Below are 138,828 nucleotides of genomic sequence, written 5' to 3'. Positions count from 1 at the left end.
TTAAATGCATATTGTGAGTAGCTGTGGGGTGGGATGTGGGGTGGGATTAAAAAAATGGATATAATTATTCTCCTGTTAACAATCGGACAGAACAGCACCGGCACAGTAAATGGTGTCTGTTTATGAGTCCCTGGGACTAATAATGAGAGGTGCTCAAATTTACACTCCCCACCCTCCCAAGCGTGGGAATGTAATTACAAAAGCAGAGTAAGTTTCCCAATTAAAAGTACCACTGCTTACTCATCCCAGCAGCTAGAGCATTTGGCCCACCTAGAAGGCACTCAGTAAATATCTGTTGAATGTTGGAGAAATTAATAAATGCATGGATGGATGAAGACAGCTTACTATAAGCAAGGAAAAACTGCAATTTAAAGTATTTACAATCTCCCCATGCCTAAAGAGGGCAGATCCTCCTGAAGTTGCCTTTGTTTTGATGATGGGGTGGGGAAGCACTTGGGAGAAACTGATAGGGAATGAAAGGTCCTCTATTACAACAGGAAAGAAAAATCCGGGGAGACAGCTAGGAAGGGGGGAGGAGGAGTTCTTGACAAGAGCAGAGCATGGTTTGGAGAGGAAAGGGGAGATGTGGCAGCTACTAAAAAGAGCAGGTGGGGAGAAATATGTTTTAAGACTTTTAGCAGATCTATTGTGTTATTTGTGATCTTCCCAAGAAGACATCAGTAAAAACAATGTACTCTTCTGTGTCTGGTCAGGACTCGTCTTTTTTTTTGCGGTACGCGGGCCTCTCACTGCTGTGGCCTCTCCCGCTGCGGAGCACAGGCTCCGGACGCGCAGGCTCAGCGGCCATGGCTCACGGGCCCAGCCGCTCCGCGGCATGTGGGATCTTCCCGGACCGGGGCACGAACCCGTGTCCCCTGCATCAGCAGGCGGACTCCCAACCACTGGGTCACCAGGGAAGCCCAGGACTTGTCTTTTGAATGTGGGAAGGTAACAAGCCGGGCCCAGCGTGAGAGCAGGGACAGTGTGGGAGGCCTAGGGTCCTTTGTGTTTACACGCACCTTGCGTGTTCGAGAATCACGGACTAGAACTCTCTTGCTGAGTCAGAGCTGTGATTTGGTCGCTCAAGACAGAAGGCGGGGAACACGAATGAATTGTAGAATTACAGCGGTGAGGAGGGACGGGGATGACTTCATTTGGCCCCAGGAGGGGTGTGTTGTGGGTAAGTAGTGATTCTCAGCCTGTTTGCTTAGTCCAGTGCCTGGCACCTAACAAGAGGTCGGAATGTATCTGCGACTGGTTGAATCCTACAGAATAAAGGAGGGGACGGATTACAGAAATCGGCGATTATTATCCCATTGTAGAGATGAAGACACCGAGTCCTGAAGGTGACTCTAACCAGGCCTCTTGGCGGTCAGGGCAGAGTCAATGCGCTAGTCGCCGTCCTGGCTCCCGCTGCCATCCGCCCCCGCTCCCACCGGCCTCCCGCCACAGGCGCCCCACCCACCCCATACTTCCGGTTTCCGCTCCGCCCCCTCAAAGCAGTTCCGGTTCCCGAGGCTGGAAGACGCGGCCCTGAACGGTGTTGCGGTAAGTCCGCGCAGCGAGGGCCCTTAGAACCACTGGGCCCGGCAACAGCGGGCCCAGGCGTCAGCGGGCCCTTATTTCTCGGACATTACACCGGACGTTACGCGGCCGCCATTTACCTCACGAAAGCAGAGGTTCCGGCTTGAGGGTGACGCCATTTCCGGGGCTGGGCGAGCAGGCGAAGGCCGGAAAGGACTCCAGCCTCGCTTTGTGGGTGGGAGGAGTCAAGGAGGGCCCGCTCGGTATTTCCGGGTTTCTTGTTGGAGTGCCGGGGAGTTTAGGAGAGGCGGTGTCAGGAGTAGAGATGCTGGATTTGGCAAAAAAAAAAAAAAAAAAAAATGCAGGGCGTCCAGTTAAACTTGAATTTTTAGATAGACAACAAATAATTTTTTAGTATAGGTATGCCCCACATATTGTACGGAACGTATTTACATTAAAAAAATTCCTAATTTATCTGAAATTCAAATTTAACTGGACGTCCGGTATCTTATCTGGCTACCTTACTCTTGGGCGCCCCCTGCCCTGGGCTCTAATATCCAGTGGCAAAGCTGGTATCCTCTAGGCCTGTATCCATCAGGGAAACAGGTAACAAATTTCGCCCAGACTGTCAGAATCAGCTATCGCTACCTATGCCGCTTTTAGCGCCAATCCTAATGGGCCAGCCTCACGACACCCCGGCAACAGCTGGGCCCATTTTGAGTCCCCATGGCAGCGCCCCCTGTGTTCCCTTTCACGGCTGGAGTCAGGCGCGGTTTGTCTTCTCTTGTGGGAAAGCTGAGCTCCATGTAGGCTAAGTGGCCAGAGGCTAGAAGTTGCCAGGTTTTTTGAGTGTGGGATAAAGTGATGTTTGGAGTCCAGATTTTCAGTGTTAACAGTGGACAGCTTCAGAGAGCCCAGTGATGTCAAGGGGAGAGCATTAGTCTCATCTCACCTCTCGTTTTGCTCATGAGACCCAGTGAGAGAAATGGAGTTGTCCCTGTGGTAGAGCTGGAGCCTGATTCCCAGCCTCCTTCCCCTGCTCTGTCCATACTTGCTGCTGCAGTCAGCTGGCAGCATTTATGGTGGGCATTTATTAAAGTAATGCCTTTTACAGATGAGCTCTTGGGGGCTTTATTGTCCCTAAACTCCGCTACAGCCTCTTGACCTTAAACCTTTTTTAGCCTTTACTGTGCCCAGTAGGGAAAATGACTATTTGGCCTCAGCTGGGGAAGCCTGCCCTTTGCCTACTCCAGCCATGCTGCTCTCACCCCTGTGGGTGGTGTGAGCCAAGACTTGTTATGCAGAGCCAAAGGCATGTTCTTGGCATGGGTGGGTCTGACCGTGTAGGTGGAAGGGCGTCATTTTCTGTCTTGCAGATTGGGCCCAATGGTATGTGGGGTCATGTGGCGTCTAAGGACTTCTTCAGGGTTCTACTATGGGCCAGGCTTTGCTGCCACTTCTGATTTGAACCTGAACCTGTTGCTGGACTCACCCTGAGTGCTGGGATTCTTTGGGCTGTGTGCCCCGAGGATGTGCCTGGACCTGCCTGTCGGTGTCCCAGCAAACCTACAGCCTCCCTACACAGACCTAGCCTTTCCAGGCTCCTCAGCCCAGACCCATGAGCTAATGAAATAGAGCAGGCTGTGCGCTCTAGAGCCCGCGAGCCACAACTACTGAAGCCTGCGTGCCTAGAGCCCATGCTCCGCAACAAGGGAAGCCACTGCAATGAGAAGCCCGCGCACTGCAACAAAGAGTAGCCCCCGCTCGCCGCAACAAAGACCATGTGGTCGCCGCAACAAAGACCATGCGCAGCAACAAAGACCCAACACAGCCAAAAATAAATTAATTAATTTTTTAAAAAAAGAGGGCAGGCTGGAGGTCACTGGGCTCAAGGTCAGTTGGTGGGACAGCCAGCAGCTTTGTAGCAACAGAAGTGGTAAAGAGGCAAGGAAGGAGTGCCAGAAAGGTGTGTTCCCCGGGCAAGGCTCAGAAGTGCAGGGGGTGGAAAAGGGGTGGGGTGGGAGCCCACTGATAGTAATTTCTTCTTCTGTGAATGATTAGCTCTCAGCTGAAGGGGGTGATCTAGGAGGAGGGCTCAGCTAACAGGACCTCTGGACTCTGGGCAGAGTGTCCAGAGGGCTGGCATGTGGCCTGTGGAAGAGGAGGACATGGTTGGGTGGCAGGCCTGGGCTCAGAAGACTGGACTGGAGTGAGATCAGGCAGCTGTGGGCCTTAGGAAATCTCCTTGGACTGGCAGATGGCCTATTCTTGCAGCAGCAGCTGTGGGGTCCACTGGCCCTGAGCCCTCAGAGCCGTGGCTGTGGGGAGCCTCCTGTCTGGCCTTGCAACGGTGTAACTAGTGCTTTCTTCCCCCTAGGCAGCCATGGATGCCAGGTGGTGCTGAGAGCAGTGGGGCATGGCTGCAGCCCTGCAGGTCCTGCGTCACTTGGCCCGAGCCCCCTTGAGCCCGCTCCTCTGGGGGGGCCCATTGGCCCGGCTGGCCAGTAGCATGGCCCTGGCAGAGCAGGCACAGCAGCTGTTTGAGAGCACTGTGGGTGCCGTGCTGCCGGGCCCCATGCTGCAGCGGGCACTGTCTTTGGATCCTGACAGTGGGCAGCTGAAGGTGAGGGACCGGAGCTTTCAGCTGCAGCAAAACCTCTACCTGGTGGGCTTTGGCAAGGCTGTCCTGGGCATGGCAACTGCAGCTGAGGAGCTCTTGGGCCAGCATCTTGTGCAGGGCGTGATCAGCGTTCCCAAGGGGATCCGTGCTGCCATGGAGAGTGCTGGCAAGCAGTAAGGAGCCTTGGGGGGCTGCTCCTATGTGGAGGGGAACCTGGGCCCAGACTCAGGCTGGATCGGGGCTTCCTTCCTTCACCAGCTTCCATTTTCTTCTGGGACTGGCCTGGCTCCAGGGTGGGTGTCAGTGGGTGTCCTTTTTAATGTCCCCTTCACCTGTATATCTGGGAAATTAGGTGGGAAGAGGAACCCACCCCATATCTTGCTCTCTGTTCTCTCTCCCCTGAGGGAGATGCTGTTGAAACCACACAGCCGTGTCCAGGTATTCGAGGGCGCGGAGAACAACCTGCCGGACCGAGATGCCCTGCGGGCTGCTCTGGCCATCCGGCAGCTGGCTGAAGGCCTCACAGCTGATGACCTGCTGCTCGTGCTCATCTCAGGTGTGGGTGCCAGATTGGCTCAGGACAGTGTGTTGATGGGGGGTGGGGGTTTCCAAATATCAGCCCTGCAAGAAGCTGTTGGTCTGAGCTCTCAAGGTCACAGGACAAGGGAGCAGTAAAGAGCCTGGATGGCTTAGTCCTTGGTGGCCTCCTGTGAGCTGTGGAGTCCTCCGCTTGACTGACCTTGTTGGATAACCGTGAGAGGGCACCCAGGGAGCACCTCACTCAGGCCTTGCCAGGAAAATGTCTCTGTTGCTGCTGTCTGTACCATTGTCACCTGGGGCTAGAACCCTGGTTTCCAGCTCTCTCAGAGTCTCCACCCTCGTTCTCCGCTGTCTCCTCTAGGTCTGCTTTCTTTTCCAAGCTGTTAAGGAATAGTTCTTCCAGTGTCTGTTGGGACCTGGGCTACCCCAAAGCAGGGTTCAACCTGGGTGTGGTGACTGTGCACACATTCACTGTATGTCCACACGGGGGCACCCTAACCCCTCTTTCTAGCCTCCTCTTTCCTAGCCTAATATGAGCACTGACTGCCTGACCACCCCCCCCACCCCGGGTAGGGAAATCCCTTTGTCATCCATCCCCTCTGCCCAGTGTCTTCATTGTATCTGCAGGTGGGGGCTCGGCCCTGCTGCCCGCCCCCATTCCACCTGTAACACTGGAGGAGAAGCAGACACTCACCAAACTGCTGGCGGCCCGTGGAGCCACCATCCAGGAGCTGAACACCATCCGGAAGGCCCTGTCCCAGCTCAAGGGTGGGGGGCTGGCTCAGGCGGCCTACCCTGCCCAGGTGCGTGGGTCCTTTCTTCCCCAGGCAGCTCTGGGCTGGTGGAGCCAGGCCCACGTGTGCCAGGGAGATGAAGGGCAGAGGCCTGGTACAGGAGTCCACAGGGCTAGGTGTTTTGCACACCCACTTGAGAGGGGTTAGAAGTGGGTGAGGAAGTGCACTGGGTGGTGTGAGGACGTGTGGATAGGTGGAGGCAGTTTGATCTCATGGGCCCTGGGGCAAGGATCAGGTGGGACTGAGCCTTGCCTCTGCGACCCCTCCCCAGGTGGTGAGCCTGATTCTGTCAGACGTGGTGGGGGACCCTGTGGAAGTGATTGCCAGCGGCCCCACCGTGGCCAGCATCCACAGTGTGCAAGATTGCCTGCACATCCTCAATCGCTATGGCCTTCGTGCTGCCCTGCCACGTTCTGTGAAGACTGTGCTGGCACGGGCTGACTCTGACCCCCATGGGCCACACACCTGTGGTCATGTCCTCAATGTGATCATTGGCTCCAATGCACTGGCACTGGCTGAGGCTCAGAAGCAGGCCGAGGCGCTGGGATACAGGGCTGTGGTGCTGAGCACAGCTATGCAGGGAGATGTGAAAAGTGTAGCCCAGTTCTATGCACTGCTGGCCCGAGTGGCTGGAACCCGCCTCACCATGCCTGGGGCTGGAGCCTCTGTGGAGGAGGATGAACAACTCTATGAACTGGCGGCTGAGCTCCAGCTCCCAGACCTGCAGCTGAAGGAGGCTCTGGAGGCCATCGTGGGCACTCGGGGCCCGGTCTGCTTGCTGGCTGGTGGTGAGCCCACAGTGCAGTTGCAGGGCTCAGGCAAGGGTGGCCGGAACCAGGAACTGGCCCTGCGTGTTGGAGCAGAGCTGGGACGGTGGCCGTTGGGGCCTGTTGATGTGCTGTTTTTGAGCGGTGGCACTGATGGGCAGGATGGGCCCACAGAGGCAGCCGGGGCCTGGGTCAGGCCTGAGCTTACCAGCCAGGCCGCCGCCCAGGGTCTGGACGTGGCTGCCTTCCTAGCCCACAATGACTCACATACCTTCTTCTGTCGCTTCCAGGGTGGGGCACACCTGCTGCACACGGGGCTGACTGGCACCAATGTCATGGACGCCCACCTCCTGTTCCTGCAGCCGCGGTGATATTGTAGGTCATGTTTTGGGAACCTAGAGGAGACCTGCAGGGCAGCGTCCTGGAGCAGACCAGGTTTGGTCCCCAGGGCCTCCCCAGGCTTTAGGGCCTCTCCTCTCCTTGGCCCTAGCTACATGGTTGTCCCTCACACCTCCCAACCAGGGCCTCTGCTTTGTGTCCAACTCCTCAACCAGACAGGCAGATGGGGGTTCTCTTCCACCCCTACTTTTTCAGCTGTGGCAGCAGGTACCCCTGAGGACCAGGACGAGCCCCTAGGCCAATTTGCTGCTCCCATTGTTTTCCCCCAGGCAGCCCCTCTGCACAGCTCCTGAGCATGTTTCTTCTGTGGGGTGAAACAGGAAGGACTGAAAATAAAAAGGACCACACTATGGGTTCTCAGTGCTTCTTCCCTCACAGCAAAGGTTAGCGGGGAGCTGCCGGGAAGGGGAATGGTGTTGGGCAGCAGCCCCTGTGCCAGGGCCCTGCAGGAGTTCTCCGTACCCATCTCTGCAGGGCACTTGCTTCACTTAAACAGGAGCTTGGGAGGGTTGAGCGTGGCTCCCAACATGCTTGATGTGGGTGAGCAGAGACCCCAGGGAGGACAGGCCTAAGAACTTTAGTCTGTGAGGTCTGGGAGGGACTGGCCACCCATCCAACTGTCACTCTCCCCTGTGGCATCCCTGCTGAGGTCTCTCCACCCTGTGATGGAGTGCCTCCCTGGGCACATGCTTACTGCCTGCCACCAAGGACTTCCTTCTGTCTTTGGACAGCCCTTAGCCAGACTGTACTTTCTTTGGTTGATAAACCCCTATTTATCCAGGGGTTACCCCCAGCCACACAGGACACTGGGTGTTGTTTCCTTGTGTCAGACCCATTTTCCCAGGCTGAACCACTCCCTACCCTCAGAGCCTTTAGCTGTTTCTCTGGGAACACAGTCCAGTTCCTGGTGCCAGCCTGCAGTGGGGGTCTCCAGTGCTGGGATGGTGGGTCAGAGCAGTGGTGGGGTCCAGCAGCCCCTCTCCCCTTCTCCTGTTATGGCTGCCTGGGAAGAGGCCAGTGGGGAGGGGAGCAACAGAGGAAGGGCTTCCTTAGCCAGGCTAGCAGACTGCCCTGGGAGAGGGTGGGGCCACTGTCCTGGCTCTCCTTGGGCCCCCTTGTTCAGTGTTCGAGCCCTCCGCTGGCTGCCCCCACCGTGCGCCACGGCTCCAATCCCTATATGAGTGAGCAGTAGAATCACATAGGAATAAAAAGCCATAGAGAACAGCGAGGCCTGGGGCTGTTCCTGCTGGCCTCCTCCTCCATCCCAGCCGTGCCCTCCTCTCTGAGGGTGTGAGGGGCTCTGGGCCAGGGCTGGCGTGCCCTGCTCCTGGGAAGAGCCTCCCTTCTCTACTTGGGCTCCAGATGATGCAGCTTGCAGATGGTTCCTGGGGGGCTGGGGATGGGGAGGGAGGTGAGCAGGTGAGCCGGGTGCTGGGGTCCAGGGAGATTTAGGGGAGAGGGGAATTCATACCCCTTTGTGATGCAGGGGCTCCATTTCCTTCTGTCCTGGTGGGAGGTTTCTTCCGGAAGGGGTGGGGATGTCATAGTCTTAGGGGCTACTGTCCCCGCATGGCTGTGCCTGTGCCCCGGTGCTCCTCTGGCACCCTCTAGATATGCCCTGTTCCTGCTTCAGTCCTTGCCCTCCGGGGCATGAGGATTAGCACTGGGTGTCAAGTTCCCAGCAACAGCAGGATAAGAGGATTGGGGCTGTGGCAGAGGGCCTGTCTGCCATGTCCCCAGCATGTGCATGTGTATGTGTGGTGGCATGTGAGCATGCAGGTGTTGGCATCGCAGGAGGGGGAACGCATCTGTGTGTGTACACGGAGATCCTCAGCACGGGGTGTGCTGTGCTGCTTCCTGTGCGCATAGCTGCTTACACACCTGCTGAGGGGTGAGAGAGTGGGGTCTTGCCAGAGTCTCCCCCTGCCACCTTGGCCCCTGCCCTGGGCCTGTGTTTGTGGGGGCTGGAGGCCAGAGGCTGGATTGGGCCTAACCCATTAGATTTGCCCATTTGGTAACCCCAAGATGAGAAAGGATATATTTGGCTGCAATCTAGATGAAAATATGAGATAAAGCCTACATAGTGAGTGTTCTGTAGGACTTATTATTTGCTCCATAAATGTCAATTATGTGTCACAATAACTGCTCCCGTCCTGTGGCTCTTGGCTTCCGTCTGTCCCCACTTGGGTTCCTGCTGCCCTCATTCCCACCTCATCTCCATCCCCAGCAGCTTTCCCTGGCTGCTGCCTTCACAGGCCCTTCCATTCTCTGCACTTGACATGAACTGAGAGCAGCTGGGCAATGGGCCTGGCCAGCCTTTAGGTGTCTGCCAATCCAAATCCATTTGTTTTATAGCTGGTGAAACAGAGAGGGAAGGTGGCTTGTCTGGGGCTGCATGGCAAGTCTGCCACAGAACCAGAATGAGAGCCTGGTTGGGACCTGCTTGACTATCCTCTTCCTACCCTCTGGGGCTTAGAGACCCTGGGGCCTGTCAAGGGCTCAGCCAGAGCCAGAGATCCACTCCTGCTTCCCTGCTGCCCTGCCAAGGGCTTGGGGATGGTGACGTGACCATGGCTGGTCTCTTTAGGGGTCCTTAGAACAGATTTGTCAGTCCCTCTTGGCTTAGATTTCACAGCTCCATTGTGTGTGTGATTTGGCAAAAAGCCACGTGTGGTGGGTTTCCACACAAAGGTGTGTGCCTGCATCTGTGTGCACATCTGTGTGTGTGCTCTGAGACGTGTCGGCGTGTGTGTCCAGTTCAACCCATGGTCACTGAGTGGGCCTCAGAGCCATGCTCTGAGTGGGGTGGGGGACACACACAGTTTGGTGTGGTTAGAATGTTGGGGAGACGGTGATGCAAGAAACGCAAGGAGGCCATAAAGGCTGGCAGAGGCCAATTGGCAAAAGGCCTCGTGTGCCTGGCTGAAGGGGTTGCACTTCACACTGACAGTGGTGGCAGGCCCCACAAGGAGTTTTTGGCAAGGAGTGATGCCAGGAGGCTGTCTTAGGACTTTGATGCTGAGGCCATCCTTACCATGGGGGTGGGGGTGGGTGGAAGAGGTACGGCATGTAGGAGGGAGGTGCATCACCAGGCCCGGCAACCCCCTCCCACCTCCTCCCTGCCCACTCCTCTGCAGCCTCATTCCGGCAGCCTTCAGCCAGGCCAGGCATCCCTTTGGATGCCCACTTTGGAACTAAGGTTGGAAGCCCTGGCTCAAACACCCCTGGGAGTAACCTAGCCCCTCTGTTGCTTGGAATGCCTTCAGGGCATGAGGATTTGTGGGGCAGAGAGCCTGGGCAGCGAGTGGACTTTGGTGAGCATAGGCACCCCACCGCATGTAGGGTCTCACCAAGGTGGCAGTTAAAAGACCTGGAAGGAGCACTGGAGTGGGAGTCGGGTCCTAGGTCCTTGTCTTGGCCATGCCAGCCTCCTTTCTCCAGGCCTTGGTTTTCCCCTCTGTTTAATGGGACAACATCCTTATCTTGCTTACCTCTCTGGGGAGGTGTCGGCAGCAGATGGATGTAGGTAAGAAAGCTCTGTGGAAGGGGGTCAGGGACAGAGGGAGAGAAGGGAGAGGTATTGGCCTCTTCCAAGGAGAAGCTCAGGGAGTTCTTGGCTCAGGGAGGCCCCTTCTTCCAGACAGGGTCGGGGTTGAGCCGGCGAGGTCTTGGTGCTCACTGACTGAGGCCGAGCGAGTGACTACTGCCCTCTGGCACTGGACTGGCACTGGCAGGATGTGGTATTTGAGTCTTTAATGGCTGCTGGGGTGCACAGTGCCATGCGAGATCACAGAGCCAGTGGGGGGGATCAGCTGGAGCTAGAGTAAGCTGACTCAGCCTTCGAGAGAGAGCCCCTCAGGGTTTAGAAAAACAGGTGGGGCAGCCTGATCCCTCTGGGTTTGGATCACCTGTGAGGGACCTGATGAGGTCCAGGCTGCGTGGAGGAGAACTGGCTTGACCCCAGGCCAGGAGTCCCTAGCTGGGTGAGAGGAATCCTGTGTGCTAGGGGAGGACAGGGGTTGAGTAGGGGCGGGGGGAACACTGACACGCCCTGAGTGGTGGGGAAGCCAGTGGCCTAGGTGGGCTGTCGCTTGAGAGATAGGGCCACAGAGCTGGGGTGAGCTCTGCCCAGGCTGGGAGGGTTGGCCTTTCTCCCTGAGACAGGGATGTCTGACGGTCAACCCCTCCCTAGGCAACCTGAAGGCCAGTCGTGAAGCTTTGCCATCCTGCTTCCCTGGCTCAGGCTGCCCTGTTCTGGAGAGGCTGTGTGGGGTGGGCTCGGGGCCCCCGGCTCTGATGCCCCCTCTCTCTACAGGTTGCTCCGTCTGGGAGGGGCTGTTGCCAGCTCAGATAAGGAGGCTCTGTCCAGGGAGAGTTTGCCCCCAGAAACAAGTGCCCCATCTACCCAGTCCTAGTGGGAAAAATGCCCCTCACAGCTCTGCCTCATGGGATCACTACCCACCATGATCTTGTCCACTGCTGCCTCCTGGGGGTTCAAGGAGCTGTAGGATCTGGCCCTGCCCTAGCCAGATAGCCAGGGTCTGGCCCCCAAGATGCACCCCAGTGGGAATCCCCCCACCCTTTCCCTCATACTCCTGGCCTTTCCTGCCCCTCCTCTGGCAGCCTGCAGAGCCTCCCTGCTCGCCTCTTTGGGGAGGTGTGAGAGGCACCCTCTGTCCTCATCCAGTGCTGTCTCTCTATCCCCAGCTCCAGCTGAGAAGGGGGTGGGGCCCATGGCACTGGCTCCTGCCCCTTCCATCCACTCCCACCCATCTACCCAGCGTCAGGGTCTCTGGATCACTGTGTAGCCCTGGGTCATGTCCAGTACTCACACTTAAGCCTTACTCAAGAGCCAGGGCTCCGTTTCCACCTGTTCTCTCCCAGCTGCCCACCACCCCCATCAAGGCATTCCTCCCTGTCCTGTTCAGTTCACCCCAGGAAGCTGACCGCAGGAACATGTGAGCTTGGACCTGAATCCCTACTGATTGCAACTCTGGGTAAAGCTGTCCTGGGGACCCCATCTTGGGGGAGCTGGTCAGAGACCCATAGGGCAGGGAGAAGTGCCCCTCCTCCATGTGGCTCTCTGGGTCTGGTGGTCAGTAGCTTGGGGTGAAAGCAGCCAGCCTGTAGCATGGGGCAGAGCTCTCCTTCGCCCACACCCCCCACCTGGGCAATGGGAGTGGTCCAGCACATACCTGACCAGCAACCACAGCCCCCCAGGAATGGACACTTGTAGGGGTCACAGCCCCATGGACAGCTCCGCTGCTGCCACCCGGCAACCTCGCAGCCGCAGCCCAGCCAGAGGCAGGGTCCTGAGCTCTGGACTCTAGGACAGGACATACATTCAGACCGTCAGGGATGGCTGTTCTGGGCAGCCCAGCCCCCCGCCCACCCAGTCGGGTACCCCCTGAGGGTCTCCCTCCACCCAGGGCCACCCACAGAAGCCAGGCACCAGGGCTGGGACAGAGCCTGCCAGCTCCTGACAAGCTTTGCTCCCCCGTGGCCAACTGGCTGCCCCTCTGTCCTTGGCTCCTGCTAACCACCGGGGAATCCGAAGCTGGCACTCCGACTGCTGCTCCCACTGGTCCGGGCAGAGAAGCGGCGGGCTGGACTGCCCCGTCTCCCCACCCACCTGCCCCCAGAGCTCCGGCTGCCCGCGCCTGCCGGTGCCCGATCGCTCAGCTCACCTCGGCGGCGCTGTCTCCTCACCAGAGGCACTGCGGTGTGGGAACTGTCCCGAGGAGCCGGTTCTCAGCTGAAACAAAGAGGTGGGGGAGAGAGAGGGGGGCAGCAGGAGAGGGAGAGGGTGAGTGAGCAGGCGAAGGAGTGGAGACTGGAGGGGGAAGAAAGAAGGGAGAAGATGAGAGAGAAGAGGGGAGGGGAGGAGGCCTGACTTCCAGGGACCGAAGGGCCAAGGAAAGAGGGAAGAGGAAATGGGGAGGGGGCGGAGGAGGTGAGGGGGCCAGACCTAGAGAGGGGAGGTTGTTAGAGGGGCGGGACGTGGGGCAAGTGAGGGGGCGTGGGCAGGAGAGGGAGTAGTGGAGAGGAGGGCTGCAGGGGGCGGGCGGGCTGGGGGCTGGGCAGGGTGGGCAGAGAGGCTCCACCCCATCCCATGCCAGGCTCTGCTACTTGAGTGGGCAAAAGGCCACGAAGGGGAATGGGAGGGAGAGGCGAGCCGCCAGGCGAGGGGCAAGGCTCTGGGCTGTGGGCTGGCTAGGAGGATGGGCCAGGGACAAAGGCGGGAGAAGAACAAAGGTGTCCAAATGGAGGAATGGGCCCCTGCTGACCTCTGGGTGCCGCAGTCTGGAGCGTCCTGGACAGAGTCTCCTGAATGGAGGGCAGGTCCACTCTGGGGCGGTCCAGGCTCTGAAGTGTCAGCCTGAGGTCAAGGAGAGAGGGGATGGGCTGTGAAAGCGGCCAGGGGTCCCCTTCATTCTGCTGAGACTGACCACACATCGGGATGCCACTGTCACTGTGTCTTTGGGGGAGGGGATGGTGGATGGGGTCCAAAGCCTGGACTGAGAACTGGGTAGGGGAAGTCCCCTTTTAGGGAAGAGCATTTGGGGCCCCAAGGGAGGTGGGGAGGATGGTAGGCACAATGGGGAAGAATGAAGGGAGTGGGGAAGCAGGGGATGGGGGGGGTGAGTTGGGAAGGAGGCTGCAGGGGGCGTGTCCAGAGCTGCAGCCCCTTAACAGGCCCATCTAAAGCAGAGGCCTCCTGCACATCCCACGATTCTTGGGCTGCCTAATGCAGACCTAATGAAGGATGGAATAATGAACCGCTTCCTGCTGCTCCCTCCTGCTGCTAAGTGCTGCTGTGACAGGCAAGGGCACGAGGGAATTCCGCTTGGGCTTGGGCCGCTGCGGCACAAGTCTGTGTTAGTGTTGTGAGGGGCAGGGGAGGTAGGGTGGCCTTGATCAGAACCATCCTATCCCTCTCTAGTCCCAGGCACAGCACCCCGGGCTGGTCCAGTCTCCTCCCATGCTCAGAGGCACAGGAGGCCGTCCTAAGCTTACGACCAAGGGAAGTTCCCCTTCTCATCCCACTGGAGACTCCTTATAGAAAGTCCAGCACACCAACATGCTTTGGAGAGCAGGAAGAGGGGAGGGAGCTGTGGGCTTGCCTAAAGCTGTGATAGGGAGAGGAGGAGTCAGCCTCCATCCCACCCTGCGTGGAAGGGTAAGAGCTAGATGCCCTTAGACTCTGCCTAGCCCAACTCCCTCCACCTCCTCAGGGAAGCTGTCCCAGCGCCACCAAGGAGGGCCACATCAACCGGGCTGCCACCGTTCCAGCTACCTCCTCTCATAGCCTGGAATCACATAAAAGGAAAGGACATCCCTCCCTCCCTCCCTTCCTCCCTCCCTTCCTCCCTTCCTTCCTCCCTTCCTCCCTCCCTCCCTCCCTTCCTCCCTCCCTTCCTCCCTTTCTCCCTTCCTCCCTTTCTCCCTTCCTCCCTCCCTCCCTCCCTCCCTTCCTCCCTCCCTTCCTCCCTCCCTCCCTCCCTTCCTCCCTTCCTCCCTCCCTTCCTCCCTCCCTTCCTCCCTCCCTTCCTCCCTTCCTTCCTTCCTCCCTTCCTTCCTTTCTCCCTTCCTCCCTCCCTCCCTCCCTCCCTCCCTCCCTCCCTCCCTTCCTCCCTTCCTCCCTCCCTCCCTCCCTTCTTCCCTCCCTTCCTCCCTCTCTTCCTCCCTCTCTTCCTCCCTCCCTTCCTCCCTTCCTTCCTTCCTCCCTTCCTTCCTTCCTCCCTTCCTTCCTTTCTCCCTTCCTCCCTCCCTTCTTCCCTTCCTCCCCCCTTCCTCCCTTCCTTCCTCCCTCCCTCCCTCCCTTCCTTCATTCCATTTACTTCTAAGTAAATGCAAATTTACAGAAGAATTGTCAATAAGAATAGTGTAAGACACCCATATACCCTCTAGCCACGTCGACTACCGTTAATATTTTTCCTCACTTGCTCTCCCTCTCTATATATGTATTTGCTCTGTATGTGTGCATAGTTATATGTATTTTTTTTCCTGAGCCATTTGAGAGTAAGTTGCAGATGTCATGGATAAAAGGATGGTTTCTTATCTGTTTCTGTCTCCTGGAGCCAGTGTAGGGGAGCCCAGACCATGTTGTGTGGAATGAATGGAGGCCTGGGACAGGCAATGAATGAGTGCGTATCATCTATTGGGAGCATGAGGCCTGGGAGCTGGAGAGACTTGGCCGAAGCTGCCTTGGGAGTTGGGCCTGTCCAGGGCTAGGCCTCACGTTCCTCTTGTTTTTTCTTTCCTCCAGCCTGGGAGGCAGGGAGCCATTGCCCACCAAAGTGAGCATGTGGTGTTTGCCGGGTGTGGAGCTGCAGCATATGTCTATGGAGGTGGCAGCAGGCGGGTGGGGTGGAGCTGGGAGAACAGGGATGCCCACACTGAGGCACCTGGGCACACTTGCCAGACTGGGCACTGCTTGGCTCTGTTGGGTTTGAGAAGACTCAGCTCTTGGAGGCCCCAGCTGCAGTGCTGAGGCCTCAAACTCTTGCCTTTGGGACCCTCCCCACAGCCTCATGAGAGACAGGGCAGGGATGGGGGCTCTCGCTTGACAGCTGGTCCATGGTGATAGACTTAGAGAGGGAAGGATGAGGGCTCTGGTCATTCTGGACACAACTGTCCCTGACACAGGGCTGGCATTCCTTCTGGTCCCTCAGTACCCCCAAATGGGTTGGACTCCCATCTGGGACCGTCCTCCAGATGGCTGCTCTCTTCTCTCTCCTAACCCCAACCTGAAGGTTATGGTTAAAAAGTTTGGCATTAAAAAAAAAAAATCACACCTTGAAAGATTATCTGATCTCTGAGGCCCTTATGTCCTCTCTCACAGTTGAGGTCCTCCTCCTCCAGGAAGCCTTCCTGACTTCCTCAGGCTGTCTTCCACCTTACATGCCAGCTCTGTTTATTCCTTTGCTGGCTCACACTGGTGCTGTCCTCTGGGCCTAGGGCTTTGCTCGGTCATCAGCCTTTCTTCCTCCTGCTGTCCCAGGCCGGGCATGTAACTATTGTCCTATGTAGGTGGATGACAGTGGCTTGGTTAGTCCTTCCTGGACATTGAGTCCCTCTGATGCCACTGTGCCCCGTACATCTGAGATTCCACAAGCTCTGGGCTGGCTGAGGTGGGGGGTGGGCAAGAGGACCCACTGGAGAGAGGTAGAAGGTTGTTTAAGACCACTGGTCTGTCAGGGCAAAGGCAGGCCTCCAGCCTGGATCTCTGACCACCTGTCTAGCACCTTCTGCTTTCTCCCCTGGATCATGGGCAAGCCTGTCCAGGGCAGCGGCCGAGGGTCCTCCCTGCATCCCACCTGGGTGACAGCAGAACCTGCAAAACTGAGGGAAGAATGCCCCCCCTCCCCCCCAAATCTATTAGCCCCAGCCCATCCATGTGAAAGCCTAGGGGACACGGGCTTCCTCTCACCCTGCCCATCCCCCCCGAAGAGATTTCAGCCAATTAGCACATACAGTATTTACTTAATTAGGGTAATGACATAATTAGTGTAAGTTGGGCTCCATCACATGGCTTCAACATGCAATTATGAGCCGTCAGCGGGAGGCAACATTGTGAAAATGCTCATTCAGTTTTGGTTCCAGCATGGAGGCCGCAGCAGCTGCCTCTGCTTTGGAGGCAGTGGCCGCTGTGTGCGTGAGGCGCAGTGACTGTCAGAAGCTGACAGACAGGCGAGGACAGAAGAGTCAGCAGGAGCAGAAAGGCAGTTTCCAGGGCTGATGGCATCCCTGACCAAGCCTCTCCCATCACAGATGGGCACTGCCGTCCCCACAGCCAGGGCCCTGGCTAGGCTGGTCTGGCTGAGATCAGGGGCCCGGGCAGTCTAGGCCCCTCTGCCCCCAGGTTCTCTGCCTGAAATACTACCATTAGCAGCCTGTCTCTTCTCTCTTCAGGGTTTTGATGCTCACACCAGCCACTAGCCTATTGGCCCCTCAGGGTGGCTCTTCGAGGCCACAGACTGGAAGGAGTGGATTGATTACTGCTATCCTCATTGGACTTGTGGTAAACTGAGGCTTGGGGCAAGGAAGGTGTTAGATCTGATGGTGGCAGTGCTGCTGACCCAAGAGGCAGCCCAACATGGCCAGACACTCCTCGAGCCCAGGCAGCTCCCCCTCAGCTTCAGGAAGGTCTCCTGCCCCATGGCTCTTTCCCCTAGGAGGGGGCAGGGAATCACTGGGGGGCCCCCAGAGTCCTGCTCCCTCAGCCTCCTCTGCACTCCCCACCCCCTGCCTCCTTCCACAAGGCCAGGAGGTGGGGCCCTGACCTGCCTGAGACCATCCACAGCCTTCCCCTCAGTGAGTCTCACAGCTTTCCTGGGCAGGGGTCGGGGGAGTGGCGGCAGGGGGAAGGAAGTGAGGGAAGATGGGAATCAGTGCTACCATTGTAAAGATGGGCAAGCCGAGGCTCCAGGGCCTCCAAGAGGTGCTGTTAGAGCCAAAATCAGGTCCCAGCAACTCTACTTTCTGTCTGGCTGGGTCACCTGGGCAGATTCTCTCTCTCAGGCCTCAGTATCCCTGTGTGAAGGGAGAGTCTATGATTTCAGACATCCTGACACTGTCCAGAGTCCCCAGGGAGGTACCTAAGGAATGTGACATCTTTCTTCCCTCTCTCCAAATTATGTTGTCATAGTTGTCCCTCCTCTTTCTGTCCCACCTGTGCCCTGCATGCGGGTCAGGCCCCTGGGGAGACAGCTCTGACTGGCAATTCCAACTGCCCCAGGCTGGGCCCCCTGCCCTTCTGAACTGGGGAATCTTGTCTGGGAGGCATGGGCTCTGGGGGCCATCCCAAACCTTCCCACTCAGTGGTGCCCCCTCTTATAGGCAATACCTGCAACTGGCTGGACTTGGCTTTCATCCAAGCCCCTCTCTGGGTCTGGAGGCATATGATCAAGGTGAGGCCAACTTGTTTGCTAATTGCTGACTATGGGCCAGCCACCTTGGGCCTGGTTACTGGGGTTAAATGGGGAGCGATGGGCAGGCAAAGATGAGGGTCACTACCTCCAGGGGCTCATGGTCTCAGGGTTCAGACAGACCCAGCCCCAAGGAGTGTCCTCCAAAGGGTAGGCAGAGATAAGTGCCAGGAAGAGCCAAGTTCAAACAAGCAGAGGTCCCAACCCTTTCCCTCACTGGTCAGGAGACACGGCACCTGCAGGGCCTGGGACAGGCAAGAATTTCAGTTCACAGAGGATGTACTTCAGATGGTAGGACCAGTGTGAGCAGAGGCTGGGAGGCCAGAGTAGGATGTGGGGATGTCATCTTCAGGTGTGAGGTGTTTGGGTGGGTTCTGGGGAGCTCGAGGAAGGGGCTGGGGACTCTGGCTGTTTGTGGGAGGGTCAAGGCATTCCCTCAACATCCATTCAACAAAAAGTCCTTACTATGTGCCAGGCACATGTTCTAGGCTGGAGATTTAGTAGCGACCAAGATGAAATCCTTACCCTCGTGGAACCTATACTCTAGTGGGAGTCAGGAAAATGAGAATAGTGTGGTGCACGGGCGATGCAGAAGATCCTAACAGGGCGATGTGCTAGGGCTAGGGGGGCCCTCAGCCCAGCTGAGGCAGGGTGGCCAGAATGATGGGGCTGGGAGAGGGGCACTGTTCCCGCGGGTCTGGCTTGTGTCCCCTGGCTCACCCCCACTCGCCAACTTTCAGCTTTGAGGTTCACTCCTGGCCTGCAGGCATAACTCCTGGGTGTCCCTTCTGCAGGGAGAAGAGGTGGCTGCCACCACCAAAGCCATCCTCCTGGTCCCCGGCTCCTCCATGCCAAGCACATTAGGGGATAATTAAGTAAAAATAGGCCTTCTGACCAGTGTAGCTCATTAAGGCCTAATTAAGTTAATTAGTTCCAGGTGTGGGTGGTGAGGCTCAAGCGAGGCAGCGGCTATTTGCTGTAATTGCATTTTCACAGCCGCAGTGGTGGCAGCGGTAGCAGTGGTGGCAGAGGCGGTGGCTTCCTCTGAGGCCTGGAAGCCCGCCAGGAAGTCCAGGAGGCTGCCACTGAGCTGAGGGGAGTATGAAGCAGCAGAAGGCTGGCCCGGGACCACCCACAGAGAGCAGTAGCTGGAGTTTCAAGGTCAGCCAAGCCCAGGGAAACCTTCTGCCCTCTCAAACTTGCTTGTTCTCTGCCCAGGGGTTGGGGTTGGGGGTGGGGGCTGTACAAAGCCACCAACAGGCATCCCCCCTCCAGCTGAGCAGCGTGGGTGCACCGTGGCTGGACCTTTGGATTTCCTCACACCCGTGGTGGTCCCCAGGAAGACTGTAAAATGGCTTTGCTGAAAGCGAAGATGTGGCTCAGAGGCAGTGGGTGAGACCTCTAGGAATCCACCTAAATCACCCTCTCCCTTCGGCGTAAGGCACCAATTCCTGTCCCTTTCTGGCAGATGTGTAGCTGTTAGAGATGCCCCCTCTCTGCAGTTCAGGGTAGGGGGGGCACACAAATCTGGGGCTTCTGCAGAGGACCTGCTGGCTCAGTCAGTCTCCTGCCCTGGACATCTCCCCGAACCCACTTCCTGCTCTGGCTTCTACACCCAGCTGACCCCGGGGACCTGCCTGTATAGGACAGCCCTCCCAGCCTTGGCCACACTCTCATTCATTCATCCATTTGTTTCTCGGTCACTGAGCATCTCCTCTGTGTCAGGCAGCAGGGCTGGGGATGCAAGGCTGGGTGAGACAGGTTGGACCCTGCCCCATGGTGCCTTTGGTCTCTCTGAGGAGGCGGACACACACATATATATGTATATATGTTTTTTCTTTTGGTTGCACTGCATGGCTTGTGGGATTGATCCCGGGCCCTTGGCAGTGAAAGCACAGAGTCCTAACCACTGGACTGCCAGGGAATTCCCAAGGCAGACATATTAATGGTCATGGCTACACAGTTTTGTCATGGCTGTAGGAGCACGGGGGTGCTTAACCCAGACCTGGGAGGAAAGATGCCTGAGCTGCAGTGAATATGATCCAGGTGAGAAGTGGGCAGGCACCTGATTTTTACCAGGAACTAAAAGGGCCTCTCTCTGGCCAGAGGGCAGCACAAGGTGCCAAGTAGGGAGAGGGAGGGGCCATGGAGGGGTCTAAGAAGGGCTTCTGGGTGGGAGGAACTGGTAACTGCTGGCTGGGGGGCCAGGGAGGTGGTGCCCAGGGCCATGGCTGTGGATCTGGAGAAGAGGGGATTTGAGGGATGTTTAGGAGTAGAACTGATGGGGCTTGGTATGAGGGGTAGGGAAGGAAGAGCTGTCAGTTCCCTAGGGAGGGGACGTGGGAGTGGGACTGAGCTCTGAAATGTCCCCACAGGGCTGGCACTAGGATGAGGCAAGTCAAGTGCATGGGATGCAAAATTTGGGGTACTCACTCCCAGTCTTGTGTTTCCACCTGTGCCTTGTCCCTGGTCCTCTGAAACTTCACACTAAAACATACTTTGGAAAGTGGAAGCCACTCCTGGAGATGAGAAAACAGGGGGATGGTCTGGGCAGTGTGTCCCCCTCCATCCTTCAACCCCTACGTGGGAGGTGCTGCCTTCTCTGCACTCTCCAGGACTGGGGTGAGGCTAGGATCGATACCTTAGGTTCTCACATGCTTTGGACAGGGACTCTGTTTCCATCCTGATGCCTGAATAACAGGTATCCCATCCAGCTTCTCCTTGCATGCCTCTCATGACAGGTGCTCCCTGCGACCTGGATAGCCCAGTCCCTTGGCTCAGGCCATTGCACAGAATGTTTTGCCCTGAGCCCAGATCTGCCTTGCACCGTGTTCTACCTAACAGTGGCCTCAGCTATGCCCTCCTACCCTCTCCCACCCCTCAGGTGGGTCTGCTGATCCCCTTTCCCAAGCTTAACATTTCTGAGCTTCGGTGTCCTCACCTGTAAAAGGGGAAACAATAATAGCCACCATCTTCCAGGGCTGGTGTGAGGATTAAATGACATGATGTATAAACCTCATGACACATTCTAGTTCCTCAGTAACAGCTTCCTAACCCATAGTGATAATAAATAACTACAGAGGCGGACATTGTCCTCCTGCTGGCATGGGCCGCCAGTGGTGCAGCCTCAGCCCAGGCCCCAACACCCACCTGATGGCCTCAGGTAGCAGACTCTGCTACCGCCCCAGCACATCCAGCACAGATGCAGAGCTAATCCCAGAGGAAGATGTTCACGGGAAGAGGAAGTGACATTTTCTTGAGATGGCCGTGCCGTGTTGAGACACGGGGTCGGGGCCCTGCTGTTTGGAATCGGTTCTCTGCTCAGTGTTCACTACACTGCAGGAGAGCCCAAGACCCTCCCCTGTGGCCCTCTGCTCGTCAAGTCTCATTCAGGGGAACCAGTGGTGGCTGAGAAGGGGGGGTGAGGTGTCTGCCTGGGGGTGTCTCTGGGGCACATCCCCAGACCCTGTCATGTCTGTGGGGCTGCCCTGGTGGTGGGTGTCTGTCCTGAGCCTAAGGGGCCTGCAGAGAGAGCCCTGAATCCCATGGAAGGTGGAAGACCCTACAGAAGCTCACACCAAACCCTCAAGGTTGTGCTGATCATTGTTGGGGTGCCCAGACTCCTCCCACGAGACTGGGGTGGTAAGCCTGGGGCAGGGGCTTGTAGGAACTCCTGGCTCCTCTCAAAGAGGAGGACAAAAGGAAGAAAGGACAAAAGTTGCTACAGCCTAGTCTCTAAAGCCATCCTGCTCCCCTTCTGTGCCATCCCATCCCCGGAGCCAGGTCCACATCCCAGGAGCACGCTCTGCTTCTGCTCGGGGGTTCCCTGTTGAACATCACAACTTGTCTCTAGGGGATTCCTGTAGATTTAAGCAGTGGTCATGCTCTCCAACTCTTGGTGACCTGGGACTTCCAGATTCCTGTGTGAGGCGGAGAGTGCGCCACAGGGGAGGGACCACAGGTGCAAAGGCCTGGAGCAGGGTGGCAGGGTGGACACATGGGGATGCCAAGTCCTCTGGGCAGGCCAAGGTGGTGCTGGGAGTGGAGATGTGTGATGTTTGTGGGGTGGGCGTGGAGCCTGCTTTGTGCAGAGTGCGCCTTGCTTCATTCTCACCCCAGCTGTGGGTGGGAGGGCTCTCCATTACTCTCAACACCCCTTGATTTTACAGACTGGGGCTCCAGGGGGAGAAAGGGCTTGCTCACGGTCACACAGCTGGTGGGGCCAGGGCGGCCACAGCCTGCTCCCAGCCCTGTCCAATCCTGGTGGCTAGGCTCCTCCCCATGGGGGTGTCAGGAGAAGGGACGACTGTGGGGCTTGATTTGTCGTTTGGCGTGGGGGCCTAATGGCTTGAGGTCCTGGATCCCCAGTAGGCCTGGCTCTTCCTCTTGCTCTCTGTGGCGTGATCCAGGCCAAGGCCCAGCTTGGCTCTGTACCTTGGTTTCCTCAGTTATACAGGGAAGTCATCAAATTGTTCAGCCATGGTGCATGAGTGGAGAGGGGTGGTTCATTTATAGATGGGAAAATGAGGCACAGGGAGGGGACAGGAGAGCCTGGGGCCCTGGTCACTCCCAGGCCTACAGACTCAGCCATGAGAGTGTGGTCAGTAGTCAAGGGAGGAAGCTGCAGGGGTTGATGGCCAGCAAACCCAGCTTTTCCAGTTTCCTTTAACGTGCCCTCCAGTCCCCTCTGCCTCGGGTTCACAACTCTACCCCAGCTGAGTGTGTCTGGAGGCAAGGCCCCTTTCTCTCCACCCCCGAATTATGGCTTGGTCACAAAAGCTGGACCATGACCAGACAAAGGGACAAGGATGAAAGTGCTGGTTGTCATGGCAACCTGGTGGGTTGCTGGGACCCAGGGGAGGGGCTTGGCTGTGTGCCTGAGCCCAGGCATCTGGACAACCTCTGAGCATGAGCCAAGGTGGCCCAGGGGCTCACAGAGATGCCCCTCCTGCTCGGGGCCCACAAGAGCCGGGTGAACAATGACAACCTCACCCCCCACGGCGGCACCTGCTCCCTGGGCCTCCCTTGGTGGCCCCATTATCCTGCACCTGCTGCCCCCCACCACACCTGCTCCCCAGCCCAGGCGTCCTCCCCAAGGCACTCCCTGCCCATCCCCAGGCCCAGCTGCCTGCTCTGAGGGCCACTCAAGAGGGCCTGTGCAACCGGGAGGGGTAGCAGGGACGGACGGCCCTGGTCAAGGGCAGGGGGTCCAGCTGACAAGCCAGCTCTGCCTTACCAGTAGCATGTGTGTCCATGACAAGACCTCCACTCCAGGACCTCAGTCTGCTTACCTATTAAATGGGAGCAACCATTCCTGCCCTCAGGGTCTCCAAGAGTAAGTTTCCTTCTGCTTGCAAGGAGATTTGAGGCCAGGATGTCCCCAGAGCTGGGTCGGGGTGGACAGTTGGAGAGAGAAGAGGGAAGGGGGTTGTCTTGGGTCACACTCTCAGGGCCACCTCTGTTAGACCATGTGGAGACCTGAAAGCCTCCTACACACTTAAGAGTCACTGTGTAGAGGTGGAGATGACATTTCCCAGAGGCCCATCATGGGTACAGGGGAACTGGGCAGGGGACCTATCAGTGCCAGGTTCTTTTTTTTTTTTTTTAATATATTTATTTATTTACTTATTTTGGGCTGCATTGGGTCTTTGTTGCTGTACATGGGCTTTCTCTAGTTGTGGCAAGTGGCGGCTACTCTTCCTTGTGGTGCGTGGGCTTCTCATTGTGGTGGCTTCTCTTGTTGCGGAGCACGGGCTCTAGGCGCGTGGGCTTCAGTAGTTGTGGCGCACGGGTTTAGTTGCTCTACGGCATGTGGGATCTTCCCAGGCCAGGGCTCGAACCCATGTCCCCTGCATTTGCAGGCGGATTCTTAACCACTGTGCCACCAGGGAAGTCCCTTGATCAGCTTTCCACGTCAACTTAGCTTTTGGAGCAGCTTTAATCGTCCATATGCAGTCAACTGCTTGGCTGGGTTTTGTTTTTTCCTCTTGTTCTACCTGAGTAGAACACACTATTCTGTCAGCTCCTGACAGCTCAAACTGGCAATCTGGGATGGGATTTAAAATACCTCGGTAAGTAAAGTCTGGATCTGGAATAAACGAATATTTTGCTCAAAATCCCAGTCCTTCAAGTTCTTCATCAGAACTAAACTTAATCCACATGAATCTCCCTGTTGATCTAATTAATGGAGGGCTTTTCACACCACAGTAACAATCTATATATAAGTGGAGAGAAACCAAATGGCCCATCTTGAACTCCCAAGTGATCAAACCGACATTCAAATGATGGTTCTATATAATAATGTTTATCAAAGGTCAACTCTATTCTTTGACGTGGAGCAGCTTCCAAAATGTAGATGCATTCCTTGTTTGGTGGATATGAGTCAGGATAATTTGGTGAAGCAAATGACCTCTGTTGCTGGTTCGAACCCAGATGCCACACTGGGTTGCAGGAATGTGCTTGATTCCAATATTTTGTCCATCTTGGGTCTTTTGGGCCCAGTGCCAGGTTCTTGAGTGGCTTGTTAGGAGTATCAGGGAAAGAGGACACTGGGGCAGGGACCCTCCATGAGGAAAGGATGGCCTGGGGGTCCCTGGTGATCCAACAGCCAGTTCAGGTGGGGACACTGAGATCCTAGGAACGATCTGTATCTGGCTGTCTGATACCACCTCCCCCGCAACCAGATGGTGGAATGGAGGAGGGACAAGGGGACAGGAGAAGTGGGAAGCTCCGGAGGATGCCCCTCCCCGTCCTGGAGAGGGAAGGAGATGCCTGTGGTCACTGGTCTTTGTGTCGTCTCCCCCTTCTGGTGTCTCCCTACACCCTGCAGGCCAGCCCCAGGTTCCCACCCTACTCTGCTGTGACCTTGGGTGAGGCCCTCTCCCCTCTTGCCACCTCAGTTTGCCGACCTGGAGTGTGGGAGCAGGTTGCCGAGGAGACTGCCAGCTCCAGCTGCCGCCCTGGGTTTTTGAACACCCCCAGGCCATCGCCACTAACTGTGGCCCCACCTCTCTGATAATGAGGAACTCCCTCTCTTGAACAAACTTATTTTTGCTGACCGGTCAGAGTTTCTTTTTCTTTTTCTTTTTTTTAAAATTTTTTAAAACTGAAGTATAGTTGATTTATAGTATTGTGCCAATCTCTGCTGTACAGCAAAGTGACTCAGTTATATACATATAGACATTCTTTCTTTAAATATTCTTTTCCATTGTTTTATCACAGAATGTATATTTTTTAAAATATTTATTTATTTGGCTGCATTGGGTCTTAGTTGCAGCATGCGGGATCTTCATTGCGACATGTGGGCTTCTCTAGTTGCTATCACAGAATATTGAATATAGTTTCCTGTGCCATACAGTAGGACCTTGTTGTTTATCCATCCTATGTATAATAGTTTACATCTGCTTATCCCAAACTCCCTAGTCCTTCCCTCCCCATCTCCCCCTTGGCAACCACAAGTCTGTTCTCTATGTCTGTGAGTCTGTTTCTGTTTTGTAGATAGGTTCATTTGTGCCTTATTTTATTTTATTATAACACTAATTTATTTATTTACTTATTTATAGGCTATGTCAGGTCTTAGTTGCAGCGCGTGGGCTCTTTGTTGCGGTGCATAGGCTCTCTAGTTGTGGCACGTGGGCTTAGTTGCCCCGCAGCATGTGGCATCTTAGTTTCCCGACTAGGGATCGAACTGGCATCCCCTGAATTGCAAAACGGATTCTCAACCAGTGGACCACCAGGGAAGTCCCTGTGCCCTATTTCAGAGTTCACATATAAGTGATATCATATGGTATTTGTCCTTCTCTTTCTGACTTACTTTACTTAGTATGATAATCTCTAGTTCCATCCATGTTGCTGCAAATGGCATTATTTCATTTTTTTTATGGCTGAGTAGTATTCCATTGTGTATATGTACCACATCTTATCTATCCGTTCATCTGTTGATGGACATTTAGGTTGTTTCCATGTTTTGCCTATTGTGAATAGTGCTGCTATGACTGTTGGAATTTCTTACACACTTCCTCCCAGAGGTCTGGCAAAGGCAAAGCTCTTGCCAAGAATGGAGGTATTTGGGGTAGGGTAACAGTCCTGGTGTACCTCTGACCATTCTGTACAGGAGGCCCAGGTTCAGGGCTGGGCAAGATTTGTGTTCTCCAATATGCAGATGGAAAAACTAAGGCCTGGCAAGAAAAGAGACTTGCCCAGTGAGTCAGCTGCAGAACCCAGGCCTCCTGCCCTGTTCATAGACCTTTTTAGAGGTGGGGAAAAAGTCAGAATGGCAGTCTGGTCCCCAGACTCAGCAAACTCAGGCTCCCAGGAAGGGTGGGATGGGGGTACCTAGTGGGTCACAAGGCTGGGATGATGAGGCCACCCACCCTGCAAAAAGATCATTCCACCGATGCTCAATGAGCTGCTTGGGGCCAAGGGGAAATCAGAGGCGCTCAGAGCCTAATTACAATAAGCAGCTTTCTGCAGCTCCTCAGGCCCCACAGAAATGTCTTGTGCAAGATATCACTGTCTTGGGGCTTGTCATCTGGAGCTTTGGCCCAGGCATTTAGGGACTGGTAGGAACTCCTCCTGGCTGCCACTCCCGGTGAGCAGACCTTAGCATCCTGGACCTTGTTCACTGGCGTGGTCTGGAATTGCAGGTCAGAGGGAGGAGGTAGGCTGGGGAAGAGGGTGTAAAGTGTGATCATGTGCAGCTGGGCAGATGTTGGTGGCCACCATCTTCAGGGTGATGGCCTGGTGTGATTGCTCTGTCTCCTCAGCATTTCCTATGGGTTCTTGCAGGAGTGATGGAGCTGGCAGGACTGTTGGGAAAAGCAGCACCCCTGGTCCCTACCACACAAGCTCATCTTTCAGTTGGGGGGATGCAGCAGTGACCATTGCATGATTGCCTGCTGAGTGGTACTGACTATGGTCCCCTGAGGAGAATGTGAGCATATTCTGTGGATTGAGGCAATCAGGGAGGGCTTCCTGAGGAGGTGTAGCTTGAGATGAGATGGAAAGTGATAGATAAACCAAAAGAGGGAGGAGATTCTGTCTGCGAAGCTCCACATGGATGTAGGTGGGAGTGGGATTGGACTGGGGGCTGAGCATTCATGGGTGACTGGTCCTCAATCCTCCAACCCCCCAGGAACTCCTTTCCACTCTTCCTCCCTGAGCTCTGGGCTTTCAAGGTATTGTCTGTCAAGCTGACCATGTGGATGAAAGGAGAATTAATTTGTCTCCATTTTTATTCATCAGAGAAAATGCTGTCAGAGCTGCTGAGGCCAGCTGGCCAATGGCAGAGAAGGGGAGGATCAGGGGAGGCCTGGGGAGAAGGCGTGCCTCAGACCTTGCCTGGCTCTCTCTGATACCCTCCATGCCTGTGACTTGGTTTCTCTAGGCAGCAGCTCAGAGCTCCTGGCCTAGCAAACCAGAGAGAGATCCTGGGGTTCAAGAGGCCAACTGGGGGCAGGTGGAGAGCGGGTAGCTCCAGCCACCCTGTCTGAATGCCTGTCGCCCTCCATTCTGGCTTGTCGGCCACGTGAAGGGCCCATTCTGCTGCCTGTTCACACAAGGCTTTCATCTCTGCAGCTAGTAAAGCATTCCTCCGGGCCTCAGTGCTGCCAGCAGGAAGGCACAGGGGAGAGGGGAGCCCAGGCCTGCCATGCCCCTCAGACCCCTGGTCCAAAGGCATGGGCCTGGGCCAGGGTGCCCTAAGCAGCCTGTCTGCCCAAGTCGTCCCCCACCCCACCCCCCACCCCGCCACCAACTCTTTCAGGAAGCCAGTTTCTCCCCATTTCAACAAGAGCAAGACTGGCCTCCCAGCTCATATAGGGCAAAAGACTGCCCTCCCACCACAGGAGGGGTAGGAGCCCAGGGTGAGGTCATGGCTCAGCCCCCTTGTTCCTCTCCCAGGGAACAGGTAGGCATGGTGACTTCTAGGGCAGGGCAGGAAGATCAAAGCCTGAACTCATGCCCTGCCATTGCAGAAGATGGCATTTTAAAGTAGGCACTTGAGACTCAGGAGAGCGGGGACTGACCCACAGTCCCCTGCTGAGGAAGGAGGCAGTCACATCCACTGTCACACCTGTAGAGGGGCAAGGTGGAGCTGGCAGGGCTGCTGGGGAAAGCAGCACCCACTGGTCCCTGCCACTCAAGCCCACCTCCAGTTGAGGGACACAGCAGTAACCATTGCGAAGTAGAGGATGAGTGACTGTAAGCTAGATCTCCTGAGAGTGGACCCTTTCCACAGTGGCCTGTCCATCTTTCCAGAAGCCATGGTGCCTGTGATGTCACCAACCCGCTGTGTTGCTTGGCAACTTTCCAGGATTAGTGCTCTGCCCCGTCATCCCTGACGTCCCACCATGGGCTGATGTTGCCTTGGCAACTGGATGGGTACTGCAGCTGTTTGGACAGCTGTACCCAGTGTGGGAAGTGGCAGGCAAAAGAGGGGAAGCAGGTGCCTCTCCACAGGCTGATTGGGGTACACAGCCTATCTCCAGACCTATAGAGGAGCCAAGCTGCCCAAAACAGGGCTTTGGGGGTCTCTATCCCCTCGAAGAGCTGTGGCCATTCTTGCCTTCAATCCCCCTCATACTCTTTCCTTCCTTCTGCTATGGTCGCCAAGTACCTATTGTGTGAATGCCAACAAGAAAAGCAAAGTAAACTATGGTTCAGGCTCAGGAAAGGTTTTATCAGCATTGGGTCTTGAAGGATGAATAGGAGTTGGCCAGGAGTGGGAGTTGGTGGAGAGAGATGTTCTGGACAGAGGAAGCAGAAGTCAGTGCAAAGGCTGAATCATTATCTCTAGTCACAGCTTATACCCTGCCTCTGGTTTCTTTGTGGCCTGGTCTCTCTGGCTCTCTCCCACTTAGTAGACATTTTATGGTAGGGACAGCGTCCAGTTCAAATCTGGACACTTAGTCCCCAGCACAGGGCTGGCACCAAGTCAGCATTACTAAAATGTCAAATAAAATCGGGCATTTGCATAATGAGCATCAGGTCCTACCACCTCCCCCAACACTAACCTGTGTTACCAAGCCTCATTTTCCCCATCTATGAAATGAGGCCAATTTTGAGAAGGCTCTGGGCAGGGATTCTCAGGTTAAGGTGGAGTGATTTTTACATTTTCTTTGGTTTGTAACCCACCTCTTTTCCTTATAGAAAAATGGAAAGACTGGTGGGTAGAGTGGGCATCTGTATACCTTCAGATCCCCTAATTATCAGTATTGGACCACTTTTGCTTTATCTCCTCTCTCTATATAGTTATCTATGTATAAATTTTGCTGAACCATGTGAAAGGAAGTCCCAGCAGCAGACATCCTGACATTGGTCCTTAAATTCCTTACTGCCCATCAGCTAAAACAAGGACAGTCTTCTGTATAACCACAGTAACATTATCACATCTGAGAAAATTAACAGTAATATCCAGGGCAGGAAGGAGTATCTAAGCCTGAACTCATGCCAGGTTTTGGAGCAGATGGGCACCTGGCGGGGCCGGGGGAGGTTCATCCACTGCCCACCCGGCGGAGGCCTGAGGTGGAGTTGCAGCCCGGCTATGTATGTATGTGTGTGTGTTTAAGCTGAGCCTCCGGGGGAACAGAAACGACCCTTTCCGGTAAATTTCCCCAAGTTTTCTTCCCACGTTGTTTACATAGCTTTGTTTTTTTAAAAACAGGATTCAATCAGAGTTGTCGCACTTTGAAAACAGCATTTGGTTGCTTTGTCTCTTTCTCTAGAAAACTCTGGGAGGGGAGATGGATAATGGAGCCTGGATTTGAAAGCCTAGACGGCTGACACTTTCCCGCTGGCCTCCAACCCGCCGCTCGGAGGTGGCCCAGCCCTGGGTGGGGCAAGCCGCGTAAGTGAGTAGGGGCGGGAGGAGCCAAGTCAGGAGTGTGTAGGGGGGCTAGTGCAGACCTGCGGAGGTTCACTGGCGGAAGCTCCCGCCAGCCTTGCCGGATGGTCCCGCCCCCTAGCAACGGGCCCAGCGTCCCTCCCTAGAAACGGGCAGCCGGACCCCACAACGTGTGCGGTGGAGCCGGTAGGTCGGTGGGCCCAAGGGATGGCGGGGCAAGCGCCTGCAGGGGGACCTCCATAAGTCTCAGAGGGCAAATGCACAGAAAGGAGGACGTCCTCCCGGCCCCGGGTCCACATCCCTGTCCGCGAGCCCCCGTGCCGTTTCTCTGCCTTGGCCTGTGGGAAGGGAGTGGGGTGCACTTTTAAACAACCTTGCAGATAAGTCCCATACTGACCACACCCCATGCTGAGAGTGTAGCCCTCTCCCTGTCCTTTCCCATGCAGGGAAAAAGCCAGGATTCTGGTCCTCATCAGCCACCAGTGCCTCCCCTAAGCCCGACCATGTCCAATCTTCTTAGTCCTCAGGGTCCCCATCTGTAAATTGGCAGAGTACTGCTGCATCTGTCTCACAGGGCTTACAGAGATCAACTTCCTTCCTTTACTTACCCCATTCATTCATTCTCACAATCATTCACCACTTTCTAGGTACCTACCATGTGCCAAGCCCATGCCAGTCCCGTGCTAGGTGTCGAGGTTCCAGAGATCAGTGTTACTTGAAAATTGCTGCATTTGAGCACGAACGGAATATGTGAAACAGATAAGGGTGCAGGATCCTTGTTGAATCAGGGGTGGGTGGCTCAGAAGCCCTTCTGCTTAGGCACTCACCTTGCAGAACCTCAGGGCTCCTTGGCACACAGTTTGAGAACCACTGTTGTGGTGCTAAGGACCGATCTTTGGGTCAGCCAGAGGTGGACACCTCAGTTTCTATTCTGGTTCTGCCACTTCTTGGCTGTGTGTCTTTTCCAAGTTTCTTGACGTCTCTGGATCTTAGTTTCCTTGTTTGTGGATTGGTGATTCTAGTAGTACCTGTAGTGAGGATCAAATACCCTTGTTCATCTGTGTCCATCCAGCCCAGTGCCTGGTGGGTGGTCAGGTCACATGGGGTTGAATGTCAGTGAATCCAACCTGAAGCTTCCTCTGATGCAAACCAAAATGGCTACCAGGTGATCTAACTGGGTCACGGTGTACGATCTTCTTTATGTGTTCTTGGATTCAGTTTGCTAATATTTTGTTGAGAATTTTTGCATCTATATTCATCAGAAATTGCCTGTAATTTTCTTTTTTTGGTGGTGTCTTTGTCTGGTTTTGGTATCAGGGTGATGGTGGCTTCATAGAATGTCTTTTGGGAGCGTTCCCTCCTCTTTTGGAAGAGTTTGAGAAGAATCAGTATAAGTTCTTCTTTGTATGTTTGGTGGAATTCGCCTGTGAAGCCATCTGGTCCTGGACTTTTGTTTGTAGGAAGTTTTTTTGTTTTTTGTTTTTAGTTACAGATTCTATTTCATTTCTAGTGATCAGTCTGTTCAAATTATCTATTTCTGTTCAATTCAATTTTGGTGGTCTGTATGTTTCTAGAAAATTGTCCATTTCTTCTAGGTTGCCAAATTTGTTAGCATATAATTATTCATAGTATTCTCTTATGGTTTTTTGTATTTCTGCAGTATCAGTTGGTATTTTTCCTTTTTCATTTCTTATTTTGTTTATTTGGGTTCTCTCTTTTTTCTTCTTGGTAAGCCTGGCCAGAGGTTTGTCTCTTTTGTTTACCCTTTCAAAGAACCAGCTCTTGGTTTTATTGATTTCTTCCTATATTTTTAAAATCTGTTTTATTTATTTTCTCCCTATCTTTAATATTTCTTTCCTTCTGCTGACTTGAGGTTTTGTTTGTTCGTCTTTTACTAATTCTTGTAGGTGGTAGATTAGGCTGTTTATTTGAGATTTTTCTTGTTTTTTGAGGAAGGCCTGTATCTCTATGAACTTCCCTCTAAGAACTGCTTTTGCTGCATCCCATAGATTTAGTATGGCTGTGTTTTCATTGTCGTTTGTCTCAAGGTTTTTTTTTTTTTTTTTGCGGTACGCGGGCCTCTCACTGTTGTAGCCGCTCCTGCTGCGGAGCACAGGCTCCGGACGCGCAGGCTCCGCGGCGATGGCTCACGGGCCCAGCCGCTCCGCGGCATGTGGGATCTTCCTGGACCGGGGCACGAACCCGTGTCACCTGCATCGGCAGGCAGACTCTCAACCACTGCACCACCAGGGAAGCCCGTCCCATTGTCTTTTTTAGTAACATGTTGTTTAGTCTTCATGTAATCATTTTTCCTCATTTCTTTTCCTATGATTGATTTCTAATTTCATGCCCTTGTGATCAAAGAAGATGCTTGAAATACTTTCTATACTCTTAAATTTGTTGAGGTTAGTTTTGTGCCCTAGTATGTGGTCAGTCCTAGAGAATGTTCCATGTGCACTTGAAAAGAATGTGTATTTTTTTTTTATGTAATGTCCTGAAAATATCAAGTCTAACTGTTCTATTGTATCATTTAGGATCTCTGTTGCCTTTTTTAAAAAAAATTATTTATTTTTTATATTTTTTGCTGCGTTGGGTCTTCGTTGCTGTGCACGGGCTTTCTCTAGTTGCAGTGAGCAGGGGCTACTCTTTGTTGTGGTGCATGGGCTTCTCATTGCAGTGGCTTCTCTTGTTGCAGAGCATGGGCTCTAGCTGCATGGGTTTCAGTAGTTGCAGTGTGCAGACTCAGTAGTTGTGGCAGGCAGGACTTAGAGTACGTGGACTTCAGTAGTTGTGGCACATGGACTCAGTAGTTGTGGTGTGCAGGCTTCAGTAGTTGTGTCACATGGGCTCAGTAGTTGTGTCTTGCAGGCTCTAGAGTGCAGGCTCAGTAGTTGTGGCTCATGGGCTTAGTTGCTCCGTGGCATGTGGGATCTTCACAGACCAGGGATCGAACCCATGTCCCCTGCATTGGAAGGTGGATTCTTAACCATTGCAACACCAGGGAAGTCCCTTCAAATACACTTTCAATCCCCTTTCTTTTCCTTCTGGAATTCCTATTATGCGTAGCTTGGCACACTTTATATTATCTTATATATGTTTTTCATTGGCTTTGTGTCTACTGTTTTTCTTGAGACTTTTTTTGTTTTAGTTATCTATTTTATACATATTGGTATATATACGTCAATCCCAATCTCCCAATTCATCCCATTCATTTCCATTATTCTATCTTCCAGATCACTTATTCTTTCTTCTGCATTATTTATTCTGCTATTCATTGCCTTTAGGTCAGCTTTTGTCTTGGCAAATGAATTCTCTAATTTTTCTTGGCTCCTCCTTATAGTTTCTAGTTTTCTAGTCCCTTTTTTACAGTAATCTGCATTTCTGTTGATAGCCTTTCTTAATTCCTTCAGTATTTTCATTACCTCCTTTTTAAACTCGGTGTCTATAAGACTGAAGAGGTCTGTTTCATTGTTTATTCCTTCAGGGGAATTCTCTTGGTCTTTTAACTGGTGGTGGTTCCTCTGCTTCTTCATTTTGCTTATATTTCCCTTACTCTGTGTGTTTAGGAGAAACAATTATCTGCTATAGTCTTGGAGGGCTATTTATATGTGGGAGCGTCCCTGATAGCTTGTGTGGGTTTAATATTTTTTTGGCATGAAGGTTGTTTTTGGTTTGGATGCTTGCCGTCTCTTTCCTCAGGGTGTGCTGGTCGTTATCCCCTTGATAGGGGGTATGCAGATGCACAGCCCCCGTGCACATTCCCAGGAGGGTGGGGACAGAGGTTGGCTCCCAGTGGCGGGACCCTCATTGGTGGTGGCCGCGGCAGGCCATGTGCTCCCTGGAAGGAGGACCCTCCACCTAACCCTGGAGTTCGTGTAGGCGGTGCCCTGCCACCACATAGTGAGCCTGGGAGAAAGAAGCTCCTATGGCGGCCCGCCCCGTCTCCTCACGGGGGCAGCCCACAGCCTTGCCTCTCTGTCGGGCCCAGGCTTCGTCCCCGGACTCCCTCGGTTGTGGCAACCACACCCTGGCCCCCTCAGGCTTTCCTGACACAGCCAATCCCAGTCCTCTCCCTGGTCTGACCTCCAAAGCACAAGCCTCAGCACCCAGCCCCCTCTCCGGCCTGCCTCAGTGGATGAGCATCTCAGGCTGGGGAGTGCCAGGTGATGGCCCTGACCATCTATGCAGATCTCTCTCCGCTTTGTCCTCCAAAAACCCGTTGCTTGCTGCGTTCTCCCCCAAAGCTCCCCCTCTGTCCAGGCTGATCTCCTCACCAGTGAGGGGACTTCCCAGTGTGTGGAAACCTTTCCTTTTTCACAGCTCCCTCCCAGGGGTGCAGGTCCTGTCCTGTTTCCTTTCTCTCATTTTTTCTTTTTTCTTTTGTCCTTCCCAGTTATGTGGAGATTTTCTTGCTCTTTTGGAAGTCTGAGGTCTGCCAGCATTCAGTAGATATTCTGTGAGGAACATTCCACATGTAGATATATTTTTGATGCATTTGTGGGAGAAGGTGAGCTCTACATCCTACTGCTCTGCCATCTTGATCTGATCTCCCTGACTTAACTTTTTTATTTTTGCACCAGCATTACACACAAATCTCTTCTTCCTCATACCCTTTTCTAGTTTCTTATAGTGCTCCCCTGACCAAGGGTTTCCCCTGGTGGTGCATTTTGAGGTGGCCAAAAGCAGCAGTGGCTTGGCAAGGGCTTGCTTGCTGCACAATAAAAACTCGGCAAACCCTCATCCTCGGGATGTGCATGCAATCCAGTGGTGCATCTGTTTTTCCCTGTGGGGAGACAAGAGGGTGTCAGTTTCATTAGCTGAGTTGATCCTGAGAGCCAGGGTGTGGATGAATAGTTCCTTTGCTGGCAGAGGTATCTGTGGGCCAACAGAAGGTCAGGGTCCCTCTCGGGAGGTGATTTAGTCCTCTGGCTCCTGGGGTAAGGTAAGGGAGATGGGCATGGGTAGATGGGCATGGGGGATGCAGGGCATGGCTTCAGTAGTTGTGTCACATGGATTCAGTAGTTGTGTCTTGCAGGCTCTAGAGTGCAGGCTCAGTAGTTGTGGCTCATGGGCTTAGTTGCTCCGTGGCATGTGGGATCTTCACAGACCAGGGATCGAACCCATGTCCCCTGCATTGGAAGGTGGATTCTTAACTGTTGCAACACCAGGGAAGTTCCTTCAAATACATTTTCAATCTCCTTTCTCTTTCTTCTCCTTCTGGAATCCCCAGCCCCACACTGGGAAGAGTCAGGGCAGGGCTTCCCTGGTGGCGCAGTGGTTGAGAGTCCGCCTGCCGATGCAGGGGACATGGGTTCGTGCCCCGGTCCGGGAAGATCCCACATGCTGCGGAGCGGCTGGGCCCGTGGGCCATGGCCGTTGAGCCTGCGCGTCCGGAGCCTGCACTTCTGGAGCCTGTGCTCCGCAACGGGAGAAGCCACAACAGTGAGAGGCCCGCGTACCACAAAAAAAAAAAAAAAAGAGTCAGGGCAGTCCGGCAGGACTGGGTGGGGTGGGGCTGGGGTTGGGGGAATGGGGGTAAGGGGCACTGAGGTTGCAACTGGATGAAAGTTATTTTGGAGAAAACCAAACAGAGCTCTTCACTGAGTGAGTGAACTCTGGGCCTCCCTCTTTATCTCCCCTTGTGAGAAGCCAGGCCTTACTCTGTAACACAGGGGAGAAGGGTGGGAAAGTACAGAAGGATGCATGGGGTTGGGGGCATCTATAGAGTGTTCAACCTCTGACTCTGGGGTCTCATTTCTCACATAGCTTCTAGGGAAGGCCCTGCTGTCTCCTGGCAGGACCTTCCTGGCACTCTGTGTCTGTTCATATTAGAAGAGTACTCCCTCCCTCCGTTATCCATGCCTGGGGGCTGGGGCTTGTTGTGGGGTGGCAGACTAGGCATCCCTGTATCCTGGTGGCCCTGGGGGATGAGCAGAGGTTGGCAAGGGCCCAGTGACACCAGTATCTTCTAGGAGCTCTGGCTGGGACATCACCCTGAGAAGCAGCATGGAGCAGCAGCCTAACAGAGAAGGCCACAGCCCAGGAAGGACCCCTCAGGGCCCAGAGTGCAGCAGTACTCCTGTGGGCCAAGAGTGTAGTCTGAGAGACCTGGAGCATAACCTGGGGAGCATTCTTCAGGGACCAGATTCTGGGTCGGAGAAGCTTCCTCCAAGCCCTGACCCCAAGACCCCACCTTTGCACCTGACTGCAGCCCCATCCACGTCCTCAGACTTGGGGCAGCCCCGGAAGTTGCCCCTGACGGGCACTGATAAGAAGTACCCGCTGATGAAGCAGCGTGGGTTCTACTCTGACATCCTCAGCCCTGGAAGCTTGGATAAACTTGGGGTGAGTGTGGCAGCCATACCCTACCAAGCCTGAGCCTTTCTTGTGGGTTCTTTTTGCCCTTTCTTCCTTTTATCCATCCATCCATCCACCAATCTGTCTAGCAATTTTCCACCCACTCACCCATCTGCCCATCCTTCTGCCCATCCATCTCTGTCCATTCATTCAAAAATTCATTACTGAGCACCTGCTATGTGACAGGCCCTGGGCTAAGCCCCGGTGACAATACACCAGGATTGTCATCCATATGCCTATTGTCATGGGGCAATGGCTTTGGTGGGGAAATACTCCCTCCCCCGGCCCCAGCTCTGGTTGGGGAGGGGGTCCTGGGACAAGGTGGTGTACTGCTGAAATTTACAAGATAGGTATGAATTTGCTGGGTAAGATAGGGGCTGGGGGGAGTGTTCCAGGCAGGGGGAACAGAAGATACAGAGCCTTGAGATCCCTGACAGAGGCCATGGCCCACATGGAGGAGGAGAGTAGAAATAAGAGGAGAGAGATGGAGGGCAGGGGAAGACGGAGAAGGGATATAACTAGGGGAGAGTTCAAAGAGCCCTGTGCGTCCTGGACAGCCTTAGGATGGTTTTAGGCAGGGGAGGGGCCAATAGAGATAGGGCGAGGACCCATTGATACCCACTGTGCCAGAGGTCCCAGAGTGCCCTTGGCAGTGGAGGAATACACAGAGGCACCTGCAGGCCTTACAGTACCTCTGTCTTGTGGCTCAGCCCCTGGACACACACCAAGAGTGTTCTCAGAGTGAGGAGGGGGACTGTGCACGACCAGAATGGGGTTGGGCCAGGGGTGTCCCAGGTGGCCACAGCTTGTCACCTACTGTGGCCTCTGAATGAGGAATTGTGCAAATTCCTCTTCACTGATTCTTCCTCATCCCTGTCCTTGTGCACCCCTGGGATGCTCTCTGGTGGGCATGGGGGAGACACCTGGCCTTGGGGGCCCTACCAGATCCTGCCTGTCCTTGGGATGTTTACGCTCCCTCAGGGCTATGGGGTTTGGTTTCAGGAAGTGTGTCGTGGCCCCTGCACGAACCAGGACCTCCTGCGGCAGGCCAACCTTGACAAGTTCACCCCAAGAGGTCAGTGCCCAGGGGGCTGGGTGGGAGGGTGCCTTTAGAAGCAGGGCCTCTGGCCTTAGGGAGATTGTCTCCTCTTGGCTGAGGGTTTCAATCTCCTCAACTGTGAAATGGGGATAACAAGAAACAAGGTGCTTTGCAGGGGCCCAGCTCATGGTGAGTGCTCCGTGAAGCACAGCTGCTCAATTGTGACTCTCGGCAGAGCTGTGTGTGACAAGGGCACCGTGGTGTGGTGGGGCTGCTGAGGGCCAGGTCCCTAGTTCCCTCTGCCTGGCTGGGGACAGTAGGACATTGACATGTGTGTTTTCTGGTACGTGGAACGTGGGCTTGGAGGAGGTCAGGACTGTTGTTACCTGGCTCGGGCTGCAGCACCTAGAACAGGGCTTGGAGCAGGAAGGTGCCCAGGATTTCATTGCCAAAGAGGGGAAGGAAGACGCTCCTCTCAGGCTCCATGATGAGTCTTGTAAGGTGTGGGGCAGGTCTGCATGGCACAGACCAGTCCCCAGTGGCAGAGGGGAGGAGAGGGTGGCTCCAAGAAAGGCAGCGAGCTGGTTGGGGCCCTGAGAGGCAGTGAGACCTTGGGGGCCCTCCTGGCTGGCCAGTGGACAGGACGCCCTTTCAATCAGGTCCAGAAGCTCCATGGTCCCAGCTGTCTGCCTTTCCACTCTACCCCCAGGAGAGGCCTGGCTCTGTGCTGGCACTGTCCAGATTTGTCTTCTTGAGACGCACAGTCCTCCTGGGGGCCTGTGAATCCCCAAAAGTGGCACAGGAAACATCACATGTACATGCCTCTGTGCAGTGACCTGAGGATCCAGCCTGTTGTGGTCAGCAGTTTCACAATATCTGTGGCCCAGAAAATGGTTACAAACCACAGATCAAGGGCTGCGGGGGAGCTGGGAATGGGGCTCCTGCTATCCATGGCAGGGGCAGGGGGGCAGGGCTGGTCAGCAGCTCTGCGGCCCCACCCAAGTGAGGAAGAACAGCCCGGCAGGGTCACAGGGTGGCGGCAGTCAGGGCTCATGGCCATCAGAGCTCTTGGCAGAAGGCTACGTGAAGGCCTGGGAAGCCTGCCTAGGGTTCCTGGACCAGCAGGGGCGGGGGCCAGGCTTTGCTGTCCTCACCCTGGCTCCTTCTTGGCTCCTGAGACGCAGGGCCAGGCCCAGGAATTCATGATCCTGGGTGTGGAATGTGTTATGGATCCATAGGCTCAAGAGCAGATGATTAGGGATCTGAAACCTGCCCCTGGGCCAGACCGTTCTGGTAGCGTGAGGTTCCCCGAGCACCTGACAGCTCTGGTAAGAGAGCCGACTTAGCGGCAGGTGGATGGCCTCTGCTCAGCCTCTGGAAGCTTCTGTAGAGCCCCAATGGGTACCCCCAAGGTAGACCCTCCTCTGGTGTGACTGCGTCTTGACCCCAGAGACGTGAGGCCCAAGGAGGGGGTTACTAGGGCCTCCCAGGGGAGTTGTTCGGAGCCATCACTGAGCTGTCCAGAGCCCACCCAGGCCCTGGGAAAGGTGGCTCATCCCCGAAGCACTTTCCTGCACTCCCGTCCCCACCACTATGGTCTTGGCTTGTCTGAGACTTTCCTTCCCATTTAACATCCTGAGTCCCAGGAAACTGGAATGTCACCCTATCAATGGGCCTCTCTTCACCAGCTCCCTTGCCCTCAGACCTGGAATGGAAGCCTGTCTAAGGAGGTGTGGCCATTTTGTGACTTGAGGGTCCCCTGGGGGTGGGGTGGTGGTGCCACCCACTCCTACAGTATCCAGGATGTCTTGAGTCTGGAAACAGTCCCAGTGAGTGAATGGCATTCAGACCCCGAGATGCTTGGGAGGGCCTCTGGGGTAGGGATGGCAGGAACCCATCCCAGACATGCAGGGAGCTACCACTTCACCTTCCTATCAAGCTGTAATCCTCACTGGTAGTTTGATTCAGCATCTGGCTTGAGCAAAAGCCGCTGGCACCGGGGCTGTGGGCAGAAAGGAGGGGAATGGTCGAGCATGCTGGCTCTGGGCAGGGCGAGCAGGACCAAAACAGACCTTCTGGAGGCCCTTGTCCTCCAGGCTCGTGACCCCTTGGGAGCCCGGTGCACATCTGGCTTCTCACTGCCACAGGCCACCTCTGAGCTTCCCATGCCCCAAAGCTGCATGCCTGGTACCTGCCTAGCACTGTGTTTTGGGGGTGTTGGGCCCCAGCCTGAGCCCCTGCAGCTCCTGCCCCTGCCCCTGCCCACAGTCAGAACCTTTGAGGTTCCTGAGGACTTCGAGGAGCGCCTGGAGCATCAGCACATCGGGTGTACCACCAAGCTGCTCACCCAGACTGACTTCCCGCTGCAGGCCTACGAGCCCAAGGTGCAGGTGCCCTACCTGGTGCTGCCGGGCCAGTGCCCCCGCAAGATTGAGATTGAGAGGTAGGTATGGTTGCGTGAGCAGTGGGAGGGCCTGCCCTCTGGGAGGTGGCATCCACCCACCTCAAAGAGTGAGGGATAGTAGACAGCTAGGTGATCATCCTCATGGCAGAGGTTACTAAGATGGGTCTGTGTGCAAGTGTTCAAATCTTCTAGCCCTTTGGTTTCTTAATAGGAACGAGTTACTTTCCTTGCTGTGGAATCAGGGAGGGTGGCATTTAAGTCAACGTGGTGAAACTGACAGGCAGGATGCAAGGGCAGTTGGAGCCCAGGACACCAGCCCCAGCCACCATTCCGCTTCCTGATAAGTCCCAGAAGGGCAGAGGGCCCTGGAGGGGGTCACTGGGCCACACCCCTACTGCCTTAACTCCCTGGGCCCTTGCTGACCCCCATGGAGACACCTCACATGCGCCGAGCTGTCGTGAGATTTCCTTGTCTCCCTCGGCCAGGAGGAAGCGGCTGTACCTGAGCCTGGACATTGAGCAGCTGCTGGCCAGCGAGGGCATTGACTCCGACAAGCTCATGCCCAGGCACCCAGACCCCCACCACCCCCAGACCATTGAGCAGGGTCATGACCCGCTGTTCCCCATCTATCTCCCACTGAAGGTGAGTCCAGCTTCCACAGAGGGCCAGTGGTCAGGAGATGGGGGTGCAGGACTCCAGCGGAGGGATCAGACTCAAAAGGGGATCCCATGGCAATCACAAGCACTCACTTGTCAGACAGGACAACTGCATAGTCAGGGTGCTACCCCCACTCCTGGGGTTTCAGGCATCCTAGGCTGGGGCAGGAGGGGCCCCAGGACCCCTGGGACGCTGATTCCCTGCTTCTTCCCTGGGAGCCTGGGAACCCTGTGTACATGAGCTCTGTCCCCACCCCACCCACGGGCACCAAGAAGCAGCCCAGTTGGACTGTGGAGTAGTGTTCAGGCCTCCCTGACTACTGCGTCTGGTGTCACTGGGATGGGGAGACCTGTGGTGGAGGAAGGCACCATTGTAGCCCCTTTGGGGTACCAATGGGGAAACTGAGTCCAGAGGAGAAAGAGGGAGCATAGCCTGCCCTGGTTTTCACCCACTTCCCTGCCCTTCCTCTCCATGGTCCTGAGTATCTCTTGCCTGGTGGTCCCTATGGGGAGACAGAGTTGCATATCACCCTACTAAAGATGGCCTTCTGACAACCTGAACTTGCATTGTTTCTGAGTCTGGGTGGGTGCTCAGGAAAATCCAAGGGCCACCACTTCCCTTGGACCTGAGCTGGGTGATCCTGGCCAGTGGTGGGGGAGAGCCCGTATCCTGCTCTGAGTCCCCAGATACCCCTCTGCCTGAACCTCAGTGTGGCTTGGTTAGACAGGGTTTCATAGAGCCAGACTCCACAGACCCCTGTGAACAGCAGAGGAGGCACTCAGGCCCCTGGGCCCCAGTCTTCAGCTTCTGCATCTGGGGAGGAGCCTACTCAGGCACCCCTACCCTCTGGCATGCCCAGCCCACTTGGGTCCACCAGGGGTGAGCCGCCTGCTCCCAGCATCTACTGTTTTCTTCCAGGTATTTGACAATGAGGAGTTTGACTGCCGGACTCCCAGTGAGTGGATCAACATGGGCTTGGAGCCAGGGTCTCAGAACAGGAAACCTGTCCCCGGAAAAGCCCTCCTGCCCATCAATGACTTCCTGGGGCACGGTGAGCAGGGCCAGCAAGGGCAGGGGGACAGGATCTTGTCTGCACCATCCTGTCCTGGCAGCCCAGCCATAGACTCCTAGACTGCCCTGGGGCCTCAACCATGGGAGGTGGGGGCCCCACCTTTTGAGGCCTCGCAGCTGGGATACAGGCCAGCGGGCTGGCCGCATAGAAGGAAATGCAGGGACCAGGGATGACATGGGTGGGTGGGCTGAGGAAGGAACAGCTGGATGGTGTCTAATGTTAAAAAAAAATGCTTTGATTTATTGGCAATGAAAAATATGCAAGCTTATTAGACATGTTCAAATGTGTATAAGGGGCACAATTCAAGCGGTTCCATCCCGTGCCCCAGAAACCGCATTGCTCCACCTATAACTGTGGCCTCTTGGCTTTCACCTCTGCGTGGACAACACACACACTGTCACATACTCACACTCACATACTTGCTTTCAAACACACACGTTCATAAGCCCACTGTCACACTCACCCACCATCCCTCACACACACACACAGCTGTACTCATATGCAAATTTTAAGCACACAAACACACATGCCTACTGTCACCCATTCACAACCGCTATCACACCCACATACACATCCCCACACTGATGTTGCACAGACTTGCCAAATCTTGCCCTTGTCTGTGTCTGCCCCTCCTTTGGCCCCAGGTCTGCCCTGGGGGCTGTGGAAGCTCTCTCCAGTTTGTTGCTGTCTGCCAGGCTGACCTTCCACGGTCACCACCCTGGCCTGCCACCATGGCTGGCATGACTACTCTCTATGTAGGCATCCTAGGAAGGTCTGGGTTATGAGATTGGAGGTGGCTGTCCCCATGTGCAGGGCGAAGGCCTCTCTGCTCCCTGCCCAGTGCATGGATATGCCGCTGTGGAGTGGGGAGTGGGCCCAGTGGGCCAGCGCCCAGGCGGGAGATAGGATTGTGAGAGCCATGCTGGTTTTCAGACTGCTCAGCCTCCAGGGGGCCCACAGCGAGTCCGTTGTGCAAGCTGTAAGTTTATGTTTCAGTTTAAAAACATGTAAATGCTAGAATCAATTTCTTTGAACTAGGTAAGAAACCCAGAATGTTCCCTTTACTTTGGACTTAATTACAAAAATAATTTAACTCAATTGTTCCCAGATCTCCAATTCCTGGTGATAAAACCAGAAGGTTTGGGGCTGTATTAACCTTAAATGTACCAGGTAGTGGCTTCCCTGAAGTGCTTCTGCTTGCACTGCTTCATATGGGCCCTGGCCCTGGGTGGCAGCACTAATGGTGGAGCGTTTCTGCCAGACTCTGCTTTCTGCTAGGGGCTTCTTGTGACATCTTTTCCTTTAAGCTGAGTCAAGACAAGGTCAGCATTTTCAAAAAGGAAACTAATTAGGAAGAGGAGGGAAAAGCAAAACAGAGCCAAAGCTGGTGAGGTATATCCCACAGCAGCCTCCTTTACTTATCTACCTGGCATCAGTCAGTGGGAGCATTTCTTTGGAATTCCAGCCTGGAGAAGATGCATACACAATATGACTTTAAGCTCTGTGAGACACACAAGCAAGGTAACAAATCAGAAAGTGCCTGGGGCAAAGGTGCTATTTTAGGCAGAGATGCTTCTACAAGGAGAAGCGCTTGAGCAGGGAACAAGCCAGCATTGAGGTGACCTGGATGAAGACTGTTCCAGGCAGAGGGCACAGCCAATGCTAAGGCCCTGAGGCAGGAGCAAGCTACAGAGTCATAGGAATAGCCAGACATCCAGTGTGGCTGGAGAGGAATGAGTGAGGGAGGCAGTGGCAAGAGGTGAGCTGGAGTAGTCAAAGGCTTTCAGCCCAGGGAGAGGGTGGGAGGCCCATCCTGGCCAAACAGCCCCTGAGGCCCACTTTGAGGCCATTGCAGAGAAGCAGTCTTCTACCCTGCCCTGCCCTGATGGGAGCAGCCCGGGGGCTCAGCTGCCACATGCAGCCTAAGGGCTTCCCTCGGGCCTTGAAGAGGTCCAGTTCAGACGTGATGAGCTCTACACCTAGATCCTCAACAGGGCTAGGCAAACAAGGACTAAGCAAACAAGCCCCTGTTTGCTTGGGGCTTTCCTGCCTCCTGTCCCAGCCCTGCTGGCCTGTGTCTCTCTCTGCCCTGATGGAGTCATGCAGAGCATCAGGGCAGAGAGACCTGCCTGGTTCCCAAGAGTCAAGCTCAGCTGGAAGGAAGTAGGCTCCCCACTCTGCTGCAGCCAGAGGGTGGGGGTCAGCATGATGGGAGAGAGGCCAGACTAGTGACCACTGAGACCTTTCCTAGCATCCACTGCCCACATGCAGGGGCCTTTTCCCACCCTATGGCAGGGAGCACTGATGGGCACCCCTCCTGTTTCAGAGGACGCCAAGAGTCAGAAGCTGACGTACAAATGGTGTGATGTCGGCGTCCTGGACTATGACAAGGAGAAGAAGCTGTACCTAGTGCACAAGACGAATAAGGATGGTTTGGTGCGAGATGAGATGGGGAAGCCCATCCTGAATGGAGGGGTAACGGCCGAAGGTACGAGGTCTCTGCCCCTGCCTCAGGCAGACCCCCAGCTCAGGCCCGGCCTGGCCTGTGACTGAGGCCAACCCCTGCGCAGGGTATAGCCAGCTCGGGTCTGAATGCCCCCTTGCTCTGTTGTCCTGGGGCTGTCTGTCCCCCAACCAGTGAGAACCAGAGGACGCATCACTCAGAGACCCCAGGAAGGGCAATTGGCCATTATTTGATATGCCAACTCTGAGCAGCTGGCAGTGCTGCTTTCAGTGTCATCTTGAGAAGGAGCCTGAGGCCCAACAATTAAAGATGTCTGCCCTGGGTGTCGCATCAGGAATGGGCAATTGAATGGCCACCCCTGTATAACTCCTTGTCTGTACACAGCTTTTTACAGTTTACAAAGAACTTTCACATCCATCCATGACAACCTGTGACGTGGGCAGCTCAGGGAGTGTTGTCATACCCATTTCACAGATGTGATGGGGTCACTTGCTCAGAGCCACCATGCATCAGTGGCAGAGCCAGCCTGGAACCCAGTGCTCCTGCCCAGAGGGCCCCACTGCATGTTCCTTTCTCCCTCCACCCGACCCCAGGAAGGCCGCCCCTCCTGATCTGCCAGTACTGGGTGCCAAGGATCCAGCTTCTCTTCTGTGCTGAGGACCCACGTGTGTTCACACAACGTGTGGTCCAGGCCAACGCCCTGCGCAAGAACACAGAGGCGCTGCTGCTATACAACCTGTATGTGGACTGTATGCCCTCCGAGGGCCAGCGGCTCATCAGTGAGCAGAGCCTGAGCAAGATCAAGCAGTGGGCCATGAGCACACCTCGGATGCGCAAAGGGCCCTCGTGAGTACCTCCCCCAGACCCTTTCCCACACCAGAGCAGCACCTCCTCCAGGGAGCTGTCCAGTGGAAAAGTAGTGCTGCCCAGTGGGGGAGGGGGGATGCTCCCTCCATGCTCATCTGTTTGGGGCTGTCTTGCCCACTGCATTATGGATTTCTTGGGCCCCAAACAATTTCTTGTTCATCTCCAGATCTCTCATATCAATATGGACTCATGGATTCTTAATTTTATTCCAAGGGTTATAATCTGTTACTACCATTTTTAATTTTGATGATCAAATTGTCCCAGCTTTGGCCAGTGGGAGCCTCTTCAGGCTGATTCCTGTGTCCATTTGATATGTTCTTATTGTTCATTGAGTATGCTTTTACTTTCTGGCACAGCAAGAAGTTCCAGGCTCATCTTACTTTCCCAGACCCAGCCCTGAAATCAGCTGTTTTCCCAAGGAACCCTGGTTCCTCTTGGTGGGGAATGGTATTTAGAAGCTAAGATTTTGACATTAAGATGTGCTCATTGCTACTGGGAAATCAACACTTTGAAGTCCTTAGAGCAGATAGATCTAAGATATATACGTTATTTATTTATTTTATATCATATCATATATTCTTTAAACTTTTTTTAAAATTTATTTTTGGGGCTTCCCTGGTGGCACAGTGGTTGAGGGTCTGCCTGCCGATGCAGGGGACATGGGTTCGTGCCCCAGTCCAGGAGGATCCCACATGCCGCGGAGCGGCTAAGCCCGTGAGCCATGGCCGCTGAGCCTGTGCGTCCGGAGCCTGTGCTCCACAATGGGAGAGGCCACAACAGTGAGAGGCCCGCGTACCGCAAAAAAAAAAAAAAAAAAAAAATTTATTTTTGACTGCGTTGGGTCTTTGCTGCTGTGTGCAGGCTTTCTCTAGTTGTGGCTAGCAGGGGCTACTCTTCGTTGCGGAGCACAGGCTCTAGGCTCTCAGGCTTCAGTAGTTGCAGTGCGCGGGCTTCTCACTGCAGTGGTTTTTCTTGTTGCAGAGCACGGGCTCTAGGCACACAGGCTTCAGTAGTTGCGGCACATGGGCTTAGTCGTTGTGGCTTGCGGGCCATAGAGAGCAGGCTCAGTAGTTGTGGCACACGGGCTTAGTTGCTCCGCTGCATGTGGGATTTTCCTGGACCAGGGCTTGAACCCCTGTCCCCTGCATTGGCAGGCGGATTCTTAACCACTGCATCACCAGGGAAGCCCCTCATACCATATATTCTTATATTACATTATGTTACATATAACCTCCATGCACATGTCTTTATCTATTATATATCTATCTGTTAAAAAACATGAGTTCATACTGATATCTTCATATTGACTTCAAACCACAGGGCTCATTCTCACTTGTACATATTTGGTACTTCTTTTTCTAAAAGAAAATTGGCTTTTATTCCTCATAGTATATTTACTTATTTGCTCAGTCCTGGAATACACAGAAAGTAGTTTCAATTGCTTAATCCATACCCTTTGGAGGAAAAACTCTACAAAGTAATCTTTGATATTTGTTTAGTTTTCTTTTTCTCTTTAAAAAGAGAGGGGGTGCTTCCCTGGTGGTGCAGTGGTTGAGAGTCCGCCTGCCGATGCAGGGGACACGGGTTCGTGCCCCGGTCCGGGAAGATCCCACATGCCACGGAGCGGCTAGGCCCATGAGCCATGGCCACTGAGCCTGCGCGTCCGGAGCCTGTACTCCGCAATGGGAGAGGCCACAACAGTGAGAGGCCCGCGTACCGCAAAAGAGAAAAAAAAAAAAAAAAAAAGAGAGGGAGTATATAGTCCAAATACTATGTTCAAAAGTTACTTGGTTTAGTTCTTCCCACCCTGCTCAGTGGGATATATTCATTTGATGAATATATATATAGCTTGGTCTGTTTGTTTTATAAATATATGTGTATATATATAGAAAATACATGTAAAATATACATATAATATGTGTATTATATTGTAATATATACATATATATTGTTATATATTACATTATATATAATATGTATGTATAAAATTTAGAGAGAATACATATACATATGTAAATATTTCTTTATGTGTATAATATATACACACATATATAAAACATACCCACTAATATATGTTACTCAAAAAGGTATACTCAGAGATTTGTCCCTCTTCACTCTCATTCATTCTATCCTATCCACATCTCCCATCTTTTCCACTCTGTTCCCACTCATAGGTAACCAATATCACTAGTTTCTGGTTTATTTTTTCTGTGCTTCTTTTTGCACAAATGATATTTTCATGTATATTTTCTTATCCCCCTTCTTACATGCAGGGTAGTACACTATAGATATTCTTTTTATTTTGCCTTTTTCATTTACAATACATCCTGGGAATCAATCCTTATCAGTTCATTGAGTCTTCCTTCATTCTTTTTTATAGCTGCATAGTAATCTATTGTGTGGATGTACCATGTATCATGGTTTATTCAACCATTCTCTAATACATAGGCATTTAGGTAATTTCCAGTAGTTTGCAATTACAAACAATGCTACAATGAATAATTTTGTGCACTTGTATATTCATATTGATGGAGTATAGCTTTATATAGTGTATATTCTGAGAAGTGGAATTGCAAGGTCAAAAGATGAGTACTCACTGTACTTTTGTTAGGTATCACCACATTTTCCTCCATAAGGATTTTGCATGCCCACCAGCAATGTGTGAGAGTGCCTGTTTCCCTACCCCCTTGCCAAGAGTGCGTTGTTATACAATTTAATTTTTTGCCAGTCTGGAAGGTAAGTCTGTAAGTATTATAAATGAGGCTGAATGTCTTTTCAATCTTTTCATATGATTAAGGACAAGTTTTATATCTTTTTGTGACCTGTCCATATTTTTTGCCCATTTTTTTCTCTTAGGTTTTTGGAGTATTTTCCCTCTAATGTTATGAGTTCTTTATATATTAAGGATATTGGTTCTTTTAAAAATTAATTAATTAATTAATTAATTTTGGGCTGCGTTGGGTCTTCGTTACTGCCCGCAGGCTTTCTCTAGTTGTGGCGAGCAGGGTCTACTCTTTGTTGCGGTGTGTGGGCTTCTCACTGTGGTGGCTTCTCTTGTGGAGCACAGGCTCTAGGTGCGTGGGCCTCAGTAGTTGTGGCATATGGGATCAGTAGTTGTGGCTCACGGGCCCTAGAGCACAGGCTCAGTAGTTGTGGCGCACAGGCTTAGTCGCTCTGCGGCATGTGGGATCTTCCCAGACCAGGGATTGAACCATGTTCCTTGCATTGGCAGGTAGATTCTTAACCACTGCACAACCAGGGAAGTCCCAAGGATATTGGTTCATTACCTGTGATGTATGTTGTAAATGTTTTCTCCTGGTTTGTCAGTTGTATATTGACTTTTCTTATAGTAATCTTTGCAATATAACTTTAAAAGTACGTAAACAGTTTTATTAATCATTTCTTCTATTGCATCTGGATTTTGAGTCATAGTTAGAAAGTCCTTCCCTATATTGAGGTTTTCTTCTAGAACTTGTATGGTTTCATGTTTTTGCCTTTTATATCCTTGATTCATCCTTATGTATGGTATGTGGTATGGATCCAATTTTATCTTTTTCCAAATGGCTAACTAACATTTATTAAATGGTTTATTATTACCCATCAACATTTATTGAAACCTCCATCTATGACACAGAGATTTGAGAGGCCACCTTTATCATACACTAATTTCCATGTGTACTTGGGTCTATTTCTGGATTTTCTGTTCTATTCCATTGTTCTGTTTGTCCATTTATGCACTCGTACTACAGTTTTCTATAATTTTTTAAATAGATTTATTTATTTTTATTTATTTATTTTTGGCTGCATTGGGTCTTCGTTGCTGTGTGCGGGCTTTCTCTAGTTGCAGTGAGTGGGGGCTACTTTTGCAGTGTGCGTGCTTCTCATTACAGTGGCTTGTGGAGCACGCAGGCTTCAGTAGTTGTGGCTCGCGGTCTCAGTAGTTGTGGTGCACTGGCTTAGCTGCTCTGTGGCATGTGGGATCTTCCCAGACCAGGGATTGAAATCGTGTTGCCTGCATTGGCAGGCGGATTCTTTTTTTTTTTTTTTGGCAGGTGGATTCTTAACCACTGCGCTGCCAGGGAAGTCCTCGTACTACAGTTTTTATTTATTTATTTATTTATTTATGGCTGCACGCGGGCTTTCTCTATTTGCGGTGAGCGGGGGCTACTCTTCATTACGGTGTGAGGGCTTCTCATTGCGGTGGCTTCTCTTGTTGTGGAGCACAGGCTCCAGACACGCAGGCTTCAGTACTGTAGTACGCGGGCTCAGTAGTTGTGGTGCGTGGGCTCTAGAGCGCAGGCTCAGTAGTTGTGGTGCACGGGCTTAGTTGCTCCGTGGTATGTGGGATCTTTCCAGACCAGGGTTCGAACTCGTGTCCCCTGCATTGGCAGGCGGATTCTTAACCACTGCTCCACCAGGGACGTCCACTACAGTTTTTTTATTTTTATTTTTTTGCGGTACGCGGGCCTCTCACTGTTGTGGCCTCTCCCGTTGCGGAGCACAGGCTCTGGACGTGCAGGCTCAGTGGCCATGGCTCACGGGCCCAGCCACTCCGTGGCATGTGGGATCTTCCCGGACCAGGGCACGAACCCTCGTCCCCTGCATCGGCTGGCGGACTCTCAACCACTGCGCCACCAGGGAAGCCCCTACAGTTTTAATTATAGATATTTTACAGTATATTTTAATCTCTTGTAGGGCCATTATGTATATGGTAAAATATACATAATATAAAATTCACCATTTTAACTATTTTTAAGTGTACAGCTCAGTGGCATTAAGTACATCCATATTGTTGTCCAACCATCACTACCATCTATCCATAGAATATTCATCATCCCAAAGTGAAACTTTGTACCAATTAAACTATAAGACCCATTCCCCTCTCCCCCAGCTCCTGGCAACCACCATTCTATTGTACTTTCTGAATTTGACTACCCTAAGTACCTCATATGAGTAGAATCATATATACTTATCCTTTTGCGAATCCTTTCTTCACTTAGCATAATGTCTTTCAGTATCATCCACGTTGTAGCACGTGTCAGAATTCTCTTCCTTTTTAAGGCTGAATAATACTCCATTGTACATATATACCACATTTTGTTTATCCATTCATCTGTTGATAGACACTTGATTGCTCCCATCTTTTGGCTATTATGAATAATACTGCTGTGAACATGGGTATACAAAGATAACTTCATGTCCCTGCTTTCTGTTCTTTTGGGTATAAACCCAGAAGCAGAATTATTAGATCATATGGTAATTCTATTTGTTGTTGTTTAGTTTTTGTTTCATAATCATAAACTTAACTCCGTAATCCAGCTAGACTTGGAAGGGGATAAGGAAAACTTGGAACCCAAAAAACTGCAGTGAGAACACAAAGATTATAGGCTATCATGAGCAAATGAGAGAAGGAGTGGTCTGGTAGTTAAGATACAATACAAGTCAAATTTATTAGTTATCCACAGTCAGAAATGGTGAGCTTCTTGCTGGTCTTGCCAAACCTGGACCCAAAGCACTCCATGGTTTTCACAATATTCATGCCCTCTTTCACCTTGCTAAAGACCACGTGCTTGCCACCCAACCACCCAGTCTTGGTAGTGTAGATGAAAAACTGGGAACCATTTATGTGGGTCCACAATTTGCCATGTACAAGATGTGAAGACCCATATGCTTCAGAGTGATGCTTATTATCAAATTTCTCCTTGTAGATAACTTGCTGCCAGTGCCATTATGGCATGTAAAGTCACCACCCTGGTACATAAACCCTGGAATAGTTCTGTGAAAGTAGGGACCTTTATAACCAAATCCTTTCTCCTCAGTGCTCAGAACACTCAAGTTTTCTGCTGTCTATGGAACTTTGTCTGCAAACAGTTCAAATGAGACATGGTCCAAGGTGACATCAACAGTGAATGTCAAAGAACACTGTGGGGTTGACCATGGTGGGGTAGTGCAGGGTGGCTTCAGGTGGCATCGGCAAAGCCCTATTTTTAATTTTTTGAGAAACCACCAACATGTTTTCCATAGCAGCTGTACCATTTTACATTCCTAGCAGCAGGGCACAAGGGTTCAAATTTCTCCATATCCTCACTGACACTTTCTATTTTCTGTTTTTTTTTTTTTCCTTAGAGTAGCCATCCTAAAGGATGTGAAGTGGTATCTCCTTGTGATTTTTATTTGCATTTTCCTAATGATTAGTGATGTTAAGCACTTCTTTTCATGCGCTTATCGGCTATTTGTATATTCTTCTTTGGAGAAATGTGTATTCAAATTCTTTTGCCTATATTCAAATCTAGTTGTATTTATTTAGTTATTTAGTTATGGCTGTGTTGGGTCTTAGTTTTGGCACGTGGGATCTTTCGTTGCAGCGCATGGGCTTCTCTTTAGTTGTGGCACACAGCCTCTCTAGTTGTGGCGCACGGGCTTAGTTGCCCTGTGGCATGTGGGATCTTAGTTCCCTGACCAGGGATCTAACCCATGTCCCCTGCTTTGGAAGGTGGATTCTTAAGCACTGGACCCCCAGGGAAGTCCCCAGTTGTTTTTTTGTTGTTGCATTTTAGTTCTTTATATACTTTGGATATTAATCCCTTATCAGATATGTGATTTGAAGATATTTTCTCCCATTCCATGGGTTGCCTTTTTATTCTGTTGATAGTGTCCTTTGTGTAACTAGGACACAAAGGTTTTCATTTTGGTGACGTCCAATTTGTCTATTTTTCCTTATTGCTTGTGACTTTGTGTCATGTATAAGAAATCATTACCAAATCCAATGTCGTGAAGCTTTCTTCCATGTGTTCTTTTAAGAATTTTACAGTGTTAGATCTTATGTTCAGATCTTTGATCCATTTTGAGTTAAATTTTGCATATGGTCTTAGGTAAGGGTCCAAGTTCATTCTTTTGCATGTGAATATGCAGTTTTCCCAGGACAATGTGTTGAAAAGGCTGTCTTTTTCCCCATTGAATGATGTTGGCACCCTTGTTGAAAATCATTTGACTATATATATATGAGGTTTTATTTTTGGGTTGTCTTTTCTATTCCATTGGTCTCTCAGTCTGTCTTTATTCGAGTACCACATATTTTGATTACTGTAGGTTTGTAATTAGTTTTGAAACTGAAAAGTGTGAATCTTCCCACTTTGTTCTTTTTCAAGTTTGTTTTGGCTATTTGGGGGTCCCTTGAGATTCCATATGAATTTTAGGATGAATTTTTCTCTTTCTGCAAAAAAAGTTGTTGGGATTTTGATAGGGATTTTGCACGCTTATTTCCTCATGTGAGCTTTAGTATCAACTTGTCTAGCTGTATTTTTAAAACGCTTGGTATTTTTATTGTGATAGCATTATATTTTTAAATTACCTTAGGTATAGCTGACATCTTTGGGATCCTGAATTGTACTATCCAAGAACAAGGAATGTTTGTCCATTTGTTCAAGTCTACTTCTGTATCTTTCAGTAGTGCTTTAAAGATTTTTTCATATAGGTTTTGCATATTTCTAAGTATTTTATCTTCTTTGTTGCTATTATAAATGGGCTTTCTCTACTTTTACATCTATTGATTGATTTCTTTATGCCAATTTACATCCTGTTACCTTCCTAAAATCATTTAATGTTTGAGTTTATCATTGATTCTCTGGGACTTTCTAAGTGCACACTATCTGTAAATAGAGATAGTTTTACTTATTATTTTCCAATTCTTATTCCTCTAATTACTTTCTCTTGTCTAATTGCATTTTCTAATACCTCCAGTACAATATTGAATAGTAGTGGAGACAGTAGGCTTCATTACCTTGTTCCTAAAATTAGTGGAAATACCTCTAGTGTTTATGCCTTAAGAAAAATGCTAGCTTTAGGGTTTTGTTTATTTAATAATGTAGCTGTTGATTTCTATTTTCTTAAATTTTTTTTTTGTCACAGGCTATTTAAGTACCCGTGGAGATAATCATATGTTTGTCTCCTTAGATCTATTCACATGGTGAATTATATTAATTGATTTGCTAATATTGAGACAACCTTGCAATCCTTTAATAAATCCCACTTAGCCATGGTGTATCATTTTTTTTAACATCTTTATTGGAGTATAATTGCTTTACAATGGTGTGTTAGTTTCTGTTTTATAACAAAGGGAATCAGTTATACATATACATATGTTCCCATATCTCTTCCCTCTTGCGTCTCCCTCCCACCCTCCCTATCCCACCCCTCTAGTGTATCATTTTTAATGTGGTATTAGATTTTGTCCATTAATATGCTATTTAGAACTTTATCATTGATATGTGATACTGGCTTGCAATTTTTTTTTGTATTTCTTTATACAGGTTTGAAGCAGTTATACTTGCTTCATATAAAGAATTTTGACATTTTCCATCTTTTTCAGTACTCTGGAGCAATTTATGTTGCATTGGGGCTGTGTGGTCATTCTTTTGTAAAACCATTTGGACATGGGGCTTTTCTAGTTTTTCTATAACTTTATTTTTCTACAGGTATTTGATCTTTTTAAGCTTTCTTTTTTCTAATGGAGTCAATTTTGGTATACTTTGTTTCTCTAGAAAATTATCCATGTTACCTAGTTTTAAAAATATATTTGCATAGACAACTCTTGTTGTCTTGCTTTGTATGTTGCTTTTGAGACATCTGATGTCAAAGTCCCCTTCTCTTGTAAGTTGTTTGATTTTTTTTTTTCTTGGAGACCTTGGAGATTTTTTTTTTTTTTTCGTCTTTAAAGTCTAATCATTTTACTAGGGTATGTCCTAGAGTTGATCATTCTGATATTTTTTCCCAAGTACACAATGGGCCTTTTAAATGTATAAATTCAGATATTCTTTTATTTCTGGAAAATATTCTTGAATTGTAGTTTTAAATATTAGTTCTGTTCCATTGTTTTGTTTCTCTTCATCAGAGACTCCATACTATCTATCTATCCATTTATCTATCTGTTGTGTTGCTTCTTCTTTGTTTCTAATTCAACTACTTTCTGATCCTTTTCTGTTCTTTCTTTTTCTAATTTTCATTCTCTTGGTTTTATTCGTGACTTTCTTAAATGTATTTTATTAACTTTTTAATTTGACTGTATTATTCTATGGCCAACTTGTAATTTAGCTTTCCTTCATAAGATAATTTAGTTTCTTCCATTTTTTTCCCGAGTCCAATTAAATATCGTTTCCTTTCTTCCTGTTATTTGCCTATTTCTATGTTTTATTTTTCATATGCCCAAATACTTTGAAGAGATTTACTTTAGTTTGAAGTGTTGTGTTAGTTTTCTTCTCCTTTGTCTTTTTTTGCGGGGTGTGAGAATTTTCATCAATTAAGGTGTTTTCTTTCTTTTTCTTATAGTAGCTTTATATAAATGTAGCCTTTCACCTACCTATTTCATTGATTTGTAAAGATTTACAAGATTTCTAGTCCCAGGGCGCCCTCCTCTGTTAGTATAGCAAACTGTTTTTATTTATTTATTTATTTTTTAATAAATGGCCATGTAGGGGGGCGGGTGTTGGGGAGAAGGGTCATGTGTCCTCCAAATTTTTTGTTCTCTCTTGCAGGACTCTACTTTTCACTTTTGTTTCTTTCTCCCTCACCCTCCAATCTCCAAAGGATTCCTATTCTTTCCTTTTACCTTCCCCCCTCATAAGTCATGCCTTTCAGAGAATCCTACCTTGAACGCATGCAGCTAAATCCCTTCCTTTTAGTAAGTGCTGTGATTTACCAGGACTCTTGTTTTTGCAGTTAGGAGAGACTTTCTCTTTCTGGAAGGATTTTAGGTCCATATGGGGGCTACCATACACCACTCTTCTGCACAGTTTTTCCCAGACTGCCCTTATTCTCCATGAAGGCTTGCAGCTGCAGTGTGAGTGAGAGTGCACTGGGAGTTGATGTTTATTTTTCTACTTGAAGATAATGTGAGTTTGGACATTCTCTTTATTCTAGTTATGCTAAAGGTGTACGTTTTGGGTAGTGCTATTTGTTTTTCTTGCTTTTCTTTTCCTCTTCTCTTTTTTTAAAAAGTGTGCTGGGAGAGTTGAATTGATGTGGCCATTGTTATCATGGTTGTCCAGAATTCCATTTCTTGAGTTTTATATCATTTAGAGTATCTTTGGCTATAAATTACAAAGATGCTTGGCTCAGATTGGCTTAGAAAACAGGGAAATTCATTTCTTTACATGTAACAAGAAATCTGATGCAGGACATCTCAGGCTTGGACCTCAGGGCTCTGTCTGGTGTCTGATGGCTTTGTTCTCAGGGAAGATGGCAGCAGCAGTTTCAGAAGCACAAGGTCCAGAGTCCATTGACTCCTGCTGTGGATTAGATTCCCTAGAAATAGAGCCTGTTTCAGGGATTCACGTACAAGTGATTTTTTGATGCAGTCCTCTCAGGAGAATCTACAAGCAAGTGAAGGAGGCAGGATAAGATGGAGGAAGCATCTAGGCAGAGGTGGGGTTTTAGGAGAAGCTAGCCTCTGATCCCACAGGGAATTCTGGAGCATGAATGACAACACAGAGTTTGTCTTGAGGGAGACAGGACAACGGGGCTTGATTCTATATCTCTGCATCAGTCATTGGTCAGTCACAACTGGGTCCTGTAGCCACTCCTAAACAATTACAGTCGGGACCCAGCCCCACCAGGATTGACGTAGACTAGTTGAGATATACCCCTGGAGCTGGGGATGGTTCATCTTCCCCTGAGTCATGTGAGAAAGGAATAAATCTGGAGCAAAAGTGAGGTGCAGTTAGGAGGCAATGGATATCCCTCAGGCGGCCAGCCACGTGTGTGGCAGGTACCTATCTTGTGCCAGGACTGGGGCACAGTGGTGAGCTCCCCCAACAAAGGGCTCTCGGTCTAGCCAGGAAGACAGGCAGTGAGAAAGCTGGGTGTCTGGGTTCTGATGGGTACTGTGATGACAGAGCAAGGTAAGGGAATAGAGATGTCTTGGAGGGGCTGCTTTACATCAGGTGGTGAGGAAAGGCCTCGCTGGGGTGAACATTTGAGCTGAGGCCTGCAGTGCAAGGGGAGAAGAGAATTCTGGTTGAGGGAACAACGGTGTCGAAGCTGAGAGGTGGAGACACGTCTGGGGGATGTGAGGAGCAGTAGGGGGCTAATGCAGCCGGAGTGGACCAGAGAGGGTGCTGTAGCCTGGGAGACACTGGAGACGGAGGCCGGACGCCATGAGGCAGGCACAGGTGTTAAGAAGGAACGCGTTCACGGGCCTGCAGTGTGAGAGGAGTCAGGGAAGGGCTTTGAGCAGAGGACCGGCTTGACCATTTACATGTTTAAAATATCTTTTTTTTTCCTGCCAAGTGGAAAATGGGTTTTAAGGGGGCAAGAGGGGGAGGCAGAGAGGTCAGTGAAGAGTGGGAAGCAAAATGGGCAGACTCAGGGACTGATGTGATCCTGGAGGCGGGGGTGGCATAGAAGAGGCACGACGGGTGCTGGTGGCTGGGGGCCAGGTAGGAGGTGTGCCCAGGAATGTAGAAGGGATGCCCCAAACTCATGTCCCCAGAGCCTGGGGCCCAGCTGGCCCACAGTGTTGTGGTGGGGGGGTGGAGCCCTCCTGATTCCGCCTTCTCTGCTCCACATGGGCAGGGTTCTGGAGCACTTCAGCAATCTTTCGAGAGAAGTGAACCTGGACTACGAGCGCAGCATGAACAAGATCAACTTTGACAAAATCGTCTCCTCCAAGCCCAAGACGTTCTCCTATGTGACCCTGCCTGAGGAAGAGGAGGAGAAGGTGCCCAAGCAAGGTGACGCTGGCTAGACAGAGGCAGGCCCACGGCCACCCACGGCCAGAGCCCCTCCTGCCCCTCCCTCTGGGACCTCCCCTGTCCCCAGCATTCATCACCTTCTTTTCCTACCTGTCTGGAGAGCTGGGGGTTGGGGTTGTGGGGGTGGGGTAGAAGAAGGCTCTTTGATTTATTATTTTTTTAATTTTAATTTTAAAATATTTATTATTTATTTATTTATATGGGCTGTGCCCGGTCTTTTTTTTTTTTTTTTTTTTTTTTGGCGGTACGCGGGCCTCTCACTGCTGTGGCCTCTCCCGTTGTGGAGCACAGGCTCTGGACGTGCAGGCTCAGCAGCCATGGCTCACGGGCCCAGCCGCTCCACAGCATGTGGGATCTTCCTGGACCGGGGCACGAACCCATGTCTTCTGCATCAGCAGGCGGACTCTCAACCACTGTGCCACCAGGGAAGCCCTGTGCCCGGTCTTAGTTGTAGCATGTGGGATCTTTTTAGTCGCGGCATGTGGACTTCTTAGTTGTGGCACGCATGTGGGATCTAGTTCCCCGACCAGGTATCGAACTTGGGCCCCCTGCAGTGGGAGCGCAGAATCTTACCCACTGGACCACCAGGGAAGTCCCCGAAGGCTCTTTTAAAAATAGTAGTCTGAGCAGTGCAGAAGTGGCAAGGTAAACATGGACTAGGAAAGCAATTGTCCAGAAGTGGATGAAAAGTGCTCTGATTTTCTGACCTAGGGCCATGCAGTCCTTTTCTTCCTCCAGTAGCAAGAGTAGGTTGGCACTGCTGCAGCTCCATTTGACATGTGGCAGACCGAGTCTCAGAGCTCCTTGCTTGGAGCTCTCTGATCCCTGCCCCAGCTTCCATGTGTGTGAGGTACCCAGGAAACTGGGGTGGGGTGCAGACCATGGGCACTCCCAGGGGCCTGATGCCCACGTCTTCCTTTCTTGGTGCTCCAGGGCAGGCCCCAGATGGGCCCCAGGGGTTGTGTGCAGGTTGGCTGGGAGGGAGTGAGGAGGGAGCCCATGGTTCTCACCCACCTTCAAGGGGCCTGTGATCCAGAGTGACCTGGAGGGAATTGGTTTACCCACCCCAGAGTGGGCACTTCACTGTGGAGCCTTGGGGTCACCCAGGTAGGCCATGGGGAAAGAGGGGTTCCGGGGACATGGGTGTCTCTTCCAGGGAGGAGGCAGGAGTTGTTCCCTCCATCAATACCTGGTAGATCTGCCCTGACCCCTGGTACATCCAAGGCCCATCTGACACTGGCCCTTGACCCCCATCCCTGCAGGACTGGTGAGTGTCCCCCAGTACCCATTCCAGGAACAGAAGGCAGACTTCACCTTCGTGTCCTTGCTCACACGGTCGGAGGTCATCACGGCCCTCAGCAAAGTGCGGGCCGAGTGCAGCAAGGTGACCGCTATGTCCCTCTTCCACTCAAGCCTCTCCAAGTACAGCCGCTTAGAGGAGTTCGAACAAATCCAGTCACAGACCTACTCCCAGGTGCGTGGGCATCCAGGGCACAGAGGGTGATAGCGGGCCAGGGCCTCGGAGCTGATGGGCACAGACAGGGGCCCTGGGAAGCCCGGAGTTGATCAGCCGAGAGCCCCTGCTTTCCTTAAAACCAGGCCTTGCCTCTTCCTAGACCTTGCGGGAAGCTGGGGCGGGTGCCAACCGGGTGTTTCATCTTAGAGAGAAAAGGAAAACCAGGCTGGGCTCCCTTTCTAGTCCTTTTCCATCCCAACACTGGTGGCCTCTGAAGCAGACTCCCAGTCTTGGAAAGGGGAGCAGGAACCCCATGCACCCCCATATCTACCTGAGCATGGGAGTGTGAGGGGGAGAGGTGTAGCCTCATGGGAGACAGGCACCAGTGGGCCCAGGAGGAAAGCTTTCTGCTCCACTCTGTGCCTCGATCTCTCTCTCTCTGCCTCATTCTCTGTATCTTTGTGTCTCTCCCTTGGCTGGAGGGAAAGCCCTGCTTTTGCTGCCCCTCCCTCCCTCATCCCCCCACCTCCAGAAGCCCTGGTCCCTGGGGGTCATAGGGGGTGTTGGTTGGCAGGGCTTGGCAGTAAGTTGGGGTTGTGTGGAGATCCCTTCATGGTCTTCTGAGTCTGGAGAGTGCCTGAGCATGGTGGCTGTGGGCAGTGCGCCCCGCAGGCAGCCACATGATGCCACTTGTGGCCACCGCAGGTGCAGATGTTCCTCAAGGACAGCTGGATCACCACGCTCAAGGTGGTCATGCGCAGCAGCCTGCGTGACATGAGCAAGGGCTGGTACAACCTCTACGAGACCAACTGGGAGGTGTACCTCATGTCGAAGCTGCGCAGGCTGATGGAGCTGCTCAAGTACATGCTGCAGGACACACTGCGCTTCCTGGTGCAAAACTCTCTCGCCAGCTTCGCGCAGTTCATCAGCGATGCCTGCTGCAGCGTGCTCGACTGCACCGATGACATGGTCTGGGGCGAAGACTTCATAAACAGCCCCTATAGGTGGGGCTCGGCTGGGCAGAGGCACCTGTCGACACCAGAGCTGTTCCTTGTCAGGCGCTGACGGCTAGGGCGGTACAGGGTCAGGGGGCCAGGGCAGCCAGGGGCAGGGTGCCCAGCACTGCTGGGTCCTGGACACAAGGGTGGGCCTGGCTCCTGCCCTGGTTGCTGGGGAATGTCCCAGCAGCTCTGCCTGGCATGTCTTCTGGTGACTTCCATCTCTGTCACTGAGTTCCTCAGTTGAGAAATGTTTTTTGAGCACTTGCCATGAACCAGGTGGGGTTCTAGGGGAACAAGAGGGGTGCGGCCCCTGCTCTCACATGAGCACAGACAGCAATCAAAGAAATAAACAGATACAGTCATTGCTGATCTCGGCAGGGGCTCTGACATAACCAGGAGAGGGGACGTTGCCAAGGGGGTCAGGGATGAGGTGGCATCTGAACCAAGAACTGAGACAGAGGAAACCAGCCATGAGGGGATGGTGGGGAGGGGGCACCAGCTGGAGGGCCTGGAGGCACGGAGGGAAGAGAAAAGTTGGGGCCGTCATGGAAGGAAAGGCCAGTGGCTATGGCTGGAGAGGGAAAGGCAGGGGGGGTTGGTCAGGATGACTCGGGAGAGGTTGCGAGGACCAGGCCAGACCATGTAGAGCCTCCTGCGGTCATGGTTGGGGGCTGGATTTATTCCGATTGTGGTCAGCAGCCATCAGAGGGGAGTAACAATCCAAATTATATTCCAAAACCATGCTCTGGGTTTGTGAGGATGAGTGAGGCAGAAGAGAAGTGAGACCAAGGCTCTTACCATTGTCTAGAAAAGGGGTGATGGGGCTGGGTAGGGCAGATTTGGGGCAGTGAATAGGCTGTAGTGCTGGGGAGAGGATGTGTAGGAGGAAGAGGGCAGGGGAGGAGACCAGGCTGACTCCTGGGGTCCACTGAGCCCTGGTGGGAGTCAGGGAACATGGAATGTCTGAAATGCTCATTTGAGGTCAGGGTGGTTGGCAATCCAGAGTGCGGAGGAGGCTCGGCTGGGATCTAGACTTGAAGGTCGTTGCATGTAGTGGGTGTCTGGAGCCAAGGATGGTGGGCTCCCAGGGAGAGCATGGACGCCACAAGTGCCCAGGGCCTCTCCAACCTTCCCTGATGACCTCAGGACCGCGTGGAGGTCGTTCTCCCTCTCCCTGGTGCCCATGGGCCTCTGGGCAAGTGGCAGGAATGGAGGAGCCTGTCTGGTTGGTGTGGGTCTTTCTCTCTGGTAACTTGGAGGTTTCTGGGAAGAGGGCAGAGGCAAGTCTCGTGCATGAAGAAGCTCCAGAGCCATAATGCCGGCAGCAAGGGCAGGGACTGGGCTTCCTGTGCGCAGCCCTCTTCAGGCCCCTGCCCACAATCCGCCCGACCACTGTCCCCGCAGGCCCCGCAAGAATCCCCTGTTCATCGTGGACCTGGTGCTGGACAGCTCAGGGGTGCACTACAGCACGCCGTTGGAGCAGTTCGAGACTTCTCTGCTCAACCTCTTTGACAAGGGCATCCTGGCCACCCACACGGTGCCCCAGCTGGAGAAGGTACAGTGGCACTTATGCCAGGGTGCTGCCACAGTGTCGGAGCAGTTCAACTTCATCATGGCTGGCAGTGTGCTCAGCCCTTTAATTCCTGAATAGCTCATTTAGTCCTCACCACAAGCTGAACTGGGTACCATTAACATCCCCATTTTGTAGATGAGGCTTGGAGAAGTTTTGCCCAAAGTCACATAGCTGCTAAGGGTCAGACCTGCGATTGGAACTAGGCTTGCTCACCCACTCCTGCCACAGCCATGTCTGACCCAGATCCCATCCAGCTCCTGACCTCTCTCTTCCACTCAAGATGTAGACAGAGACTGACCTCCACTCTCGGGACCCCTTCTCAAAGGTCCTCATTCGTCACCACAGCACAGCCTGCTACCCCAGGCCCCACAGCTGCTGTAACTCTAGTCCCCTCTTCTGTCCCTTGCTGGTCAGTCGGAGACATCAGTGACCTGGTTGTCCCATTGGCCTTGAGCTGAGCCAGGCAAGGCAGAGGAAGGTGCTGTCCCTTGGTGGGCCACCTGGGCCTCCCGCCTTGTATTAGTCCACAGCCTCATCTAAGAGACGTGGCAGCAGACCCTCTGCCCTGCCCCCACCATGCTGTCTATGCTCGGCCACGCTGCCGCTCACTCAGTCTTTGGACCACACTCCAACCCTTCTGCCCGCCTGCCCTGTGGCTCATCCAGCTCTGTGCGCCTCCCCACCTTGCCCCACAGCTGGTGATGGAGGACATCTTCATCAGCGGTGACCCCCTGCTGGAGTCGGTGGGGCTTCATGAGCTGCTGGTGGAGGAGCTACGGGCCGTCATCGCCAATGCTGTGTGCAAGGCCATAATCCCACTGCAGGCCTACGCCAAGGAGTACAGAAAGTACCTGGAACTGAACAACAATGATGTTGGCACCTTCCTCAAGTGCGTGGGTGCGTCAGAGTGTGTCTGCCTGTCTGTGTGACCCCCACTCACCCTCTCACCACCCTCTGCCCGTCGTGGGTGCCCGCTGTCCACAGGGCCTTCCAGACGCAATGCCCGTCGGCCGAGGAGGTGCGGGAGGTGGTGCTCACCCACCTGCAGGAGAAAGAGATCCTGGACAGCTCGTTGCCCAGCATCATCATCATCGGTCCCTTCTACGTCAACGTCAACAACGTCAAACAGAGCCTGTCCAAGAAGTGCAAGGCCCTGGCCACTTCCATGCTGGACATCCTGGCTAAGAACCTGCACAAGGAGGTGGATGATGTAGGTGCCCACCTGCCCGGCCCCAGAGACCGCACTAGCACACACACCGTGCATATGTAGTGAACTCCCATGAGTGAGGCTCAGGGGTGTCTGCAGACATCCAGGCCAATGGAAGGGTCTGGAAGTCACCCTGCCTCGACCCTGCCTGGGGTCATATGGGAGGTCCCAGGAAGTGGGGGCTTCTATCTTTTCCCCTGGACTTGTAAAGAGCTGGGAACCCCTCACAAAGAACACCCTGAGATGATCATTTCGCAGAGCTGAGGGTGTGCAGGTGCAGGCGGCTGGGGAGGGGGAAACGCACTGGGTGACCTTCAGCTCCCCAGTGTGCTGGAAGGGAGCACCTCTTTTCAGAATGCACCATAGGATGTGGTGGGGTGGGGGCAGTTCCCTGTTGGGAGATACTGGGACCAAGAAGGAGGAGCAGGCCCCTGGGAAGGCAAGGGAGGGGCACACGGCCTCCCCAGCACCCTCCCCCTCCTGCCAGATCTGTGAAGAGTTCCGCAGCATCAGCCGCAAGATCTACGAGAAGCCCAACAGCATTGAGGAGCTGGCTGAGCTTCGTGAGTGGATGAAGGGCATCCCCGAGAAGCTGGTAGGGCTGGAGGTGAGGCGGGTACACGGGGGGCTGGGGGCTGGGGACAGGCAGGGGCTGGGAGAGCAGGAGCCGGGAGGCTGGGAGTGAGGTAGACACACAGAGGACAGTTGGCCTCGGAGGGTTATGAGGCTGGGTGCACGATGCAGATTCAGAGCTATGCTGTTTGGGCTGTCCGGAGGGCATGAGTGGGGGGCTGGAGTTTGGAGGTGTGGTGGCCCAGGCCCTTGGAGCCCTGAGCCCAATGCCAGCACCTCCTCCACCACCCCAGGCCTCCCCTCTCTGGAAGAGGGCACCCTCTCCCTAACACCCAACCACTCTGGGGAGCCTGGTCCCAGTTACCCTCCCACCTCCCAGGTACACATAGTTCTCATCAATGCCTATACATGCAGGATCGGATTGCGAAGGTCATGGATGACTACCAAGTCATGGACGAGTTCTTTTACAACCTCAGCACAGATGACTTCAATGACAAGTGAGTGTGAGGTCGGTCCTCACTCCAGGCAGGTGGTGGATAGCGGGAGGTGGGGGAGGAGGTGCTGAGCCATGGCGGCTGCAGGCTGTGCAGTCACACATCTCCACGTGGGCCAGGGCCACGTGGCCAGTGGGGCAGAAGGAAATCATTTGGCCCTCTTGGTCTAGGGACCCTGCTGCCCCCAACTCTGTCTCCATTCTCTATCCCATCATTGGCCTGACACACACATGTTCACCGGGCCTGGGATCCCCTTGTTTGTGGTTGAGGCCCTTGGGGGTCCTTGGGAGCATGGCGAGAAGGCAAAGCCCAGCGTGGTGGGCGGTCCCTGGGGAGGAGCACTTGTCCCCACCCAGCTCGAGAGCCTCATAGGAAATAGCCTCAGGTTGGGACTGCCTTACTGAGGCCAAGAGACCCCTTGCCCAGCCTGTCTTATAGCCTGGGGCTGGCTCCAGGTTGCCAGCGTCTGGCAGAGACTAGCACTGTCTCCTGGGAACCCTGCCCAGGAGCCCTAAGTCACCTGCTTTATGGGACATCCTGGTGCTCAGGGTGGCCTCCCCCACGATCTGCAGCCCAAGGCCAACTGCAAGCAGAATCTCTGAAGCCCACAGGGTCACCAGGTCAGCCAGGCAGAGGGAGTTGATATGAAGGAAGCTGGTCTGGTGGCCCTGTCTGGTCACCAAGGAAATGCAGGCCAGAGGCTGTCACTTTGCCTCATCTGAGCTGAGGCCCTTTACAGACCTGGGGAACTCAGGATCGCTTCTCTCATTTTGGACACCATTCCCTTCTTGTCCTGTCACTGCACTGGGCACATTGGGTGTGCATCTCCCTGGAAGCTGCCCACAATCCCAGGGCGGGGACTGCTTTCCCTGCCAGGCAGCCCCACACTGCAGTGGTGGCAGTAGCTGCCTCCAGGCTCACTTCTACCTCCCGGTTGCCCAGCCCCGGCTGCTCCAGCTGCCGCCTGGATCCCCCATTCTCCCCTTCACCCTGGCCGGCACACCCCATGATTTCAGTGTGACATTCCCCCCCATAACCCATCCCTTCCCCATCCAGATGGGCTGCCAGCAACTGGCCTGCTAAGATCCTCGGGCAGATAGAGATGGTACGGCAGCAACACATGGAAGATGAGGAGAAGTTCCGCAAAATCCACATCATGGATCAGAACAACTTCCAGGAGAAGCTGGAAGGGCTGCAGGTGGCGCTGGGTTGAGAGCACACACACACACACACACACACACACACACACACACACACACACACACCACACACACACCATACACACACATACCACACACACACCACACACACACACCACACCCACCCACCACACACACCACACACACACACCACACACACACACACACACACACACACACACACACACACACACACACACACACACACACACACACACACACACACACACCACACAGCTCTCCAGGGCCAGGACTTGCCCCTTGCAGTCAGGAGGTGCTGTGTCAATGTTTGCTGGGCGAGTGAACAAGTAGCTAAAAGAATGAACTGAAAGGCCAGAGAGGTGCCTGGGCAGCAAGTTCCAGGAAATTTCAGAGTAGCAAAGAGCCCCAACCCCTCTGTTGTGTCCTCATGGGCACTGTGTCTCCATCGGACCTTGCTGTGTTACCTTGGGGTGGTCAGCTGCCTGTGATAGGCCAGGAACCTCTCACTCCAGGAGAAAGCCCCCTCAGAACTGGGAGATGTTGATGCTCTGGGGACCTCAGTTTCCCTGGGTGTGCACAGGGATGCATGAGCATAGGTGGGCCCACAGAGGCCTCTGATCCCTTGCTCCTTGGCCTGCAGCTGGTGGTAGCTGGCTTCTCCAGCCATGTGGAGATTGCGCGAGCGCATGAGATTGCCAACGAGGTGCGCCGGGTCAAGAAGCAGCTGAAGGACTGCCAGCAGCTGGCGATGCTCTACAACAACCGCGAGCACATCTTTGGCTTGCCCATCACCAACGTAGGCCTCCTCTGGGTGCACTGCCCCCCAGCCCTGAGAAGGGCTTGAGGAGGAGCCCATGGCATTTGCGGCCACATCTGGAGCCAGCTGCCAAGTAGCAGGGCCCTGGCATTTGGGGGGGGCGCAGGACTGAGCAGGCTGCAGAGAAGAGCTTACCCCCGTCTCCTGGCCCCTAGGGCGAGGAGGCTGCCTGGACCCAAGCAGGAGGCTGGAGGCTCAGTGCAGGCCTTGCTCAGCCACTCAGAGCCCAGAGCCCATGGGGGGAAGGAAGAAGGGAGGCCAGGCCTGAGTCCATGGGGACAGGATCAGGGACAGCAGCCAGGAGCAAGGAGGGGCCCCAGAAGGAGCAGCGTGGAGAGAGACTGGGGAGCACCCCGACACAGCCCCAGCTTTTCTGCCCCTGCAGTATGACAAGCTCTCCAGGATGGTGAAGGAGTTCCAGCCCTACCTGGACCTCTGGACCACAGCCTCCGACTGGCTGCGCTGGTCAGAGAGCTGGATGAACGACCCCCTGTCAGCCATCGACGCAGAGCAGCTGGAGAAGAACGTCATCGAGTCGTTCAAGACCATGCACAAGTGCGTGAAGCAGTTCAAGGACATCCCAGGTAGGCAGCCCAGCCAGCCCGTCCCCTCCTTCCCTGCCTGTGCCAGCTGCCTCTCACCCCTGCCTGCCCTGCCCGGCAGCCTGCCAGGATGTGGCCTTAGACATCCAGGCCCGCATTGAGGAGTTCAAGCCGTACATCCCGCTGATCCAGGGGCTACGCAACCCTGGCATGAGGACCCACCACTGGGACATGCTGTCCAATGAGATCAACATTAATGTCAGGCCCAAGGCCAACCTGACCTTCGCCCGCTGCCTTGAGATGAACCTGCAGGACCACACTGAGAGCATCAGCAAGGTGGCCAAGGTGGCTGGCAAGGAGTACGCCATCGAGCAGGTGGGCCACCACCAGCAGGCCCGCCCTGCCCCACCCACATGCTGCCCAATGGTGTGGGAATGTGACAGTACTGGGCCCCATCCCTGGGGCCCCATTCACCAGGCCAAGAGGTTGAGGTGCATCCTATTAAGTGCGTTAATAATGCATATGAAGTGCTTGGCATGGTGTTTACCACCCCTATTATTATTCAGTTATTCCTCTCAAGTTATTCCTCTCTCAGGAAGGTGCTGATAGCATTACCTCATTTAACAGATGAGCAAATTAAGGCTCAGAGAGGTTCAGCAATTGGCCAAGGTGGCATAGCCAATAAGGGCTGGAACTGGGACCAGAGCTCCTAACCAGTGCCTTAGCTGCCTCCCAACATGATTGTTCATGCATGTTGTACACATACACCACATGTGAGAGCGAGTCAGCCTTGGATTCCAATGAGGGTCCATGGGGGATTTGTTGACCAGACAAGCTGAGAGTTTGTTGAGGGGGCCTGAGTGAAGATCATGGCCGGGTAGAACCTGCCCTTCCCCGCCCAGTGCTGCTCAGTGTGGGCCGGCTCTTTCCCGGGACCCAGCCTTGACTCGTTCCTACTCCAGGCGCTGGACAAGATGGAGAAGGAGTGGTCCACCATCCTGTTCAACGTGATGCCCTACAAGGAGACAGAGACCTACATCCTCAAGAGCCCAGATGAGGCCTCTCAACTGCTTGATGACCACATCGTCATGACCCAGAGCATGACCTTCTCGCCCTACAAGAAGCCCTTCGAGCAACGCATCAACTCCTGGGAGAACAAGCTGAAGCTGACCCAGGTGGGCCCTTCCTGTCCTCCCCTCCCCCATCCCCCCACCCTCGCAGCACCCTGTCCCAAGGCTGCTCTTTATGGTGTCTGGGTGGGGCTGGAAGTGCTGGAGTGCCTTGCTGAAGGTTTGCACAGCTCCTGGCTCTCTGCCAGTCCCCTCACAAAGAGGAGGGGGACTAGAATGGCGCTCTCCGTCTCAGATTCGGCTGCTGGAGGAGGCAATTCAGAACGTGCCGGTGGGGCCAGTGTTTGGTCCAAAGCTGCAGCTGAGGAGGGGTGTGAGAGCTGCCAGCAGACCCCCAAAGTGATGCCTAGGCTTGGGACAGCTAGGACCTCCAGTCTCGGGACTTTCTGGGCTGGACACCACAAGGCCCTGAGGCTCCTCAAAGTCCCCTCCTACTCGGCCCTGAGCTTCTCACTCGCAGCTTCTCACTTGGAGCTGGCTTGGGGTAAGAGAGCCAGGGCACTAGGGACCGCTGCTCTTTGGGGCTCTCAAGGCCAGTGGCCGGCACTATCTGCAGAACCCTGAGGTCAGTGCCAGGGCCAGGCCTACTGGTATGATTCTGACAGCCCCTTTCTGGGAGCTGTTCAGAAACTTCCAGTGAAGGCCAGAAGCTGAGCGAGCAGGGCCTGCCTGTATGTTCCTTGCGTCACCCAGAGAGGCCTGAGCTCATCAGCATTGTCCCTGGGTCTCCGTCCTTTGCTCACACTGTCCTCTCTACCTGGAGTTCCATCTCCTCCAGGGCTCAGCATCGAGCGGCCCTCATTGATTCCCCCACACCTGCCTGCAAGGTATTCCCATCGAGGCCCTTGGTCGGTGCCTCTTACAGAACCCATCACACACACTGGGCCCTTGGTGATTCAGAGGCAGAACTGGCTGTTTAGAGGATTGTGGGCTCCTCAAGGGCAGGGACCACACCCTCCTCTGTTTCCTCTGGAGCCCACATGGACTTGACCTGGGCCTGACACAGGCTGGCCACAGCACACTGTCTCATGAAGAAGAGAATGAACGAATGAATGAATGGGTTTGCACTGATAGGAAATGGCAAGAGATAAATTTGGAAAGGGGAATCTGGAGGCAGAGGGGAAAGTGGCTTGAAGAGGTCTCACTCTTGGACTGATGTTTCACAGAGTATTTTAGGGGATCTCAAGCTCAAGTCCCAGTACACCTCAAAGAATCGAGGGGTCATAGACCCAAAGTCCTCCCAGGAGAGGAGACTGGTTTGGTCTTCCATGCACTGGGCTCTTTCCTTGTTACTTTAGGGTTTGCTGGTTGGGGCGTGGTTCTCTCATAAGAAGAGTGGCTCCCCTGGCTCTGTTGGAGGGTTGGGCATCCTGTGGGGGATTTGCGGTTTCTCTGGAGGGCAGACATCCATGCAGCCTCTTTGTTCCCTGGAGTACCGTGGCTGACAGCGCCATCTAGAAATTTTCCCGTGGACACTGGCTCTGGTGCCCAGTGCTCTGCCTAGAACTCTAGTGGGATAGAATGTCTGCGTCATGGGGGACAGGACCCAACTTGGACCCCAGGCCCTGACAGTCCATGCCCTGTTCAGGAGGTGCTAGAGGAGTGGCTGAACTGTCAGCGGGCTTGGCTCTACCTGGAACCCATCTTCAGCTCTGAAGACATCAACCGGCAGTTGCCGGTAGAGAGCAAGCGCTACCAGACCATGGAGCGGATCTGGAGGAAGATCATGAAGAATGCCTACGAGAACCGGGAGGCGAGCTCACCCGGGGATGGGAGGGGGAAGCTGGGACTACCGGGGAGCCTCCTGGTCTTGTCTCTACTGAACAAGAAAGACTGGAGGACAAGTCCAGGGCTTTGGTCTTGGCCCGTGTCCCCCTGGGTGGGCTCCCCAGTCTTGAGAGACATTCCTCAGAAACAGAGCAGTTGATGATTTTCCCCTTGGAGATTTGCAGTCCACAGTAGTATTTTTATTATTTAATTAAATTAATTAATTAATTTTATTTGCAGTATGCGGGCCTCTCACTGTTGTGGCCTCTCCCGTTGCGGGGCACAGGCTCCGGGCACGCAGGCTCAGCGCCCATGGCTCACGGGCCTAGCCGCTCTGCGGCATGTGGGATCTTCCCGGACCGGGGCATGAACCCGTGTCCCCTGCATTGGCAGGCAGACTCTCAACCACTGCGCCACCAGGGAAGCCCCACATTAGTATTTTTAAAGACCCTGACAAGTCCTACAGCAAATCAAATTACTTGGTATTGGTTAACCCTATTTATTTTGATCATAGACTTCTTTTCTGTGGGGCTGACAGGGGTGATGGAGGCAGCCCCTGGCTCGGGGCAATTTTCCTGCCCCCATTTCTTCACGGGCCCCACTGAAGGTCTCTACGTGGCAGGCATGGGTCCTCTCTGAGCCCACCTTGCTGTTTCCCAGTCAGACCGCTCTTACTTCCAGTTTCTCTCTGACCCGGGCCATCCAGGTGATCAATGTGTGCTCTGACCAGAGGCTGTTGGACAGCCTGCGGGACTGCAACAAGCTGCTGGACATGGTGCAGAAGGGCCTCAGCAAGTACTTGGAGACCAAGAGGAGCGCCTTCCCCAGGTGGGCACCACTGGCCCATGCCCACTGTGTCAGTGCCTGCCCACGAGGCTGGGGCCCCAGTGCCCCTCCAGGCTGGGGTGCAGGGATGTCAGTGGTACTGGGGCAGCTGGGACCCAGTGGCTGCCTGACCCACTCCCTCACCCCTGTTCCCCTGGCAGATTCTATTTCCTGTCTGACGATGAGCTACTCGAGATCTTGTCCCAGACGAAGGACCCCACAGCTGTGCAGCCCCACCTGCGCAAGTGCTTTGAGAACATCGCCCAGGTGGGTAACTGGGCCAAGGGCTCAGGGCCAGGAGCACTGGGGCACCTTCCCAGGGAGCACACCTCTTCTCTCACCTCAAGTCTCTTTAGCAGGAAATGAGGTGGCAAGTGAGATTCCTGGCTCTTAGAGACATACCTGGGGCCTGTGGGAGGAAGGTCAGCTGCAGAGCCCTTGGCTCAGGGTTGGGGGACCCTTGCTCCCAGCTCACCCAGGGGATCCCTGGCCCCTGCCATACACTGAGGTTCTGGCTAGGCTGAGAAACCCATGAGGCCAGAGGCTCCTGACTCTCCTTGCCCTCATCTTCGTCTACGAGGGAGGCCACACAGGCTTGCGCAGGAGGGGGACATGCAGGGCAGGCTTAGTCTCCTTCCCCAAGTGGGCTGTGCCACAGCTGGGGACAAGGCAGTCCCATCTTGCCCACAAGCAGTCAGGGAAGACCCAGCCAAGGTGGAGCTCTCTTCTAAATGTGAGAGCCACCTTCTGAAGGTGGAGGGCACAGGCGGGGTCAGCACTGGGGCTCTGGTGGGCAGGGCTTCTGGGCACACTGAGGGTAACCTCACTCTTAACTGCCCCCTGCCCACAGCTGCTCTTCCAGGAGGACCTGGAGATCACACATATGTACTCGGCAGAGGGTGAGGAGGTGCAGTTGTCCTTCTCCATCTACCCATCCAGCAACGTGGAGGACTGGCTGCGGGAGGTGGAACACAGCATGAAGGCCAGTGTGCGGGACATCATCGAGAGAGCCATCAAGGCCTACCCCACAGTGAGCCATGCCTCCCCTCCCAGCACAGTCTCCCAACCTACTCGTTCTTCCGTTTGCTCCTTTCTCAGTGCCTCTGTGCTCTATCACGGGGGCTGGGCTACCTGTCTACCTCATCCTCAGTCAGCCAGAGTGTCTCTGGGGGCAAAGGGTCCTTGGGGCCCACTCAGGGAGGAATCTGAAAACAACCTCTAAAAAGTGAGACTGGCTCCTAGTGATAATCAGTTGCTATGGTTATGTTTCATGCACTCACTGTGTGCCAGGCCCTGGGATGGGACTTCACCCCCATTACCTCTCTCAGCCCCACAACCAGTGGCTAGCCTGGGTGTTAAGCCTTATCCTACAAAGTAGCCGAGAGATGTTTCCTGCCCAAAGGGCATGTGGTTCATAGGTGGCAGTCAGGATTTGAACCCAGGACTGTGTGTTCCCCAGTCCTGGGCTCCCACCCCTCTGCTTCCAGGTCTCCTCTGCAGAGGAAGTAATGACTCTGCCCAGCCCTGAGAGGCCCAGAGCTTAATGGCTTCTCTGCTTTCGAGGTGGAATTAACAACCTGAGACCAGAAGCACAGATGACATTTAAGGGAAAAACAGTGTGCAGGGTCGGGGCTGGCAGCTTCCTGGGTCAGCCCCGTCTGTGTTATCGTCCCAGATACTCAGGACTCAGTGGGTTCTGAACTGGCCTGGCCAGGTGACCATAGCTGGGTGCCAGACCTACTGGACCATGGAGGTGGAAGAGGCTCTGGAGGCCAGCAACCTCAGTACCCAGCTGTTCCCCCAGCTTGCCCGGCAGGTGAGACTCAAGGGGGTCACCATCTGCTCCCCACAAACACCCTACACCCTGGGAGAGCCCAGGCCCTCCAGGAGCTTTGTTGTGTACTGATCCTGGAAGAGGCCTGTGGTTGGAGCCAAAGAGTAGAAAGTTAGACACCCTTGAAATGAGTGTCTCATGACCAGCCACAAGTGGGAGGTATTGGGGCTCTGAGGGGAGCTCTGAGGACAGGCAGATGCCCCTCTCCCGAAGGTCACGGTGGGAGCCTCCTCCTGGAGCCCTCCTGGGCTACCCCGCAGCCTGCGCTCACTCTGTGCACTAGCTCCTCACCACACTCCTTCCTCAAGCTCCTCGCCAGGCCCCACCACCTCACCTGGCCCTTGACACCATAAGCTGCAGGGAGGCAGATGCCATGCATGTGCCTCCGTTTTTATCACTTCCCTGCCAGACTTCCCATGTGACCAGTGCCCTGCCTGCCTTCCCCCTGCCTGGTCACTGCACCCCACCCATCCCAGACCATCAGAAGCCCCCAGAATAGAGGGGTTGTTCCTGGCGGAAGCCCACCCTCTCAACAAGGGAGGGGAAGCCTGCCTGCAGTGTGGCCCTGCCCATTCCTGATGGTGTCCCCTGACTCCTGCAGCTCAGTGACCTGGTGGCACTGGTGCGGGGGAAGCTGTCCCCCATGCAGCGAGCTGTGCTGTCAGCGCTAATCGTCATCGAGGTCCACGCCAAGGATGTGGTGAACAAGCTGATTCAGGAGAACGTGGTCAGTGTGAATGACTTCGAGTGGATCTCACAGCTGAGGTGAGGAGGCAGGTGGTGTGGCCACGTCCAGGGCCAGAGCAGCAGCAGGAGGGGTCAAGGGATGTGGGGAGTCAACTACAATAGGGTGGTCCCAGCCCTCGGGGCCCTGGGGCAAGTTGGGCGCCTAGATGACTTCACTCCCCAAAATAACCGCCTCTCCCCTACCACATACCCTGCACAATGGCCCGTGGTCCACATGGCCTGGGAACCTATCTCCCTGCAAAACCAGGTACTACTGGATGAATAACAACCTGTACACCCGGGCTGTGAATGCCAAGTTCATCTATGGCTACGAGTACCTAGGCAACAGTGGGAGGCTGGTGATCACGCCCCTCACAGACAGGTGAGTGCCCCCCTCCCCACGTACCCTCCCACACTGGGCCCCTCCCTCCAGTTCTGACTGGCCCAGGAGTCCAGGGCCCACAAGGCGCAGTCAGTCCATCAAAGGTTAGTAGCTCAGCTTTCGGGTTTAAAACTGGCTCTGCCTGTCATGGCCTGGGCGACCTTGGGCAGGTGGCTCAACGCCCCCTATGCCTCAGTTTCCTCTGCAGCTTCCTCAGGGTGGTTATGAGAGTTTTGTGAGCTGATGTGTAAAGCTCTTAGCACCTGTGTGGTGCTCAGTAAGCATCTAATGGGTGTGGGCTTTACTGATTTTATCAGTCAGATCCTCCTTTCAACACGAGAGAGGAATTGATCTTGAGAGAAACAATGGGCGAGTCCCTTTACAAAGTGAACACTTCTCTTCTAAAGCAATCAGTTGTTTCCTCTGGCTGTCTGTATTTAGTAGCAGCTGGATTTTCAAATTGGGTTTTGAGGAAAGGAAGGGAAGAGTGGCCACAGGTCAGCCATCCTGGCAGGTCCCTGAGCCAAGCGCTGCAGGGCCATGGGGTGGGGGAGCACTGGCCAGGTGGCTGAGGGCTCCAGTCCTGACCCTGGCAGCCAGGGCTGGGCCCGCCTGGGGCCCTGAGAACGGGGAGGAGCAGGAGCTGCCCCTCCACAGGGCCCAAGACGGTGGGGGATGGGGGCTGTCTCTCCTCGTGCCTGTGGGACTCCTGAGGAAGGTGCACGGCCCACACCCATCTCCTCTCACTCCCGCAGGTGCTACCTGACCCTGACTGGGGCCCTGCACCTCAAGTTTGGGGGTGCCCCAGCTGGCCCAGCTGGCACAGGGAAAACTGAGACCACAAAAGACCTGGGCAAGGCCTTGGCCATCCAGACCGTTGTGTTCAACTGCTCCGACCAGCTCGACGTCATGGCCATGGGCAAGTTCTTCAAGGGCCTGGCCAGGTAAGGCTGGGTGTGCAGGTGGCACAGACAGGGCAAGAAGGCTGAGCTCTCCCGGGACACTGCCGAGAGGAGCCTCACGGTTTGGTGGAGGGGAGGGGATGGGATAACAGGAGTCAAAGGCTCGGCCCCTGGCGGCCACTGGGACGGGGTGGTGGGCGGTGGGATTGTGGCTGAGCTGACAGCGCCACTGAGGGCTTCCTCCCCAGCGGAGTCAGCGGGGGCCCTTGGAGGTGCCAGGGGGCTCTGAACTCATATCCCCCCTCAACATTCTCCCCTCAGTGCTGGGGCCTGGGCCTGCTTCGATGAGTTCAATCGCATCGATATCGAGGTGCTGTCTGTGGTGGCGCAGCAGATCACCACCATCCAGAAGGCGCAGCAACAGCAGGTGAGCCTCCCGGGGGCCACCCCCGTCCACGCCTCCCACAACTGACCACGTTTTCCCTTCAGCTATACCCGTCCCGCCCATGCCGCCTTGCAGCCCCCCACACTGGTGGGGTGAGAAGCCAGGTGCTCAGGCCTGCCCTAAGCCCAGCCTCTCTCATCTCACAGGGGACTGGGCAGTCCCCCCCACCCCAGAAGAGCTGTCTCTGGGGGACTTCTGAAGCCAGTCGGGGAGCCCCATATCCTTACCCCACTCTGGGTACAGCTCCTAGGCCAAGCTGCAGTAGATGAAGCGGTCCCTCCCCACATCCTGACCGTTACGGAAAGTCCCAGCCATTTGTCCTTCTAGTTTTGTTCAGGGTGGTCAGAGGTCTTCTCCTGGGGATAAGAGCTGGGAGGCTGGCAGGTGTCCCAACCCCAGTAAGGCCCTGGGTCCTAGTAAGGGCTGAGTTTGCCCAGGTCTAAGGAGAATCAGTGTTGGGAAATGGGGGTGGAAGAAGATATGTGAAGGGAAGGGGAGCCGGGACCTGGGAGGCCACGGGTAGCCAGTGGGACCAGAGGTCTTAGGCCAGATCCTGAGAGAGGAGCCAACCCATGGTCAGGGGTCCAGTCCAGGCTGACCGGTTATAGTCAGGACAGGGACATCAAGAGGGGATGAGGGGGAACATCCAGAGGATGCGGCAGGTGAGCCAACCCCTCCCTACCCCTGTAGGTGGACCGCTTCATGTTTGAAGGTGTTGAGATCCCACTTGTGCAGTCCTGCGCTGTGTTTATCACCATGAACCCGGGATACGCTGGTCGCACGGAGCTGCCCGATAACCTGAAGCTGAGTTCGGACCTAGGTTTGTCCAGGAGGCTGCTCAGGGTATTGGGAAACACCAGAGCTGTGGCCTGGGCTCAGAGATGCTAAAGCACTTATGCAAGTACACACAGCTGCTGGACATCAGGGACTGTGCTTCCCCATGGCAGCCCTCCTGCCCAGGGGCCCTGAAGCCCACCCCCAGCCATGGAGAGGAGGGCCCAGGCTTGTCCTCAGGGCTTGGCAGAAGGTAAGGGGCAGGTTCAAGTCAACACAAAGGACTGGTTTCTAACGGGCAGAGGGATCCACTCATAGGGGCGTATAAGCCTCAGCTGTGGTAGGCGCAGTGGAGGGAGGATCCAAGCGTCGGTGGGGGAGGAGGGCAGTGAAGCTTCCTTCAGAGGACCAGACAGTCCAGAGAGCAGGTGGTGCTCTGGGAGGGGAGGTTGGCCTCTCCATTCACACGTACACCATGTGCCCCAGGCACTGTTCCGGCCTGTAGCCATGATGGTTCCAGATTACGCCATGATCGCTGAGATCTCCCTCTACTCCTTTGGCTTCAACGAGGCCAATGTGCTGGCCAAGAAGATCACGACCACCTTCAAGCTATCCTCCGAGCAGCTCAGTTCCCAGGTGAGGTCATGCCCTAACCAGGTTCCAGGGTCTGAGAGCTGCTGCCTTCCCCTAGCAACCCTAGGAGATAGGTATTACATCCCCATTTCTCAGCTGAGGTCACTGAGGTCCTAAGTAGGCAGGAGCCTGGCCAGGCTCATGTGGTGCACAGGGGAGCTGGAACAGGAGCCGGGAACAGATGCCCACCTGGGCCAGTTCAGGTGCAAGCGAGGGTCAGCCAGTAAGAGACCAAGAGCCACACAATCCAAGGCTGGATAGCAAGTGCACCTAGGTCTCGTGGGACCAGAGTGGGACAACCAGCACCCGCTCCACCCGAACCTCCCAACACCAGGGCCTTCCCCTCAGTGAGCTGAGCCCAGGTTCTAGGGCACATGCTGTTGGTATAGGCACCAGCACTGGCGGATGAGCTTTCCTGTTTGGCTCCAGTCTCAGGCAGGCTCCCCCTTTGCAGTGGCAGAGATGAGCCCTAGCTCTGGGCTTACATGCTGCCAGCTTAGTTTTTTTTTTTTTTTTTTTTTTTTTGCGGTACGTGGGCCTCTCACTGTTGTGGCCTCTCCCGTTGCGGAGCACAGGCTCCGGACGCGCAGGCTCAGCGGCCATGGCTCACGGGCCTAGCTGCTCCGCGGCATGTGGGATCTTCCTGGACCGGGGCACGAACCCGCATCCCCCGCATCGGCAGGCAGACTCTCAACCACTGCGCCACCAGGGAAGCCCCCCAGCTTAGTTTCTTAATGGTTCCAAAAAGGTCCCTGGTGTCACCCTAATGGGCCCTCTTTAGGTGACCTGCTCATGCATGAACACCCATCACTGTGGCTTGGGAGACCATACTGCCTTTGACCAGGTGGGGCCCACCGAAACCCATGGGCTAGAGGAGCATTCTGTTACTGGGAAAAATGGCAGCTGTCCACAGAGTGCATCATAGGTGCCAGCGCTTCCACACACCCTTCTTTCTAACCATCCACTTTCAACAATGTACCCCCTCAATAGAGCAGCTATCCCCACATTGTTCTGGAAATGCAATCAACCCTTCCCAAGTGCTGATGACCCAAAGCCAAGCCCAGTCTCTTCATCCAGCTCCAAGTCCAAGATTTCTGGGAAATGTGCTGGTCTGTGGGTCAGGTCCAGATGTAGCTTCCTGGTCTGGCACCATGAGGCAAAATGATAAGTTTAACTATTTCCAACACACCTGCTATATAATGGAGAGAAACAGAACCAGAGGCAAAAGCGGGGAAAGCCAAGGTAGTACGGCCGAAAGGGTGGGTCTGGAGAGATATGATGAATGTTAGAAGGAAGCTTAAAGGCCATCGAGGCAAGTCTGCTTGTGGCACAGATGGGAAACTCCTTCATCCCCTTTTTGAACAAAACTTGAGTGCCTCCCTGCCCTTGGCGCTGTGCTGGGACCACAGGGATTGAGCCATGACCAAGGCAGACTCCTCACCCTCAGGGGCCAAGAGGCAAGCAGGGGTGCAGGATAGGTAACCTGGTAAGGGGAGTGGGCCACTGGGGCAGTGAAGTAGAGGGCACCACAGGAACCCAAAGTGGGGCACCTGGCCCAGGCTGGGGAATGCAGGTGGGTGCGGGTGGCCTGCAGGGGAAGTGACACTTCAGCTATGAGCTAGGCGATGAGGCACGGCCAGGTGTCAGGTGGGAGACAGTGTTCCAGACAAAAGACCCGAGAGGGACAATGCTCACCCACCCCTCCTCCTGTATGGTGGTGACAGGATCACTATGACTTTGGGATGAGAGCTGTGAAGACTGTGATCTCAGCTGCCGGGAACCTTAAGCGAGAAAACCCCAGCATGGATGAGGTGAGCTGCATCTAAAGAGGTGTCTGGGGAGTGGGGCTCTAGGGAGGCTCTGGAGCAGCTAGAGGGGTGTCTGACCTGGGCCTCTGCTGCAGGAGCTGATTTGCCTCCGGGCCATCCGAGACGTGAATGTGCCCAAGTTCCTGCAGGAGGACCTCAAGCTCTTCTCTGGGATCGTGTCTGACCTGTTCCCCACCATCAAGGAGGAGGTGACTGACTACGGCAACCTAGATGAGGCCATACGCAAGGCCTGTGAGAAGAACAACCTCAAGGATGTGGATGGTGAGCCCCTGGCCCTACCGTCCTGTGGTGCCAGAGGAGGGCTGGGTCCAGCCACCCCAGGTTGCAGTCCAGCCTCAGGGTCCCTCCCGCCTGGCCAGGCATGCTGCAGGCTGGGGCTCTCTGCCCCTATCTCCGCTGGGACACTTCAGGTGGTGGGAGTCTAGGGAAAAACTCTCCTTCACTCTCACATCAACACTTCTGACACCAGATGTATGGGGTTTTACCCACGCTCATCAATTCTCGAACACAGCTGTGTTCTACAATTCAATTCAATCCTGACATTAATCAGAGTTAGCATAGACCCCACAGGTTACGGGCTCAGTCCCACAAGACTGCCCCCACTTCAGATACTAGTCACAAGTACTGGGTCCCCAGGTTACCCACAACCTCTGTCCTATTTGGCTACAAATCAGAGGTTCCCATGACCCCGCCCCCCTCTGGCTTGATCATTTGCTAGAACAGCTCAAAGAACTCAGGGAAACACGAACGCTTGCTGATTTATTATATAATAAAGGATGTGATAAAAAGGATACAGATGAACAGCGGGATGAAGAGATACATAGGGCGAGGTCTGTCCCTGTGGAGTGGGGGTGAGTCACCTTCCCAGCCCGTGGATGTGTTTACCAATCCAGAAGTTCTCCAAACCCTTACTTTTGGGATCTTTTTCTGAGGATTCATCATGCAGGCATGGTCACTTATTAACTCCACTTTCAGACCCTCTCCCATCTCCGGAGAATGAGGGTGGGCCTGAAAGTTCCAAGCTTCTTCCGGTGACCAGTCCCCTCCCAGGAGTTCACCACCAAGAGTTGCCTCATTAGAACATAAGATGTTCCTAACACTTGGGAAATTACACAGTTAGGAGTTCTGTGTCAGGAACCAGAGACTAAATATTGGAACTTGAAGGTTCTCCAAGCACCCCTATTTACAAGGGTTTGAGGAGCTATGCATCAGGAACCAGGAACAGAGACGATACAGAGATTGCCTATTATTTCACAGTGGGGAAGCAGGTGCTGCCCTTCCTCCCCGTGGAGGAGCAGTCACAGCTTGGACCACACCCTTGGCCTTGTTACTCCTTGACAGAGGCTCTCCTCTGCCTCATCCTCACCTGCTTGGGGTGGGAATGGGGTTTGATGTCTGGGATGGGGGAAGATGGTGAGCCTATCCACACCCCTGCCCTTCACCGTTCTTCATTAAATATGCGGCCCTAAGCACCCCCCTGGCCTGCTGAGGCCCCAGCAGGCGAGTTGAATGAAGCCTCAAACTCTTCTCTCCCTCACGGCCTTGGGGCAGCTTTGCCAGCACCAAATAACTGGATCTTGTCCCTTTGGCAGGGGCCCCCAGACCTGCATCGCTCTCCTGGACCCCTCTTCTTGGGCTAAAGTGATGTGCTCATTCCCTACCTGTGTGGGTCTGGCCTGCCACTGCAGCAGGCAGCTGCCCCTACAGCTCTGGTCTTGGTCAGTCAGAGACCCTGACCGACACTGGATCTTTTATTTATTTATTTATTATTTATTTTTGGCTGCATTAGGTCTTTGTTGCTGCGCGTGGGCTTTCTCTAGTTGTGGTGAGCGGGGGCTACTCTTCTTTCGGGTGTGCGGGCTTCTCACTGCTGTGGCTTCTCTTGTTGCAGAGCATGGGCTCTAGGCACGTGGGCTTCAGTAGTTGTGGCATGCAAGCTCAGTAGTTGTGGCTCACGGGCTCTGGAGCACAGGCTCAGTAGTTGTGGTGCCAGGGCTCGAACCCGTGTCCCCTGCATTGGCAGGCAGATTCTTTTTTTTTTTTTAAGTTATTTTTAGCATTCGGGATTTCTTTCTTTTTTAAATTTATTTATTTATTTTTGGCTGTGTTGGGTCTTCGTTTCTGTGCGAGGACTTTCTCTAGTTGCGGCGAGCAGGGGCCACTCTTCATCACGGTGCGTGGGCCTCTCAATGTTGCAGCCTCTCTTGTCGCGGAACACAAGCTCCAGACATGCATGCTCAGTAGTTGTGGCTCACAGGCCTAGTTGCTCTGTGGCATGTGGGATCTTCCCAGACCAGGGCTCGAACCCGTGTCCCCTGCATTGGCAGGCAGATTCTCAACCACTGCGCCACCAGGGGAGCCCCGCAAGCGGATTCTTAATCACTGTGCCACTAGGGAAGCCCCTGACCCTGGATCTTGTCCCTGGGATTTTGCCTCATGTTGGCCAGCACTTCCCTGGGGCCATGCTCTCAGTAAGCTGGGTGGTAGCTTTGGAGCTGAAGTTGATTTTGAGGCCTGTGACAGTTCCTCACTGAGCAAGCCTGTGCCAGCTGGACACCCGACCAGTGGATGTTAGGGAGTAATAGTCACAATGTAAATAATGGCTGGCCATTAGCAGAGAATTCCTGCTCTGTGCCAGGCTGTGTGCTCAGGGCTTCACCTGCCTCTACCTATGAGGTAGGTACTACTGCCATCCCCACCATCCCCATTTTACAGATAAGGAAACTGAGGTGCAGGGAGTGAGGTAACCCATCACAGGTCACACAGCAAGCTAGTGTCAGGACCAGGATCTAAGCCCCCACTCTGATCCCTGGGCTCCCTGCCATGTCCTTCCAGGATTCCTGACCAAGTGTATCCAGCTGTATGAGACCACGGTGGTGCGGCACGGCCTCATGCTCGTTGGGCCCACAGGCTCTGGCAAGAGTAACGTAAGTGTTCCCTGTGCTATACAGTAGGTCCCTGTTGGTTATCTATTTTAAATACAGCAGTGTGTACATGTCAGTTCCAAACTCCCAATCTATCCCTCCCCCCACCCTTTCCCCCTGGCAACCATAAGTTTGTTCTCTATACTCCAGTATAAAATAAAAATTAAAAAAAAAAGACTAATATAAGTGGAGCCTAGCTGGGCAGCCCAGTACCCAGACAGTGGACCTGAGGGTAGAGCAGCCTCAACAGGGGTCTTGGCCCCCACTTGTGCCTCCTTGGCCTTTAGAATACCGTCTTGCCCGCCGTGGCCCACAGCCCACTTCAGCCCTTCTCTCCAGCGAGCTTGGAGGCTCACTCTTGGCTGGCCCTTCTCCACAGTGTTACAGAGTCCTGGCAGCTGCCATGACGTCGCTGAAAGGGCAGCCATCCATCAGCGGCGGTGTGTACGAGGCCGTCAACTACTATGTGCTCAACCCCAAGTCCATCACAATGGGCCAGCTGTACGGGGAGTTTGACCTGCTCACCCATGAGTGGTGAGTGACCCGGGACCCCTCCAGTGACTGCCCTGCTCCCAGACCTTTGCAGGCTATGGGCCGTGGGCCGCCTCCCTCCCTGAGCCAAGTGGAAGGTCGGGAGCTCTGGCTTTGAAGCCCAAATACCTGGGACTCTACCCACCACTGCACTTCCTCACTGAGTGACCCACCTCACCCCCTGGGCCTTTGTCCCTCATCTGCAAAGTGGGGAAAAAATGACACCATTATTATGGAAGATGGCTGGGACAGTGTAGCACATGCTGAGCTCTCAGTACATGTTGACTTTTGTTAGTACCCACGAGAGGCTGGTGGTCTCTCTTGGGGCCTCTGCTCCTGGGCTGAGATGTGCATTTTAGGGGAAGTGCACCAAACTGGGAGAGATGTCAGCACCTGAGGGTTTTCTCCAGGGCTATTCTGTCTCTCCAGAGAGGTCTCCAGTCTCCTGCTGGGGTGTCTTCTTGGTCCCAGTGTTCAGGAACCCAATGGAGGATGGGCACTGGAGAGGGGCAGTCACCCATCTTTCTGAATGTGGGCCTGTCCAGCTTCCCCCATTTCTGGTAAAGGGCCTCACCCATGCCTACTCCAGGCTCTTGTGTGGTTAGGTGGCGGCCTGGGGATCAGACCAGAAAAATGCCCTCCTACTCACCCCCTTCCCTGGCATTTGGTGCCTCTGAAGTCTGAGGCTTCTTGGGTTCTCTGGCAGGGACTAGATATATCTCATGACCCTGCTTTCTCTACGAGGTCATTTACCCCTTCTCCACCTCTGTCCATCTTCCGGGACTGTGTGGACCTCTGTTTCTGTGTTGCCTCCTCCCCCATCTTCCTTTTCTTTCTTTTTTTTCTTAAATTCCAGGACACTATAGTTTTTTGTGTTGTTGTTTGTTTGTTTTTTGTAAATTTATTTATTTTTGGTTGTGTTGGGTCTTCGTTGCAGTGTGCGGGCTTCTCATTGTGGTGGCTTCTCTTGTTGTGGAGCGTGGATTCTAGGTGTGTGGGCTTCAGTAGTTGTGGCACGCAGGCTCAGTAGTTGTGGCTCATGGACTGTAGTGTGCAGGCTCCGTAGCTGTGGCGCACGGGCTTAGTTGCTCCGAGGCATGTGGGATTTTCCCAGACCAGGGCTCGAACCTGTGTCGCCTGCATTGGCAGGCGGATTCTCAACCACTGCGCCACTGGGAAAGTCCCCTCATCTTCCTTTTCTTTTGGGGATATTACTTTTCATTCTCCTTTAATAGAACTTTAGTGAGGACTCAGCAGGGAGAGAATATAAGCACACATTTTCATTATATTTATTATACCAAAAAGTCCCATTTTCCCTGCTATAATTTTTAAATGAATGAAGATATTTAAGAAAAAAACAAAAGCAGAGCAGGGCCAGCATGGATCCAGGTTTCCCTGGGAGCCAGCTGTGCTTGCCACCCTGCCTCCCCTGCACCTACAGCCCTTTCCACCCTGGTGGCTGCAGGACAGATGGGATTTTCTCCTCCCTCATCCGGGTGGGGGCCATCACCTCTGACACCAACAAGAAGTGGTACGTGTTCGATGGGCCGGTAGACGCCATCTGGATTGAGAACATGAACACGGTGCTGGACGACAACAAGAAGCTGTGCCTCAGCTCCGGGGAGATAATCAAGCTCACAGAGGTGTGTCCGCCTGTCTGCTCACTCTGCTCTCCTTCGCAGCCAGGTGGCCCAGGGCACACCACGCTAGCCAAGCCTCATCCCCCTCCACCCTTCCCTCTTGGGGCCACAGCGCCATCCCCATCCCCAGGCTCCTGTACCGCAGGCACGTCCTACACAGCTGCTCAGTGCTGCCCTTTCGGCAGACCCACTTTCTGTGATGCTCCGAGCCTAGGGCCAGGACAACTACCCCAGCTCCTGGTTGATGCTGTGCCTCCCAGCCCTATTTGCAGTCATATCGGCCCATTCTGGGTTAGGCATACTGGCAATGTGCCTGGAGTCTGGAGAACATGGGAACAGCTGCCTGGTGGGAAGTGTGGGGCAGTTCTTAGAGAAGGAGGGGTATTGCCTGAGCCTAAGAGCAGCCAGTCTCTTGAGTCCTTCTGAGAACACCTGGATGTCAGTGTGACCCTGTGTCCATGTACACAGGTGCGGGGCTTTGGAGCAGAGCACACAGCTCCCATCGGATATCCCCAGGGCTCTAGGGACCCCAAAATGCCCTGACCCGAGGCTGGCCAGAGGGCTCCCAGGAATCTCCTTAGACTCCTTCTTGGCCTCTGGGGAGGGCTGTGTTATCAGCTGAGGGCCAAAAGGTTCCTGCATTTGCCCCCACCCCAGCCCTGTTCCTGGCCCAGCGCCTGCCCCGTGGCCTGCCCAGAGTTGCAGGATGGGCAACACCTCCCCATGGCCCCGCAGCCCTTTCCCCTGCCGTGGAGGCTGGCGGCTGGCCCACTCACGCAGTTCATCTTGGCACCAGGCGATGACCATGATGTTTGAAGTGCAGGACCTGGCAGTGGCCTCCCCAGCCACAGTATCCCGCTGCGGTATGGTGTACCTGGAGCCCAGCATCCTGGGGCTCATGCCCTTTGTCGAGTGCTGGCTGAGGCATCTCCCTGCTTTACTCAAGCCCTTTGCGGAGCAGTTCAAGGCCCTCTTTGTCAGCTTCCTGGAGGTGAGTGAGACTACGGTGTGCCGGCCCAGGTGGGGCAGCCGGGTGCTATGGCCACCAGCCACAAGAGCTGGGTGTCCATCCCCTGTAGGGGTCCATCACTTTCGTCCGGTCCTCAGTGAAGGAGGTGATCACCTCAACCAACAGCAACCTGACCATGAGTCTCCTCAAGCTGCTGGACTGCTTCTTCAAGCCCTTCCTGCCTAAAGAGGTACGGCTCTGAGCAGTGGGCTGGGGGCCTTCTCTCCTCATCTGAGGGCCCTGAATCCCAAGTCCAGCTTTCTGGAAGAGAGAATCAGATTGGCTCACATGGGTCATGGGACACCCTGTCCAGTCTGCTGCAGACACAAAACTACGGCAGAGGCCAAGGGATGGCCCCCACCCCCTGGCTTCCTCAGGCCACTTAGTTCTGTCCCCGCCTCTGTCCCCAGGGCCTCAAGAAAATACCTCCCAAAAAGCTGAGTCGCATCCCAGAGCTGATCGAGCCCTGGTTCATCTTCTCCCTGATCTGGAGTGTGGGTGCCACAGGGGACAGCGCCAGTCGCATCAGCTTCAACCACTGGCTCAGGATCAAGATGAAGACAGAAAACGTGAGAGGCGGCAGCTCCTGGGCTGGGGTCCAAGGTCTGGGATGCATACGCTGAATGCTGGGTGTTTTGGGGCCGTCCCCCAGGCCCCGGCCCCCAGAAACAAGTAGCCACACAAGCCACCGGGTCTCACCGCCTGGTTTTCCCCCTGGTCCTTCACAGCTGACCTTGCTCTTTCCGGAGGAGGGGCTGGTGTTTGATTACAGGCTAGAGGACGGCGGCATCAGCAGCACCACTGACGATGAGGATGATGATGAGGGCAAGCAGGTGACTGCAGACCTGCCCAGGGAGGGCCCTACTGGGTGGCGGCTGTCCTCCTCGATGAATAGTGACTGCAGAGAAGAGGCTGCATTGACGGTCACAGGTCTCAGACTGGGGTTATTTGCATCATCTCCTGAGTCCTCACAGACCCACAGCGTGGTTATTATTGTGCCCATTTCCCAAACAAGGAAATTGAGGCTCAGAACTGTCGCGCCCAGCTAGTCGGTGGCAGAGCTGGACTTGAACCTGGGACTGGGAGATGTCAGAGTGCCTCCCTTCCCAACCATACACACTGCCTCCCCTGTGTTGATGCTGAGCCCAGGTATTAATCAACTCGGTTCTACTTAAAAGCCCCATTTGCCCAGGGGCTGGGCTCCTCAGGGGTGGGGGAGTAAGCCCCCATGGCCTGTCTTGATGTCCCCATTTCTCCTCTTAGCCAGCGAGGGTCCCATTAGCCTACCCTCATGGGATCAGGACTCTAGCCCAGAAGGAGGAGGGGCCAGAGAGGCATCTATAGAGATGGTTACTGCACAGGGTCCTGCTGCGGGTCTCACGGGGCATGTTTGAGTCTAACCATCAGTACCGTTCCCAATGGGACATGTGGGTTTGACCACAGTGAACACCCCCATCAAGGGAGGTCTGCAAGTTGAGTCAGGGCTGTGGGTAAAGGGATGCATGCAGGTGGGGATGGTGGGGGAGAGCGGGCCAGGTGACCTCTCAGCGTCTAGGCGATGCCAGCCCCATGGTTCTGGCCCTCACATGTTTGGGTAGCCTAAACTAAACAGCAGAGACCTTTGCATTCTGGGTTGTCCAGTTCCCAGAGTACTTCCTTCATGCAGAGGCCCAGAGACTGGCCCCACTGAGGTAGCTGGATGCAGGGAAGCCTTCACTTGGGCAGCTGTGTGCAGAGAGCCCCCCATTCCTGGAGGTTTGTTCTGGGAGTCCCCCACCCTGTGTGGAGAGTGGGCACAGGGATTCCTGTTTCTGTCAGAAGCAGCCCTTCACCTGGACTCTCTTGCTGAGTCCCAGCAGTGCCGCTCCTTGCCCTCCTGGTGCACTTGGCCAAGGGTGAGACGGGGAGAAGGTTCCAGGCCCACCCTGTGCCACCTGTGGTTCCAGGTTGCCTGGGTGAAGTGGATGGACTCCTCAGCTTCGTTCACCATGATGCCAGATACCAACTACTGCAACATCATCGTGCCAACCATGGACACCATCCAGATGTCCTACCTGTTAGACATGCTACTCACCAACCGCAAGCCCGTGAGTGCCCCTGCCATGCCCTGCTTCCAAGTGCCCCACACTTCCAAGGCCTAGGTCAGGAGTGGCTGGCTCCCACACTGACAGGGCGGCAGCTCGTGCTGCATGCTGGGCCCTGTGAGAGCGCTCTGACCCTGTGTCCCCTGCTCTCCTAGGTGCTGTGCATCGGGCCGACGGGCACAGGGAAGACCCTCACCATCTCCAACAAGCTTCTCAAGAACCTGCCGCTGGAATACATCAGCCACTTCCTCACCTTCTCTGCCCGCACCTCAGCCAACCAAACCCAGGACCTCATCGACAGCAAACTGGATAAGAGGCAGGCACCCTGGTTCCTTCCTGGGTCCGATGCCCCCCAGCCTGGCTCGGCCAGCTGCTGTCCCCCCTCCCCTCCCGGGTGGCCCTTGGGCTCCCTTGCAAACTGCTCTGGAGACTTCTTCCATCAGGAATTCCCACCGAGCCCTTCTGTGGGTGCTCTCCCTGGGCTGAGCACTCGGGAGGGGCTTGTTATCTATCTGCCTAGAGGCAAGGCTCAGAGCAGCCAGGTGTGACGTCCCAGGACGCTCAGAATGGGACAAGGAGTTGCTCAAGAGGCTCAGCAATTCGGGGGAGCCTGAAGTTAGTGAGGGCTTCCCAGAGGTGAAGCTGCCATCCTGCCACCCTGGATTCCCTGAGGACCTGGTACCCGTGGGTGCTGGGCTTACACAGCCCCATCCCACAGGCGGAAGGGCGTGTTCGGGCCGCCCCTGGGGCGCAACTTCATCTTCTTCATCGATGACTTGAACATGCCGGCCTTGGAGACATATGGCGCCCAGCCGCCCATCGAGCTTTTGCGCCAGTGGATGGACCACGGCGGCTGGTATGACCGCAAGATCATCGGTGCGTGCTGGCCGCCTGGGGCAGCGGGGCAGGGCTGGGTGTGCTGGGCAGGGCCAGGGCTTCACCCGTTAGGCACAGTAGGCACAGGGCCTGGGCCCACAGGACTCACAGAGAGTCCATGGAAGTGTTTTAATGTCTTTTAAAATAAAGGGGAAAATGAACTTCTAGGTCAAAGAACATTTAAAATGCATAATATTAATATATTTGTCTATGTACCAATACTGTGGTAAATTATAATTTTTAATATATATATTTTTTAATGGAGGAGGAGGCCCAAGAAGGCAAAAGTGCCCAGGGCCTACAGAAGTCTTAATGTAGCCCTGGGCAGGGCCTTCTGACTTCCTGCCCTGACTCCAGGAGCCTTCAAGAGCCTGGTGGACATCAACTTTGTCTGTGCCATGGGCCCCCCCGGTGGAGGCAGGAATGCTATCACTCCACGGCTGACCCGCCACTTCAACTACCTGTCCTTTGCTGAGATGGATGAGGTCAGCAAGAAGCGCATCTTCTCCACCATCCTGGGCAGTTGGATGGGTGAGTATCGGGCAGGAGTGGGGTAGGAGGCCACGGGCTAGGGCAGAAGCCCCGGCCAGGTAAGCCACACCAAGGACAGCTGGGCAGCACTGCGAAGGGCTGAGTGGCTGAACCACTGACATCAGCCCTGGCTTCACCCCTTACTCAGCTATGTTACCTTTGGCCAATTCATGAACCTCTCTGAGCCTCAGTTTCTTCATCTGAAATGGGTGATAATATCAGTGCCCAACACCCCGAGTTGTGAAGGTTAAATAAGACACTGCATGTAGAGCATCTAGCAAGAAGCCCGGCATGTGGTAACTGTGGAACATATGATTTATACATATGTATACATGTATTTTCATCCGTATAAGTACACGCATACATGGTAGAAAGGCTAGTGAAAGGATGTTACTTTTGTAAATCAGGAAGTGCCACCAAGATAGAATGGACAAAATGGCCCTGATCTTCCATGGAGCTTGAAGAAAAGTCTGTTCCAGGATGCAGTTTTCCCCAACCAGTCCACTTCTTACATAACACACACTCTGACCTTTAAACTCTACTTGGCACTGTGCCAGGTGGTGGGTGATGGGAGTCAGGCCTTCCCTCCTCTGGCCTGGCCTGCCCTGCCCCCGGGGCTATAGACCAGAACTTGCCCCCATGCCCAGCTTGGAGGTGGGGGCCATGTGGCTCTGAGGAGGGGGGTGATGGTCAGTGGCTGCTCTGGGGCTGCCCAGCTGAGCACAGCCGGTCAAGGTGGGCAGCAAGGGACCCACCTAACTCTGAGCCCCGTGTCTCTCCCTCAACCTTCTAGATGGACTCCTTGGAGAAAAGAGTTACCGGGAGCCCGTGCGTAAGTGCAGGCCTGGGCAGGGCCTGGGAAGGCCTGGATGGGGCAGGGGCACTGGTTCCAGGGGGAGCCCTGGACTCCAGTTGGATGTCGTTGAGGCCGGGTCCCAGGGGCCACAGTGAACCATCCTCAGACTCCTGAGGGGACCTCGGGCCACTGCTAGAGCAAAGGTTGCCCAGCACCGACGGTCTGCATGGCTCACTCACCGTTACATGGCCAGTCAGTCTTTCAGTGCCCGGGTGAGTGTCCGACCCATAGTAGAAGCAAGGTGAATGCACGTTGAATGAATGAATAAGGAATCCAACAAAGTCCCACCCTGTGTGAAGAAGCAGAGGCTCTGAGGAGAGGGCATGAGCCTGGAGCCAGGAGCAACCTGCGTTCGTGTCGGGCGTGCCCCGTGTGGCAGCGGATCTGCTGCTCATTGCAGCAGGGTGACTGGCCGCTCCAGACCTCCTCAGGCCTCCGTGTCCACTGCTGACCTGCACCCAGGCCTCCCTGGGCCCTGTCTTCTCTCCTGTTCCTGGGAACAGATTTCCCTGCTCCCGTATGAGGCCAAGCCCTCCTCTTAGGCCTGAGTCCCATCCCCTATTGTCTGCTTGACAGCCACCGACATCAGTGTTCTCTTCTCCACTGGGCCATTCCATCAGCGAAGACACGCCCCGATTTCTCCCATCTTAAGAACAAAACACAAAACAAGCCCCTCTTTTCTCCCCTCCCTACACCCCCCCCCAGCCTTGGCGCCATTTCTCTGTCACCTTGAGGCCAAAACGCTCCAAGAGCGTTTTCTCCTCCTGCGGGCACCAGCCCTCCCTCCCACTTTCTCTTGAGCCCCACCAGTCCCCGGAGAGGGCTCTTGTCACCAGCAGCCTCGCAGCGTCCAGACCAAAGGTCAGCTGGGTCTTCACCTTTCCCGGGCTGTCAGCTGTCTGTGGGGGTCACCCCTCCTCCTCCCAGTCGCCTTCCTAGGTGGATGGAGGGCTTACTCTCAGCCTCTACTCCCTCTAAACACACTCTTCTGGGACATCATCATCCTGCCCTGGCGATAAACCCCTTAGTGCGGATGCCGCTGAGTCTGTGTGTTCAGTCCAGACCTCTTGCCTGAACCTCGGACCGATGTCTCCTCTTGAATGTCCACTGGGCGTCTCAGGCTGAACATGTCCAAACCCGAGCCCCTGACCCACCAGCACCTGGCCCTCCATTCTTCTCAGCTGATGGCCACTGTGTCCTTCCACTCGCTCAGGACAAGGGCCTTGGCACCATCCGGACTTGCTCGCTCTCTTTGTCTCTCTCAGGAGGTCCTGCTGCCTCTCTCTCCAGAACCCCCCCTGAACTGCGCTGCTTAGCACCCCAGCCCTCACTCATAGGCCACTGCAGCAGCCCCCCCCACGCCGGTCTCCCTGATTCTGTCTTCACCCCCTGCATCTGTCTGTCTGTCTGGAGGTCTATCCATCCTTCACTTGCAGCCAGAGGGACCCATTCAAACGCTGAATCAGATCACATTCCTCCTCTGCTCAACCATCTCATGCAGACTAGAGCCCAGGTCCTGGCAGTGGTGGGCACCCCTCATCACTGTCTGCTCTCACCACCCCCTTGCTAAGTCCTTAACCCCCCCAGACATGCCTGCCTCAGGGCCTTCGCCCTGGCCACGCCCTCTCTGGAACACCTTCTCCAGTTCTGAACCTGCTTGGCACCTCAAGGCTTCGGGTCTCTGCTCAAGTGCCCTCCTCCGCAAGGCCTCCCCAGCATTTATGTCAAATCCCCCAACGCTGGCTCTCCCCAAACCTCTCTCCACACATTTTCCATCCCCAGTTTACTGTCAGTCCCCCAAAGAAAGTCAACTTGTTGGGGGTGAGGAGCGTGTCTGCTGGGGCTACCCTCTGTGCGCAGCACCTAGAACAGTCCTTGTGTTAATGGATGAGCCCGCTTTGGGGCTAGTGAGTTGTCCTGCCCCTTCTTTGCTTTTTTCCCTCTTCTGGGGGCTCCCTCTGCCCCAAATTCCCACTGACAGAATTTTGGTTCCCAGCAAAGAATTGCATTGTTTTCAAAGCACAAGCAAATAGGTTATGTTAATGGTGAAAATGCAAGGGGGTGATAAGCCCCCAAGGTCATGGCTGAGTCCCAGGCCTCCACGTCCACTATGGTGCACTCCTGAACCCCGTGTGGGCCATGCAACCCTCCCCATGCACAGCTCAGAGTGGCACGTTTCAGGTCTGGCCCCATTAGTGTTCTCAATTCCATGAATGTGTCCCAGTGCCCCAATATATGGACAGGCTATATCAGTGATAAGGATGTAAAAGGGGGGAGCTCCGGGTGAGAGATTCCTCACCCCATGGTGGGGGATACCAGGAAAACCTTGCTGGGGAAGTAGCATCCGAGAGGGCTGCAGAGTGGGCAGAATCCAAGCATGCAGGCTGGGGAAAGGTATGTGCAGAGAACACAGCACCGGATCTGCAAGGGCTGTGACCCAGGGCCACTCTCCTGTTCCCACAGCCGGTGCCCCCAACATTTCCCACTTCACGGATCCCCTCGTGGAAGCCACCATCATGGTGTACTCCACCATCACCTCCCAGCTGCTGCCCACCCCAGCCAAATCCCACTACACTTTCAACCTGAGGGATCTCTCCAAGGTCTTCCAGGGCATGCTCATGGCCGACCCGGCCAAGGTTGAGGTGAGGACCGGTGGGCCCCCTCCCCAGTGTCCAGCAGTGGAGTGCCCACACTGCCCTCACAGTCCTCCCTGGTTTTAGGCCTTCCTACCCAAACACTCCTCAGCCTTCATCTGGCCAGGCCCTCGGGCAGGGGGTGGAGCTGGGGACACGGCAACAGGTACCAAGCCCCCAGGAGCCCTGCCTTCATGCAGCTGAGTCCTATCTTGCAGGTGAAATCCACACCTAGAATGCTGGCTGTGATGGGATCACACAAAAGCAGGAGCCGGGGCATGGCAAGGGAGGGAGGGTTCCTGGTGGAAGCCCTGTGTGTGAGAAGATTGAGGGGAAGAGTGAATGGTACCAGGTGGAAGGAGCAGGAGTGCAGCACGGAGCAGTGTCAGCTGTGCTGGGCAGGCTCTGGGGGCTGCAGGGGCAGAGAGTCCTGAAGGTGATGGGAGCTGGGGGGTGGGTAGGGGGCACATTTGCACTTTGGGATGGGGAACGGATGGGTCAGTGTGTGGGCCTAGCGTCAAGGGCATAGTGTGAATAGGACAGATGCCAGCCCTGGCCCTGTCTAGGGCCCTGCCAAAGGAGTCGAGAGAAGAGCTTTGGGGCTTCCTGAGGGCGGTCCTGTCACCCAGGGAGAGGCAGGGAGGTCAGCATGGAGGTGGCAGCAGGATGGGGGTAGAGTCAGAGGGAGCTTTGGGGTCAAGTGAGTGGTTAGATGTGAGGTGTCAGGAAGGTATAAGGAGAATCGGGCATTCCTCTCGGGCTTGGGGTTTGGGGAGCTGTGGGGACCCTAAGAGGGGAGAAGCTAATTGAGCTGGGAGCCCTGCAGGCACAGCTGCGCCTGGAGCTGGGGGTGGGGAGGCCCAGGCGTCAGCGTGTGAACTCCACGCTCTGTGGAGACAGCAGACACCCAGGGCCCTGGCAGGGTCTTGGTAGGAGAGCCAGGCCCAGGTGCTTTGAGAGGTGGCTGAGGGTGCGGGGCCGAGACCGGGCCCTGACGCTGGGGCGGCCGCAGGACAAGGTGCAACTGCTGCGCCTGTGGTACCACGAGAGCTGCCGTGTGTTCCGCGACCGCCTGGTGAACGAGGAGGACCGCAGTTGGTTTGACAAGCTCCTGGAGAGCTGCATGGAGCAGTGGGAGGTGGCCTTCGAAGAGGTCTGCCCCTTCCAGCCCATCCTCTACGGGGACTTCATGTCGCCAGGCTCCGACGTCAAGTCCTATGAGCTCATCACCAGCAAGAAGAAGGTGAAGGGGCCTGCTGGGGCCCTACCCCTGACCCACAACCCCTGACCCCCGAGACCCCAGCCCTCTGCAGCCACTGCTAAGAGACCACCATGCTCTGACCAGAGGGTCGGACACTGGTCTGGAAGGCCAGCTCAGGGACTTCAGGCCAGAAGTTGCCTCTCTGAGTCCCATCTCCTCGCCTGTCAAATGGGCGCAGTAGGCCCCCCTTGGCCCTTTCCTGAGGACAAGCCTAACGTTCAACTGAGACAGGCTCTGTAAGCAGGAACACGCTATGCCCATTTGAGGGACTAGTATCCCACTCACAGAGCCACGGCAGGGCCCTGGGCACCGCGAGTCTTGAGTCAAGACCCCAGGGTGGCAGGATGAAGCTGGAGTGCGGGGGGCCTCCTGTTGGTTTCTTCACACAGACCCTCTCCTAGCTCCCAGGAGCTCCCACGGGGCCCCAGGTCGGTACATCCTGTTGAGCCCTCAAGGCAGCAGGCAGGTCTCTGACCCGACCCTCAGGCCTTGGCGTGTCCAGCGGGTCAGGCCTCATCCAGGCAGACCTGGCATCTTAAGGCCAACATCCCTCTGTGCACAGAGGAGCAGGGCTGGCTGGGGGGATGGGGTGTTGTGCTCCCTTCCGGGGGGGCACAGTGCACGGGGACAGAGGGAGGACCCAGCTCTCCCCGTGCCCCCCCACCCCCCGCTGCCAGATGATGCAGGTGATTGAGGAGTACATGGAGGACTACAACCAGATCAGCACAGCCAAGCTGAGGCTGGTCCTCTTCATGGACGCCGTGAGCCACGTCTGCCGCATCAGCCGCACCCTGCGCCAGGCGCTGGGCAACGCGCTCCTGCTGGGTGTGGGCGGCAGTGGCCGCAGGTCCCTCACGAGACTGGCCTCACACATGTGAGGGCCCCCAGGCGTGGTGGGCAGTGGGCGGCCGGTGGCAGACTCAGTTCCATTCGTGTTCTTCCACATGTTCTATGCTGAGGCAGACGCACCTGGCCCATGGGCTTCTAAACCTGGGAGGGTAACCTGGGGTCCAAGGAGAGACAGCAGCAGTGCCCTGTGATGCTGCAGGGATGGGGGAGGGGTAGCTGCAGGCATCCAGGAGAGATTCCTAGAGGAGGTGGCCATGGACCTTCTCTTCTAATCAAGGCTGGGAGGATGGAAGGGAAAGGCATTCCAGGCCGAGGGAGCAGCCTCAGCAAATGTCTGGAGGCAAGAGAGCAGGTTCAGGGTTGGGGGAGTCAGCAGGTCTGCCCAGGATGGGAGCAGATGGCTGGGGTGGGGCGCTTGGCCTCAAGCTCTGGCATGCCTCCACCCAACCACCTGTCTCCAGGGCCGAGTATGAGTGCTTCCAGATTGAGCTGTCCAAGAACTATGGCATGACCGAGTGGCGTGATGATGTCAAGAAGGTCTTGCTCAAGGCTGGCCTGCACAGCCTGCCCATCACCTTCCTGTTCTCAGATACCCAGGTGCCACCACACGGGCAGTGAGGGGGATCTAGGGTGGGTTGGGTACAACCCACCCCAGTGTGGCATCCTGGAAGGTGGTCAGTCCTTCATGCCCACGTCACTGTCAGTTGGGGTGGATCTTGGGAGGAATGGCTGGGACCAGCGGGAGGGGGCCAAACCTAGCCTGTCAGGGCTGGTGGGGGGCATAGATCATTACTATGCCCCGAGGGTAAAGAAGGCCCCTGGCACCATGGCTGACCACAAGCAGCACCACACTCACTGGCCAACGGCTTCCTACCTCAAGGACCACAGGACTTGTGCCTGAGGTGCTGTGACTATGGCCCCCTTCTTGGGGCTGCTCCGTCTGGAGCTCCCTAGATGAGGCCTCGCCCCAGGTCTGAGAGAAGGAGAGGTCGTGGGTCCAGGGTCTCAAGACAAACAGGGCAGTGCTTAAACCTGACTGGTGGTCAGGACTGGGCCGAAGCTGAAGCCCTGGAAGGCTTCCAGCCCTACTCCTATCCCCCAGGCTCCCCTTACATAGTCAGGCAAGTGAGGGTGCCCTCTGGCACTGACTAGGCCCTGGCCATATGAGATGGGCAAGGACCCGTTTCTGCCTGTGGCCTGGTTTTCTCCTGTGAGTAAACTGAGACGTAGAGAGGCCTGGCAAGAGAGGAGGAAGACACCACATCTCCCACCCAGGACCCAGGGCCCTTCCACAGCCCAGCAGTGATGTTCAGAGTCTCTGCTGTAGGGCAGGCCTGGGTGTGAGTCCTGGACCACAACTTGTGAGGTCACTTGTGTGACCCTGGGCTTCTCTGAGCCTTAGTGGCATGGTCTGTGGAATGGGGCTCCTGTGAAGGTCCAGTGAGACCATGGTCATGGAGCCCAACACCCAGGGGCCATCATCAAGACTCAGCTCCTCCATCCCCATCTTCCCCCCAGATCAAGAACGAGTCCTTCCTAGAGGACATTAACAATGTCCTGAACTCAGGCGACGTTCCCAACCTCTACAACACGGATGAGCAGGACCAGATTGTCAACACCATGCGGCCCTACGTCCAGGAGCAGGGCCTGCAGCCCACCAAGACCAACCTCATGGCTGCCTACACCGGGCGTGTGCGCAGCAGCATCCACCTGGTGCTGTGCATGAGGTACAGGTGGCCACTGCAACCTCGCAGGGACAGGGGTTTTAGGTGGGGGAGCACCTGGGCCTGCCACAAGGGGAAGTGGCCTGGGCCTGGCCACCGTGCCATTGGGTCCAGGCTGCCATGCCACAGGGCTGTGAAATGACCCTGGGTCCTGGGTTCCTGGGGGGTGTAAGTCAGTGTCTCAGGGCCTCATTTGGACCCCCACCTCCCCAGCCCCATTGGAGAGGTCTTCCGAGCTCACCTAAGGCAGTTCCCCTCCCTGGTCAACTGCTGTACCATCGACTGGTTTAATGAGTGGCCGGCAGAAGCCCTGGAGTCTGTGGCCACCATGTTCCTGAACGAGATCCCAGAGCTGGACGCCACTCCCAAAGTAATTGAAGGACTGGTAGGTATCTTGGTGAGGAGCAAGACCTTGAGGGGGACTGTGTAGGTTTGGGCTTGGGGTCACCAAGGCCTGGGTAAGATTCCCAGGCCCACGACTGATGGGAAGCCTTTGGGCAGACAGATTTATCTGTCTAAGCCTCAGTTTCCTCACCTGTATAATGGGAATGCCACAAGGTTGTCACGGTGACGCAGGAGGCTGGGCACACAGTTACACAGTCACTGTTTATCTTATTCTCTGAGGGCTCCACGGAAACTTTCTTTAAAGAGTCGCCTGATATAGGGACTTCCCTGGCAGTCCAGGGAAGATTTCACCTTCCACTGGAGGGGGTGAGGGTTCAATCCCTGGTCGGGGAGCTAAGATCCCACATGCCTTGGCGACAAAAAACCAAAACGTAAAACAGAAGCAATATTGTAACAAATTCAGTAAAGAGTTTTTTTTAAAACATGGTGTACATTAACAAACAAAGAGCCCCCTGATACAACCCAGAGACTACAGATGGGGTGGGGGGTAGATTTGTCTGGTCCAGCCTGAGACAGTGATGGTCACCTGGGGGCCAAGAGCTAGGGTGAGCCCATTTCTGCCCAGCTGTGCTGAGGCCTTGGGCCCTCCCTCCCCACATCTACAGCCTCCGAGAGGGGCCCCACCTTAGGGCTTTCTGAGAGAGGCAGGTCATAGGGGCTGTGATAAGAGCACTGGGCCAAGAGCTGGGACACACCTGGGTCCAAGTTCAAAGTGAACTCTGCCCTTGACAACTGTGTGAACTTGAAAAAGCCCCTTGATTTCTCTGGGTCGTGGGATTTTTCATCTGCAGAATAGGTGACCTTTACCTGGAGGTCGTGAGGATCATAGGAGAGAGTGAGTGTGAGGGCCGTTGAGGTTCCTGCACGTGGCTCCCTCCACAGAACCAGGCTTCAGTGGCTTCAAGGGCACCCTGGTGCCCCATCTTTGCTGGGGGCTCTACAAGACTGGCATCAGTGGTCTGCTCCCTCACAGATTCAGGTTTGTGTGTATATCCACCAGTCGGTGGCCAAGAAGTGTGTCGAGTATCTGGCCGAGCTGGCCCGCCACAACTATGTGACCCCCAAGAGCTACCTGGAGCTGCTCAATATTTTCTCCATCCTCATCGGGCAGAAGAAACAGGAGCTGAAAACTGCTAGGAACCGCATGAAGAGTGGCCTCGACAAGGTGGGCTGGGGTGGGGCCTTGTGGGCAACGTATAGCTGCCCGTGGTTCTGCCCATGCAGTCTCAGTCCTGACCCCAGAGGCCCAGCCTGGCCTTTCAGTTGGCAGCCCACAGTGTTTAAATGGGTGGCTTCCTCCCTCACCAAAAGAGCTGCTGGCCAAGGGCAAGGCCAAAGCAGGTCACCCCAAATATTTTTAGGGGACTGCTCCCTTCCTCTGGGGTCCACTGGGCAACCTGGGGGCCACTGAAGCTGCTGGCCACAGCCTCTCGTGAATGAGGGCGGCCCTGCAGTGACCTCTCCCCTGCCCCCTCCAGGCCTGACTCACTCTCTGGTCCCCATCACACTGTCACACCGCATTTCCTCTCTGTGCCCCCCGCCTCCCACCCCGCAGCTGCTGCGCACTTCGGAGGACGTGGCCAAGATGCAGGAAGAGCTGGAGATTATGCGCCCCTTGCTGGAGGAGGCTGCCAAGGAGACCACGCTCACCATGGAGCAGATCAAGGTTGGGAGTGCTCCTGGCCCCCTCCCTGACGGCTGACCACGTCTGAGGATGCTCGGCATCCCCATGCAGCCACAAGATCCCTAGCTGCCCGGCCTCACAGGTTGCTTAGCCTCTTGGTGCCCAGTTCCCGCATTCAGTCATGTGTTCATTCAACAAATGCTTGCTCAGAACCTATTCTATGCCAAGCGCTGCACTGGGCAGAGGATATGGTGATGAGCAAGACAGACAAATCCAAACCCAATAATCACAACACGGACTGAGCAGCAGGGCAGCCACAGGTAGCGGTGCAGAGTCTGCCTGAGTCTCCCTCTAAGATCCTCTGAGTCTACAAGAGGGCCCACATTTGAGGGCCGGTCCTCACAGCAGCCTCCGCAGGTTTGCATATTCACGATGGCAGCTTTCTGGCAGAAACAATCATGTCCTGCTCTACAAAGGCAGTGGTATTGAAAATTTTTCCAGCAGATGGAAAGAAAGTGACTTGTGGGAGGGGAGTGCCTTTCTCTGTTCTGCATGGAGGTGCCCTGTGGGTTTAGGGGGTCCTGCCCATGGGGTAGTTATGCTCAAGCATGTAAAGCCCTGAGCCCCATGCCAGGCCCATGATGAGCACTCAGGATTGGAAGGAGTTCCTAGCACTCCCAGGTCTCTGTGGGCTGTCACAGCCGAGATGGTCCTTAGAGAATGGGGCATCCCAACCCTCATTTCCTTCCACCTGGGGAGACTGAGACACAGAGAGGAGAAAGGGGAGGAGGGCACACCTGTCCCTGACACGGGCCATCCCTGGGCCCTCCCTACTTCTGGTCCCTAGGTGGACACAACCATTGCTGAGGAGTCCCGGAATTCAGTGCAAGCAGAGGAGATCAAGGCCAATGAGAAGGCCAGGAAGGCACAAGGTATTGCTGACGATGCCCAGAAGGATCTGGATGAGGCTCTGCCCACCCTGGATGCAGCCCTGGCCAGTTTGCGCAACCTCAACAAGAATGATGTGACCGAGGTGGGTGGCTAGGCACCTCCCAGGCTTTTCTTGACATCCCTCCCTGGAGCCCTCTTGGGTCCTGGCCCCTAGGCCCTCCTTCTACACATCCCTTGAGGGTCATATGTCAAGAGATGAGGGCAGAACTAGGGCTTGAATCCAGCTGCCTGCCCTTACCTCCTTGTATCAGCCCCCAGGGCCCGGGCAGGTGCATGAGGAGAGCTTTGGGCCTTGAGAAATGAGCGTACAGGACCTCGTGGCCAGGCCTGGGTATATGGGGGAGCAGTAGTTGCCATAGGCTAAGGCAGACTTTGGGGGATCCCCGGGTGTGCTCTTTGTCTGTAGTGGTAGGGACTTGGCTGGTGGGGCCCACCCTGTCTGGTTGTCCCTGCCTGGAGGTACCGTACCACTCCGTGATGGACCTCCCCCTTCCCCACTCTTGGCCTGGCCCACAGGTGCGTGCCATGCAGCGGCCACCCCCAGGCGTGAAGCTGGTCATAGAAGCTGTGTGCATCATGAAGGGCATCAAGCCCAAGAAGGTCCCTGGAGAGAAGCCTGGCTCCAAGGTGGATGACTACTGGGAGCCAGGCAAAGGGCTGCTGCAAGACCCCGGCCGCTTCCTGGAGAGCCTCCTCAAGTTTGACAAGGTGAGCGTGCCAGGCACCCAGCCAGCTGGGAGTGAGTGAGGGCAGGACCCAGCTGGGCAGAGAAGTGAGGAGAGGAACCGGCCCCCTCCCCGCCACCAGCGCTGGGGCCTCCATCCTATCTCACTCTGCCTGCAACACACACAGCCCTGTGGCCACAGAGCTGATGGGACCAGATCCTGGTACAGAGGAGCTCTCCAGCTGGTGGGGGAAACAGACGGACCGACCAACAGATGGGTGTTGAGGAAATCAGGACCTGGGAAGGCTCCTATGCCCATAGGACATCACCCACAGTCACTCCAAGGCTCCGCAGCCTGGAGATTCTCTCTCCTGCTCTTTTTTTCCTGAAACCCCCATGGCGCTGGCCAAGACCTTCCCTGGCTGCTCAATCATCGCCTCTCCCTCAGCCTTAACACCTGAGGTTTAGTGCCTGTCTGTGTCTGGATTTCTCTGCCTTCCTGTCTATCTGGGGTTCTCAGTGTCCATGGGCATGCTCTCTCATGGGGCTGCTTAGGGTTAGGTCAGCCTGGAGCCCGCAGCCCTCTTGGAGGGCCCCTTTCCAGCCCAGAAATTAGTCCCACGCGGGCCGCTCCCTCCCTCCCCTACCATGTGTCAGTGTTGGAGCCCTGGGCACGTCCCAGACTGCACTGGGAGGGCAGAGACAATGGCCCATCTCAGTGACAGCTGGACTCTATGGGCTTCCCCATCCCTCTAACTGAGCCCAAATCAGGAGGCTCACGGCCAGCACTCAGGTTCCCCTGGTCCCAAGCTCTGACCTCTGGGAGCTCATGAACAGTACAGATTCCTGGGCTCATCCTGAATTACAGAGCTGGATTCTCCCAGGGTAGGACAAGTGCTCCAAGAGTATGGTGAGCTCTTGGGGTAGGGATTATTACATTTGAACGTGAGCCGGGTTGGGCATCAGAACCACTCACTCGTCTCCACATCAGCCAAGAAGGAGCCCTTGTCTCTAAATGGGTTTTAAATGGGGCCTGCATATTATCAGGTCTTCATTTTTTAAATTTTTAATATTTATTTATTTATTTAGGCTGCGCCGGGTCTTAGTTGCGGCACGCGGGACCTTCGTTGCGGCATGCGGGATCTTTTTAGTTGTGGCGTGTGGACTTCTTAGTTGCAGCATGCATGCGGGATCTGATTCCCTGACCAGGGATTAAACCCGGGCCCCCTGCATTGGGAGCGCGGAGTCTTACCCTCTGGACCACCAGGGAAGTCCCTGTATTATCAGATCTTGAGGTTGTGTCATTTCTTGAGAAAGAAAAATCTCTGATCATGTTATTTGAAATCTTAGAATACAGAAGATCCTCTTCTGGCCAGCTTTTGTGGGTTGTGTCTATTCCCTAGGGAGGACACCTGTACTGAGGCCTACACGGGGCATAGCGGCAGGAGCAGGATGCCCCTCAGCCCTGCAGAGCCTTCTCTGTCCTCCCTGGGAAGCAGCCCCCTGAGCCCATGGTTCCCATCCCCAGGACAACATTGGGGAGGCGGTGATCAAAGCCATCCAGCCATACATCGACAATGAAGAGTTCCAGCCGGCCGCCATCGCCAAGGTGTCCAAGGCCTGCACCTCCATCTGCCAGTGGGTGCGCGCCATGTACAAGTACCACTTCGTGGCCAAGGCCGTGGAGCCCAAGCGGGTGAGGGCTGGGTAGACCTAGGGGGCAGGGGAGAGGGCGTGGGCTCCTCTGGGCACCAGGAAAGCTGGTCCTGCGCCCTCTGCCCGCAGCAAGCCCTGCGGGAGGCCCAGGACGACCTGGAGGTGACACAGAGGATCCTGGAGGAGGCGAAGCAGCGCCTGCACAAGGTGGAGGATGGCATTGCCACGATGCAGGCCAAGTACCGAGACTGCATTGCCAAGAAGGAGGAACTGGAGCTGAAGTGTGAGCAGTGCGAGCAGCGGCTGGGCCGCGCCGACAAGGTGTGAGGGCCTGTGGTGTGGCCTGCCCCCGACAGGCTGGAAGGGCCCGGGTGGTAGGGGGGGTCCCAGGGTGGCTGTCCACACCCCCCACACTGGCCACCTCGGGGACTGCGCCAGGCAGGGACACCCAGGCCCCCGGCCCAGCCTCCCAGAACCCACCCCATGGGCTGTCCTTGCAGCTCATCAACGGGCTGTCGGACGAGAGGGTGCGCTGGCAGGATACGGTGGAGAACCTGGAACACACGCTCGACAACATCTTCGGGGACGTGCTGGTGGCTGCAGGCTTTGTGGCCTATCTGGGCCCCTTCACGGTAAGGAACCTCCGGCCCCGCCTTGAGGCCTCACCTCCATGAGGGGTGGCCTGAGGGGCGGCTCTTCTCTCACTCATTCAACAAGCACTTCTCAGGCACCCCGTCTGAGCCAGGTGCTGTTCCAGGCACTGGGGATATGGCAGCTCACAAAACAGCCAGAAAACCTGCTCCGGTGGGGCTGGCCTTCTAGAGGGAAGTGTGAGTTCACACTGCCGTGCTTGCTGTGTGCCTCTCATTCAATCCTCACAGCTGCCCTGATGGGTGGGCATTGTTGTTCTTATGCTGGTTCCACAGATAAGGGGCTGAGGATTGTGGAGGCCGAGGATGTTCCCCAAAGTGGGGCTAGAGCTCAGGCCTCTGTCTCCATGTCTAAGCTCTGACCTCTGCACAACTGCTGAGCGTTGGGGTGCAGGGGGAAGTGGGAGGGCATCGCGGCTGTCTCAGTGGGGTGGCCCTGAGCCTGGCATCTCCCCAGGGCCAGTACCGCACGGTGCTCAACGACAGCTGGGTCAAGCAGCTCACGACTCACCATGTCCCACACACCTCCGAGCCCACGCTAATCGGGACTCTGGGGAACCCCGTGAAGATCCGCTCGTGGCAGGTGCCCACCCTGGGGGGCTGGAGCAACTGGGCTGGGCCTGCAGTGTGGTCGGGCTGGGCCAGGAGCCTCCCGCCTCCCTCCCACCCTCTTTCCTGGGTCTGCTTAGAGATGCGTCTCCTGAGCCCGCCCGGGGCCAGTCAGAGGCTGGTGGGTAGGAGAGGAGAAAGCCGAGCGAGTGGTACAGATGCTGGCTAACTGTGGGCAGAGAGGTCAAGGGGTGCTTATGAGAGTGGGGGTGGGGTGGGAGAGCAGTGTCCAGAGTGAGGGTTACGAGGTCGTGTCCGAGCTAGACCCTGGAGGACAGGTAGAGTTGGCGCAAGGAGAGAACCAAGAGGCTCAGGCAGAGGCTGAGCGTGAACACAGTCCGGGAGGGCTGATGGGCTTTACTGGCTCCGTGAAGATGGTCTGACTGAGCAAGGACTCAACAGGCATGAGGAACGACTGGCCCAGCGAAGGAGGGTGTCGGGAGCCAGCCAATAGGAGGGAGACCAGTCCTGGGGGCTGAGACCTCAGGACTGCCCTTCACCCTCAAGAGGGTGCAGTAAGGAGAAGGGAAACACAGCCAAAGCACAAGGTTGGGAGTGGCTGGTGTCCCAGCTGAGCCTGCTGTGTGAGACCCCCGACCCAGCCCGGTCCCCCACAGGTTGCTGGCCTCCCCAACGACACACTGTCAGTGGAGAATGGGGTCATCAACCAGTTCTCCCAGCGCTGGACCCACTTCATTGACCCTCAGAGCCAGGCTAACAAATGGATCAAGAACATGGTGAGCCTACCCACCGGGTGCCACCACCCCACCCAGCGGGGCTTAGCAGGTGCAGGGGGAGTAGCTGAGCCTCAGGCTGGTTCTCAGCCCCCGCGGCCCCCACCCGCCCCCTGTGCCCACAGGAGAAGGACAGCGGGCTGGACGTGTTCAAGCTGAGCGACCGCGACTTCCTGCGCAGCATGGAGAATGCCATCCGCTTTGGCAAGCCCTGCCTTCTAGAGAACGTGGGCGAGGAGCTGGATCCCGCCCTGGAGCCCGTGCTGCTCAAGCAGGTGGGCCTGCAGCAGTGGGGGTGGGGGCGGCCCCCTTCCCCTGCCTCACTGGTGAAGCCCAAGCCACAGCGCTTGCCCATCCCACCTGCCACAGACATACAAGCAGCAGGGGAACAAGGTGCTGAAGCTGGGAGACACGGTGATCCCCTACCACGAGGACTTCAGGATGTACATCACCACCAAGCTGCCCAACCCACACTACACGCCCGAGATCTCCACCAAGCTCACCCTCATCAACTTCACCCTGTCTCCCAGGTAAGCCCTTGCTCCCTGGGACCCCCAGCATCAGCTCTGCCTCAGCCTGCCTGGCTGCCTCCTCCCACCCCCAGGCAGAGACTCAGTGGGTTTCCCCCTGAGGCCCCGCCAGCTTCCTCCCAGGCACTCTGCATTTCAGGTCTTTCTAGCCCCTCCACGAACTCCCTTTACTTGCCACTGTTTCCACCTGAGAAACCCCACCCTCAGATCATCCTGATCCCTGGTCAGGAACCCCTCCCCCAGCCTGCCTGGCCAGCACTAGCCCCACCTCATCCGGATACCTTTCCCCACAGCCCTTGCTGAGCCCTTGTGTACTCACCCCTAGAGCTGTCCTGGAGCCCTGTGGGGGGCATACTCTGGCTCCCTGCACCCAAGCCGTTTCCTGCCCTTGCTGCCCTAAGCCCAGGCACTATAGCTTTTGCTGACCACCCACAGAGAGTGCTAAGGCCTCCATGCCAGTGGCCACTATGAACCTCTCCACAGACAAGGGGGTGAAGACATCCTTAAGTCCTGTTCCTCCCCATCACCCCCAGCCCCCTCCTGCTGAGAGGGAGTTTTTCAGACCCCAGCAACTCACATGTTCAACTGCCTGGCCCCTGCTGGGATTCCAAGCTGCCACCTGAGGTCTCGCTGAGAACTGGTCACTTTGAAGCCAGGCTCTGCCTTAGCCCTGCAGCCTGAGACAGAGGCCAGGCCTCCCAGGCTGACACCAACAGGGATGCTAGGCTCTTTGGAGCCCCAGGAGCACAGGTACATAGGTCAGCAGGCTCAAGGCTGGCCTTCCAGGGCCCACCAGGTGTCACAGACATAATGTCCCCTACCCCTGGCAGTGGCCTAGAGGACCAGCTGCTGGGCCAGGTAGTGGCTGAGGAGCGGCCTGACCTTGAGGAAGCCAAGAACCAGCTGATTGTCAATAATGCCAAGATGCGCCAGGAGCTGAAGGACATTGAAGACCAGATCCTGTACCGGCTCAGCTCCTCTGAGGGCAACCCTGTGGATGACATGGAGCTCATCAAGGTGCTGGAGGCTTCCAAGTTGAAGGCTGCTGAGATCCAGGTCAGCAACTGCCGGCCCACCCCTGCCTGCCTCTCCCCACCTGCCCCAGGCCTGCCCCCTATCGCCACCCACCTCTGCCTGGTGCCCTTTGACAACCTACCTGGGCCTGACCAGCACCCCCTGTACTGCACCCCCAGGCCAAGGTCAGGATTGCAGAGCAGACAGAGAAGGACATTGACCTCACGCGCATGGAGTACATTCCCGTGGCCGTCCGCACCCAGATCCTCTTCTTCTGCATGTCTGACTTGGCCAACGTGGACCCCATGTACCAGTACTCCCTCGAGTGGTTTCTCAACATCTTCCTCTCAGGCATCGCCAACTCAGAGAGGGCAGGTAGCCCTGGCACAGATGCACATGTTGACATAAACACCAGGCTCTACCCTGGCACAGGTGTGACACACCTGGATGCATTTCCACAGCGGGCACACACACGTAGACTCACACCCATGTCCACTCATACACATCCTCGTCAGGCTTACACTACGTAAGAACACACGCCCCTCCTACCCTCCTCGGAGCAAATGCCCCAAGCGGGTGCCCAGACTGCCCCTTTGGCTACTGGGGAGATGGGCTGGGCTGGGCCCCAGGGATCTTGCTTCCCTCCCTTCTCCCTGCACTGCCATCACCCCTCTGCCCTGCAGACAACCTAAAGAAGCGCATCGCCAACATCAACCGCTACCTGACCTACAACCTCTACAGCAATGTCTGCCGCAGCCTCTTCGAGAAGCACAAGCTGATGTTCGCCTTCCTATTGTGTGCCCGCATCATGATGAACCAGGGCAAGATTGACCAGGTGCGTGATGGAGGGGCGGCCAGGTCCTTTCTTGAAAACAGCCAGGAGGCTCTGGGTTAACTATGGCCCAGCAGCTCCTGTGCACATGTCTTCTCAGAGCCTTGAGAGCACTGGTGAGCACAGACAGTCTTGAGCCTCCCGGCTCATGGTCTCATGAGCCCCAGGTATTTCCTGGTGCGTTGGAAAGCACTGAAAGTCACAGCCACCACTGCTTGAGCCTTCACTGTGTGCCGGGTGCTGGGATCACAGCTACCCTCTGACCTACCCCCACAAAACCCCTGGGAAGCAGAGTTCTGATTCTTCCTACTTTCCAAGTGAGGAAACAGAGGCTCAGAGGTCAAATCCTTTGCCTAAGGTCACACAGCCAGGGAAAGGGAAAGAGGTGACACTAACCCAGACCTGTGCAACTGCCACCCCTAAGGGGAACTCCATTTCTCTGGCTGAGGATGGTAGGGGAGGCACTGCTAGGTGGGGCGCTGGAGACAGGCCTCAGGGCCTGGGCACTAGCCTCCCCTGTCCCTTGCCAGAGCGAGTGGCGCTACCTCCTGTCCGGGGGCTCTGTCCCTGTCATGAGTGAGAACCCTGCCCCGGACTGGCTGTCAGACCGGGCCTGGCGAGACATCCTGGCACTCTCCAACCTGCCGGCCTTCTCCTCCTTCGCCCTTGACTTCACGAAGCATCTGTCGGAATTCCAGGCCATCTTTGATAGCCCTGAGCCCCACCGGTGAGCTGGGACGCGGGGCACAGCAGGGTGGGCACATCCAGGGGCTGAGACCCAGGAACAGGCTTGCCCTGGAGCCTTCTCTGAGGGGCCACACAGGGTTGCCCTGCAGCTGTGACTACATCTCTTCCATGCCCCCGGCCATGTACCCCTGGACACCCCATTCTCCCCTGCTGTCCAGCAAGCAGAGACCCTGTGGCCAGTGCCCTCCCACAGGTTGGCTCTCAGGGGGACGTGGGCACTGTTGCAGGGAGCCCTTGCCTGGCATCTGGGACCAGTACCTGGACCAGTTCCAGAAGCTGCTGGTCCTCCGCTGCCTACGTGGGGACAAGGTTACCAATGCCATGCAGGACTTCGTGGCCACCAACCTGGAGCCACGCTTCATTGAGCCCCAGGCAAGTGCTGTCAGCCAGCACCTGGGCTAATCCCCACCCTGGGTCCCAGGATCCTAGCTGTACCTGGACAGACCACTTTGCAGCCTTGGTCAGGCCAGGACCCCTAACCACCCCAAAAAGCTCTGAGAGGTTCCAGGTCCCACCAGGAAGCCCCTCTGGGACTACTCTGGGGGCCCCAGGACCCCCCCTACCTCGCCCTGGTCGCCTGCCCCTGAGGAGAAGCTCTAGGTGGCCCCAGCATCTCTCCCTGCCCTGCAGACAGCCAATCTGTCATTGGTGTTCAAAGACTCCAACTCCACCACGCCCCTCATCTTCGTGCTATCGCCTGGCACTGACCCGGCTGCCGACCTCTACAAGTTTGCCGAAGAAATGAAGTTCTCCAAGAAGCTCTCTGCCATCTCCCTGGGCCAGGGCCAGGTAAGGGTGAGGGGGTGGGGGAGAAGGGAGCTGGTGGACTGGGCCAGCTGGTCCGCCACCACTCAGCACTCCTGTCCCCACAGGGCCCTCGGGCGGAAGCCATGATGCGCAGCTCCATAGAGAGGGGCAAGTGGGTCTTCTTTCAGAACTGCCACCTGGCACCGAGCTGGATGCCAGTCCTGGAGCGCCTCATTGAGCACATCAATCCCGACAAGGTACACCAAGGGAATACAGTACATCCATCCAGGACTGATAAGGCTAAATGAGATCGTCCCACAGAGCACTCAGCCCAGCCACCAGCACACAGTGGGCGCTCAGGAAGTGACACATGTAACACGTATCAACTAGATTAATCTTCCCAGTGGCCCCCTCAAGTAACTGCTACCAGTGACTCGCCCAAGGCCACCCAGCACAGACGGGTGACCCTGGAACTTGCCGAAGCCCATGTTCTTTACCAGTGGTCCCTGCAGCCTGGTCTGGCCCAGCCCAACCCAGGAGTGGAGTCAGGCTGAGGGTGGCTCAGGGTCCTTGGGTAGGAGGGAGCCTGGTGCTGGGGCAGCCACCAGGTACGGGTCTCAATGCTCACGTGGAGCGTGGCCACCAGGTGCACCGGGACTTCCGCCTGTGGCTCACCAGCCTGCCCAGCAACAAGTTCCCAGTGTCCATCCTACAGAATGGCTCCAAGGTGACCATTGAGCCGCCACGCGGGGTCAAGGCCAACCTGCTCAAGTCTTACAGCAGCCTCAGCGATGACTTCCTCAACTCCTGTCACAAGGTGAGACACACTTGGCACGTGCACCCCCAACCTGCCCCATCTCCATCACCACCCTTCACACCCCTCCGCCCCGCCCCCACCTCTGGCAGGTGATGGAGTTCAAGTCCTTGCTGCTGTCTCTGTGTTTGTTCCATGGGAATGCCCTGGAGCGTCGTAAGTTTGGGCCCCTGGGCTTCAACATACCCTACGAGTTCACGGACGGGGACCTACGCATCTGCATCAGCCAGCTCAAGATGTTCCTGGATGAGTATGACCACATCCCCTACAAGGTGGGCTGGGGATGGGCTGAGGGCGGGGAGCTGGGCGCCTGTGGGGGCCTGACCTACCCACCCCGTAGGTCCTCAAGTACACGGCAGGGGAGATCAACTACGGGGGCCGCGTCACTGACGACTGGGACCGCCGCTGCGTCATGAACATCCTGGAGGACTTCTACAGCCCCGCCGTGCTCTTCCCCGAGCACAGCTACAGTGCCTCGGGCGTCTACCACCAGATCCAACCCACCTACGACCTCAACGTGAGCACACACCGGGGCTATGCTTTAGGCAGCCTGCCAGGCTGGGGTCCTGGGGTGCCGTGAACACCTGGGTGCTGGAAGACTTGGCCCCAACCGGCCAGTAGTTCCTTTTCATTGATTGATCCATCCCACAAAGACAGCCCTGGAGCTCAGGTTCTGTGGGCAGAGTCCAACTCCCGCCTCTCAGCCCCTGCCCAAGAGGACTTTGTGAGGCTGGGAGGGGCCGGGCGGCTCCTCTGAGGCTGCCATGCCAGGTGAGGCAGTGAGGTGGGAAGCAGCCCAGACCACAGTCAGAGAGGGCTCCCTGAGGAAATGATGCTTCAGCTAAGATGTGTGAGGAGCAGGCAGGTGCTGGGTGGAGCACCCCAGAGTGTGGGTCAACAGTGTAAAGGGCCTGTGGCAGGAGGGGCTGTGACAGGTTTGAGCAGCTGAATGAAGAAGCAGGGAGCTAGGCAGCAGGGAGAAGTGGGCTAGGAGGGAGCAGAGGCCATGGAGTCCTGAGGGCAAGAGGGACATGCGTAAAGCTTGCGACCAGGGGTGACAAGTAGTGGATGTGCTCAGTTGGAGGGCTGTCCCGCAGGCTGGAGGTAGAGCAGGGCAGGGGCTTCAGCCGCAGCGCTCCTACCCTCCAGGGCTACCTCTCCTACATCAAGAGCCTTCCACTCAACGACATGCCTGAGATCTTTGGCCTGCATGACAATGCCAATATCACCTGTGCCCAGAATGAGACCTACACCCTGCTTGGCACCATTGTCCAGCTGCAACCCAAATCATCCTCTGCAGGCGGCCAGCACCGGGAGGAGGTTAGTGGCAGCAGGGGAAAGGGCCCAGTGGTTGAGCAGGACCAGTCTCCTATCCACCATCACGCCTGTTCCCCTGTGGGAAGGAACTCTGTGCATATAGAATTCTTTGCGCCCACAGATAGTGGAGGATGTGGCCCAGAACATTCTGCTCAAGGTGCCTGAGCCCATCAGCTTGCAGCGGGTGATGACCAAGTACCCTGTGCTGTATGAGGAGTCAATGAACACGGTGCTAGTACAGGAGGTCACTCGGTAATCCCCTGCCACCCCCAGCCCTGAGTCAGCAGGCCACTGAGCTGTAGAGTAATGACAGTAAAAGCTACACCAAGTGCTATAAACCCATTCTCTAACTCAGCCATATTTTTATTCCATTTTACAGATGAGTAAACCAAGGCCCAAAAAGGTTACATGACTTGTCTAAGGTCATACATTTACTAACAGCCAGAGCTGGAACTGGTACTCGGGCCACTCGACCCCACTGTATGCTCTTAGCCCCTATGTTCTGCCATTGGTTTTTTGTCTACTGCCTACAACTGGGGAGTGCGGATATGGCCACACGGCCCCAGACCACTGCCTTCCTCCTTGCCACTGCCTCCATAGGTACAACCGGCTGCTGCAAGTGATCACACAGACGCTGAGAGACCTGCTCACAGCACTCAAAGGGCTGGTGGTGATGTCCTTGCAGCTGGAGCTGATGGCTGCCAGCCTATACAACAACACTGTGCCCGAGCTCTGGAATGCCAAGGCCTACCCATCACTCAAGCCACTGTCCTTATGGGTCATGGACCTGCTGCAGCGCCTGGACTTCCTGCAGACCTGGATCTCCAAGGGCATCCCAGCCGTCTTCTGGATCAGCGGCTTCTTCTTCCCCCAGGCTTTCCTGACAGGCACCCTGCAAAACTATGCCCGCAAGTCTATCATCTCCATCGACACCATCTCCTTCGATTTCAAGGTCTGGACTCAGCCAGGGCCAGGTCAGGTGACAGGCTGGGGTGTGGCCCAGGTAGGAGGAGCACGGAGGCCACAGCTGGCTGGCAATCAGGGGAGCCCCTGAGAGGGGGTTGGGGGACAGGGAGAGCCAGAAGAGACCATAAGCCCCAGGGAAATCCCTAGGGGCAGAGCACAGACTGTAGGCTACCAGCTGAAACAGCAGGTGAAGGGGGGAGGCAGGCAGAGCCCTCAGGAGGGAGCTTGTGCCTCCTGACCCAAATCCTAACCGAGATTCTGGGTGTTTATATGTGAGGGGGCATCTGTGTGCCCGACCACAGGTGATGCGCCAGTCGGTATCAGAGCTCAAGACAAGACCCAAAGAGGGGTGCTTCATCCATGGACTGTTCCTGGAAGGTGCCCGATGGGACCCTCTGGCCTTCCGGCTGGCTGAGTCTCGGCCCAAGGAGCTATACACAGAGATGGCCGTTATCTGGCTCCTGCCAACGCCCAACCGCAAGGTCCAGAACCAGGACTTCTACCTGTGCCCCATCTACAAGACACTGACCCGTGCTGGTATGGGGCCCAGGGCGGGGAGCCTACACCACAGGTGGGGGCCCAGGGTTGGGCCAGTTAGGCTGACCCAGGTTAGCTGAACAGGATGGCTGACAGAGGTCAGTCAGCACTCACTCCTGAGACTGACTGGGCCAGGACAGAGCTGGGCCAGTAGTAGGCAAGGTGATGCCCAGGGGCTGGGCCCAGTCTGTGGGGAGTGGCCCCTGAGCTCACCATCCTCTTGCTTCCCTTAGCAGACCCACCTTGGGTCCTGGGAGGCCCAGCCTGCCAATGGAGGTTCAGAGGGGGTAACTGAGGCCTGGAGAGGTGGGGTGGGCCTGGGCTGGGTCCACAGGGAATGAGCAGGGGCGTCAACTCTCCCATTCCCATCCTCAATTGTCAGTGCAGTAACTTAGGGCAGGCCTGAGCCTTGGCCACACTCCCCAGACAGGCTTCCTCTTGGGTCAGGTCCCCTTCCTTGTCCCAAGCTCAGTTTGCCAAGTCCACTGCCTTTCTTTATACCCTGTTCCTGCCCTAGCTGAAGCAGACAACTTAACCTTCCCCCTTCTTGCCTGCTCTAGGAACACTATCAACCACAGGCCACTCCACAAACTACGTCATTGCTGTGGAGATCCCCACCGACCAGCCCCAGCGACACTGGGTAAAGCGTGGTGTGGCCCTCATCTGTGCCCTGGACTACTAGACCCAGACAGAAGGGCTGGGGCCATTAAAGCTGCATTTCCTAAACAGTCCAGCTGAGCCTTAGCTGCTTACACCAGGCCCCCTCTGTAGAACCCACTGCCAGGGAAACGGTGCGGGTGAGAGGCTACAGGGGCCTCAAGAGAAAATGTAGTTAGCAGGGGGAAGAGTGGCACAGTTGGCAGCTTTTACCTGCAACAAGGGAAGAGAGGTGAGCCTTGCAAGGTCCCAGGGCCCCTCCAGGGACTACACACCAGGCAGGACTAGAGACAGAGGTGCCACCTCCACTGAGTCCCAACACCTCTCCAGGTTGCAAAGCTGTCAGATCTGGTGAAAGCCATGGCCCTCTCCTCCCACACTACATCTTGCACACAACTCCTCAGGTTCCACAGCCCACCCGAAGCCCCTCCTCAGTTCAGACCCTAAGTCCCAGGCCTAGGGTCCCAAGAACCTCTGCCCCAGAAGGCTGAATGCCCGAGAATGCACTCCCCTTACCTCTTTGGTCACACACAGGGCGCTGGGCCCAGGTCTGGTTAGGTCCTCACTCCCACCACAGCCCTGGCCTACAAACCTCAGGCCAGCAAGTACAGGAGGGCTAATTTTTTAGGAGAGTTTTATTCATTCATTAGTCCAATATTTACAGGGGCCAGAGGGGTCGGGCTATGCTTAGCGCAGAGGCAGCTGGCCCCCACCCTGGTCACTATGTACACATAAGGGGCCCGCCTGGATCACCTTCAAAGCCACCTAGAAGAGGCCATGGGGCTGTTTGGGGCCTGAGCTCCAGAGGCAGTGCTGGGCCCATCAGCCATTGGCATCAGGCCCTCTGGGAACATGGGGCTCCAACTGGTTGTCTTGGTCCTATTGTCCCCCACCCTGAGTGCCTTGCAGAAGCTGAGAAAGCTGGCATGGCAGGGAGAGCTGAGTGGTGCCAGCTTCCTGCAAGCAGCCCTGTCTCTGCTGTCTCTAAGAAGAGGGAGACGTGGTAATACTGAGGGGCGGGCAGAGGCTCCTCTGAGCCCAGGAGCCCAAAGCAGGCCCCTTGCCAGGGCCACAACACTGAAGACAAAGAGCCCAGGGCCTTGCCACAGAGAGCAGTCTTACCAAGCCTGGCCAAAGCCAGGCCACCAAACAGCTCAAACACTCCTCTCTGCTTAGGCCATGGGACCCAAGCAGGCTGCTCACCCTGCCCCCGCTGGAATACCCCACTCCCAGTCTAGCCCAGCAGCCAGGTCCCTGAGTTTGGAGCTCTCCCAGGAGGAACGGAGAGCAGACCTGGCTTTCTCGCAACAGGGACAACTGGGGCCAGAGCAGCAGGGCCCCCAGCTGTGACCCTGCAGGAGTGACCCCGGCCCTCCAGGATGACAGCTGTTAGGAGAGAACTCAGAGTCAGGAAGCTGACTATGTCAACACAGTGGTGGCAAGATGGGTTAGAGCCCAGAAAAATAGACGTCTCTGTAGGTAAAATATATATTCTGCTGCCCAGGCAGAAAGGCCAGGTCCTGCCACTCCACAGCCGGCTGCGGAGGAAGCTGCAGCACCTCCCTGTGCCCCAGCTCCTGCTTCCAGAGCATGACGGGGCAGCCCTGCCCTGGCAGGCACTGGGGTACCGTGCAGAGAATCCTGGCCTGGCTCCTATTCCCAGGGTCTGGGCTCTCTGACTGGAACTATTCGGTAATACTGGGAAGAGGGAGAGTGGGGCAGGGGAGGGCCCTGGTGAGGGCCATGTGGCAAGAGTGAGCGGCAGGGTCAGGGCCAGCAGTCCTCACTGGCGCTTGGCCTTGTAGGGGCGTGAGCGTTTCCGCCGGTCAGGCTTCCGCTGCTTGTGGAGTCGGCCAATGCTGACCCCCTGGCGCCGCCGCACCGAGATGTTCTGCTCCACCAGGTTGGCCAGCATGCCTGTGGAGAGGCGCAGGCCCTTGAGCGGGTGGCTGGATGCCCAGCAGCCACTCGCTCAACGGGCCACAGCCTCCGGTCAGAAGCTGAGGGTCTCTCGGCCCTCCCTGAGACTACAGTCTGCTCAAGCCCCAGCAGAGGCCTGAAGGAGGGGGCCTGAGGGCCAGGGCTCTGAGCAGGGCATGCCAGGTAAGGTGCAGCAGCGAGACCCCTCACCTTCCTGAGCCAGCATGGAGATGAAGGTGCAGATGAACTCATCGTAGTTGTGTGTTCTTCTCTGGTCGTCGATCTGTGGGAGAGAAGAGTGAGGACATGAGGACGCTGCAGCCATCTCCCCAGAGCAGCCACCAGCTGACCCCAGCAGGTCGCACCTCTGGGAAGACAGGTGGGCAGAGGACCAGGCAGCTGGAGAGAGGGCCCACCTTGAACTTCTTCCTCTTCTCCACCTCTTCCTTGAGGCAGGCCTCGTAGTTTGCAATCTCAGCCTCCACACACTTCAGCAGTGCCAGCAGCTCCTGCCAAAACCCAACAATTGCACCCGTGGTGCAGGGGCTGGCCAGCACCAAAGCCCCACTACCAGCAGGCAGCTAGAGGCAAGGACGAGCAGCCAGAGTCCCGGGAGCCTACTGAGGCCCCAGCCACCACCCAACCCAGACAGGCTTCCTGGCACCTGGCTTCAGCCACCACCCTTCACACCAAAATACCAACTAGGAACCCAGCACCTGGGCAGCAGTGCCCTAGGCCCTTCCCTTGTCAGTATTAGAAGAGAAAGCTGCAGAGGGGCTCACCTTGGGTGAGTACTTCTCCCCGCTCAAGGGCTCACTAGGCCTGACCAGCCCAGGCTTCTCTCTGCTATCCACAGCCTCCACCACCTCTTTCTCCTCTGGGCTACCAGACCCCTGGCTGCCTTGGCTCGGTCTGATGGAAGGTGAGGAACCCTTCCCACTCTCTGGGAAGAGAAGGCACGAGAAGACCCATCAGAGTGCAGGACACGTGGTGGTCACTTGGCCACCTCCCTCCTCAGTACGCCACTGGGAGGCCAGTGAGCCAGCCCAAGGCCCACCTGTCAGTGCCAGGGGACTCAGCACACCGTCCTCAGCCAGGTGCAGCAGGCCCGTGCTGATGACAGGACCCAGGTCGCGTACAGCACGATTGTAGCGTATGCAGTCAACACGCAGCAGGCTGTCGTCCTCTCCAAAAAGCACCTTGGAGATGTGGGAGGTGACGGGGCTAGAGGGCCGCGTGGGGTTGGCCGAGCGGATAGGCGAGCGTAGTGGCGAATTGAAAGCGCTGCCGATCTCAGAGGCTGTGTCAGTGCTCTCATTGCTGGGGGTGGGCGAGGGCTGTGAGTGCGTGGGCACTGCCACAGCTGGACTCCCGGCCCCGCTGCTCGTCTTGATGGACAGAGGAATTGAGAGGTCTTTCTGGGACTCTTTGAGCTTCTCGGCCAAGACGTTGATGGTGTTGGGCTGCAGCACCGACAGCTGCCCATCCCCAGAGCCACTCAATGGCCCTGGTTTCCCCGGCCCCTTTCGCTTATACCTGTGGGGCCCAAGGAAAGGTAAGCCAAGGGAATGGGCCAGGTGACCACGTTCAGCAACGCCCAGAATGACCTGAACACATCTTGGCCTCCAGGGACTGACCCTGAAGCTCCAGCAGCCTGACCTGGCCATGCCAAGGCTGGCACACTGAGCTTCGACAGCTGCAGCCAGGTGTCCTCAAAGGACACCTCCTCTATTCCAGCTGTCTCACTTCTGGCCTTTTGCCAATGCCAGTTCTTCCAGCAAAGATATCCCCCACCCCATCTCCCAAGGCCTAGACAAAAGCCCTTGATGTCTGGTTAAATGTGCACGGCCCTCGCCCAAGCCCTCCAAAAATTTCTTGGGACCTGGAGTCGGCCCCTTCACGTCAGCCTCCCCGGGGCCCTGCACTCAGCAGGCATTCAGCATTATCTGCTGAAGGGCATTTTCTGGGCTGGAAGATTCAAGATAGGATCTGCAGCACTCAGCCTCCAGCCTTACAGAGCTGGGGCTAACCTGATGGCGGAGTTGGTGTTCTGCACGTCATCCTCCTCGTCATCCTCGTAGTCGTCCTCGTCATCTGAGTACTGCTGGGGTGGGCGGACTGGAACTCGGCTGCGGCCCACACCTGCTGCCAGGTCTTCCTCCTCCTGGGGCAGAGACCCAGGGCGGCCATGAGCCAGGCTGGACCCAGCAGCCACAGCCAGGAAGCCAACATGGCTCTCCGGGTTCAGTCCACTGATTCCCTCCAGGTGCTCCAGAGCCCACCCACACTACCTGCCTACATAGGGCTTCTAAGAGAAACAGAGTGCCCTGAAACACCTGCATTTATTTTGCCAGTAGAACCCAACCCACAGAGCTGAATCCAACCCCATGCCCTAAACATTTAGCCCCACAGCCATGAGACTGAGTTTAAAGTCAGAGGAGCTCTCTCTGCCTCCCTCAACCCCTGCCATCATAGGGGCTTCTGAGAATCAGACAGAGGAACGTGGTTACCTAGGCCCCGACAGAAGGCAAACACCAATGAATCACCTGAGGAAAGTGCCTGTTGCAACCTCTCAAAAGAATCCTGGAGGGAATCCTCCCAGCTTACCTGCATGGGGGACTTGGCATAGTTGTGATTGTCCAGAAAGGCTGGCAGCCGCTGGACGATAGGAGTGGGGTTTGGGGGAACCCCATTGATGCTGCTCCCTGGAGGCTTCACCACCAGCTTGGGTTTGCTGGGAGGGCTGTGGGTCGGGGCTTGTGGGCACGAACCAGCCACCTCCTCCACACCATCTGAGAGGGCAAGGGGCATGGGCAGGACTTTCAGCCAGACCCTCTCAGCCAGACCCTCAAGAAAAGCTGTCCTCAGCCCACTGTCTCCCCAGTCCTGGGGCACAGTACTGCTCCCCTTCCCTTCTCAGAGAAGAACAGCAGAGACAGCTGATGGGTGGAGTCAGCAAGCTCTAAGTCATGGGGCCACAGTGAGAAAGGAAAAGGATGAGATGAAAAAAAGGAGGCAGAAAGAAAAAAACTTCTAGAGAGGCTAGAAAGGGAATATACATTAAGGAGAAGGCTTTGGGGACTGTGGTAATGGCAGCCCTTTCCAGGTGCCTTTGTTTAGGGAGGGACTGCTCTTCCTCCATGTTCCGAGGGGAGAGGGCTGTAGGTACCAGGCTTCAGACCTCCTGCAGGAGCCTCTGAACCACTGCCCAAGTGTCTCCACAGAAAAAGACTTGCTCTGCTTGGGGTGGCTCTGAGGCCCATGAGAGGCTCCAATACCTGTGTGGGTGCCCTCAGAGGCCGCTGGGGCCCTGCTTGTTTCCAGGGCCAGAGGGGACTTGCTGCTGACTGCTTTGGTCTCTTCAGGCAACTGTGACTCTTGAGACTTGTGGGTCTGAATCAGCTCTGGCTGCGTTACCCTAATCAGCTGAAATCAAAATCCAAGGTGCGGAGGAGTGAAGGCAGACCCTAGCTTCTACCTTGGACAGCTAAGGGTCTTGGCTCTACTCACTCACTTAAAGGGAAATAACAACAGTCAAACCTCCTTTCAGAGGCTATTCTCCCCCTCCCCATGCCAAGTCCCATCACCTTTCCCACAAAGGGAGCAAAGGAAAGGAGTGGTTAATTGAAGCCCAGATCCACAATACAGAGTAATGTAGGAATCAGACACCGATGACCCAGTGGAGGGAAGGAGTGGGTGGCTGGGCTAGGCAGGGCCTGGGCAGGAGGGGTACCCACCTGCTGCAGGGCCTCCAGTACTGTCTGACGGTTCACCTTCAGAACGTGCAGCCTGGCCTCATACTTGATCCTGCGGTCGGGCACCACCGCCATCAGGTTGAAGCGGATGTCATGGTAGGGCTCCCTGCAGTCACAGCCGTGGCCGTGAGAGCAGCTCTCACCCTGGCCCCGCCATCAGGTTGAGGCAGATCTCCTGGCAGGGCTCCCTGAAGTCACACCTGCAGCCACAGGTACAGGCCCCACCCCAACAGGCGGGCAGTAGCTGGCCATGCACACCAGGCACCTGAGCTGATGCCTTCCAACAAGCTGCCTGAGGGGCCTGTCAGGAAGTGAGCCAGCACACGTGGGCCACCCAGGGCTCCACCAGGGCCTGCCCCTCCCCAGGCTATCCTGAAGCAGGCCACACGCAGCCTGAGTGGGAAATAGGGCAAAGAGTTGGGACCACAAGATCTAATCCTGATCTTGCCAGGTTCATCACGTGGCCTTGCACAAGCCATCTGGCCTCTCTCTGCCTTGGTTCCCTCTTCTGTGTCCCTCCCAATGGGGGCACAGCTCCAGAAGGTAGGGCAGGCTCAGGGCCCTTACCCTGCAGTGGCGAGGCCGATACGCTCCATGATGACCCTCCGGGCCTTGTCTGTCCACTCCTCATCCTCCCCCCAAGGCCCTGGGGAAACCAAGACAAGGAGTCAGTAGGTAGGAAGCCCGGAGCTCGGGCAGGCCAGGAGTTGGAAGGATGATGGAGAGAAGGTGACCCAGAGAATCAGGGGCTAGTTGGACAATGCAGTACAGGGTGCCATCCTGCCAGAACCACATCTTCAAGACACCCCCGCCACGCCCCACCACTGGGTCCCAAGTGCTTGAGGACCTTGAGCCCCACCTCCTTAGGAGGTAAGCAGAGAAATCCAATGGGCCCCCAGCTCAGAGTGCCTACCATGGTCAATGGGGTAAACCTTCAGCCCATCCAGCTCAAAAAGCCGGCCTGTGATAGGCACATAGCTGACAAAGTGGAATGCCTCCATGGTCCGCACAGCACTAAGGCCATTCTGCTTCTCGGGGAGATGGCGTGGCTCAGGCCTGGGGAAGGACACAGTCAGTGCCCAGAATGGTCCAACCCCCTTCCTTGCCCCCACCCCCATCAGTTCCCACAGCTCCCACACACCTGGCATGGCTATTATGTGCCTTGGCCAACTCTGGAGCATTGCCAATCGCATATCCTTTGCTCTAGAGGGAAGAAAATAAGGCCACATCAGAGCAACTTCTCAGGCAGGCCTCGGGTGGGAAACAGAGCTCAGGAGAGCAGGCCTGGGGGCATTCCAGGAACTTGAAGAAGCACAGGTGGCCTCTCCTGAAGGCCTAGTGGGGGCAGAAAAGAGCTCTGGAGCCCCCAAAAGATGGGCTGTACTGGCCTTGCACAGTAATCAGTGGACACTGGAGAACAACATTGCCTGATAAAGTCCTAATAAGGTGTCACTTAAGGAACGTTCCTCTCTTCCCTAGGTCTATCTCCTTTTCTGACAATTGGGCCTTAAAAAAAAGTTGACTTACACAATTAATTTACAGGTCAAATATAATGTAAATATCATTTGAAAAAGCCTCATAGTGCCAAATGCCGTGTAGTGGCATTATCAGTGGTAGATCTGGTGGTCACATCTGCCTAGTCAGCTGAGTCAGGATTAAGGCACTGTGGCCTACCTCAGGGCTGAAGCCCTTGGTGAAGTCCTTCATGCGACTCAGGGTGGGCCCCAGGTCCACATTGCTGCAGTTCAGGAGCACGCTCAGCAGGGCATGAGTGGCACAAGAGTTGGGGATCAGCTGTGAAACAAAGAACAGTCACCCATCCACAGCATCCCTCACCCCAAGCCCATACTCATCAGGAATGGGGACTCAGAGAGGGACAGTCATGTCTGGACAATCCTCATCAACTCCCCTCATCTTTACCCAACATTTGTTCACTCAACTAAGTACCCATCAGGAGTCTGGGGACATGGAGAATGGACTCAGACATCACCCTGCTCTAAAGAGACTCCCTTTTTTAGTGAATAAGAGCTCAGTTCCTTCTGCCTTTCCCCACTTCCACTTTCCAAGCGAAGAAAACGGCAGCATCCCACCCTCCAGAAAGAACACAGAGCCCAGCAGACCTGGTGGGCAAAGAACATGTTATTCACAATATCATCATCAATCACAGATGTATCATCCACCAAGGTAGAGACCTTGCGACGGGATCGGCGCTCTTCGATCCATTTGAACAGGAAGATGAATCCATACACGGGGCTGGGGAAAGTAAGGGACAGAGCTAGACCAGTCAAGTGGGGGTAGGCAATCTGCATTCCCTTTCCTCTCCCCTATTCTTTTGCACTGTGTTACCACTCAGGTGCCCTTCCTGTAATCCCACCTCTCCCTTGGCTTCTTCCCAACGCTGCCCAAAGTGGCCCTGCGCCCTCGCACCCCAGAAGCCCACTGCAGGCAGAGTCAAGCATCAGCCTCTGGCTGTGATGCTCCAGGAGTCACCCAGTATCCTTATGAAGTCTATGGTTCTGGGATAAGAAAAGCTGGAACGATGGCTCAGGACCGGGTAGGAACAGAAGGTAAGGCGAGAACAATAAATGTGATGAGGAATTTAAACACTAATTCTCACTTGTGAAGCCCAGGGCCTGGGCCCCAGTGCAATCAGGGAAGTTAATGAACACCCATATCAGTCTGTTCTTTCCTGAAGGGAAAGAAGCAGACTTCTACGTTTAGTCACTGTAGCAGTTCCTCCACACCTCTATTCTGTAGGACCACCAAGACAAGACCCGGACCTTGGTCACCCAGGAGAGTCCTTGTCAGATGCCACAAACCAACCAATCAATATGAGACCCCTGTATGGGGATTAAAACCACTGGCACATGGGCACAGTAAAGCAGTCATTAATAAATTACAGCTGCACAAAAGGCACAGTGTGACCCGAGTCAAGAGCAGGGGGTTTCTGGCTGGAAGGCCCCAGAAAGCAGATGAATTTAATCCAAGAGATGGTTAGAATTTGTATTGAGGGGAAGAGGCTACCACATAAAGGGAAGTGTTGAGGGAAAACTGGGAGAAACAAAAGCACAGCACCAGCTTCATCAGGAAGGCACCCAAAGAGGAGGGATGCTTCCTTATACGAGATTTTACAATTTAGAGCCTCTGATACTTCCTCCCTTGAGGAGCACTCTCTCCCGGGTCCCTCCCTAGCCCTCGGGGTGTAAGGGGCGACCGAAGCCACGCCGCGTGCCAAGCCACTCACCCCTGGCATTTGCTCTGAAGGTCATAGATCTCCTCCACCTGCACCCCTTTGACACCTGCGATCAGGTAAGGAAAGAAGTCGGGAAGGGTAGCCTCTGGCTGTGGAGCGAGGGCCCAGGAGTGGGCCCCCACAGCCTGGTTCCGGCGCGTAGGAGAGGCTCTTACCGAAATCTTCCACCAGGAGGGTGAAGAGGCCTGGGTGGGGCGACAAGAGGAGCGGGTAGTGGTCAGAAAGGCGCGTCTCGGACCCACCCGGCCTCCCCAGCTCCGGGCCTGCCCGGTCCCCTCCTCACCAGGGTCGCTCTCCAGCTCCAGCCAGCCCTTATTCATCTTCCCGCGGGGCAGCCCCTCAGCGCCATGTCCAGGCCCTCCCGACCCACCGCCGCCCCCCGCCGGGAGCCCCCGCCGCCCCCGGGGCCCCTAGCCCCACACACAGACAACGGGCCCCGTCGCGTCACCCGCCCGCGCCGGCGGCACTACGTCACCTCTGCGCGACGATCGCCGCCCCGCCTCTGGCCTCGTCTTCTGCAGTTTCGACTCCAGACGCCGGCGAACTCGCGCGGGAGTGCAGGGCGAGAGGTCGGGGCGGAGCTAGAGCGCCGGTGGGGCGAGAAGGGGCGGGGCAGGCGCGCGGCCGTTAGCGCGCTACCGTTAGCGGTCCCACACTACGCAACTGTCAGCGTCGCTGTGCTACCCGCGGCTGCAGGCTCTGTGGGTCGCAGTCCGCGTGACCCAGTGTCCGTTTGCGTTGTCACTCCCTTCGCCGGCGCAGTCACCGCGCGGGGCGGCGGCCCGTGAGGTAGCTACCACGGCTTGCGGCAACGAATAAAGCTCCGGGACAGCGGCGCCCTGGGCGACAGCTGGGCGGGCGGCCCCGGCCGGGAGCGGCCGCCCGTGCGCTACCGTGAGGAGTGAGCGGCCGAGGCGACCTCCGGCCCGGCCTCGCACCAGCAGCCCGGCAGGCGCGACATGAGCCTGGTCTGGCATCTGCGGGATGCTCCTTGAGCCCTTTCTTCGGCTGTTACCTCTGGGGGATGGTTGTGGCCACACCGACTCGTATTTTCCAAATAAATCATTGTTTATTCTTGCGGTGGCGGGGCCGAACACGCTTATTTATTTTTAACTTTCTCAACAAGTTTTACCCAGCACTTACCCAGTGAAACAACTCGGTAATCGTTTCAAGGGAGCATCCGCTCGGTTAGGAAATCTCAGGCTGAGCAGCTTGTGGAAGCCAGCATTTGCAACGTCCTCCTCGCATGCTTTGAAGATCCTTGCGTCTTCCTGTAACTACCACTGTGTGTAGGATCCCGCTCAAGGAACGTCTTGGTCCAGCGATTCAAAGAACTGACGTTTCAAGGTTTTATTTCTATTGCTAGATCTGGATTTCCCCAATGACTCGGAACTGTTCAGTAGCCAGCTAAAGTGGATCCCCTGGTGCACGCCCTTCTCTCTCCTCTTCCAGCCTGTCCAAGTGCTTTTGTTGAGTAAAAAGCCATCAAGTGTCATTACCAATGCAAGTGCAACTCATGGGTTAGAAGAGGAGATGGAGCCTTAGTTTGCAGAACAGCTAGTTGCCAGAGTAGTTACGTTCATGCAGAATAGTTGACAGTCCCTAAAAATGTTCATGCTCTCCAGCTGTGGCCTGAGGACATGGGTACTGGAGTGTGTGTCCCTGGACTGACTTAATTCACTCAATTCTCCTAAGAAATGCTATCCTTCTCCTCTCCCCTGACTTGACACAGTCCTTCTTTCAGAGGAGTGCTTTTTATTTCTTTTGTCCCCCTTCCCATTCAGGGATTTCCCCCTTAACCAATGAAAACTGAATTTATAGCCAGCTGACATTGGTCGGGGGAGGAGTGGCAGGGTGTCTTTTCCACTTCTGGGACTTTTAACCTTGGTTCACATCTAGAGGAAGGCTGAGAACAGGCCAGACCTCAGTGATCATCTGAGCCTGGTGAAAAGAAACAATAGGAGCCAAGGGGTGATTTGTCAGGGTTATATCTTGGCTCTCACTAGAGGGAGTTCTTGCTTTAGGCAGCCAGAATCTCACAGGCTCCTTTTCCTAGGAAAGAGCTACCTAATCTAGCTTTTCCTGGGTGGAATTAAGGAACTTAAACTTGGGGGCAGAAGGAGGCATTTTTCCTGAGTGCTACCTCATACATTTAGTAGGCACAAAGAGAACAAAGAACAAGTTAGCCAGTTCAAGCAATAGTTCCAAGTTCTCATACCGCTGTGGTGTATCAGTAACTGTGATCTTGAGCAAATGCCTCTGTGTGACCTCTCTGTGCCTCAGTCTCATCTTGAAAATAGGGATAAAATGGTACCTATTGCCAGGGGGGTTTTCGAGTTGAATGTAAAATGCCCAGAACAGTTCTGGGCCTGATTTAATAATTATTGGCTATTACTGGCATTGATACTGGGCGTGTCGCTTTTATTCTGTCACATGGATGGGGAGGTGAAGCGCACTGTTGCTTTGACCCTGTGGAACTTGATAACCAAATGTAGAATTAATTGCTGACTTGTTTATACTTATAGCTGGAAGAGCCGGTATTGTTCTCATTATAGTATAGAAGAATTCAAGATAGGCAGCAGCAAATGAAGACTATAAAAGGAAAGAAGAAGCAACATCAAAGATTGAGGTAGAGTAGGCAACTTAAGAGAGTTTGGGAGAAATTGTCCAATGGCCTGTAGTATATGCTTCATTTTTTGTCCCCTTTGCTTGGTCTTGGAGGCTAAGGTTGGTTAGTGTTGAAGCATACACCAGTGGTCCCTGGGAAGCTGCCCAGTAACCTATCCTCCCAGGGATGTCCCTACTGGCAAAGTCCTGGCTGTGGAGCCCTTCTGCCTAGAGTCATATCCTGGCTCTAACACTTGCTAACTAGGTGACCTGGGACAGGTTATTTCATTTCTTTAGGCCTCAGTTTCCTCATCTGGAAAATGCATAATAATAGCACCCACTTTTTAGAACATTCTGTAGATTCACTGAGCTAATACATATAAAGAGCCAAGAATATTGCCTAGCAATAGGAAATTCTTAATCAATTTTAGTATCACTTTATTATGCCTTGTGAACATGGTACCACCTGAGATTCAGGGTAGGTGACAGGAGAAACAGTAAAAGAATAAAAGGGGGTTTGTTCTTGCATTCATTCAGTCAACACAGGCAATAGAGGCACTAGAACAGAAAGATGGCTATGATCTCACTTAATTCACATAATTCCATGGGCATGTTTTGTGCTTTCAAAAAATATGAAAGGGAAGAAGAAAACTGATGTCTTAGTCTTTAGCTATTTTGGTCCTTCATCAGACCCATGGATAGCGTTTTGAGGGAAATGTTACAAGAGATGCCAACTGGATCCTCAAAGACTACCTTGTACTTTTTCCATCTCTTGTATAGAAAATCTGCCAAGACAAGGAGAGTAACCCAGAGGAAGCCTTCTTCAGGGCCTGGTAAGAAAGACTGGAGGTTCTGTTTGGCTGCTGCCTCCCGACCTCAGCAAAGGCCATTTGTGTAGGGCAGCAAACTTGCTCTTCTCACTGTCAGTTCCTTTCCAGAATCTCTAAGATCCTGAAGAACTCAGAGACTGTAATTTTTAAATGTCATGTCCAAAGTTCAAGGAACAAGTTAATTAAAGCCACTTGAGATAAAAGTATATCTTTTATCTCAGTGAGCAGTTGCAGCCAACTCCCTCAGATGTGGCTAAAATTATATGAAAACCTAACTGATATCAAATAACACTTCATCCCAACTTCCTCCTTGTCAAAATGACCCTCTTCCCAGTACTGTACTCCTCCTTATACTTAGATCGTTATGCTCCCAAAATGAATTCCTAACATCCTTTCTTCCAGTTTGCCGGCTATGCCTTCAAGAACCTGGGGATCCCGAAAAATTAGGGGAATTTCTTCAGAAAGACAATCTCAGTGTGCATTATTTCTGTCTTGTGAGTATAAGGCCCCCTTTGCTTTGAATGTCCTATGGCTTTGCTGTACAGTCTGTGCTCTGTTTTTGCATCCAGCCTCAGATCCATTGCCCTGTTTGCTTGTTTTTCTTAATGGCTTTTTTCTTTTAAAATCTAATTTTTAAAAAGTAATGTGTGTACCTGGTGTAAAATCCTAACAGTATAAAGTATGTACAATAGAAAGTCTCTTCCCCTAGTAGTATTCCCAGTCCTTCTCCCTCTCCCCAGTAGCAAATTCTACCAACAGTTCTTCCAGCTATTTTTTCCTGATATTCTTTTAAAATTAAGTATAGTTTGTATGCTATAGAATGTACCCATTTAAGAATACAGTTTGATGAGTTTTGATAAACTCATATATCATGGGGATATAAAGTATGTCCCCATGTAAACACTACCCCCATCAAAATAATTATTTCTATCAGGCCAGAAATTCCCTCCTACCCTCTTCCAGTCAGTTCCCTCAGAGGTGATCACTGTTCTGATCCATAGGTTACTTTTGCCTATTCTCATACTTCATATAAATGAAACCATACAATTTGTACTCTTTTGTGTCTGGCTTCTTTCACTCAACACAGTGTTTTGAAGACTGATCCATGTTGCATGCGTCGGTAGCTTGTGCCTTTTTATTGTGTAGTTATATTCTGTTGTATGAATATATTATAATTTGCTTATTTATCCACCTGCTGATGGACATTTGAATTGTTTTCATTTGGGGGCTATTATGAATAAAGCTGCTACGCATATTCACGTACAATTTTTTGTGTGAAAACATGTTTTCACTTCTCTTGGGCAAATGTCTAGGAGTGAAATTACTAACTATGTTTAACTTTGTGTGAAGTTGACAGATCACTTTCCAAAGTGGTTGTACCAGTTTACAATCCCACAAGCAATTTATGAGATTTCTGTTTGCACAATATTCTTGTCCCAACTTGTTGTTGTTAGTCTTTTTAATTTTAGCTATTCTACTAAGTGTGTTTTGGTATCTCATTGCTGTTTTAATTTGCATTTTTCTGATGACCTAAAATGTTGAGCTTCTTTTTGTGTGCTTATTGGCCATTCACATATTTCCGTTTGTGAAGTGTAGGTACAAATATTTTGTCCATTTTAGAAGTTGAGTTGTTTTGGGATTTCCCTGGCAGTCCAGTGGTCAAGACTCCGCACTTCCATTGCCGGGGGCACAGGTATATTCTGGCTACAAATCCTTTTTCAGAGATGTGTGTTTTTACTGTTTTCTCCCAGTCTGTGATTTGCCTTTTAATTTTCTTTTTATTTTTCAAATGAGTTGGTTTCATTCCAGGTGATGCAGAATTCAGGATAGAACAAGGACTTAGGAACACACTTTGGCAGGATTCTGCGCTGGGTTTATGCAGATCTCATAGCTAAGGTAGAAAATGGCTGAGAAAAACTATAGACAAGATGAGCCACTGTATGATTTTCTTTTTTTTTTACAAAAATTTATTCTTAAATGTACAAAAGGTTCCAAGCTATAGCTATAGGTGGTGACAGATGTTATGGCAGGGAATCCAGATGTTTAAACAGGAATGGAATCGTCATTGCCTCAGGCACAAGGAACAGCTTACTTTTTAAAAATTTTATTTTACTTATTTTTTGGCCACGCTGTGCAGCTTGTGGGATCTTAGTTCCCTGGCCAGGCATCGAACCCGGGCCCGTGGCAGTGAAAGCGCCAAGTCTTAACCACTGGACCACCAAGGAATTCCAGGAACAGCTTACTTTTTGCCAGATTTCTTAATTCCACCTGTGGCCAGGGGGCCTTTACCCGCAGCCTTCCCTTTTAGCTCCTCGAGTTTCTTCTGCTCCTCCTCCTTTTTCTGCTTGAGTGCCTTATCTTCCTTCCCCATCTCCTTGGCTTGCTTCTTGGGCTGCTTCAAGGACTTCTTCTTGCCACCTTCATGGCCCAACATGGTGCCTGCTGCCCCTTCCCCCTGCCTTTTTATTTTCTTAATGATGTCTTTCGAAGAACAAAAGTTTTTAATTTTGATGAAGTCCAGTTTATCTATTTTTCCTTTTATGGTTAGTGCTTGTTTGTGTGTCCCAAGAAATCTTTGCCTACCCATTGAATTACCTCAGTGCCTTTGTCAAAATCAGTTGACCATGTATCTGTGGATCTGGATGATTTATTTTATGTCATAGATCTGTGTGTTGATCCTTACCAATACCACACTGTTTTGATTATTGTGGCTTTACAGCATCTTGAAATTAAGTCTTGTTCTGCAGTCTTTTCCAAGATTGCTTTGGCTATCGGGTGCTTTCCTTTTCCATATACATTTTATATTTAGTTTGTCAATTTTTCGTTTAAAAAAAAGCCTGTTGGGATAGTGATAGGGATTGCATTGAATTTATGGATCAATTTGGGAAGAATTGACAAACAATATTGAATCTTCCAGTCCATGGACATGATATATTTCCCCATTAATTTGTGTCTTTTAAAATTTATCTCAGCAATTTTTTTTTTAGTGAAGAAGTCTTGCACATATTTTGTTAAATGTATTCCTAAATATTTTGTGATTTCTATGCTATTATAAATGGTATTTTAAAATTTCATTTCAAGTTTGTTGCTGGTATACAGAAATGCAGTTTATTTTTGTACATTGATTTTGTATCTGCAATCTTGTTAAATTCACTTATTAGTTCAGTAGTTTTTATTTTTTAATTTTTTTGTAAATGCCTTAGGATTTCCTGTGTATACAATCATGTGTGAATAAAGGCAGTTCTTTCTTTCCAATCTTTATGTCTTTTAATTCTTCTTCTTGCCTTATTGTAATAGCTGGGAACTTCAATCTAGTATTGAAAAGAAGTTGTATGAGTGAATATTGTGTCTTGTTCCTAACATTAGAGGACAACATCCAATTTTTCACCATTAAATATGATGTCAGCTGTAGGTTTTTCTTAGATGCTTTTTATCAGATTGGAGAAGTTCCCTTTTATTTCTGGTTTGCTGAGGGTATTATGAATGTGTGCTGAATTTGTCAGATGCTTTTTCTGCATCTGTTGAGATGATCATGATTTTTCTTCTTTATTTTGTGAATGTGGTTTGTTACATTGATTGAATACTTCAATGTTAAACTAATCTTGCATTTCTGGTACAAATTCTGCCTGGTCATGATGTATAATCCTTTTTATATGGTGCTGGATTCAATATTTTGTTTCATTTTTGTATCTATGCTCATGAGAAAAATTGGTGTGTGCTTTTACACTCCTGTAAGTTCTGTCTTGTTTTGGTGTCAGGTCTTGTTTAATTTCAATGCATTTATAAGCATATAATTTTCAACATACTATACACAGTGTTTTGTATTTTACTTTTTTTTACCTCATATATTTATGGAGCTGTTTCCATATAGAACACTTTTTTAATAGCTAATTGGTATTCCATGGTACAGGTGTACCAAAAAGTATTAAACTCCTGTTAAAGGACATTTAGATTATTTTTAATCTTTCACTACTGATTTTTCTGTTTGTAGAAATTATACATGTTCATTGTAGAAAATATTAATAACACTTAAAAGGACTCATATAGTCCTAAAGCCTTGAGAGACTGTTAACATAGATATGTTTTAAGCCTAATTGGGATATAATTCAAGCATCCTCAAGTCATCCAACCTTGTAGGCTCACTTTTTCTATAATGTTAAAATAAGATAACCTCGTAGGCTCACTTTTTCTATAATGTTAAGATAACCTCAGCCCCCATTACATATTACATGTAACTGCTGCAGTAGGTCCAGCACCCTCCTTAATATTTTTGGAAGCTTCTTGGGGTGGGGCTCAGGTATGACATTCTTCCAAAGTATGTACACATTCATTGTTCATGGGTACCTAACAGTTTAGCTTCTTTTCCCTTGATTTCCCATTCTAGACTCTGCTTTGGGGGCTTTTCAGAAACAAAAGGTCCTTTAAAGTATGTTTTTAAAGAAAAGTTCAATTCCTCCCCTTCCCCTATAAGGCAGAATGACTACAGTCAGGAGATTTGAAAGCCCTGTTTCCCTTTCTGTGGAGAATACACTCTGAGAAGAGTATTTATTCTGTACTGAGGGGCAGTACAGCGGGAGAGTGAGAGTGTGGGCTCTGTGGGCTCACATGTGAAGGCGACTCTGCTGCCTCCTTTCTGGGTGACCCCAGCCGGGTCACTTGCTGCGCTACACCTCAGTGGGCTCTAAGATGAGGATCACAATGGCATCTGTATCACAGGGTTGTGGTGAGCAGACAATGAGTCACTACACAGGGAATGTTTCTCCAAAGTGCTCAGCACACAAAAGTAGTGCTCAGTGAATGAAAGGCAGAGTAGCACAAAGGTGGGTAAGAGCCCAGGTTCTGGGCTCTTGATCCTGTCACGTTATTTCTCCTATAAAATGGGGATGATGATAGTACCTACCTCTTAAGGTTGTTACAAGGATTAAATGAGTTAATACTTGAAAAGCACTTAGAGCACCCAACACTTATGCTATGTAAGGGCTTGTTAAGTAAATAAATTACCCTGTAAATGCATATATATTCCACCAAGCTCTGTTTCTCAGCTCTCTTACCCTGTCATCACTCACTGCACTGTTTCACTGATCATCAGTGTTGACAGCCTGGTTCTGCTGACCTTCTAGATCCTATCTAGCAAGCTGCCTCAGAGGGGCCAGTCCAATAGAGGTTTCTATGGATTCCTGCCTGAGGACATCAAAAAGGAGGCATCCCGGGCCTCTAAGAAGGTTAGAATCCCCTGAAATGGGGGCCTTGGGGTAGGCCTCTTCTCATACTCCTCTCATCATCCCTGTTTCTATTCTTTTCCCTAGTTGCTAGTTTAAAAGTCAGAGGACTCTTGAATTTCCCACTGGTCCTTCTCTTAAGTTCCATGCTTCTCTAGGGTGTAGTATCCTAAGTGAGGAGAGGGAGCAACATCCTGAGAAAGCCAAAAAGAATTCAGTGCTGCTTGGAGCTCAGCTTCGGCATACCCTAGAGCTTCTAGGTCCACTGAGGAAGAAGAATGGCTGTTGCTTCAAAAAATTTCCGTTCCGTAGAATGATGTGCCACAGAATGTCTGTCTGTTTTAGGGCCCTGAGCACTGCCTGGGATCTCATTTGCAGATCTGCTTTGTGTGCAAGAAAAAGGGAGCTGCCATCAACTGCCAGAAGGATCAGTGCCTCAGGAACTTCCATTTTCCTTGTGGCCAGGAAAGGGGTTGCCTTTCACAATTTTTTGGAGAGTACAAGTGAGTGATGAAGGAGGAAAGTTGGGCTGCCCTTTTGCTATTTGTTATTTAGCATCTAATGAAATCAGAGTCCAGTTCTCATGTTTTGATTCACCAGAGAATCTGTTCCTCCATTCAATAATGAGAAACAGTATCTTGACTTGGCGATTTCACAGGGGTTGCTTCTTGCTTCCCATCCCCTCCTTAAATTACAAACAGCTGGGGTTCTTAGCTGCTCAGAACTAAGTGGGGCTTTCAGGAGCAGGAGGCTGTGGAGACAGTCCCGGGAGCTTTGCTCAGTGGGAAAGCAGCTATGAGAAGGAATGTGGCTGTTCTTCGCCCTGCTTCTCCTCCTCCCCCATTAGTGTGGAGGTTCAGTGGACACTGGCCTGGGTGGTTGATTGCCCTTCCTAGGCCAGGCAGCTGGAAAACTGCATCAGTGACAAACCAGAAACCAAGTCTGTTTACTCTACCACAGATCATTTTGTGGGAAACATCGCCCAACACAGGACATCCGATGGGAGAATGTGGGGGAGGAGAGCTGTGTCTTGTGCTGCGAAGACTTAGCCCAAGCAAGTGTTGAAAACATCCAGAGTCCGTGCTGTAGCCAAACTATCTACCACCGCAAGTGCATACAGGTGGGGCTTTCCCTGGACTGGGGACCCTCCACAATGGCCCAGTTCTGAGCACCCTGGGAATGCACAGGCAATCTCAGCTTTTGTGCTCTGTGCTGCAGGCCTGTATACAGGACTGATTCCAGAGGAAAGTTAGCCTGGTCTCTGGGTATCCTTGACCTGTAGGACTTTATCATAAGATTTAGACTGAACAAAATCCTCAGGATGGCTGGAGCGAATGAGTTTATCCTAGAATGAGTCAAGTAGCCTCAAAATCAGCCATGCTTCCTGGGATTGAAGGAAAGGGAAATGTGTATTCTTGGTACCTGACGCCTACTGGGTCGAGCACTGCCAGGCCCCATGACTGGAGATGACAGCTGAGGCACTCCTGGGCACTCTCTTGAGCTTTTGGTCCCTGGTCTGACGCCTGGATTTGCAGCCCTCTCCTCAGCCCATCCATATTCCTTGTCCTGTAACCCTTAGTCAAGCTCTCCTAGCAACATCCTCTTTGTGAGCCGAGGGTGCAGGGTGGGAAGAATGTGTGCAAAGATAGTGTTTTTACAAACACTATCTTCCATGTTTATCTTACAGAAATATGCCCACACATCAGCAAAGCATTTCTTCAAATGTCCACATTGCAACAATCGAGAAGAATTTCCTCAAGAAATGCTAAGAATGGGAATTCATATTCCAGACAGGTAGTAGAAACTTTACAGCAGGAATTGAGCCAGGAAGTGGGTTGCCTAGGTTTCTAGAGAGAAGGTGAGTGTGAAGATAGTTCAGAGAATGAGGAAGCAGCAGAAGCACTGATGTACAGTGAAGAGGGAAGGGTGGAGGGAGAGCGTTTCAATTATAAAAAGAAATGGGGGAGGGTGAAGCAGGGGTGGTGGGCATGTTTCTGAAAAAGGTGCTTTGGGGGTCAGAATTCCTTGGGTTCTTGAATTCCAGTGTGGAACTAAGGAACACCTGTGTTCCACTTATCTGCTTCACCCCTCTCCCACTGCCAGGTCACTAGCCCCGCCTTGCTGAAAGTATTCAGGCAATCTGTTGAACTTCTTTGTTCTGTTGAACAAAGGTTTTACCACCTGATTATATGTCCCTTACTCACTGTTTCTTCTCCCACTGCAGAGACGCTGCCTGGGAACTTGAGCCAGGGGCTTTCTCGGAGTTGTATGAGCGCTATCAGCATTGTGATGCCCCCATCTGTGTGTATGAACAAGGCAGAGACAGCTTTGAGGATGAAGGGTAGGAAAAGCCTCATAGCCAGAAAGATCTCTCATCAGGGCCATCTTAGATCTTGCACAGTTATCAAGTGCAAGAAATTTACTTTTGTCTACAGACCTCAGGATGAACATAGCTGCTGAGTCCCATCCTTAATCAGCTCAGGACTCACTCATGTACAAATGAACAGGTCTCTCTGCAGGGTCTACTCTCCTTGTGCCCCATGGAGAGACACTCAGGGCCAGTTCCTTCCACGATCTACCTTGCGAGTGGCTGTGCCTGATGGCAGGTCTTGGGATCAGCACTCAGCCACATCTCTGTCACGGGTAAAATGTGTAGTAAAGATACCTAGGGAGCCCTCATCAAAGGCCTGGCCTGCAGCAAACATTCCAAGAGTGGTAGTGAGTGTTAAATTTGTCCCACAACCCTCCCTTGGCTCTTCCTATAGGAGGTGGAGCCTCATTCTGTGTGCTACATGTGGATCCCACGGAACCCATAGGGACTGCTCCTCTCTCATATACAGCTGTAAGAAATGGGAGTGCGAGGAGTGTGCGCCTGCTGCTGAAGCCACAGGTGGGACTGGAGGGGTGGTCTGGTCTCAGAACTGGGGTGGGGGTCAGGGGTCCGGGGGACTTATGGTGCCTGGGAAAGGAAGAGGGTGTGCTATCAGATGGGGACTTTTAGTTGGTACTTTAGTTTGGGGAGGAAAGCGGCGAGGGAGGGGCATAAGGACCTGTGCCTGGGAGAGAGACAGAGGGTCGAGTTTGCCTCTCCCACCTTTCTTTCACCACAGACTACACACCTGAAAACTCAGGTGACATCCCCTGTTGCAACAGCACTTTCCACTCCAGGGGGCATTTTTGCAGAGACACCAGCCTGGAAGAGAATCCGGGCCCTTCTTCGACTGACTGACCAGGCTCTTCCTCATTAGAAAAATCAGAGTCCTCTGGTTGCAGGACGAGGGGCCACTCCTGGCGATCCAAGGGTGTCAAGATCACTAAGAGCTGCAAAAAGTCCAAGTAACAGTTTCTGATTAGTCGCTGCCAAGCACATTTGAGTACAAAGCTGTGTTCCTCCATCAGGTTTGAGGGAGGGAACACTTTGGCACTGTGAGCCAAGGAAAGGGGGCTAGCAGTGAGACTCTGAACCAAAGAAAGAGAAGTCCTAGGGGAACTTGAGTTCAGAGCAGAGTCCTGATGCCAACCACAGGATGCATTTGTGGCTTTGAGAGCACCTCTGCTCTTTCTGCCTGATTCCCAGAGGGCCTTTTCTACTCTTCTTTTTCCACCAAGATTATTCCACCTTGATCTTGTTCTCATATACCTCTTCTGACTTCACCCACGTTTGTTATTATACAAATAAACGTTTTCTCTCCATTGGTGTCTCCTTAAGCATTCACTCTGGAATTTATCTAGCATACTAAGGAATCTGGAGGTTAGAGTGAAGGAATAGGAAAATGCACCTTTCTACTCTATAAAATTCGTGAATTAAGTGTAGAACTTTCAATTAGACATGTTGCTTTGGAGGGAAGTATTTTGCAGATAAATCGACTTTGCGGGGACAGAAATTTCATCGTTGTGCAAATAAACACACAGGATCTCATCAGGAAAGTGAGCCAGCAAAGGAGAACACACTGGACTGAGAATAGGCCACTATTGCAAGGCTTGGCACCCTGGACTCAAAGGCCAGGGACTGCCGTGCTCACGTGAGACAGAAGGGGCTCCACTCACTCCAGGCAGCCTGGTCTTTAGCATACCTTCCTAACCCTAACACACCTCCACTCAAACCCTCCTGTCTGGTGGCTCGGGCATTTCTAGCTCAGGTAAGGGGGCCATGCCAGGACATTAAGCAAGACAGCTAGGACAGAAACCTGGCAGAAGGTCTTGGGATAAATTGAATAGAACATTTGTTTGTTTTTAATGATTTTGTGGGATTTGGATTAGTGAGGGAAACTCAGGACCATTGCCAGGTGCCGAGTTCGCAGGGTCTCGCTGCGAACTTGGTTTAAATGTTGCTGACCCCTGGAGACTTACATCTGAATGTGCACAGTGATTTGGATTTGACCAGATTTATTTGGAATCACAAGGAGGCGGTGGGGGTCAAAATAATACTTTAAAAAGAAATCAAGAAATACTAAAGGGATTATAATGAAAAATACTCTCTTGATTCATCCTTCACTACCCCAGTCCTATTCCCTAAAGGCAACTACTCTCCACATTTTTTAGCCATTTCTTGATATAGTAATCTTAGACATTTTTGACGTACTATCATATTACATAAAGATCTAGCACCTTTAAAACCTTCCCATGTTCATTCCTTCCATCTTTTATAATTGCATCACAATTTTTGTTAAATTAACCTTCAGTGCTGAGTCAAGTGGTACACTATGACTATTTTTCCTCACCTGTACATTTTTTTTAAAATTTACTTATTTTTGCTGCATTGGGTCTTCATTGCTGCACGTGGGCTTTCTCTAGTTGTGGTGAGTGGGGGCTACTCTTCATTGCAGTGCATGGGCTTCTCATTGCGGTGGCTTCTCTTGTTGCAGAGCATGGGCTCTAGGGTGCGCGGGCTTCAGTAGTTGTGGCACTCAGGCTCAGTAGTTGTGGCTCACGGGCTCTAGAGCGGGGGCTCAGTAGTTGTGGCACACGGGCTTAGTTGCTCCGCGGCATGTGGGATCTTCCCAGACCAGGGCTCAAATCCGTGTCCCCCGCATCGGGAGGCTGATTCTTAACCACTGTGCCACCAGGGAAGTCCTCCTGTTCATTGTTTATTCCCTTTTTTAAAAAATAAATTCATTTACTTTATTTTTGGCTGCGTTGGGTCTTCATTGCTGCACGCAGGCTTTCTCTAGTTGTGGCGAGTGGGGGCTACTCTTCATTGCAGTGCGCGGGCTTCTCATTGCGGTCGTTTCTCTTGTTGTGGAGCACAGGCTCTAGGCACACGGGCTTCAGTAGTTGTGGCACGTGGGCTCAGTAGTTGTGGCTCACGGGCTGTAGTGCACAGGCTCCGTAGTTGTGGTGCACGGGCTTAGTTGCTCCGTGACATGTGGGATCTTCCCAGACCAGGGCTCAAACCCGTGTCCCCTGTATTGGCAGGCAGATTCTTAACCACTGCGCCACCAGGAAAGCCCTGATCAGGTGTTTTGTAGAGTGCCCCTCAATTGGGATTTGTCTGATGTTTTTCTTTTCTTTTCTTTTTAAAATTTATTTTTGGCTGCATTGGGTCTTTGTTGCTGCATGCTGGCTTTCTCTAGTTGCAGAGAGCAGGGGCTACTCTTTGTTGAGGTGCACGGGCTTCTCATTGCAGTGGCTTCTCTTGTTGCTGAGCATGGGCTCTAGGCGCGCGGACTTCAGTGGTTGTGCCTCATGGGCTCTAGAGCACAGGCTCAGTAGTTGTGGCACACAGGCTTAGTTGCTCCGTGGCATGTGGGATCTTCCCGGACCAGGGCTCGAACCCGTGTCCCCTGCATTGGCAGGCGGATTCTTAACCACTGGGCCACCAGGGAAGTCCTTGATGTTTTTCTTATGATTAGACTGGAGTTATGGGTTTGAGGGAGGAAGACCACACAGGTAAAGTGCCATTTTCATCGCATCAAATTGAAGTTACATACGATCAACATGACTTATCACTGTTGATGTTGATCTTGGTCATCTGGCCAAGTTAGTGTTTGCCAAGTTTTTCCAGAAAAAGTTACTCCTTTTCCCTCTTTATGTACTGTAAATTTTGGAAAGAAGCCACTCTGTTCAGCCCACAATTAATGAGTGGGGATTTATGCCCCCTCCCTTTTTAAGGACAGATTATCTACATGTATTATTTGGAATTCTTCAGCATGGGAGATTTACCTATCCTCTCCCACGTATTTATTTATTCAACCATGTATATCAGTGTGGACTCATGGATATGTATATTATACTTTGGTTTATAATCCAATACTACTTTATTTTGTTGCTCAGATTGTTCTAGCTTTGGCCATTGGGACTCCTATTCCTTTTCACATACTGCCATTATTGTGTGTTTCATTTTTGTTTGGTTTGGTTTTGAGCACTTCTTTACTTTTTGGCACTACAAGATGCCCCAGGCTCATCTTGTATATTTTATTTTATTTATTTATTTATTTATTAATTTTTGCGGTATGCAGGCCTCTCACTGTTGTGGCCTCTCCCGTTGCAGAGCACAGGCTCCGGACGCGCAGGCTCAGCGGCCATGGCTCACAGGCCCAGCCGCTCCGCGGCATATGGGATCTTCCCGGACCAGGGCACGAACCTGTGTCCCCTGCATCGGCAGGCGGACTCTCAACCACGGCGCCACCAGGGAAGCCCTCATCTTGTATATTTTAAATACCTGTTTTCACAAATGATGTGTCTATTAGAATTAATTACCATTTTATAACCTAGGACCTAGAACATATAGTTCACTTGGGGTGGGTAGGAATAGACATCAAATAAAAATTCTCCAAAGCACCTGCTCCGCTTCCTCTAATTCTTACCTTTGTGGGAACCATGAACTAGGGCCAGAAACCTCAGAATCTCCTTATGTTTCCTTTTCTGCTCAACCACCCTCTTTCTTGTCAATTTGACTATTTTTCAAATGTTTGCCTTCCTCTCCATCCCACTGCCAGTGTTGAGCTCAGACCCCTGTGCCTCACAGGACTGCAGCAAAAGCCTTCTCTCTGCATGGTTTCCTATATCCACTTGCTTTGCTTGGCATATCCATCCTTAACTCTTCTGTTAATTGCCATAAAACATCTGCTAGCTCTTTACTTAGGATGGCTCCCGCTGAGATGGACATCTAAGCCCTTCCATGGGCACTCTGCCATGGCTACCCTGAAATACTGGGCCCTGAGCATGAGCTTTGCAGTCTGGAGAGCCATAACCTCTATCCTCAGCCTGATGGATCCAGCATAAGGGTCACTTCTTCATCCCTAGGCACTCTCCCTGAGCTCTGCTTATACCCCTATTATAGCCTATGTCATTCTCTATCTGGTCCCATAATTGTCTCTCCCTCTAGATTGGAAGCCCCTTATGGGAAGGGACCTTTCTGTCTCATTAACCTTTCTCTCCCTCATGGTGTCTGGCTCAGGACCCCACATGCAGAGGCAGTCTGATGTCTACTGAATTGTTGGATGTGCTCAAACCCTGCGTTCATAAGCCTGATGTTTTACTGTCAAACAGCAGAGGGCACTGTGAGCATGTTGAGGAAGAAGATTATAACCCTTTAGGTGTGGAAGGTTGTGAAGGGCTTATGAAAACTTGCTTCTATTTGGGGATTGCACAGGACTTACTGCTATTCACTTGTTCTAAACACATCCATTCAAGTTTATCCATGAGTTGTGCTCCTGTTATATCTAGAGGTTAGTATAGATGTTACTAATGACACTTCTATCATAGGTCAGGTCCTCAGATAGGACTGCCTTCATGGTCTCCCAGACCCAAAGTGATCCTCCTAACCCCAGCTGCCCTCCTCTCACCCCTAAAAATGGGGACTGCCAGTCCCACGGGGAATGGGTAATATGATTCTGTTCCTCTTCTGCCCTACTCTCCTGCTACACACACACACACACACACACACACACACACTCTCTCTCTCTCTCTCTCTCTCTCTCTCTCTCTCTGACATCAGGGACTTTGGTTGGTGGTTCAAAGGCTCTAACTTCCTGTTGGCAGGGCAGGAGGTTGCTATGAGAAACAGCACCTCCATTGGCCCTGACCCCAGGGACACAGCGTCAGCTCCCTGTGTGCTTCCAGGCTGACTGGAGGTGAATTGCAGTATCACAAGGGCTCCTAGGTATGAGAAGGCTCCCTAACAGACTAAACCAGGGAGCCCCATTCCAGAGGCGTTGGCTATTTGCAAGGGTCTCATGCCTTGTACATTTTTTCCAAAAAGCAACATGGCAATTGCAGGCCATAAACCAAAGAGTTGATGTTTTTCAGAAAATAATCTCACTTTTCCCTAGCAAACCACCTCTAGCCCTGGGGTCTCTGAGCAGTGTGACAGCATGAGGCCTCCACAGAGGGAGTGAAGCCCAGGAGCTTCTCCCCCTTGTCTTTGGTATAAACTTGTTCCTTGGGCCTGCCCTGAAGTGCACCTCTAATAAACAGGAAGACATCTGCGCCATCAATGTCTGTCCCTCACAGAGCATCTGAGACCTGTCTGGGCCATCAAAGCCATCCCCAGCCCCCAGGAGCATTCTGGAGGGGAACCTAGTCTCTCCAGAAACAATTCCCCATTGTGTCCCCTCACTTGGAAATCATAGATATGTTAACAGGCCCTTATATTTAGGCAGGTCCTGCCCTGGCTTTGTGCTAGTGTGTTGTTTTTTCTTCCCTGAACAATGGTCCTTTCCAGTAGGGCCAGCCGTTCACACCATTGTCTGAGACCCTTGGACTACAGGAAACAGCACCAGATTCTTATCAGCTGGGGGGGTGGGGTGGGGAGGGGGCAGAGTGAACAGATGAGGTCATGCCCATAAAGCAAGCTGCTGGTCTGCCATGTCATTCTTCTATACCTTTATCTGTGAGAGCAGAGACCCCTTGTCCTTCTAACAGGCAAATCTGGGCTTTAAGTGTCTCTTAATACTGTCTCCTCCATTTGATGGCAGACACTTGGACTCTGCTTTAGGTCTCTTGATTCACTTTGGAATCCTCTCCAGCCCACAACTGTCCCCTTGCCCTGGTCTTCCCTCTCTGCCCAATGGGATGTTCTTGGCGGTGAAACACATCCCATTGGGATGGATTAGGGTGTGCTCCAGTCATCTTCGTCCCTGGGGGAAAGGGGTCAAGACTGGTCACCTGAGTCCTCCTCATAGCAGAATCCCTGAGTACAAGCTACTATTTGACTGCTGGGGGCCTGGTGTGAGGGTGAAGGTGGGCATCCCTTTCAAGGCCTCCCTAGAGACTGTGCAGCATTTCCAATCCTCAGTGGAGAATGATTTTTTTAAAGGCATCATTGAGGAACCAGGAGTTTCCTTAATGAAAATCCAGCAGGGAAAGTGAAAGGCTTCATTAGGACACAGCCTCTAAGGAAGAGGGGGCCAGCAGTGGTACTCACACAAAGGCGGGCTGGGGCTGGGCGGTGGGAAGTGGACACAGGACCACAGCTGCTGTTACTTCATCTCCTGTGCACCAGGAGGGTGGGTGAGTCTGGAAGAGGAGCCAGGGTGGGGGTCCAACAATCCTTGAGCTCTTTAGCAGGTATTATATCCAAACCTAGCCCCACTCATTCCTTCTTTCTGCACACCAGGGCCAAGTTTGTAATCTCAGTAATCCCTGGGGATTTGATCCTGGTGTGTATTGAACTTTTCTCCTTGCCAGAGCCCCTGCAGACTAGTACTTGGGTGAGGCTGGGGTTAATCCTTAACTTGGGTGGAAATTGGTCTGTTTCTGAGCAACTGTCTGCTACTTATAAGGAGATGTGGCTAGCTGGAGACACCTCAGTTTGCTGGACTGCAGAGGCACGAGAGAGTTCTCTGCGACCTACCTGGCTCTAGCTGCATCTGGGGCCATTGTGAGCCCACAGAGAAGATAACCTGGCAGGAGACAGACCTGCCTCCTGATGGCTGCTGCCTGCCCACTCCTGAAGCTGGAGGATTCTATGGGTGTCTGGGACCTGATCCAGGTTTAGCTGAATGAAAGGGAAGCACAGAAGCCATTTGAGAAAGTGAAAAGGGCTGTTTTCCGCCCTTATTCTGCCCCTACCCTGCCCCTCACCTTTCCTTAGAAACTAGTCTTTTGGACTGCAGGACAGCCACAAGCTTGGGGTGAATCCCAGCCCTCCACAGTGGATGATGCCAGACACAGGAGGAGTAGGAAATGGGCTGGGGAGGCAGGCTGGCTGTGGGAGAACAGGAGCCAGAGGCAGGGCAGAGTCCAGGCCCAAGGGACAGCAGACTGGCAGCTTGGCAGCCCTGGTCCTGGGGTGGCAGGTCCTGCTCTGGTGCCAGCCATGGGAAACCAAGATGTGGCTATTCCATCTGCGAAGTCAGGGGCTCCAGAGTTTACAGGCTTAGAAGGCAGAGATTAATAAATTAATCTCAAATGTAAAGGGAGGGAATTAATCTAACCAGCATTTTCCCAAAGTATGCTCTTCAAAACATTAGAAACATGAGGTGGTAACTGCTCCATGGGAAAAAAAAAAGGATAGAGGGCCACATGTTTTGGAGGATCATGTAGCACATAGTAGGCATGCCAATTAATGAGAAATCATTGTGAGCTCCTCAAGGATTTCACAGGGCAAGCAAGCAGGCAGTGCACAGCTCTGTAGGGGCTAAGGGGAGAGAAATCCCATGTTTATTTGACCATTGTCGAGGATCTCATGAGACAGTTGTTCCAAAGGACAACTTTTGACTAGCCCCTTTCTCGAAGCCCCTTTCCGGTTCTAAACCTGTTTGGGAAATCATGAAACAGGACCAAGGACCAGGGGAAGTATGAGACTTAGAGGAAAAAGCTGGGAGAGGAAGATAGAGTGAAATCCCTGAGGCAGGAAATAGGGCTGGAGATGAGGGTGGTGGTGAGGGGCTGGGGGAAGTCCATGCCCAAGGGGTCTTCAGGGTGTGGGGAGTGGTGATGTGGGAGCAGAGGCACCGTGCACCCGAGGAGAGAAGGGGGCTCTGAGGTTGCATTCACACAGCCTCCCAGCCCAGCACTCCATACCAAATGGTGCTCTGATGATGCTTCTCAGATGGGTGGTGATTGCCCGAGGCCGGGCAACAGGGTTTCACTTTCTGTGAGGCCTGGGTGCTTGTGCAGGGTCCAGGAGGTGAAAGCAGGGGTCCTGCTCCAGGGCCTGGGCTGCAAGATGGGACTGATGACTGTTAAGCCCCCTAGTCCATAGCACAGATTGAGGAGGCCATCCAAGCAAGAGGCTAATCTCTGTGGTGAGGTGGGGTGATGTCCCTCCCATCTTTAAAGCATCCCTGCCTTTACCCATCTCCCTCCAGCACCAGTGGAGTCTGCTCTTTGGGCAGGATCATGATGTCACTGGGGGAGTGGGGCTGGGGGAGAGGCGTCTCCTGCATCCTGCCCCGCAGGCCAGACTCTGGGGCTCCCCCTCCTCTGCCAAAGCTGCAGCTCCCACAGCACAGCCTGGCCCCCCAGGCAAGAGCACAGTGGTCTTAATATACGTTGGTATGTGGCTGATGAAGACAGGCACCAGGCCAAGTGTCGCTATCACAAAGTCAAGTGTTATTGTGAAAAAGGAGCAGTGCTGCCTACGTGCCCAGCTGCCCTTCGCCAGCATTTTTTACCCCTGGCTCAAGGTTTTCCTGAAGTTCCAAGAAGTCTCAGAAGCCCACGGGACAGGATTTTCCTAATTTAATAAGCAATCTCAGCTTCATAGGCAAAGCCCTCTGACTCCTTCCTTCCTCTGATACCCATCTCCTTCCCGTCTAGAAAATGCCACCCAGGGTGGTTTCTCCCTCCTGGAAAGGACAGGGAAAGCCCCTCATTTCCAGCTCACACAAATGGCATCAGTTAATTTAGTACAGAAATACACAGATACAATAATGGTAATAATTATGTGATGTAAGTATTAACTTCATTCCTTTCCTTGCAGGTTGTGTGGAAAACCCCTGTGCTATCCTCACCAGCTCTCAGGGGTGGTGACGATAAAAAGAATAGTAATTATGAGAAGCGTGCTTTGAAGACAGAGAAACCACAAGGCTCATCTCAACATATGAATACAAAAATAGAATTCACACATAGAAGCATTTCCAGGAGTGAATAACACACGGTACCGTGGAAGCGGGGCGGGGGTGGGGTATGGACCAGTAGAAGCTGTCCACAATTTTCCAAGCGCAGGTGTTCCTTGTTCAGGATATTTAACTCCTTCTCCCTCTGTTTTCCAGAGTAACTTCCCCAGGGGACCCAGCCTAGCGGCCAGTGCAGAGCCTGGGATAGAGGGGCAGAGCTGGCTGCAGCTCTGACACCCATTCCTGGGGCTCTGCGCTGTCTCCCCACCCTCTTCCATGGCCTCTCTCTCCTCCTCCCTGCCACGGTCCTCCTCCTCTGCTTTTACGTACTGACATCCCAGCCACAGCTACCCCAGGCCAGAGGCTTCCCAAAGTGCTGTCAGGTTAACCTCAGTGCTTCCGGTTCACTCACTCTGCAAAGATGGGAAGAGGGGCCTTTTTCGGACTCCAGTTCTCTAGAGGTGGTAGGGGCTGGGGGGGTGGGGGGAAGGAGTGCGGGGGTGGCTCGGATAAAATCCAAGGCAGACAGAGTCTGGGTTTGAGTTCAGTGGGGCAGGAAGCCCTGTCTTGCTTTTTATCTGTTTTTTCCTCCTTCCTTCATCTTGGTTTTTAATGGAGGGAATCTCAAACCTGATGCTTTTGTCTCCCTCCTGTCGGTTTTGTGCGTCACTGACTTGTTCACATGCAGGCTGGGAACAACTTTTCATTTAGTCCTCTTCTTCCTCCTCCTCCTCCTCCTCCATGCTCCCCAG

The 138,828-nt window shown here is 53.8% G+C and overlaps 5 protein-coding genes and 1 pseudogene across 10 annotated transcripts; 3 read left to right on the top strand and 3 right to left on the bottom strand.

Annotated features, from left to right (window-relative positions):
* Positions 1–1,513: 1,513 nt before the first annotated feature.
* GLYCTK (glycerate kinase) lies at positions 1,514–8,016 on the top strand. Of its 3 annotated transcripts, none has more exons than XM_082848821.1 (5): positions 1,514–1,548; positions 3,902–4,317; positions 4,549–4,700; positions 5,312–5,487; positions 5,750–8,016. In XM_082848821.1, the coding sequence occupies exons 2-5, from the start codon at positions 3,941–3,943 to the stop codon at positions 6,614–6,616; spliced, it is 1,572 nt and encodes a 523-aa protein (XP_082704947.1). In that variant the 5' UTR covers positions 1,514–1,548; positions 3,902–3,940; the 3' UTR covers positions 6,617–8,016. The 3 variants fall into 3 exon arrangements, with proteins under 3 accessions (XP_082704947.1, XP_082704948.1, XP_082704949.1); XM_082848822.1 differs by lacking the exon at positions 1,514–1,548 and adding an exon at positions 1,772–1,787; XM_082848823.1 differs by lacking the exons at positions 1,514–1,548; positions 5,312–5,487 and having other exon boundaries at positions 3,635–4,317; positions 5,750–6,040.
* A 21,505-nt stretch (positions 8,017–29,521) lies between these two features.
* DNAH1 (dynein axonemal heavy chain 1) lies at positions 29,522–108,512 on the top strand (the record flags this gene model as incomplete). The annotated part of the gene is given in 79 exon segments (XM_082848906.1): positions 29,522–29,560; positions 29,564–29,603; positions 35,380–35,762; positions 36,777–36,849; positions 39,082–39,256; positions 39,703–39,859; positions 40,793–40,925; positions 43,273–43,434; positions 44,004–44,256; positions 55,846–56,003; positions 57,287–57,498; positions 58,186–58,484; positions 59,886–60,036; positions 60,750–60,943; positions 61,039–61,264; positions 61,749–61,868; positions 62,249–62,331; positions 63,385–63,526; positions 64,150–64,305; positions 64,712–64,910; positions 64,990–65,243; positions 65,831–66,043; positions 67,587–67,751; positions 68,472–68,593; positions 68,752–68,857; positions 69,441–69,620; positions 70,266–70,406; positions 71,026–71,189; positions 71,419–71,532; positions 72,288–72,476; positions 72,756–72,861; positions 73,570–73,683; positions 74,140–74,289; positions 76,011–76,097; positions 76,190–76,376; positions 78,951–79,042; positions 79,419–79,573; positions 81,036–81,213; positions 82,007–82,201; positions 82,290–82,409; positions 82,630–82,788; positions 82,948–83,052; positions 84,166–84,306; positions 84,459–84,619; positions 85,022–85,179; positions 85,537–85,710; positions 86,504–86,542; positions 89,030–89,208; positions 90,212–90,442; positions 91,138–91,334; positions 91,771–91,906; positions 92,828–93,036; positions 93,247–93,418; positions 94,412–94,603; positions 94,994–95,104; positions 95,910–96,095; positions 96,530–96,721; positions 98,206–98,373; positions 98,463–98,654; positions 98,834–98,965; positions 99,441–99,566; positions 100,210–100,329; positions 100,452–100,601; positions 100,696–100,856; positions 101,687–101,912; positions 102,050–102,245; positions 102,554–102,705; positions 103,233–103,429; positions 103,677–103,825; positions 104,084–104,238; positions 104,322–104,453; positions 104,843–105,013; positions 105,103–105,282; positions 105,351–105,527; positions 106,160–106,334; positions 106,453–106,579; positions 106,928–107,279; positions 107,596–107,830; positions 108,391–108,512. Coding segments are annotated over 79 exon segments (12,924 nt in total).
* Positions 49,733–50,662, bottom strand: LOC309967923 (peptidyl-prolyl cis-trans isomerase A-like; annotated as a pseudogene). The gene has a single exon. The product of its transcript is annotated as a peptidyl-prolyl cis-trans isomerase A-like (transcript).
* A 617-nt stretch (positions 108,513–109,129) lies between the features above and the next one.
* Positions 109,130–117,798, bottom strand: BAP1 (BRCA1 associated deubiquitinase 1). Of its 2 annotated transcripts, none has more exons than XM_082848148.1 (17): positions 117,699–117,798; positions 117,571–117,600; positions 117,407–117,461; positions 116,283–116,415; positions 115,837–115,956; positions 115,304–115,365; positions 115,076–115,218; positions 114,730–114,808; positions 114,145–114,268; positions 113,686–113,833; positions 113,015–113,199; positions 112,438–112,571; positions 111,465–111,943; positions 111,190–111,350; positions 110,824–110,916; positions 110,618–110,690; positions 109,130–110,404 (listed from the first exon to the last, which is right to left on the bottom strand). In XM_082848148.1, exons 1-17 carry the CDS (start codon positions 117,733–117,735, stop codon positions 110,271–110,273), a joined length of 2,190 nt encoding a protein of 729 aa, XP_082704274.1. In that variant the 5' UTR covers positions 117,736–117,798; the 3' UTR covers positions 109,130–110,270. The 2 variants fall into 2 exon arrangements, with proteins under 2 accessions (XP_082704274.1, XP_082704275.1); XM_082848149.1 differs by having other exon boundaries at positions 116,355–116,415.
* A 2,202-nt stretch (positions 117,799–120,000) lies between these two features.
* Positions 120,001–129,300, top strand: PHF7 (PHD finger protein 7; the record flags this gene model as incomplete). Of its 2 annotated transcripts, XM_082847803.1 has the most annotated exons (10): positions 120,001–120,044; positions 120,803–120,855; positions 121,255–121,346; positions 125,973–126,074; positions 126,450–126,574; positions 127,032–127,191; positions 127,759–127,865; positions 128,296–128,412; positions 128,837–128,961; positions 129,182–129,300. In XM_082847803.1, the coding sequence occupies 10 exons, from the start codon at positions 120,001–120,003 to the stop codon at positions 129,298–129,300; spliced, it is 1,044 nt and encodes a 347-aa protein (XP_082703929.1). The 2 variants fall into 2 exon arrangements, with proteins under 2 accessions (XP_082703929.1, XP_082703930.1); XM_082847804.1 differs by lacking the exon at positions 128,296–128,412.
* Positions 123,092–123,286, bottom strand: LOC309967099 (translation machinery-associated protein 7-like; the record flags this gene model as incomplete). The annotated part of the gene is made up of 1 exon (XM_082847584.1): positions 123,092–123,286. One exon carries the CDS (start codon positions 123,284–123,286, stop codon positions 123,092–123,094), a length of 195 nt encoding a protein of 64 aa, XP_082703710.1.
* Positions 129,301–138,828: the final 9,528 nt, after the last annotated feature.

This window comes from Leucopleurus acutus (genome assembly GCF_964270905.1).
Source record: "Leucopleurus acutus genome assembly, chromosome: 10".
Classification (NCBI taxonomy): domain Eukaryota; kingdom Metazoa; phylum Chordata; class Mammalia; order Artiodactyla; family Delphinidae; genus Leucopleurus; species Leucopleurus acutus.
This window is presented reverse-complemented; position numbering and strand designations above follow the sequence as displayed.

Bases quoted from the DNA above. Each gene is read 5' to 3' on its own strand.
- GLYCTK (XM_082848821.1), top strand. From the start codon at position 3,941: ATGGCTGCAGCCCTGCAGGTCCTGCGTCACTTGGCCCGAGCCCCCTTG. The intron at 4,701-5,311 runs GTGTGGGTGCCA...TTGTATCTGCAG, and splicing joins GCTGCTCGTGCTCATCTCAG to GTGGGGGCTCGGCCCTGCTG. The intron at 5,488-5,749 runs GTGCGTGGGTCC...ACCCCTCCCCAG, and splicing joins AGGCGGCCTACCCTGCCCAG to GTGGTGAGCCTGATTCTGTC.
- BAP1 (XM_082848148.1), bottom strand. From the start codon at position 117,735: ATGAATAAGGGCTGGCTGGAGCTGGAGAGCGACCCTG. The intron at 114,269-114,729 runs GTAAGGGCCCTG...CTGTGACTGCAG, and splicing joins ATCGGCCTCGCCACTGCAGG to GGAGCCCTACCATGACATCC. The intron at 111,944-112,437 runs GTTAGCCCCAGC...TGGGCCCCACAG, and splicing joins AACACCAACTCCGCCATCAG to GTATAAGCGAAAGGGGCCGG.